This window comes from Hordeum vulgare, chromosome 1H, assembly GCF_904849725.1.
Source record: "Hordeum vulgare subsp. vulgare chromosome 1H, MorexV3_pseudomolecules_assembly, whole genome shotgun sequence".
Lineage (NCBI taxonomy): Eukaryota > Viridiplantae > Streptophyta > Magnoliopsida > Poales > Poaceae > Hordeum > Hordeum vulgare.
The window spans coordinates 124,466,242-124,610,420 of NC_058518.1; the positions used below are offsets into that span (position 1 = coordinate 124,466,242).

Here is a 144,179-nt window from a genome sequence, read left to right on the forward strand (position 1 = left end):
ATAGAGCATTGTCCCATGTGAGGAAATAAAAGAGGCCAGGGAAGCCCATTTACAAAAAAGAGGCCAAAGATGCCCACAAAAAAATAAGAGGCTAAAGAGCCCACAAAAAAAATGAGAGAAAGGAGAGAAGGGACAATTGCTACTATCCTCTTTCCACACTTGTGCTTCAAATAGCACTATGATCTTCATGACAGAGAGTCTCCTATGTTGTCACTTCCATATACTAGTGGGAAAATTTCATTATATAACTTGGCTTGTATATTCCAATGATGGGCTTCCTCAAAATTGCCCTAGGTCTTCGTGAGCAAGCAAGTTGGGTGCACACCCACTAGTTTCTTTTGTGAGCTTTCATACACTTATAAGCTCTAATGCATCCGTTGCATGGCAATCCCTACTCACTCACATTGATATCTATCGATGGGCATCTGCATAGCCCGTTGATACACCTAGTTGATGTGAGACTATCTCCTCCTTTTTGTCTTCTCCACAGCCACCATATTCTATTCCACCTATAGTGCTTTGTCCATGGCTCACGCTCATGTATTGCGTGAAAGTTGAAAAAGTTTGAGAACACTAAAGTATGAAACAATTGCTTGGCTAAAACTGGGGTTGTGCATGATTTAAATACGTTGTGTGGGGAAGATGGAGCATAGCCAAACTATATGATTTTGTAGGGATAACTTTCTTTGGCAATGATATTTTGAGAAGACATGATTGCTTTGTTAGTATGCTTGAAATATTATTGTCTTTATGTCAAATTATAGACTATTGCTTCGAATCACTCGTGTTTTAGTATTCATGCCATGATTAGATTATATGATCAAGATTATGCTAGGTAGCATTCCACATCAAAAATTATCTTTTTTTTCATTTACCTACTCGAGGACGAGCAGGAATTAAGCTTGGGGATGCTGATACGTCTCCGTCGTATCTATAATTTTTGATTGTTTCATGCCAATATTATACAACTTTCATATACTTTTGGCAACTTTTTATACTATTTTTGGGACTAACATATTGATCCAGTGCCCAGTGCCAGTTCGTGTTTGTTGCATGTTTTTTGTTTCGCAGAATATCCATACCAAACGAAGTCCAAACGTAATAAAAACTTACGGGGATTTTTTTTGGAATATTTATGATTTTTGGGAAGAAGAATCAACGCGAGGCGATGCACGGAGGGCCCACAAGCCCTGTAGCCGCCACCAGGAGGTACGACGGCGGCTGGCAGGCTTGTGGCCAGTCCTTAAGGCGGTTGGAGCCCTTCTTTCGCCGCAAGAAATATAATATACGAAAGAAAATTGTGTTAAAATTTCAGCCCAATCGGAGTTACGGATCTCCAGAAATTTAAGAAACGGTGAAACATAGAATCTGGGAGCGCAAAAACAGAAGGACACAGAGAGAGAGATCCAATCTAGGAGGGGCTCTCGCCCCTCCGCCGCCATGGAGGCAATGGATCAGAGGGGAAACCCTTCTCCCATCTAGGGAGGAGGTCAAGGAAGAAGAAGAAGGAGGGGAGCTCTCTCCCCCTCTCTCCCGGCGGCGCCGGAACGCCGCCCGGGACATCATCGTGTGACGATGATCTACACCAACACCTCCGTCATCTTCACCAACATCTCCATCATCTTCCCACATCTATATTCAGCGGTTCACTCTCCCGCAACCCGCTGTACCCTCTACTTGAACATGGTGCTTTATGCTACATATTATTATCCAAGGATGTGTTGCTATCCTATGATGTCTGAGTAGATTATCATTGTCCTATCGGTGATTGATGAATTGCTATGGTTGGTTTAATTTGCTTGTGGTTATGTTGCTGTTCTTTGGTGCCCATCATATGATAGCGCGCGTGGATCACACCATAGAGTAAGTTGTATGTTGATAGGACTATGTACTGGCAGGCTAGAGTGACTGAAGCTTCAAACCTAGCATAGAAATTGATGCATATGGGATTGAAGGGGGACCAATATATCTTATTGCTATGGTTGGGTTTTACCTTAATGAACATTAGTAGTTGAGGATGCTTGCTAATAGTTCCAATCATAAGTGCATAGAATTACAAGTAAGGGATGACATGCTAGCAGAGGCCTCTCCCACATAAAACTTGCTATCGATCTAGTAACATAGTCAATTGCTTAGGGACAATTCCTCAACTCCTACCACCACTTTTCCACACTCGTTAGACACTCGTATTTGTTTTTTTTCTAACCAGCCCCTAGTTTTATTTACATGTTCTTTACTTTATTGCAAGCCTATCCTTTCACTCCTACAAAGTACTTCTAGTTTCATACTTGTTCTAGGTAAAGCAAACGTAAAATGTGCTTAGAGTTGTATCGGTGGTCGATAGAACTTGAGGGAATATTTGTCCTACCTTTAGCTCCTCGTTGGGTTGGACACCCTTACTTATCGAGAAAGGCTACAATTGATCCCCTATACTTGTGGGTTATCAGTAAGGTACACATCACTAACATGTATATCACATATACCTTTAACGTTGCCGGCCTTCTTGTCTGCTAAGTACTTGGGGAAGTTCCGCTTCGAGTGACATTTTACCTTGCAATAGAAGCACTCAGTCTCAGGCTTGGGTCCATTCTTTTTCTTCTTCCCGATATCTGGCTTACCGGGTGCGGCAACGACTTTGCCGTCTTTCTTGAAGTTCTTCTTACCTTTCCCCTTCTTGAAACTGGTGGTCTTGTTGACCATCAACACTTGATGCTCTTTCTTGATTTCGACTTGTGCAGACTTGAGCATCGAGTACAAATCGGGAATGGTCTTCTCCATCCCTTGCATGTTGCAGTTCAGCACAAAACCTTTGTAGCTTGGTAGGAGAGACTGGAGGATTCTGTCAATTATAGCATCATCCGGAAGTTCGACTCCAAGCGAAGTCAGACGACCGTGTAACCCAGACATTTTGAGTATGTGTTCACTGAAAAAACTATTCTCCTCCATCTTACAGCTAAAGAACTTGTTAGAGACTTCATATCTCTCGACACGGGCATGAGCTTGAAAAACCAGTTTCAGCTCTTGGAACATCTCATATGCACCGTGTTGCTCAAAACGCCTTTGGAGCCCCGTTTCCAAACTGTATAACATGCCACACCTAACCAGAGAGTAGTCATCACTCCGCGTTTGCGAGACGTTCAGAATGTCCTGGGCTACTGCTGGAGTAGGAGGGTCACCTAGCAGCGCATGAAGGACATAAGCCTTTTTAGCTGCTTCAAGGATGAGCTTCAAGTTGCGAATCCAGTCCGCATAGTTGCTACCATCATCTTTCAACTTGTTTTTCTCTAGGAATGCGTTGAAATTGAGGTTGACGTTGGCCATCTACAATATTTATAAAGACAACTTTTAGACTAAGTTCATGACAATTAAGTTCATTTAATCAAATTAAGTATGAACTCCCACTTAAATCGACATCCCTCCAGTCATCTAAGTGATACATGATCCATGTTGACTAACCCGTGTCCGATCATTACGTGAGACGGACTAGTCATCATGGTGAGCAACTTCATGCTCATCGTATTGAACCATACGACTCATGTTCGACCTCTCGGTCTCTTGTATTCGAGATCATGTCTGTACATCCTAAGCTCGTCGAGTCAACCTAGGTGTTTCGCGTGTGTAAATCTGGCATACACCCATTGTATGCGAACGTTAGAATCTATCACACCCGATCATCACATGGTGCTTCGATACAACAATCCTTCGCAACGGTGCACACTTAGGGGAATACTTTCTCAAAATTTAATAGGGATCATCTTATTATGCTACCGTCGTTCTAAGCAATAAGATGAAAAACATGATAAACATCACAATGCAATCATATAGTGACATGATATGGCCATTATCATCTTTGCTCTTTCGATCTCCATCTTCAGGCATCGCATGATCATCATTGTCACCGGCGTGACACCGTGATCTCCATCATCGTGTCTTCGTGAAGTCGTCACGCCAACTACTACTATCACTACTACTATAGCTAACCGTTAGCAATGAAGTAAAAGTAGTAAGGACATGGCGTTGCATCTCATACAATAAATTAAGACAACTCCTATGGCTCCTGTCGGTTGTCATACTCATCGAAATGCAAGTCGTGAAACCTATTACAATAACATGATCATCTCATACATCATACATGCAACATCACAACTTTGGCCATATCACATCACATGTCAAACCCTGCAAAAACAAGTTTGATGTCCTCTAATTGTTGTTGCAAGTTTTACGTGGCTGATTTGGGTTTCTAGCAAGAACGCCTTCTTACCTACGTGACAACCACAACAATGATATGCCAAAGCTATTTACCCTTCATAAGGACCCTTTTCATCAAATCCAATCCGACTAGAGTAGGACAGACAAACACCCGCTAGCCACCTTTATGCACGGTGTGCATCTGTGTCGGTGGAACTAGTCTCAGGTAAGCGTACGTGTAAGGTCGGTCCGGGCCGCTTCATCCCACAATACCGCCGGAAAAGAATAAGACTAGTAGCGTCAAGAAATTGACAAATCATCGCCCACAACCTTTTGTGTTCTACTCGTGCATAGAATCTACGCATAGAAAACCTGGCTCGGATGCCACTGAAGGGTAACGTAGCATAAATTCAAAAAATTTCCTACGCATATTCAGATCTTCCTATGGAGAGACCAGCAACGAGAGAGGGGTGAGTGCATCTTCATACCTTTGAAGATCGCTAAGCGGAAGCGTTGCTAGAACGCGGTTGATGGAGTCGTAATTGCGGCGATTCAGATTGCGGTGTGATTCCGATCTAGTGCCGAACCACGGCACCTCCGCGTTGAACACACGTGTAGCCCGGTGACGTCTCCCGCACCTTGATCCAGCAAGGAGGAGGGAGAGCTTGGGGAAGCTCTCCGGCAGCATGACAGCGTGGTGTCGATGGAGAGACGAGGTCTCCCGGCAGGGCTTCGCCAAGCACCGTGGGAGGAGGAGGAAGAAGGGGAGCTTGGCTGCACCGAGGGGAGAAGAAACCGTGTGCAAAACATCCCCAAACCATCTCTATTTATAGGAGGAGGGGAGGGTGGTGCCATGATAACCCACAAGTGTAGGGGATCGCAACAGTTTTCGAGGGTAGAGTATTCGACCCAAATTTGTTGATTCGCTCACAAGGGGAAGCTAAAGAATATTCTCAAGTATTAGCAGCTGAGTTTGTCAGATTCAACCACACCTGAAAGATTAGTGTCTGCAAGCAAAGTATCAGTAGCAAAGTAGTATGATAGCAACGGTGCCAGAAATGATCTGTTGACGGCAGACTGTTCCTAACTGTCGTATCAATGGCGCGAGTAAATAGAACATTGACGGGGGATTATTCTTGAGAAGAATGCTTCCCCAGCTACGGCTCCAGAAAAGTCTTGCAACAAGTAACAGCGAAGCAGCAAGGAACAACAGTAGCAACACCAACAAAGTAACAACAGTAGCAACAATAGCAGCAAAGTGACAACAAAGTGGCCCAATCCCTTTCGTAGCAAGGGACAAGCCAAGACAAAGTAACATAGCAAGGACCAGTAGTAAAAGACTCGTAGGCAGTGGATCAGTGATGGATGACTATGATAGATGTGATTCATCATGTAACAGCTATAACACGGAGAGCTATGTAACTAGCTCCCGTTCGTCAATCTAATGTAGGCATGTATTCCGTATGTAGTCATACGTGCTTAGGGAAAAGAACTTGCATGACATCTATTGTCCATCCCACCCGTGGCAGCGGGGTCCTAATGGAAACTACGGGATATTAAGGTTCTCCTTTTAATAAAGAACCGGATCAATGCATTAACACGTGGTGAATACATGAACTCCTCATACTATGGTCATCTCCGGGAGTGGTTCCGACTATTGTCACTCCGGGGTTGCCAGGTCATAACACATCGTAGGTGACTACAACTTGCAAGAAAGGATCTAAAATTCACATATATTGGCAACAACATAATAGGTTCAGATCTGAAATCATGGCACTCGGGCCCTAGTGACAAGCATTAAGCATAGCCAAGTAGTAGCAACATCAATCTAGAACATAGTGGATACTAGGGATCAATCCCCGTCAAGAACTAACTCGATTACATGATAGATCTCATCCAACTCATCACCGTCCGGCAAGCCTACAATGAGATTACTCACGAACGATGAAGAGCATCATGGAATTGTCGATGGAGAAAGGTTGATGATGATGATGGTGACGATTTCCCCTCTCCGGAGCCCGAAACGGACTCCAGATCTGCCCTCCAGATGAAGAACAGGATGTGGCAGCGCCTCCGTATGGAAAAACGCGATGAAACCTTCTCTCTGATTTTTTTCCGGGCGAAACGGAAGATATAGAGCTGAGTTTGGGGGCGGTGGAGCCACGTGGGCCCCACAAGCCCTCACGATGCGGACAGGGGCTGGCCGCGACCTGTGGGCTTGTGGCCCACTGGTCCACCTCCTCCGGTGGATCTTTGCGTAGGTATTTTTCTTCTATCCGAGAAAAATTCTCCGTAAATTTTCAGGACATTACGAGAACTTTTATTTCTGCACAAAAACATCACCATGGCAATTCTGCTGAAAACAGTGTCAGTCCGGGTTAGTTCCATTCAAATCATGCAAATTAGAGTCCAAAACGAGCGCAAAAGAGTTCGGAAAAGTAGATACGACGGAGACGTATCAACTCCCCCAAGCTTAAAGCCTTGGTTGTCCTCAAGCAATTCAGTTGACAAACTGAAAGAGAGAAAAGAAATTTTTTGATGAACTCTGTTTGATCTTGTTGTTGCAACTATGTCTAACTCATAACCAGAGTTTCAGCAATATCACAAGTAAACCACATAAGCAAATGACATCTAGGTCTCACGGTAAACTCATAGCAATGGCATAATCAGCTAGCGAGCAAATAATAATAAGTCTCAAACGTCAACACTTCAATCAAAACAACATGAAGCACTACGAATAGATTGTATCTCGCTAGCTCTTTCTGAGACCGCAAAACATAAATGCAGAGCACCTTCAAAGACCAAGGGCTGACTAAACATTGTAATTCAAGGCAATGAAGATCCAGTCACAGTCATACTCAACACAGTTAACAGCAAAGCATAAAAATGACAGAAGTGCTCTCTAATTGGTGCTTTTGTAAGAGGAGGATGACTCAAGAGGAACATAAATATACATGCCCTTCGTAGAGGGAAGCATTGATTTGCAGAGGTGCAAGAGCTCAAGCTTTGAAAACAGAGATAATAATTTTGGGTGGCATGCTTTCATTGTCAACGCAATGACTAAGAGTTCTCAACATCTTCCACGCTACACATGTTATAGGTGGTTCCCAAACAGAAAAGTAAAGTTTTGACACCCCACCACCAATCAATCACACTCACGGCTAGCCGAATCCTCGGGTACCGTCCATACCAACAACAATCCTGGGGGAGTTTTGTTTGCAATTATCTTTTCGATTTGAGTATGGAACTGGGAATTCCAATTACCGGCCCCTTTCTCGTGAATGATAGTGAATAAACACATATCGAGGATAACACACCTAGGATGGAAGATACCAATAACCCCCTGTCACCACATGAGCGGTTCGGGCATGCAAAACAGATTATTTCTTGAAGGTTTAGAGAGTGGCACATGCAATTTTACTTGGAACGGCAGGTAGATACCGCACATAGGTAGGTATGGTGGACTCATATGGAACAACTTTGGGTTTATGGAAGTGGATGCACAAGCAGTATTCCCGCTTAGTACAAGTGAAGGCTAGCAAAAGACTAGGAAGCGACCAACTAGAGAGCGACAAGAGTCATCAAAATGCATTGAGATTAACTAACATTAAGTGCAAGCATGAGTAGGACATAAATCACCATGAACATGAATATCATAGAGGCTATGTTGATTTTGTTTCAACTACATGCGTGAACATGCGCCAAGTCAAGCCACTTGAAACATTCAAAGGAGGATACCATCCTATCATGGTACATCATAGTCATCTCAACATTCATGTGGGCATCCAAGACAAAACATTATAAGCTCCTAGCTAAGTAAGCATGGCATAAGCAACTATGATCTCTAAATTGTCATTGCAAACATGTTCCTCTCACAACAAAGCTAAATCAGGCATGATGAGCTAGTCATAATTATAAAAACAAAATAGATCGAGTTCATGCCAGCTTTTCCAGGCTTAATCACTTCATCATATATCATCATTATTGCCTTTCACTTGCACGACCGAACGATGTGAACGATAATAGAAGTGCTCGTGCATTGGATTAAAGCTGGAATCTGCAGGCAAACACAAAGGAGAAGACAAAGTAATATAGATCTTTGAAAGCTAAACAGGTATGCATGCAAGAGCCACTAAACATTGTAACCAATATCTTCTACCTTGACCCAAAGAAAAAGAAAACTATCTACACGGGAAAGCTCCCAACAAGCAAAAGAAGAAAAGAAAATCTTTTTGGGTTTTTCTCAAACTAGACAGACACACGAAAAGAAAACGAGAAAAAGAAATAAACTAACATGGATGATACAGTGGCAAAGTGTGAACAATAATAAGCGTTCTCGTGCATTGGACTACGCTGGAATCTGCAGGCAAACACAAAGGAGAAGACAAAGTAATATGGCTCTTTGAAAGCTAAACAGGTATGCATGCAAGAGCCACTAAACATTGTAACCAATATCTTCTACCTTGACCCAAAGAAAAAGAAAACTATCTACACGGCAAAGCTCCCAACAAGCAAAAGAAGAAAAGAAAATCTTTTTGGGTTTTTCTCAAACTAGACAGACACACGAAAATAAAACGAGAAAAAGAAATAAACTAACATGGATGATACAGTGGCAAAGTGTGAACACCGGCTAACAAAGTGAAAGCATAAGTAAGAATGTAAAGTCGGTGAGAACACGTACTCCCCCAAGCTTAGGCTTTTGGCCTAACTTGGTATACTCCCAAGGAGGGAAATAACCAGCTCCGGGGTACTCGGGAGTGGACTGAGGATGCCACTGCTGTGTGAGCTCCTGTGGCTCCCACTGATAAACTAGCGTCTGGTACTCGACTGGTGGCTCGGGCACGGGCACCTGTGGTTGGGCCAAGCCCCAATATGCGTAGATGTCCGAGGGCATAATAATGTACCTGCCTGCATGAAGATTGAACAAAGAAGGAGCTGGCAAAGTAATAGTCTCACGAGTACCCTGACTAAATACCAGGTTATAAATCATCCTTCAATTTACATCTCTATCAAGAAAGTCATGGCGAACCAAGCTATCGTAAACTAGATATCTCTCGGGAAGAAGATCCTCTTCTTCCTCCTCCAGTCTAATAGGTATCTCAAAGTGTATGGCAAGACGAGTAGCATAGATACCTCCATAGACAACACCTTTAGAACGGTTCAGGTTCAACCGTTGAGCTACTATAGCGCCCAAGGTATAAGTTTTATCATTATAAAGGGCTTTGTGCAAGACCGCAAGATCTGGGGAACAAAGTGACCCAGCTTTCCCACGACCAATCAAACATTTTCCCACAAATAATGAGAAGTACCGAAGCACGGGAAAATGAATGCTAGCAGCTCTATCGCAAGACACTCGTCTCTCCTCTCCTACATCAATAGTACCGATGAAAGCTTCCAAGTCCCATGGACGAAGTTCATGAATATCCCCAACAAAAGGCAATTTGCAAACATTGCAAAAATCCTGGAGTGACATGCGTTGGGGGATATCATAAAGTTTGAACTCAACCATAGGAGGATTCTTCCTCGGATAGAAGTTAAAGCTTTGTACAAAGATATTAGTGAGGAGGAGGTATTGCGGAGACTTATCTTCAATGAAGGCGGTAAGGCCTGTGTTTTCCACCAAGTGATAAAAGTCCTCATAAATTCTAGTGGCGCGTAAGAACAAGTCGCTTGGACACTCGCACGCTCGAACTTCTGCGACTCGAGGGACCTGATACTTGTGCTTCTTCTCACTCCCATCATCCTTGGGGTCACGGCTTGACGGGCCTCTTAAGAACCTCCTCATCTTTTCCCTTTTCTATCTCTGAAATTTTCTGAAATTTTTAGTGACTCTAAGGAGAAGTGAATAAGGCTCAATGAAACTCATAGCAACTTTTCCAACAAGTGCCTAGAGGCCATGCTACGCATCAAAACTACTTGGGACCAGCTAAAATTAGCATGCAAAGCTCAAGAACATGGTCACTAAGGCAGCTAAAATACGCGGAGTGTAAGGCACTAGAGCAAAAACTAATTGGACCAATGGAGGAGACACTTACCAAGGAGTAATTTCCCCAAAACAGTTCGTAGAGCGGTGATTTGAGCAAAGAGATCAAAAATCCCAGCAAGAGGAGCAAGAACACGGGTTTGAGCCGCGAAACGATTTTTTCTGGAGGTAGGAGAACCAGATGAGAGCAAGAATGAGTGGAGAGGGTGCTTGGGGCCCCACAAGCCTGGGTGGCGCGGCTAGGGGGGGTGCCCGCGCCCCTAGGGCTTGTGGCCCACTCGTGTGGCCCCCCAGATAGACTCTTTGTCCCAGTATTTTTCAAAAAATCCAAAAAAAATCATACTTGATTTTCACAGCATTCAGAGAACTTTTATTTTCGGGGTACTATTCTACCGGATGCTAAAACAGAAAACAGGGAAAACCAAACTAAATCTATCATTTTTCTTCTAAGCAACCTAAAGTGAAAGCTTGGAACAGAGGTTTGTGACTCCTCGATTCACCCATCTCATGGTCATCGAAAGAAAATCCGCCAATGAGGTTGATCAAGTCTCATCGACAAACCTTTTCGAAACGCAAAAGAGAATGGAGAATTTCCGAATAGTCACTAGGTCACCTCAATGGGGATATGTATCTCCCCAACAAGCAAATCATACTTCATCTTGACACGAGGTATAGGGCATTCAAAGCTGCCAATAAGAATCGATGATGTTTTTTCGATGGCATTGATGCAATGTACTCGATATTGTTTCTTCGGAAAGTGCACCGTGTGCTCATTACCGTTGACATGGAAAGTGACATTGCCTTTGTTGCAATCTATAACAGCCCCTGCAGTGTTTAAAAAGGGTCTTCCGAGGATGACCGTCATGGCATCGTCCTCGGGAATATCCAAGATAACAAAGTCTGTTAAGATAGTGGTGTTAGCAACCACAAGAGGCACATCCTCGCAAATGCCAATAGGGAAAGCAGTTGATTTGTCGGCCATTTGCAGAGAGATTTTAGTGGGTGTCAACTTATCCAGTTCAAGTCTACGATAAAGAGAGAGAGGCATAACACTAACACCAGCTCCAAGGCGCATAACGCAGTTCTAACATAGTTGCCTTTAATGGAGCAAGGTATAGTGGGCACACCAGGATCACCTAGTTTCTTAGGAGTTCCACCCTTGAAAGTGTAATTGGCAAGCATGGCGGAGATCTCAAGATCAGGTATCGTCCTCTTATTAGTCACAATATCTTTCATGTACTTAGAATTTAGAGACATTTTGAGCATATCTGTCAAACGCATCTGCAGAAAGACAGGTGTGATCATTTCAACGAAGCGCTCAAAATCCTCATCATCCTTTTTCTTGGATGGTTTGGGAGGAAAGGGCATAGGTTTGTGAACCCATGGTTCCCTTTCTTTACCGTGCTTCCTAGAAGCGAAGTCATTCTTATCGTATCTCTTAGTCTTAGGTTGTGGGTTATCAAGATCAGGTTCAATCTCCACATCCTTTTCATTGCTAGGTTGAGCATCAACATGAACATCACTATTGATATTATCATTAGGCTCATGTTCATCACCAGATTGTGTTTCAGCATCAGAGACAGAGACATTGTTTGGACTCTCAGGTGTAGTAGCAACAGGGTTGCTAGCGTGCAGATTCCTATAATCTTTCTTCTTCTTTCTTGGATGACTAGGTGCATCAGTGCTAACTCCTTGAGAATGTTGTTCAATTCTCTTAGGATGACCCTCAGGATACAAAGGTTCCTGGGTCATTCTACCGCCTCTAGTAACGACTCTAATGGAATTGTCATTCAACTCATTGAGCAAGTCATTCTGAGCTTTAAGTACTTGTTTTATTTGAGTAGTAACCATAGACGCATGTTTACTCAGAAGCTTAAGATCATTGACATTTCTTTCCACACAAGCACCTAAATGACTAAGTATACGAGCATTCTTTTCCAATTGTGTGCTAACATAATCACTGAAACTCTGTTGTTTAGCAACAAAGTTATCAAATTCATCCATGCATAGGCTAGCAGGTTTAGCAAACATAATATCACTCTCATAAAACCTACGGAAAGAATTTACTTCTACTACCTGTATCGGGTTATCAAGACTATGGATCTCTTCGATAGGTGGTAGATTTTTGACATCTTCAGATTTAATGCCTTTCTCTCGCATAGATTTCTTGCATATCTTCAGGACTCAGGAATAGAATACCTCTTTTCTTTGGAGTTGGCTTAGGAGGTGGTTTGGGAATAGTCCAAGCATTCTCATTGCACAAGATGTTATTCAACAGAATCTCAGCTTGTTCTACGGTTCGTTCCCTAAAAACACTACCGGCACAACTATCTAGGTGGTCTTTGGAAGCATCGGTAAGTCCATTATAGAAGATATCAAGTATTTCATTCTTCTCAAGAGGATGATCAGGCAAAGCATTCAGTAGCTGGATAAGCCTCCCCAAGCTTGTGGGAGACTCTCTTCTTTAGCTTGAGCAAAGTTGTATATTTCCTGCAAGGCAGCTTGCTTCTTATGGGCAGGGAAATATTTTTCAGAGAAGTAGTAGACCATATCCTGGGGCTACGCACACATCGAGGAGCAAGAGTAGTGAACCAGGTCTTAGCATCATAATTTAGCGAGAAAGGAAGCAACTTGAGCATGTAGTAGTGGAGGATCTTTTCCTCACTAGTGAATAGGGTGGCTATATCGTGCAGTTTGATAAGATGGGCTACAGCCATTTCAGACTCATAACCGTGAAAAGGATCAGATTCGACCAGAGTGATGAACTCAGGGTCGACAGAGAATTCATAATCCTTATTGGTCACAAAGATTGGCGAAGTGGCAAACTTCGGGTCGTATTTCATCCTAGCGTTCAGAGATTTTTCTTTCCACTTGCGCAGTAATTTCTGAACATCATAGCTATCCTTACACGCAAGAAAATCCTCAGCTATCTCTCCCTCCATAACATAATGCATATCAGGCATATCATGAAAATCAGGCATATGAGAGCTAGTTCTAGCAGGCAAAATAGCAGGTTCTACTTCAATAGTATCAGCAGTTTCAGAATTATCATCACATATCGCAGCAACTCTAGCAATATGTGCATCAAGGGCATCTAGTGGCAAAGCAGTATCAAGCATAGCATGATGAGGCATAGTATCAAGCATAGCATCATCAGACATAGTATCAAGCATAGCATCATCAGGCATAGTATGAAGCATAGCATCATCAGGCATAGTATCAAGCATAGCATCATCAGGCATAGTATCAATCATAGCATCATCAGGCATAGCATCAAGATTTCTAGCAGGAGGCGAAGTCGCAAACTTACTCAAAACTGAAGGTGAATCAAGTGCAGAGCTAGATGGAAGTTCCTTACCTCTCCTCGTAGTGGAAGGCATGATTTTAGTTCTTGGATCTTTCGGATTCCTCATAGTGACCAGCAGACGTCAATCCCAAGTGACTCAGAGAATATAGCTGTGCCTCCCTGGCAACAGCGCCAGAAAAAGGTCTTGATAACCCACAAGTGTAGGGGATCGCAACAGTTTTCGAGGGTAGAGTATTCGAACCAAATTTGTTGATTCGCTCACAAGGAGAAGCTAAAGAATATTTTCAAGTATTAGCAGCTGAGTTTGTCAGATTCAACCACACCTGAAAGATTAGTGTCTGCAAGCAAAGTATCAGTAGCAAAGTAGTACGATAGCAACGGTGCCAGAAACGATATGTTGACGGCAGACTATTCCTAACTATCGTATCAATGGCGCCAGTAAATAGCACGTTGACGGGGGATTATTCTTGAGAAGAATGCTTCCCCGGCTACGGCTCCAGAAAAGTCTTGCAACAAGTAATAGAGAAGCAGCAAGGAACAACAGTAGCAGCAGCAACAAAGTAACATCAGTAGCAAGACTAGCAACAAAGTGACAGCAAAGTGGCCCAATCCCTTTTGTAGCAAGGGACAAGCCAAGACAAAGTAACATAGAAAGGACCAGAAGTAAAAGACTCGTAGGCAGTGGATCGGTGATGGATGAGTAAGGCAAATGTGATTCATCATGTAACAGCTATAACACGGAGAGATATGTAACTAGCTCCCGTTCGTCAATCTAATGTAGGCATGTATTCCGTATGTAGACATACGTGCTTAGGGAAAAGAACTTGCATGACATCTATTGTCCATCCCTCCCGTGGTAGCGGGGTCCTAATGGAAACCACGGGATATTAAGGTTCTCCTTTTAATAAAGAACCGGACCAACGCATTAACACGTGGTGAATACATGAACTCCTCATACTATGGTCATCTCCGGGAGTGGTTTCGGCTATTGTCACTCCGGGGTTGCCGGGTCATAACACATAGTAGGTGACTACAACTTGCAAGATAGGATCTAAAACAGACATATATTGGCGAAAACATAATAGGTTCAGATCTGAAATCATGGCACTCATGCCCTAGTGACAAGCATTAAGCATAGCCAAGTAGTAGCAACATCAATCTAGAACATAGTGGATACTAGGGATCAATCCCCGTCAAGAACTAACTCGATTATATGATAGATCTCATCCAACTTATAACCGTCCAGCAAGCCTATGATAAGATTACTCACGAACGATGGAGAAAGGTTGATGATGACGATGGCGACAATTTCCCCTCTCCGGAGCCCGAAACGGACTCCAGATCTGCCCTCCAGATGAAGAACAGGATGTGGCGGCGCCTCCGTATCGCAAAACGCGATGAAACCTTCTCTCTGATTTTTTTCCTGGAGAAACGGAAGATATTGAGCTGAGTTTGGGGGCGGTGGAGCCACGTGGGCCCCACAAGCCCTCACGGCGCGACCAGGGGGGTGGCCGCGGCCTGTGGTCTTTTGGCCCACTGGTCCACCTCCTCCGGTGCATCTTTGCTTAGGTAATTTTCTTTTATTCCGGAAAAATTCTCCGTAAATTTTCAAGACATTCCGAGAACTTTTATTTCTGCACAAAAACAACACCATGGCAATTGTGCTGAAAACAGCGTCAGTCCGGGTTAGTTCTATTCAAATCATGCAAATTAGAGTCCAAAACAAGGGCAAAAGAGTTCAGAAAAGTAGATACGAATGAGACGTATCATGCCACCCCTAGGGTTTCCCCTCTAGGTGGTGCGGCAGCCTCCCTAGATGGGAGGTGTGGCGGCTAGGGCAGGGGGAGGGGGTGGCGCACCCCTTAGGTGGGACTTAGGCCCACCAGCGCCAGGGTTTCCCCCCCTTCTCTCCCTCCCGCGCCCTGGGCCTCTTGTGGGTGGCCCCTCCTGGTGGACCGCCGGGACCATTTCCGGTGGTCCCGGTGGTCCCGGTACGCTACCAGTGATGCCCGAAACATTTCGGGTGTCCAAAACCATCCATCCTATATATCAATCTTTACCTCTGGACCATTCCAGAGCTCCTCGTGACGTCCGAGATCTCATCCGGGACTCCGAACAACTTTCGGTAACCTCATATAACATTTCCCTATAACCCTAGCGTCATCGAACCTTAAGTGTGTAGACCCTACGAGTTTGGGAATTGTGCAGACATGACCGAGACGCTCTCCGGCTATTAACCATCACCAGGATCTGGATACCCATGGTGGATCCCACACGTTCCACGATGATCTCATTGGATGAACCACGATGTCAAGGATTCAATCAATCCCGTATACAATTCCCTTTGTCTGTCGGTATAGAACTTGCCCGAGATTCGATCATCGGTATACCTATACCTTGTTCAATCTCGTTACCGGTAAGTCTCTTTACTCGTTCCGTAGTGCACCTTCCCGATCTCGATTCGTACCAATCCAACAGACACTTTCACAGGTACCCGAAGTGCACCTTTATAGTCACCCAGTTACGTTGTGACGTTTGATACACCCAAAGCACTCCTACGGTATCCGGGAGTTGCACAATCTCACGGTCGTAGGAAAAGACACTTGACAATAGAAAAGCTTTAGCATACGAACAATACAATCTAGTGCTATGCTTAGGATTGGGTCTTGTCCATCACATCATTCTCCCAAAGATATGATCCCGTTATCAATGACATCTAATGTCCCTTATCATCTATTGATCAACGAGCTAGCCAACTAGAGGCTTGCTAGGGACACATTGTGATCTATTTATTCACACATGTATTACTGTTTCCTGTTAATACAATTATAGCATGAACAATAGACGATTATCATGAACAAGGAAATATGATAATAACCATTTTATTATTGCCTCTAGGGCATATTTCCAACAAGGGATCCCGTGCGCACGGGCTTGTACCGTGCCCACGAGACCCTCGTGCGCATGGGGCCAACATAGGCCATGCACACAGGCCTACGAGGCCCATCCGTGCGAGACACCCCTTCGGCCCATTTCGTCCCCTACCTCTCTCCCGCCTATATAAGAGACTCCTAGGACATTTGTTTGGGTAAGCTAATGTATTGACATCTATGATTGTTCAGCTTAGCTCCATCTACTATCCTCCTCCCATGGAGATGTCCTTCATGCGAGAAGATCCATAGTGATACCAAGAATCCTCTTGTAGGGAACATCCCCTCGTTGATACAAGGTCCCTCTCGAAGGGAAGTGATGTGAAGCATCCTACGGACATCACCATGACAAGAGTATGTTTGGCAAGTGACACATGCAACATCAACTCCACATACTTCAAGGTGAATCATTTCCTTTGCACGTGTTCACTTTCCCCCTTGGACGATGGTATACTTGTAACGCCCAAGATGTGATCATATACTTATTTTGGCGCGAGGGCCTCGACAGGGATAGAAGCGCATCTCGTCGTTTCGCAATAACGGATATTGTTACAAGTACATGTACTAAAAAGATGACTATATGGAATTGGCTTACACTCGCCACAGGCTACATCACAGTCACATCAATACAACAACATAATCAGTCATCATGAAGAAGAGCAGGGTCCGACTACGGACGAAAATGAACGATAAACGAACGACGTCCATCCTTGCTATCCGAGGCTGTCGGCCTGGAACCAACCCTAGATCGGCCTGTACCTGCAACTGGCGTTGTAGTAATCTGTGAGCCACAGGGACTCAACAATCTCATTTCCAAAGGTATCAAGACTAGAAAAGCTTAATAGGTGAGGTATGGTTAAGTGCTGAGGCTGCATCAAGCGACTAAGCATTTATTTGAGGTGGCTAACTTACGAGTACGAGAATAAAACAGGGGGATGATCTACGCATAGCGGACGTGAACTACTGATGATCAACTGTATGATCCTAAACATCTACTTATGTCAAACACAACCCCACCGTGTCCTCGATCGGAGAAGGAGCTCATGGAAGAGACAATTATGGTTACACACTCAGTTGGCATATTTTAATTAAGCTTACTTCAAGTTTTCTAGAACCGGATGTTAAACTCATTTGGCAATGATGTGAGGCTGATATTTAACAGGTGGTAGGCAGCGAGACAAAGTGACAGAAACAAAACACTAGCATGGTAATGATAGTAATGGTACCTAGGGTAATGATTATCTTGCCTGTAGTCCCGCTTGTAAGATTAACGACTCCATGAAGCAGACGAACCGATGTAGTCGAACGGATCCTTACATTCTGACACGTTTGCGAAACTCTATCGAGACGAAGCAAACCAGAACAAGAATGAACACACGACATTCACCACGACACTTGCACGATATGATGCACAACACATATGATGCATGATCGGTTTTTTAAATATGCAAGGCATGACACGACAATTCACAGAATCAAACACTACACATTAAGTGAAACTCCACATAAGAATTATTTAGTTCAGTCCCGTTTAGGTACACAACAATATTAAATTGTGTTAAATATGGCAAGAGGTGAAGCACAAATGATCTACCTATCTAGTCACTTTAAATTAGGCCGGAAACGATATATAGCATCTCCGAACTGACCCCATATGTTAACTTCTAAATCTGTCCACATTTGTCCTAACCACATTTTAAGTTTGTTGAATGGCAAAACAAAGTGGTTCACGTTATTCTACTCGTCGTTCTAGTACGTTTACATATATGGCTCATCTCCAACGGAGCTACGGTTAATTAACTACGACCTAAACCGTTTCTATCATGTCAACACATAAACAAATGCAAACAACACGGATAAAAGCCTTAATTATGCATGAGAGTTGGAAAATATTATTCTACGCAAAATTCTACACATTTTACATATCTAACTTGTCGCAATCCGACGCACGGACTAAAAGTTACAAACGTTTGAAAATATGAATCTTTTAAAAAATAAAATAAAATCGTAGGTTAAAAGAAAAACTACTACGGGCCGAATCTGTTTACTATTGGCCCAATAGTGTTGGGGAACGTTGCATGGGAAACAAAAAATTTCCTACGCACACGAAGACCTATCATGGTGATGTTCATCTACGAGAGGGAGATCGGATCCACATACCCTTGTAGATCGCTAAGCGGGAAGCGTAAAGAAACGCGGTTGATGTACTGGTACAACTTCGTGATTCAAATCAGTGTCGTCCCACGATCCGTCCCGATCTACCACCGAACGGACGTCACCTCCGCGTTCAGCAAACGTATAGCTCTATGACAATCTCCGCCGTCTTGATCCAGCAAGATATACGGGGAAGTAGATGAGTTCTCCGACAGCGTGATGGCGCGCCGGTGATGGTGATGATCTATTCCTGCAAGGCTCCGCTCGAGCTCCGCAGAAATCCGATCTAGAGGAAGAACTACGAGCTATAGGTTTGAGTTGCACGTGGCAAAAGTTGTGTCTCAAAAACCCTAAATCCTCTAGTATATATAGGAGGAGGGGAGGGGCTAGCCTTGAGGCTCAAGGGAGCCTCAAGGGCCTCGGCCGAGAGAGGAGGAGGTGGACTCCAACCCCAATTCGGTTTGGGGAAGGAGGAGTCCCCTCCTTCCTTCCCACCTCTTTTTTTTTCTTTTCTTTGGTTTTCTTTTCCTAGCGCCATAACCCACTTGGGCTGGCCTCACCATCCCACCAAGGGCTGGTGCACCACCCTTGGGCTATAAGGTCACTCCCGGGTGGGTGGGCCCCTCCCGGTGAAAACCCAGAACCCATTCGTCACTCCCGGTACACTACGGGTAATGCCCAAAATCTTTCCCGAGACCAAATGAAACCATCCTATATATCAATCTTCGTTTCCGAACCATTCTGGAAACCCTCGTGATGTCCGGGATCTCATCCGGGACTCCGAACAAAACTTCGGTCACCAACACATATAACTCAACTATACAGAAACGTCACCGAACCTTAAGTGTGCAGACCCTGCGGGTTTGAGAACTATGCAGACATGACCAAAGACACTTCACTGGTCAATAACAAACAATGGGACTTGGATGTCCATATTGTCTCCTACATATTCTACGAAGATCTCTATCGGTTGAACCTTTATGTCAAGGATTCATATAATCCCGTATACTATTCCCTTTGTCCTTCGGTATGTTACTTGCCCGAGATTACGTTCGTCGGTATCTCTATACCTAGTTCAATCTCGTTACCAGCAAGTCTCTTTACTCGTTCCGTAATACAAGATCTCATAACTAACTCCTTTGTCACATTGCTCGCAAGGCTTGTTGTGATGTTGTATTACCGAGTGGGCCCCGAGATACCTCTCTGTCACACGGAGTGACAAATCCCAGACTTGATCCATGCCAACCCAACAGACACCTTTGGAGATACCTGTAAAGCACCTTTATAGTCACCTAGTTACTTTGCGTCGTTTGATAACCCACAAGGTATTCCTCCGGTGTCCGGGAGTTGCATGATCTCATAGTCATAGAAATAGATACATTGACATGGAGAAAACAGTAACAATAAACTAACACGATCATGTGCTACGTTTATAATTTGGGTCTTGTCCATCACACCATTCTCCCAATGATGTGATCCCGTTATCAAGTGACAACACTTGTCTATGGTCAGGAAACCTTGACCATCTTTGATCAACGAACTAGTCAACTAGAGGCTCACTAGGGACAGTGTGTTGTCTATGTATCCACACATGTATTTCAGTTTCCAATCAATACAATTCTAGCATGGATAATAAACGACTATTATGAACAAGGAAATATAATAATAAATAATTTATTATTGCCTCTAGGGCATATTTGCAAGAGTCTCCCACTTGCAATAGAGTCAATAATCTAGTTCACATCACTATGTGATTGTAATGAATCTAACACCCATACAGTTCTGGGGTTCGATCATGTCTTGCTTGTGAGAGAGGTTTTAGTCAACGGTTCTGAACCTTTCAGATCCGTGTGTGCTTTACAAATCTTTATGTCATCCTATAGATGCTGCTACTACGTGTTATTTGGAAATATTCCAAATGACCGCTCTACTATACGAATACTTTTTACTTCTCAGAGTTATTTGGATTAGTGTCAAAGCTTGTATCGACGTAACCCTTTACGACGAACTGTTTAATCACCTCCATAATCGAGAAAAAAAATCCTTAGTCCATTAGTTACTAAGGATAACTTTGACCGCTATTCGGTGATTCAATCCAGGATCACTCTTTGTACCCCTTGACAGACTCATGGCAAGGCACACATCAGGTGCGGTACAGAGCATGGCATACTGTAGAGCCTACGGCTAAGGCATAGGGGACGACCTTCATCCTTTCTGTTTCTTCTGCCGTGGTCATGTTTTGAGTCTTACTCAAATTCACACCTTACAACACAGCCAAGAACTCCTTTCCTGATCTATTTTGAACTCCTTGAAAAACCTGTCAAGTCATGCATTTCATTGAAAGTTCTATTTAGCGTTTTGATCTATCTCTATAGATCTTGATGCTCAATGCTCAATGCTCAAGTAGCTCTATCCAGGTCTTCCTTTGAGAAACTCCTTTCAAACAACCCTTTATGCTTTCCAGAAATTCTATATTATTTCCGATCAACAATATGTCAACTAAATATACTTATCAGTAATTCTATAGTGCTCCCACCCACTTCTTTGGAAATACAAGTTTCTCATAAACCTTGTATAAACCCAAAAGCTTTGATCATCTCATCAAAGCGTATATTCCAAATCCGAGATGCTTGCACCAGTCCATAGAAGGATCGCTGGAGCTTGCATACTTGTTAGCATCCTTAGGATCGACGAAAACTTTCTTATTGTATTACATACAACCTTTCCTGAAGGAAACCGTCGAGGAAACAATGTTTTGACATCCTATGTGCAATATTTCATAAATAATGCAGAAACTGCTAACATAATTCCAACCGACTTTTAGCATCGCTACGAGTGAGGAAGTCTCACCATAGTCAACTATTTGAACTTGTCGGAAACATCTTTGCGATAAGTCAAGCTCTTCTTAATGGTGAATTTTCACCATCATCGTATGTCTTCCTTTTAAAGATCCATCTTTACTTAATCGTCTTACGACCATCAAGTAGTTCTTCCAAAGCCCACACTTTGTTTTCATACATGGATCCTCTCTCGGATTTCATGGCCTCTAGCCATTTGCCGGAATCCGGGCCCACCATCGCTTCTCCATAGCTCGTAGGTTCATTGTTTTTTATTAACATGACCTTCAGGATAGGGTTACGTACCACTCTGTAGTAGTACGCGACCTTGTCGACCTATGAGGTTTGTAGTAACTTGATCCGAAGCTTAATGATCACCATCATGAGTTTCCACTTCAATTGGCATAGGCGCCACATGAACAACTTCCTGCGCCCTACTACACACTGGTTGAAGTAACGGTTCAATAACCTCATCAAGTTCCACCACCCTCCCACTCAATTCTTTCGAGAGAAACCTTTCCTCGAGAAAGGACCCGTTTCTATAAACAAACACATTGCTTTCGGATCTGAGATAGGAGATGTACCCAACTGTTTTGGGTATCCTATGAAGATGCATTTATCCGCTTTGGGTTCGAGCTTTTTAGACTGAAACTTTTTAAAATAAGCGTCGTGGCCCAAACTTTCAAGAAACGACAGCTCAGGTTTCTCCAGACCATAGTTCATACTGTGTCATCTCAACGGAAATACACGATGCCCTATTTAATGTGAATGCAGTTGTCTCTAATGCATAACCCATAAACGATAGTGGTAATTCCATAAGAGACATCATAGTATGCACGATATCAAATAGGGCACGACTATGACGTTCGGACACACCATCACATTATAGTGTTCTAGGTGGCATGAATTGTGAAACAATTTCCACATTGTCTTAACTGTGTACCAAAACTCGCAACTCAAATATTCATCTCCAAGATCATATCCTAGACAGTTATCCTCTTGTCACGACGATCTTCACTCTGAAATAGATTTGAAATTTTCAATATTTCAGACTTGTGATTCATCAAGTAAATACTCCTGTATCCACTCAAATCGTCAGTGAAGTAAGAACATAACGGTATCCACTGTGTGCCTCAGCACTCATTGGACCGCACACATCAAAAATTTATTACTTCCAACAAGTTACTTTCTTGTTCCATGTGGTATGATTTGCATGTCCCAAGTTATTCAAAATCAAGTGAGTCCAAACGATCCATGTGCATGGAGTTTCTTCATGCATTTTACACCAACATGACTCAAGCGACAGTGCCACAAGTAAGTGGTACTATCATTACTACTTTGTACCTTTGGCATCAATATTATGAACATGTGTATCACTACAATCGAGATTCAATAAACCGTCGAAGGTATTTATTCAAGCAAATAGAATAATCATTATTCTCCTTAAATGAATAATCGTATTGCAGTATACACGATCTAATCATGTTCATGCTCAACGCAAACACCGAATAACAATTATTTCGGTTTAACACTAATCCCGATGGTAGAGGGAGTGTGAGATGTTTGATCACATCAACCTTGGAAACACTTCCAACACATATCGTCACCTCGCCTTTAGCCAGTCTCCGTTTATTTTGTTGCTTTTATTTCGAGCTACTAACACTTAGCAACTGAACCGGTATCTCATACCCTCGTGCTAGTAGGAGTACTAGTAAAGTACACATCAATATCATGTATATCAAATATACTTTTGTCGACTTCGCCAACCTTCTCATCTACCAAGTATCTAGGGTAGTTCCGCCTCAGTGACCGTTCCCCTCATAACAAAAGCACATAGTCTCAGGTTTGGGTTAAACCTTAAGTTTCTTCATTAGAGCAGCAACTCGTTTGCCGTTTCATGAGGTATCCCTTCTAGCCCTTGCCCTTCTTGAAACTACTGGTTTTACTAACCATCAACAATTGATGCTCCTACTTGATTTCTGCTTTCGCAGTGTCAAACATTGCGAATCGCTCAAGGATCATCATATCTATCCTTTATATGTTATAGTTCATCACAAACCTCTACCAGCTTGGTGGTATTGAATTTGGAGAATCATCACTATCTCATGTGGAAGATTAATTCCCACTTGATTCAAGCGACTGTTGCACTCAGACAATCTGAGCACATGCTCAACGATTGAGCTTTTCTCCTTTTACTTTGTAGACAAAGAATCTTGTCGGAGGTCTTATACCTCTCAACAAGGGCACGACCATGAAATCCCAATTTCATCTCTTAGAATATCTCATATGTTCCGTGACATTTAAAAACGTCTTCAGTGCCTCAATTCTTAGCCGTTAAGTATTACACATTGAACTATCACATAGTCATCAAAAACGTGTATGTCAGATGTTCGCAGCATCCATAGACGACGCTCGAGGTGCAGCACACCGAGCGGTGCATTAAGGACATAAGCCTTCTGCGCAGCAATGAGGACAATTCTCAGTTCACGGACTAAGTCCGCAAAGTTGCTACTATCATCTTTCAACTAAATTTACTCTAGGAACATATAAAAACAATAGAGCTACAGTGCAAGCTACAACACTATTTGTAAAGACCTTTTGACTATGTTCATGACGATTAGTTCAATTAATCATATTACTTAAGAACTCCCACTCAAATAGACATCCCTCTAGTTATTTAAGTGTTGCATGATCCAAATCTACTAACTCAATTTCGATCATCACGTGAGTTGAGTATAGTTTCAGTGCTGAACACCTCCATGTTGATTATATCAACTATATGATTCATGCTCGACCTTTCGGTCTCTTGTGTTCCGAGGCCATATCTGTACATGCTAGGCTCGTCAAGTTTAAGCCGAGTGTTCCGCGTGTGCAGCTGTTTTGCACCCGTTGTATGTGAACGTTGAGTCTATCACACCCGCTCATCATGTGGTGTCTCGAAACGACGAACTTTCGCAACGGTGCACAGTCGGGGAGAACACAACTTTATATTGAAACTTTAGTGAGGGATCACCTTATAAGGCTGCCGTCGTTCTAAGCAAGATAAGGTGCATAAAAGGATTAACATCACATGCAATTCATAAGTGACATGATACGGCCATGATCTTGTGCTTGTTCATCTCCATCACCAAAGCACCAGCATGATCTTCATCGTCACCGGTGCCACACCATGATCTCCATCATCGTGCCGCCATCGAGGTTGTCAAGCTATCTATGCTATCACTACTAAAGCTACTACATAGCAATATAGTAAACTCATCTGCAAGCACAAACTATTACAACATGATATTAACTATTACAACATGATCAACGTGCAAGTCGATATTAACTATTACAACATGATCATCTCATACATCCAATATATCACATCATGTCTTTGGCCATATCACATCACAAGCATACCCTACAAAAACAAGTTAGATGTCCTCTAATTTATTGTTGCATGTTTTACATGGCTGATATGGGTATCTAGTATGATCGCATCTTCCTTACGCAAAACCACAACGGTGATGTGCAAATTGCTATTTAACCTCTCTCCAAGGACCGCCTTGGTCAAAACCAATTGAACTAAAGTGGAAGAAACATGCACCCGCTAGTCATCTTTATGCAACAAGTTGCATGTTAGTCGATGAAACCGGTTTCTTGTAAGCGTACGAGTAAGGTTGGTCCGGGCTGCTTCAATCCAACAATACCTCTGAATCGAGAAAATACTAAGGAGGACAGCAAATCGAACATCTACGCCCACAAAAACTTTTGTGTTCTACTCGAGATTACATCTACGCATGAACCTAGCTCGTGATGCTAGTGTTGGGGAACGTTGCATGGGAAACAAAAAGTTTCCTACGCACACGAAGGCCTATCAAGGTGATGTTCATCTACGAGAGGGAGATCGGATCCACATAACCTTGCAGATTGCTAAGCGGGAAGCGTTAAGAAACGCGGTTGATGTAGTGGTACATATTCGTGATTCAAATCACCATCGTCCCACGATCCGTCCCGGTCTAGCACCAAACGGACGACACCTCCGCGTTCAGCACACGTACAGCTCGATGACGATCTCCGCCTTCTTGATCCAGCAAGAGAGACAGGGAAGTAGATGAGTTCTCCGGCAGCGTGACGGCGCGCCGGTGATGGTGATGATCTATTCCTGTAGGGCTCCGCCCGAGCTCCGCAGAAATCCGATCTAGAGGAAGAACTACGAGGTATAGGTTTGAGTTGCACGTGGAAAAAGTTGTGTCTCAAAAACCCTAAAACCTCTAGTATATATAGGAGGAGGGGAGGGGCTAGCCTTGAGGCTCAAAAGAGCCTCAAGGGTGTCAGCCGAGAGAGGAGGAGGTGGACTCCAACCCTAATTCGGTTTGGGGAAGGAGGAGCCCCCTCCTTCCTTCCCACCTCCCTCTTTTTTTTCTTTTCTTTGGTTTTCTTTTCCTAGAGCCATAATCCACTTGGGCTGGCCTCACCAACACACTAAGGGCTGGTGCACAACCCATGGGCTATTAGGCTCACTCCCGAGTGGGTGGGCCCCTCCCAGTGAAAACCCAGAACCCATTCGTCACTCCTGGTACAAAGCCGGTAATGCCCGAAATCTTTCTGAAGACCAAATGAAACCATCCTATATATCAATCTACTTTTTCGGACCATTCCGGAAACCCTCGTGACGTCCAGGATCTTATCCGGGACTCGAACAAAACTTCGGTCACCAAAACATGTAACTCAACTATACCGAAATGTAACGACTAAGATACAACCCTTTCCTTATTTGGGGGCGAGGCCTCAAAAGGGGAAAGGGGTGTATCTACGCGTTTTGCAAACGGGATAATCATCACATTACATAAATAAAGATTAAAAAGTAGGTCATACACTTGCCACCTGTTAAGAATATATCATAGCTTACAGACACACATTATTCAGAGTAGCAGCAAGTCCAGCTACATACTTTGAACAGGAAAACAGATGATCTAACACATCCCGTATGCTAGCCCACGATCACGACCACGGCCTCAGTCTTCCGGATATTTCACATACAAACGATCAGTGTGCTCATCATACTCCCACTTCAGCTCGTTGCCATCAGGATCTCCTACATCGGGCGTACCTGAACCTGTTGGGGTTTGAAGTAACCTGTGAGCCACGGGGACTCAGCAATCTAATGACCTTGGTACCGAAACTAATCGAGTTATAAGGTGAGGAAGGTTTAGTGTATAGGTTTGCAGCATCCTAAGCATATATGGTGGCTAACTTACGATCATCAGAGTAATTTATATGGTGGTCTACGTGAGCGATCAAAGTCTAGATGATCACTAAGTGATCCTGAACACCTACTTACGTCAAACGTAACCTCTCCATGTTCCCGATCGAAGAGAGGTCTTTGAAGGAGACAGTCACGAATACACACACAGTTGGCAGTTTTATTGGAGTTAATTTAAGATGTCTAGTACCGGATGTTAACAAATTATCCATATTTGCCACATAACCGCGGGCACGGCTTTCCGAAAGATTAAACCCTCCAAGGGTGCTCCAACTAGTCCATCACAAACTGCCACGGGCCGCAAAGTAATCCTCTATCACGAATCTCGTGATCTCGTCGGATTCCTTAGAGGAAAACCTCAACTTTGAGGCCAAAGTTTCACCGGGATTCCTATAAGCAAGATATATCGCTAAGGTAAGACAAATCTAGCAGGACCTCTCGTTGTGTCGACGACCCTGATAAGAGCCGCGTATCTCAGTCTCAAGACATGACGGATAAACTACACACATGATGGCCTGATAGAAATCACTCAAGTTGCCCTGAGTTGGCCCGCGCAGTGCTCTAGTTTGGACCAACACTCATGAGGAGCACTGGCCCGGGGGTTGATTAAATTCCTCCGGGTAGCTATTCCCTATGCAAGTTATTATTAGGTGATTAGCAGAATAAATCCAATGTTGGTTTCTGTCGGACAAGCCTTAACACTACACGATTTATCAAGGGGGTCCCCATAACAACCCCGAACGTGTTAGGAGCGATCAGTTATGGAATCAAAAAAAGGTAACCAAAACTAAGGCGACAATAACGGAACAAATCACCCGACAAAAGGCTAGGCCTTCCGTCATTTACCATGTATATAGGTACATTAAATTAAATAACAATTTAAACATAATGATATCAAAATGCTCATGTTATCACATGAGACAGCTGGCACCTGCAACTAGCAAGGCTACACATTAGAGGTTGAACAAGCCTACTTAGCCGAACAACTTTTGCTAGGAGAGGGAGGTGTTTGGGTTTCATGGCAATGTCAGGAGGCATTTATATAAAGTGGTAGGCAGCGAGCATGTATCGAAGGAAACGTGATTCTAAGTATAACAAAACTAGATACAGTATCAAGGTCACGGTCATCTTGCCTGTGATGTCTTCAGCTTGGAACATCTCTTGATCTTCGTGCACATACTCTCCAGAATCGACATACTTGCTCTCCGATCCCGAAGCTATCCAAGATAAAATAACAGCCAATGAACACCAACACAACATGATGCAACAAACAATATGATGCATGAGTGAAGAAGGTAGCATGCATCACTATTCTAGTCACTTTCATATGCATTAGTTGAGTTAATAGAATTCTTGACAGAACTTGATATTAAGTTATCTTGACATTCATGATGATGGCATGAACATGTGCATCACGAGAAAAGGAAGAAAAAACATATAAAGAACATAGAGAATGGAGCTACGGATCAACCGGAAACTACAAAACAATATATGGAGTCCTACGGTTCAAATCAACCACAAGCACACTCCAATGGCACTCCTCTGGTGTTACCAGGTTGCCACATGATCAACAATCAAATACAAGTGGGGTGGTGCATGCAAACACACCACACCATCAACTATGCCCATACAAGGTTCAGAACAACCAAAACATGCAATCTGTTTTTAACAGCATCATAGCAGTTTGTCTACAACATTTAAGGTACCTATAGCCACCCAAATCTCTACAACCCTGTGCAAGAAGTTAATATAAAGGAGTCAAACATGAGCAGATCTACTGGCACTAAAATGGACAAAACATCACAGATTCTGGGACTTGGTGAAAATCTCAGATTTTCACCAGCTGCTTATGCTCTGAAGCATTTTGGCAGCCTCCAAAATGATATCTACAGGAAGTGAATAAGCATGAAATTTAACAGGGAGCTAGACAAACACAAAATCTCACAAACTTTAGTTTGTTGCATGGGCTGATTCCCAACACATGAGCTTTTGCAACCAAAACAACAAGGGAAGAAAAAATAACAGCAAATTCTCAAACTTAGTGAAAATCATAGATTTTCACAAAGCTGTCAGTTTCAGCCAAGTGTCAACTTTGACAAGGCACAAAAGGTGCATACAAATTCCTATGAACAAAACAAAACCCCATGTTGTAGAGGGGTTCACGCACTACTACTACATCAAGGATTCATCCTCATAGGGTCAAAGCACCACATAATACAAAGCACTAAACATGGCATCATGATAGAAAAATGACAGTTTATGAAGTTGCTCTAAAGTGAAATCTGATTCCACCAATGGATTCGTGGGATGATTCTACCCCAAAATCATATGTAATACATGGGTACTTGCATGTAACATATAGGCACAAAGCTAGCTCAAAAAACAACCTTAGGATCCAACAAGGCTTGTAGGAACAATATCACATGTAAATTATCACTTGTAGCATCAACTACCCCTACATATGCACACACACAAGCCCATACACCACTACATCACACCCTAGTGGAAAACATGAGGGGTTAGCCCTCATGCACAAGTGCATATGTGCACTCATGCCCACAAACACATGCATGAGCACCTACACTCACATATGTGCTCACACACACACACACACCACAAGGTGCAACATGAGGGGCTAGGCCCTCTTGCACATGTGAATGTGCAACCATATGCACACACACCCACACTCACATGCACATGTGTGCACATCTCACTCATGTGCACACACACACACACAACCACAGACATACACACACTCATGCACACTCCACCTACACACACTAGGGCATACACAAGCACTTGCACACACACACATATATGTTATCCTAGGTAGTAAATAAATACTCACCAATACTCTATCTAAAAGAAAAACAATCATGCTTGCTGCCCAAGAAAAGAAATAGGGAAAAAAATACAATTGAATCAAAACAAAAATGGGGATGCCCTGGTCTCGAACCCACGACCCCTTGGTAGCACAACCCACCTGCTACCACCCTACTAGCACAACCCATCTGGCTTCTTTGTCTAAAATAAAACGAGGTTTTCGCATTTTTAAATATCACCTACTAATAAAAAAATACCACAGCCTCCTAGGGGTTTGAATAAAACAAAATAAAAATGCCTAGGGCATAAGGGAATTATGCCCTAAAATAAAATATAAAACTGATTTTTGGAGTATTTAAATTAAATCCAAAACAGAATTTAAATTACTGTTTTGTTAATAAAACCCAATGTGGTTTAAGATTTAAAACCCCAATCACAATACCCTCAAACACAAGGTAAAACTACAAATGAACAACATTTTTAAAACAGGTTTTGAGCAAGTTAAACATGAACTCAAATAAATAATGAAGAAGGTGTTTTTGAAACCTAGTTTCAAAACAATCATTGCTTGAAACCAATGTTTTGCAATAACCACATCATCACACACACATAACACACTTACACTCATCATGGATCCAACAACAACAACACAAAGGAAAAGACATGAATGCAATGAATGGCATGATGCAAAGGTGATGACATGAAATGACCACATGAAATGATACTCTTAGCCTTGACATCATGATCCAAATAGGAAAGGTTCCCAAATATGGCAAGGGTTACATCTGGGGCATTACAAAATCTCCCACACTACAAGAAGATCTCGACCCGAGGTCTTGGACTGAAAGAACTCTGGAAATTCAAAACGGAGGTGATCCTCGCGCTCCCAAGTGGCTCTTTATCGGAATGATGTGACCACTGCACCTTGAGAAACTTGATTGACTTATTGCGGGTCTTGCGCTCAGTCGTCTCAAGAACTGCAACTGGATGCTCACGATAGGATAGGTCGGGTTGAAGGTCGATATCCTGAAGATCAACTATGCGCTCGGGAGTCTTGAAGCATCTCCGGAGCTGAGAGACATGGAACACGTCATGCACATTTGTGAAGTTTGAAGGGAGCTCAAGTTGATAAGCAAGGTTGCCTCTCTTGCCAACAATTCAGAAAGGCCCAACAAAACAAGGAGCAATCTTGCCTTTGGTGCCAAAACACTGAGTGCCCTTCATAGGAGACACTTTGAGATAGACGAAGTCATCAAGCTCATAAGACATGTCACGATGCTTGCTATCGTAGTAGCTCTTCTGACGGGACTGCGCTACTCTGAGATTATCCCGAATGACACGACACATCTCCTCAGCTTCTTCAATCAAGTCATTCCCAAGAATCTGACGCTCGCCAGTCTCTGACCAGTTGAGCGGGGTACGGAACTTCCTCACATACAGGATCTCAAACGGAGCTTTGCCTGAACTTGCGTGATAGCTGTGGTTATAAGAAAACTCAGCAAAAGTTAGGCAGTGTTCCCACTTCACGCCAAAGGAAATGACACAGACTCTTAGCATATCCTCGAGGACCTGATTGACTCTCTCGACTTGCCCACTAGTCTGAGGATGAAAGGTTGTGCTGAATCGAATCTTAGTACCCATCACAGACTGAAATGATTCCCAGAACTTGGAAGTAAAGATGATTATGTGATCTGAAAAAAATCAGCATTGGAACATAGTGCAAAGAGACTATCCTAGAAGTGTACAGCTCTACAAGCTGAGCTGCCGAGATAGACTCCTTAACTGGTAGGAAATGACCTACTTTGCTCAACTTGTCGATGACGACGAAGATGGTATCGTTACCCTTCTTGGACTTCGGAAACCCGGTGACGAAATCCATCTCAATATGGTTGAACTCCCACTTTGTAATGGGCAACGGATGCAAAATACCTACTGGACGTTGATGCTCTACTTTCACCCTTCGACATACATCACATTTATTTATGAACTGAGCAATTTCACGCTTCATGCGAGTCCACCAGAAGGTTTGTTTCAAATCCTGATACATCTTGGAACTTCCTGGATGTATGGAGAGAAGAGAGTCATGAGCTTCTTCCATGATAACCTTTCTGAGATCCCCTTTCAGAACGACAAGACGATCCTCAAAGAATAATGTATCTCTGGCATCAACACTGAAGCACTTATATGTGGGAACTCCCTTTGCCAAGCCAATCTTAACTTTCTTCACCATTGCATCAAGAAGTTGAGCTTGTCGGACCTGGTCTTCCAAGGTAGGAGAAATCTGAAGATTAGCAAGAAATCCCTGAGGTACTAATTGAAGGTTGAGCTTTCTGAAAGATTCACAAAGGTCAGGCTCGAGAGGCTTCAGAATGAGACTGTTGGAGTAAGCCTTCATGCTCAAAGCATCTGCCACGACATTAGCTTTGCATGGAGTGTACCCAACACTTGGATTAAAATCTTGGAGAATTTCCACCCAACGAGTTTCCCGAAGATTGAGGTTAGGTTGGGTGAAGATGTACTTGAGACTCTTGTGATTGGTGAACACTTCAACCTTTCTTTCCAACAAGAGGTGTCTCCAAGTCATCACAGCATGTACCACTTCCGCCAACTCAAGATCATGAGTGGGGTAATTCTTCTCACTTGGCTTCAACTGCCTCAAGGTATAAGCTACAACTTTCTTGTCTTGCATTAACAGAGCACCAAGACCTTGAAGAGAGGCGTCGCAGAACACTTGATAAGGTTTTGAGTCATCAGGAGGAACCAAGACTGGAGTAGAAGTGAGCTTCTCTTTGAGTGTGTCAAAAGCCAACTGACACTCTAGAGATCAGACATACTTCACACCCTTCTGAAGAAGACTTGAGAGAGGCTTAGCAATCTTGGAGAAATTCTCAATGAATCTTCTACAATAGCTTGCAAGTCCGAGAAAGCTTCGAAGCTGCTTCACATTTTGTGGAGGCTCCCACTCAACAATGGCCTGCACCTTCTACAGATCAACTTTGATGCCCTCGGCAGAGATGATGTGCCCAAGGTAGACACCTTCTTTCAACCAAAACTCACATTGGAAAACTTAGCATAGAACTTTATGCTCTCTTAGCTTATCAAGCACCAGCCTGAGATGTTATTCATGCTCTTCCTCAGTTTCCTAAAAGACCAGAATATCATCAAGATACAACAAGATGAATTCATTCTTGAATGGGGAGAAGATATAATTCATCATCCGATAGAAGGTCGGTGGAGCATTTGCCAGACCAAAAGACATCACTGTATACTCATATGAGCCAAAGCTTGTCCTGAAAGCAGTCTTTCGAATGTCCTCTTCGCGAATGCGAATCTGATGATAACCCATCCTGAGATCAAGCTTCGAGAAGATCTTAGCCCCTTTCAATTGCTCGAACAACTCATTGATGTTAGGAAGTGGATACTTGTTTTTAATCGTATTCTTATTCAATGGGCGGTAATCGACACAGAGTCGTTCCGTACCATCCTTCTTCTTGACGAAAAGAACTCCACAGCCCCAAGGAGATGAGCTTGGTCTGATCAGACCCAGACGCTCTTGCTCATCAAGTTGTTTCTTTAGCTCCTTCAGCTCTTCTGGACCCAGTTTGTACGGCCGTTTGCACACATGCTCAGTACCCGGTTCAAGCTCAATTACGAATTCAACTGCTCGGTGCGGAGGCATTCCTGGCAGTTCTTCCGAAAAAACAACTTCATATTCGCAGACCACTGGGACTTGCGAAATTGGAGAGATCTCACCCTTCTCATTCAAGGAAAATAGACGGACCATGTCATCACGCGCTGCAAAGATAATCACGTCCTCCGAAGAATGAGTTAGCTTCACAATCAATAGACGCCTTGTTCATAGCCAATCAATCCATCCCAAGGATCAAATCAATATCAGAGTTGCCAAGGACAATAGGAGAAGCTAGAAAGGCATAATCACCCATCTTGACAGAAACATCCGGAATTACCACATTAGAACTCATCAACATACCCGGGGAAACCACACGGAAAGGTTTGTCCAACGACTTAGAAATGAAATCATGATGCCATGCAAATGGTCTAGACATGAATGAATGAGAAGCACCAGAATCAAATAAAACCGAGAGGCAAAAGGCCAAAAAAAGTGAGCGCAAGAGATGAGTTTGCGACAGTTACTTGGATAAGCTTCACTTAGAATAGTCCCCGGTGCCAAAAATTGACACGTGGAAGGGAGACTATACTTGACTTGATACTCCCCAGCATCGGCGCCAGAAATTGGCACGTTGACGGGAGACTATTCTTGACTTGATCCTCCCAGGCAACGGCGCCAGAAATTCTTCTTGCTACCTCTTGAGCTTGCGTTGGTTTTTTCCCTTGAAGAGGAAAGGGTGATGCAACACAGTAGCAGTAAGTATTTCCCTCAGTTTGAGAACCAAGGTATCAATCCAGTAGGAGTATCAAGACGAAGCACCAATGTACCTGCGCAAAAACAGCAAACTTGCACCCAACACTACAAAGCGGTTGTCAATCCCTTCACGATTGATTGAAAGGTGAGATCTAAAGGCGGAAAGTGCAACAAAGTAAAAGTGTAGGGCTGAAAATATGATGTGAAGTAGACCCGGGGGCCATAGTGTTCACTAGAGGCTTCTCTCAAGATAGAAAATATTACGGTGGGTGAACAAATTACTGTCGAGCAATTGATAGAACCGCGCAAAGTCATGACGATATCTAAGGCAATGATCATACATATAGGCATCACGTCCGAGACAAGTAGACCGATACTTTTTGCATCTACTACTATTACTCCACACATCGACCGCTATCCAACATGCATCTAGTGTATTGAGTTCATGACAAACATAGTAACGGCTTAAGCAAGATGACATGATGTAGAGGGATAAATTCATGCAATAGATATACACCCCATCTTTTTACCCTTGATGGCAACAACATGATGCGTGCCTCGCTACCCCTTCTATCACTGGGTGAGGTCACCGCACGGTATGAACCCAAAACCAAGCACTTCTCCCATTGCAAGAATCATATATCAAGTTGGCCAAACAAAACCCACAACTCGAAGAGAATGACAAGGATATGAAATCATGCATATAAGAGATCAGAAGAAACTCAAATAAGATTCATAGATAATCTGATCATAAATCCACAATTCATCGGATCTCGACAAACACACCGCAAAAGAAGATTACATCGGATATATCTCCATGAAGATCATGGAGAACTTTGTATTGAAGATCCAAGAGAGAGAAGAAGTCATCTAGCTACTAGCTATGGACCTGAAGGTCTATGGTGAACTACTCACGCATCATCGGAGAGGCAATGGTGTTGATGAAGAAGCCCTCCGTATCCGAATCCCCCCTCCGGCAGGGCACCAGAACGTGCCCCAGATGGGATCTTGCGGAGACAGAAGCTTGCGGTGGCGGAAAAGTATTTTCGTGGACCTCTCCCATGGTTTCAGATTTTCCGGGGTTTATAAGCGAAAGAAGTAGGGCAAAGGAGCCACGGGGGGCCCACCAGCCTGCTAGGCGCGACCCCCCAGGCCGCGGCTAGGGGGCTTGTGGCCTCCCCCGGGACCCTTTGCCTTGGTTCTCAAGCTTCCTGCGTATCTTCTGTTCTAGAAAAAATCATTTCTGAGGTTTTATTCCGTTTGGACTTCGTTTGATATTCTCCTCTGAAAATGGTCAGAAACACGGAAAAAACAGGAACTAGCACTTGGCACTTAGTTAATAAGTTAGTCCCAAAAAAGATGTAAAATGCATACAAAACATCCAAAGTTTGACAAGATAATAGCATGGAACCATAAAAAATTATAGATACGTTGGAGATGTATCATACCTCTGCTGAAAAGCTGGGTTGGGTGGGTGGGAAGAACCATGACCGCCTGCTTGCTTGAACTACTGAGTGTGCGAGGAGGAGGAGGAGACACGCAGTATTTCTGCTGCTTTGGAACCACCTGAGTTGAGTGCGACGAACTGGACTCTCTAAAATGCTTCTTGGAATTCTCCACCCTGAGCAAAGCTGCCTCAGCCCTAATAGCCAAGTTATAGAACTTATCAAACTCATCAGGATCGTGCAAGGCGAGGGCCAGCTGCAAGTCCTCTTTCAGACCACCTCTGAACTGATAGATCTTGCTCTTCTGATCTGGAATGTACTGCAAGGCATATCGGGCCAGCTCGTGGAACTCGACGGTGTACTTGTACACGGAGGAACCACCTTGCTTCAAGCGTCTGAACTTCTCACACATCTCCTCCACAAATCTTGACGGGATATAGTGGGATCTGAAATCTCTGTAGAACTCATCCCAACTAATCAATCTGCCACCCCTGGAGTCCTTCAACTGCTGCCACCAAACTGCTGCCTGCCCCTTGAGCTGAAACATTGCAAACTTGACGAAGTCCTCTGGACGGACATTGCTGCACTCAAAGCGTTTGTTCATGTCCCGAATCCAGTCCTCGGAGTCAAACGGCTGATCACACGACGTGAAGGTCTTCTGCTGGTTTTCCAGGAATTGACTCAGAGATGCAAACTGATTACCACCATGGTTGAAATTTCCCTGTTGCTAATTTGTCCTCTCTTGCAACAGTTGCATTAACATCTGGGTGTTAGCATTTTTTGCAGCCATCACCGCTTGCCAAGCCTCTGCAGGAGGAGGAGGCGGCAGAGGAGGAGGCAGAGGGGGTGGTGGCGAAACATCAGCACCCTTGCGACCCGGATTCTGACGAGTTGGTGGAGCCATCCTGAAAACGGACAACACATTAGACCAGAGAATAATATTGAAGGTAAAGCTGAATCAAAAGGAAGGAATATCTGAACAAGAATATTAGCAATTGCACTCGAACAAAATAGTAAGAATGCTTCCTCAAAGTGACTGTTGGCAAAATCTAATTAAAGACCACTTGCAAACCAAGTATGAGCTAGAACTGCTCGGAACAAACGTGTGACAGAGATTCCATCCGACATCTTCGTGGATAAGATCGCACGGGCTCGAATTTACAGTAGCCATCCTGTGCAAGGCAGTGCACACGACTTACGAAGCATCCCCAAGTCGTAGCAAGCTACAAGGACTCTTTAAGACACAATGAGAACCGTTGTAAGACGACCGTGAACAAACGTACCCACTGAATGTCAAATCCCAACCTCACATCATGCATCTCTAGGAAGATTGTTCTATAAGTCACTACTTGATATCCCACCTATGAATTCCCGAAAATCTGGTAATGCAATCTGGTATATGGATACAAGGAGCAATATTTTACACAACTCCTATACTAACCCGTCTAGTGTATCACATCCATCAAGACATAACCAGAATCTCGGACCTTCATCTACTACAGACCCTCATGATCACAACGATACAAAGTATGGCGATACATCCGGAACTCTCTGCACCACTACTGGGTAAGCCGGACTCCTCGCGTCACAACTAGTATTGAAGCAATTACGAACATCCTCCGACCTGAGATACTAAGAAATATGAATGATGGCGATGTGCACAAGAATCCCATGGAGCTCAACTCCCCGGAAGAAATCAAGTCAGACAGGAGGCACCAAGACAGAACTCCATCACATCGATATCATATAGATTTCAAAATACCCGCGTGATCCTAATTTTTTTTGAGCGAGAATAGGAGTAGAATTAAGATTTCCTAAGTAGAGAACTCACCAGATCATAGAAGAGGAGAAAAAAGAAACCTACTCTCCGATATAACTATGACTCAAAACATTTTACTAGACTCGACTCGGCCAAGTTCGATCACACAAAGGCTCATATGGTCGTAAGGCTCTGATTACCAACTTGTAACGACTAAGATACGACCCTTTCCTTATTTGGGGGCGAGGCCTCAAAAGGGGAAAGGGGCGTATCTACGCGTTTTGCAAACGGGATAATCATCACATTACATAACTAAAGATTAACAAGTAGGGCATACACTTGCCATCTGTTAAGAATATATCATCACTTACAGACACACATTATTCAGAGTAGCAGCAAGTCCAGCTACAGACTTTAAACAGGAAAACGGATGATCTAACACATCCCGTATGCTAACCCACGATCACGACCACGGCCTCAGTCTTCCGGATATTTCACATACAAACGATCAGAGTCCGCATCGTACTCCCACTTCAGCTCGTTGCCATCAGGATCTCCTGCATCAGGCGTACCTGAACCTGTTGGGGTTTGAAATAACCTGTGAGCCACGGGGACTCATCAATCTAATGACCTTGGTACCGAAACTAGTCAAGTTATTAGGTGAGGAAGGTTTAGTGTATAGGTTTGCAGCATCCTAAGCATATATGGTGGCTAACTTACGATGATCAGAGTAATTTATATGGTGGTCTACGCGAGGGATCGAAGTCTAGATGATCACTAAGTGATCCTGAACACCTACTTACATCAAACATAACCCCTCTGTGTTCCCGATCGAAGAGAGGTCTTCGAAGGAGACAGTCACGGATACGCACACAGTTGGCAGTTTTATTAGAGTTACTTTAAGTTGTCTAGAACCGGATATTAACAAATTATCCATATTCGCCACATAACTGCGGGCACGACTTTCCGAAAGATTAAACCCTGCAGGGGTGCTCCATCTAGTCCATCACAAACTACCACACGTTGCATAGAAACCCTCGACCACGAATCTCGTGATCTCCTCGGATCCCTTAGTGGAAAACCTCGACTCTCAGCTGGCGGAAAGCATCACCGGAATCCCAATGAACAAGACGCTCGAGAAAGGTAAAACAAGTCCAACAAGGCCACCCGGTGTGTCGACGATCCCGATAGGAGCCGCGTATTTCGTTCTCAGGACATGACGGATGAGAGAAGCGTACGGTGGCCTGATAGACATCTCCCGAGTTGCTCCTGGTTGGCTCCACACGGTGCTCTGTTATGGACCAGCACAATCAGCACTGGCCCTCCCTGTATTTTGTTGAATTACTCCTCGGGTTCATGACGCCCTATGTTTTTCAGTATTAACAGAATTATTATGTTGGGCAAATATAGTACCAATGTTGGGCCTTGCCTGACGAGCTTTATCCCAAAACGAGCATCTAGGGGGTCCCCATAATAACCCCAAGCATGTTAGGAGCACTCATTTATGGAACATAACAACGGTAGCTGAAACTAAGGGCGTCAAAGGTGGAACAAAACACCAGGCTAGAAGGCCAAGCCTTTCACCTTTTACCAAGTAGACAGTGCATTAAATGAATTAGCAATAATAAGGTGATATAACAAGGAACCCATGTTGTCACATGGAAGCAACTGCAAGTGCAACTAGAAACGCAATCCAATGGTTAATCAAGCGGTAACATAGCCAATCAGTGGTTTGCTAGGTTGTAGAAATGTTGAAGGTTTTCATGGCAATGATGGGAGGATGATATTTAACAGGTGGTAGGAAGCGAGACATAGCGACATAAACGTAACACTAGCATGGGAATGATAGTTATGTTATCTAGGGAAATGATCACCTTGCGTGTAATCCCTCTTGGAAGAAGAACGACTCCGTGAAGCAGATGAACCGATGTAGTCGAACGGATCCTCACATTCCGACACACTTGCGGAACTCTATCGAGACGAAGCAAACCGGAACAAGAATCAACACACGACATTCACCACGGCACTTGCACGATATGATGCACAACACATATGATGCATGATCAATTTTTTAAATATGCAAGGCATGGCACACCAATTCACACAATCAAACACTAGATATTAAATGAAACTCAATATGCAACGAGTTGCATATTGACGAAACTCCGCATACGAATTGTTTAGTTCACTTCCTTTTAGGTACACGACAATATTAAATGTTGTTAAACATGCAAGAGGTTAAGCACAAATGATCTACCTAACTAGTCATTTTAAATGAGGTCGGAAACGACATATAGCATCTCCGAACTAACCCATGTGTTAACTTCTAAATCTGTTCAGATTTGTCCTAACCTCATCTTAAGTTTGTTAAACAGAAAAACAAAGTGATTCACGTGATTCTACTCGTCGTTCCAGTCCATTTACATATATGGCTCATCTCCAACGGAGCTATGGTTAATTAACTACGACCTAAACTGTTTCTATCATGTCAACACACAAATCGATGCAAACAGCACGACTAACAGCTTTAATTATGCATGAGAGTTAGAAAATTTTATTCTACAGAAAACTCTACACGTTTTGCATATATAACTTGTCGCGATCCGGACGTTTGAAAGTATGCATCTTTTGTGGAAAAACAATCGCACGTTAAAAGAAAAACTACTACGGGCCGAATCTGTTTACAATTGGTCCCATAAAACCGAGCGCACGTTAACTAAATGTCGCCCATGGCGCAATATAGGGGGGCTGCAGGGCTCACCTCGCGGTCTGCGGCCCAGATCGGCGGAGAAGAGTGAGGCCGAATGGGGGCGCTGGCTGGGCCTCGGGCCTTAGCTTCGGCTGGAGGAGGCCGGCCCACAGGGTGATCCTCAGCCGCGCGAAGGCTGCACGCCCATGCGAGCGCCTCGCTCGCTGGACGAGCGGCTCGCCCCGTGCTCACGCGAGCAGAGGCACATTTCAGCGCAGGGCTACAGGCTCGAAGGGCGGCGACCGGCGGAGGGACTCGTGCCGGCCGAGAACGAGACGGGCGGCAATGGGGACCGGCGGATCTAGGCCAGGTGGCTCGAATTTGGCCGGCGACGGAGCGGAGAAGGATGGCAGACGTCCTGGCTATGCGATGGCTCGGGCAGGACGACGGAGCGGCCCGGTGGAAGGCTGCTGGCGGCGGGAACGGGCGCTCCGGCCGACGGGATGCGGTGGCGCGCTGATGGCGGCGCTCATCGACTAGTGGGGTGGGGCACAGGGCATGGGCGGCTCGGGTGGAGCTTCCTCGCGCAGCGGGGCTGCTGCTCCTACCCGAGAGGAGGAGGGGGCACGCTGGGCCTGGCTGAGGCCCACTTCGGCCCAGGGTGAGCCAGCTTCGGGCCCCGTTGGTCTGCAGCGGCGGGGAAGAGCTACTGGCGACGTGGTGGCTCCGGATTGGCTGCACATGGTGGCTAGGTGGCTCGCTGGTGGCGACAAGTGGTGGCGCTAGGCTAGGCAGGCGGGGAAATTGAGGTGGGAGGTGGGAGGAGCCAGATTTGGAAGGGGTGGCCTTCCTTATATAGGCACGGATCTAGGGTTAGGGTGTTTTGGGGTTTTTTGAACCCTCCGATCGCGATTGGACTGTCCGATCGGAGAGGTGGGTTAGGGTTACCTTAGGTGGGCTAGTTGGGCCGTGTTAGAAAGGCTAGGTGGGGACAAGAGGGAGACTAGTGGCCCGTGACACGAGTTTTAAAACACCGAGCGTTCGCTGATAAACCGATGACGATGCATTTACGGTCGCCCGTTCGGGTATCAAACGGACTCCGATTGCGACGAAATTAAGCAGGTAGCGTACCTACATAAAAATAAGACAGCACGCCAAGTTTGAACCCAATCCGAGAATAGACACCTTTAAAAACAATATTTCATCGATGCTGTGAGCGCGTGCGTGTGTGGTTGGTTGTCAACGACGAAAACGAAGAGAACCGGCAACTAATAACGGATGCAAGTTTGACAATTGGCGGGAACGGAGTGCCGATGCAATGCATATGATGCGCATGATGCGATGATGACTGCCACAACCGTACGAAACACATGACGAGAATGGAATAAAAGGGGAATCTTCTGGATCATCGGTCTCGGGCTGTCACAATACTACTTGACACTCCTCTCATGTGCATACATATGTATTGTCGGAGTTTCACGGATTACAAGGAGGAGTGCAAGCGCCAATGAATAACTGCACCATCCGCGAGGGAAGCTTGGTAGAGAAGGAAGAAGGAGCAAGGACAAATTCTCGATGGCCCGAACCTTCTCGGCTACGCGGAACCTCTGGACCCCGGACCTTCCGGCCTCCGGCGACCACGATAGCTCCTAGGCGCGCCAACTCTTTGGATAGCTCAGACCCTATCCCGACCTCACCTGGAACCTATGGACCCCGGACATCCGGCCTGCCCGAATCATCTGGTCCTAGTGGACCCAAAGTGCGCCAACTCTCAGGAAACCCCGGAACTTGCCCGGACCTGCCCCAGAACCTCCGACACCCAAAACTTCCAGCCCAGCCCGGAACTTCCGGGCTGCGTGTGTGCAACCACTTGGTCCCGAGGCCCATATACCCCACTCCCCTTCCTATCTCACTTAGACTATAAATACTTGTCTCCCACCTCCGTTTTAGGGTTAGCTATGTATTGACAATTAGTTGTTGAGCTTAGCTCCATCTACTACCTCCACCCATGGACATGCCTCCATGTGAGAAGACCACGTAGTGGATGCCAAGGCCCCTTGTGAGGGAAGATCCCTAGCGGATTCAAGGCATATCCCCATGGGATTTGGGATGATCTGTACCATGTATCCTCTTTCCCTTTGTTGTTCTTGTACCTTTGTGGATCTTGTGTGTGGTAGTCTAGTGGATGTGCGATTGGTCTTCTTCTCGAGTGTTTCCCCTTGTGATTTCTCCCTGTTCATCCCCGTGTTCTTTGTCTTCTTGAGGAATCCCCCTCCAATTTGTGAAAGATTGACACCCACGATTCTGCCCCGTGCCTTGAAGACTGCCGGTTACGTGTATCCTTTTGTTGTCATTGGATATATGCATCTCTTGTGTTTATGTGGATATAGTGGATGTGTGATTGGAGATCGTTCTTGACTTCATGTATTCCTCTTGGTTTTCTCCCTTGTCCCCCTCCAAGTGTGAAAATATAGGCACCCACGGGTTTGCCCCGTATCATATAGATATCATGAGCCACGTTGATTCACACCTTGGAGTCTCATCCACCATTTTCTAGCCAATTTTTGCTTTGATTTAACCTAATTTTGAAAATTCCCAAAAAAATAGCCATATCAAAGTTTCTTGCAATTTGTGAGACTTGGTGAGATTTTGTTGTTTTGATCCACGAATTTGTGGTGGGGCAAGTAGATCAGACCCCTACCCACCTTTCCACCCGACCAAATCATCAATTCCACCGACTTTTTTTTATTTCCACTGAAAAATTGCGGAGATCCAATTTTTCGGGCAACCCCGTGCACCAGGAACAAAAGGCGCCATACACATGTTTCCCGGAGACTTTCCGGAGCCCGGAACTTCTTGTCCTAGGCCTATAACTTCCGGCTTAACCACAGTCATTTCCCGAAATTTCAGCATTGCACTTTTCACCGTTTCGTCCATAACTAATTCATCCGGAGTCCAATTTTGACGTTCTTTAGCTCGTTGGATAGCTATTGACTTCCTCCATCCCACAAAAATACTTAAAAACATTTGACTCAATAAAACGTTTTGCATTTTGGCATCTTTTCCTAGGCCTCCACCATAAACTTTTCTGCCAACATAACCCAATTTTGTTTGAGATTTTGAGTTGTGGTTCCCATTTCCTAAGGTGTTTCATCTAATTAGGGACGATCTAATATTGATAGTGCCGCTACTCATCATTGCCATGGCCTCAACATCGACATCGGCCACTTCGCATTTTGGCACAACAACCGTAAGCAAGGAGGGTAATTGTTGGGGATATTACCTGCGGGTAACCCGCCCTTGGTGGGCCGGGTCATAAAAGGGGCGACTCAACATTAGAAGTGCGGACCTTGGCCCAGAAGCCGGATGGCGGTTCGAGAATCTATGCAGGTGATAGACTACCAAAGGAGTTCCCAATCTTGGAAGACACGACGACTTAGAGATAGGGAAAGCTACGATGGATAACATAGCCAAGACTATTGTAAACCCTAGGGTCTCGACCTGTATATAAAGGCGAGTCCTGGGGAAAGATCAGACGAGTTAGAAATTATCGAGAGCTAGGTCAGGCGAGTTACGCCCTCCTTGTAATCGAAACCATCATCAATCCACACAAAGCAGGACGTAAGCTTTTACCTCTACACGAGGGGCCGAACCTGGGTAAATCTCAGTCCCGCTTTCGCTCACCCCCTTTGAGTCGCCACCAAGGTGCAATGGCTCCATCTTTAAGTCCTTTCACGAGGACATCTGTCGTGATAAAATCACGACAATTGGCGCCCACCTTGGGGCTAGCGCACGATGGAGTTGAGTTCTCGAAGGGAGCCCTACCAGGGTCAAAAAGCTATGCGGTCAGCATCATGACGAAGAGCCACCGCGGAAGGTATTACATCGACAACTCGCTGTGGGGGCTAGAAGCCGATTCAGTCGAATCTGGTTACAGAGTCCCCTTCGTCAAGATCAACATCTTCATCGGCATGATCGGGACACCCGTGCCTGAGTCGGACACCTCCTCCGACATCGTCGAGCCGGCCAGGTACGTCCTCCCCATCACACGACAGGACAGAAGTCGCCACGCCTTCATCGGTTTTACGCAGGGAAACGACGTACAAGACGAACCGGCGACCCAGGAGATCACCCCCGTCAATTCTGATGGCGAGTTGTCCATGGGCGACACAGATTCAATCCATCCTCTTCACGAAGGACAGATCGGAGGGCTGTCACTGGCAATGGACTCCGAGATCCTTGAGAGATCCCGTCGACAAATCACCATCTATATGGCAGGGTCGGCACAGCCTGAGCAAAACCTGGCCGGTAACAATGAAACCGGCGGGACGTCGAAAACCCCAGCTCAAACCATGGCGGAGTTGGCGGCGGAGGTCGCTAGCCTCATGGAAACCGCTGTCACGTCCGAGAATCAGGAGTCTATCAACGCCGAGCTAGCGAAGTTGTGGGAGGCGATGGCCAAAGCACAACGGGGCATGGAAGGAAAAGCCACCAGGGTAGAGAAGCAGCGGGCTGCGATCGCAGCAGAGACAACAGCACGTGTCCGACGCCGTACACCAAAGGAGACACTACGGACGCATCCCAGCCGACTTACACCAGGCTCGCCTCTTCGACACCCCGCGCACCCCTGGGGCGGGTCCTGATCGACCTTTACAAACTGTTCCGAGGGGAGGTCCAACTCAACCACCTAACCCGCTGCCGCCTCAACCAATGGATGCCCATGCGACTCGTTTCCATACGCCACGAGGTCACTTCTCGAATCCCGTGGATAATGTCCTGGCGGCAACTCGCCACCTGGAGTCCCTCCCGATTTACGGAAACTCCTCGGCCGAGATAGAGGCTAGAAATGCCATAGAAATGCTAAAGACGGCCGTGGTCCAGCACGCATAGTATTCTCATAGCCTCGACCGGTTACACTCCACACCTCACGCGAGCCACGCCAGAACCCGCCACGAGGACTTACTCGCAGTAACCAGCGGGCCATGGCGCCTTCCTCAAAACAACCAGCTTGGGATGCCCAACACACGAGCCCAAGACATCGTGGACGCAGCGCGAGCCACGCGTCAGAGAGAAACGGCAGCCGCGGCGGGTCAGGTCTACCCGGCTTACACCTCGACACCTCCCGCGCCCCTTGATGCCGGAGGCAAGCACATTGGAGTGTTGTGTCTTGCACCGGCTCTGCGCAATGAGCGGATGCCAAAGGACTTCAAAGGACCCAGGAAGCTCCCTAATTACTCGCCAGATCGAGAGTTACGAACTCGCGATGGACATGCTCCACGTTAATGAGGCAGTTTGCGCCAAGTATTTTACTATGATGCTTGAAGGAACGACGCGTGCGTGGTTAAAGAACTTACGGCCTAACTCCATCAACAACTGGGCAGAGCTAAAAGAGCGCTTCATCAAGAACTTCATAGGGACTTGCAAATGCCCGATGACCATTGTCGACCTGCAGCACTGCGTTAAGTGGCCGGATGAGTCGGCCCATCATTGGACTCGGTGAGTCACAGAAGTTATTCATTCATCAGAAGGCATCTCGGCGGCTCAGGCAGTGTTGATCGTGGAGAAAAACTGCCATTACGAACCTCTGGTACTGAAGCTGGGGCGACTTAAGCGAAAGGTACAGGACATGGGCGAGTTGATGGATACCCTCACTAGGTATGTCGAGTCGGACGACACCAAGGATCCTCGAGAGGACGACGACAAAGTTAGTACCGCCAGGAAGGGCGAGTTACCAAAGGGCCATTCTCAGTTTCAGGGCCGGGGCAACCACCACTATGGTGGGCACGGCAAAAGGAGACAACAGGAAGGTCCTACAGATTTTGTCGCTAATACCAATACCGGCAATGGAAACCCACGCCAGAAGAAGCGGGGCTTCAGTGGGTAGAAACCGCGCAACTATCACAAGATCCTCAAAGTCCCATGTCTGCAACATGCCACGGTGGAGGAACCGGCGACTCACTCTTGGGAGGATTGCTACGTGATGCAGGAATTCCGGACCGAGGCGCTCAGAAGAGGTCAGGGCGGTGATCAGGGCCAGCGACAGGAGCAACCCGGCGCGCCTGGGACATGCCAGATCCCGTTCGGCGGCTTTCCTAACCAGGGACCACAGGGCAGGTCGCAGCCCAACGCTGGGCAATACCAAGTTCGCAACCAGCAATACAACCCGCCAGGAGTGTTTCAGCAACCGCGCCCGCAAGGGGATCCCCAACGGCAGGAAGATCGTGACGGCTTTCAGAATAACCCTAAGCAACTGAACAGCGGGCAATATCACGAATTCACCACCAGCACCTGCAAGCGGGATCATAACGTGGAACAAAGAACCTTCAGCGTGGTTGAGCCGGCGCTCCCCCGATACCTTCACTGGTGTGAACAACCCATAACCTGGAGCAGGGAGGACCACCCGCCCCGAGTAGATAACCCTGGCGACTTGGCTTTGGTCGTGGCTCCCCATGTCAGGGGTTACACCCTTTCCAAGGTCCTCATGGACAGAGGCTCCAGCATTAACATCTTATACTTTGATACCTTCCGACGGATGAATCTCTTGGAGAAAGACTTGATGCCATTGTCCACGGTCTTCCACGGCATCGTCCCCGGTAAGTCGGCGTATCCAATTGGGCGGATTAAACTTAACGTGGCCTTTGGCACAGAGTGCAATTATAGGAGCGAGTCTCTCATGTTCGAGGTGGTCAAAATAAAGAGCCCCTACCATGCGTTGTTTGGAAGGTCGGCATACGCCCGATTCATGGACCGCCCATGTTATGTTTATCTCAAACTCAAGATACCAGGCCCTAAGGGACCTATTACCATCAGCTGAGACAGGAAGATAGCTCAAGAATGTGAAGAAGGAGACGCAGCTTACGCTGAGTCGGCTTGCGCGGCTGAAGATCTCAAGTTTCACCAAGCTAATGTTGACCCGGCAGACATGACGCCGCTCAAGAGGCCAACCATCGACTCTGAGCCGCCCCTCAAGTTTAAACCAATGGACGATATTAAGGTCATAGACTTCACGCGTGACGACTCCACCAAGCAGTTCACTATTGGGGCTGGTCTGAATCCCAAATAGGAAAGTGCGCTCATCGAATTCATCCGTGAGAATCGGGACATCTTCGCATGGAAACCTTCTGATATGCCAGGTGTACTGAGAGAATTCACTGAGCACCATATTAATACTGACCCCAAAGTTAAGCCAGTCCGGCAATAGCTTCGCAGGTTTAATGAAGAGTGTTGTAAGACGATCGGAGAGGAAGTCGCCTGGCTTTTGGCCGCCGGGTTTATCATCGAGGTTTTCCATCCTGAATGGATGTCTAACCCAGTCATGGTGCTCAAAAAGAAGGGCAATTTCCGCATGTGCATCGACTACACTGACCTCAACAGAGCCTGTCTGAAGGACCCCTTCGCCCTTCCCCGCATTGATCAAATTATTGATTCGCTGGCGGGTTGTGAGCGTTTGTGTTTCTTGGATGCTTATTCAGGATACCACTAGATCTAGATGGTAGATGGTTTCGGAGCTTTCTGTTACGTGTCTATGCCGTTCGGGCTCAAAAGTGCCGGGGCGACTTATCAGCGTTGCATCCAAAATTGTTTGCACAACCAGATCGGTCGTAATGTCCACACTGATGTGGACGACATCATGGTCAGATCTCGACAGAAGGAGTCGCTCTTGGAGGATCTCAAGAAAACTTTTGACAACCTGTGCGTTTAGCAGATGAGGCTTAATCCCTCCAAGTGTGTGTTTGGTGTTCGTGCAGGGAAATTATTGGGCTTTTTGGTGTCGAAATGTGGCATTGAAGCTAACCCGGACAAAATTGAAGCAATTACTTCGTTGGGAAACCGGCTAACATTAACCAAGTCCAATGCATGGCGGGTCGAATCGCAGCTCTGAGCCGCTTTATAAGTCGCCTCGGGGAGAAGTCCATCCCTCTCTATCATCTTCTCAAGAAAATTGATAGATTCGTATGGACGGACGAAGCCAACGAAGCCTTTGAAGCCTTGAAGTGACAATTAGTTAACCCGCCAGTATTGGCGGCTCCGACGGACAAGGAACCTATGCTCCTGTACATCGCCGCCAATTCCAAGGCGGTTAGCGTGGCATTGGTTGTCGAGCGGAAGGAAAAAGGAAAGGAGTATCCGGTCCAATGACTGGTGTATTTTATCAGCGAGGTCCTAACCCTCTCCAAGCAACGTTACCCACATTGGCACAAGATGGTTTTTGGGGTGTTTATGGCAAGTCGGGAGCTGAAGCACTACCTCCAAGAACATCCAATCATGGTCGTCAGTTCTGCCCCCCCTTGGTGACATCATACAGAATGGAGAGGCAACTGGAAGGATTGCTAAATGGGCCATCGAGTTAGGGCCCCATCATGTGCGGTATACGCCTCGGACGGCCATCAAATCTCAAGCATTTGTGGACTTCATCAATGATTGGACCGAGTTGCAAATCCCATAGGATAGGCCCAATCATACTTATTGGACCATCTGTTTCGATGGATCCAGGCAATTGGAAGGCTCGGGGGCTTGCGTGGTGATAACTTTGCCTCAAGGTGACAAGTTTTGCTATGTCCTTCGGCTCATGTTCCCATGTACCAATAATGCAGTAGAAATGAAGCCTTGCTCCATGGGTTGCAACTCGCCAAAGAGATGAACCTCACGCGAGTCAGATGTCTGGACGACTAAGATTTGGTGGCACAGCAGGTTTATGGCACCTGGGATTCAAGAGACCTCTTGATGGCATCTTACACACGAGCTGTGTCATATGTGGCTGGTCATTTCCATGGCTATCAGGTGAATCACATCGACCAGCGACTTAATGAAGCAGCGGACGCTCTTTCCAGTCTCTGTTCACAACGTAAGCCGGTTCCTCCCAATGTCTTTTTGGATGTATTACATAACCCCTTGGTGAGACTGCCTTCAGAGGAAGACTTGGCGGTGTCGGACCCCGAGTCTCAACTTGTGGCGTCTCTTCATGCTACTCCGAATTAGGAAGCTCCTTATGTGGCATATCTCACTAGAGGCGAGTTACCTGCCAATGAATTATCGGCTTGCCAAATCGTCCATCGGTGTAAATCCATGGTCATACACAATGGCGAGTTGCACAAACGAAGCACCTCAGGGGTATTTCAAAGGTGCGTCTCTCCTGAAGAAGGATGCATGATCCTTATTGAGATTCACGCAGGCGACTGTGGTCATCATGCTGTGTCACGATCCTTGGTTTCTTAAGCCTTTATACATGGGTTCTATTGGCTGACTGCTCATGCACACGCAGAGGAGATCATTCGCCGATGTGATGGCTGCCAAAAATTTGGACGTCAGATGCCCATGCCGGCTCAGGAATTGCGAATGATACCAATCACTTGGTCGTTTGCAGTCTGGGGGCTTGACATGGTTGGCCCTTTCAAGATGTCATCCAATAAAAAAACCACCTATTGGTGGCGGTTGACAAGTTTACCAAATGGGTTGAGGCAGAGCCCGTTAGTAGCTGTGATGTAGACATGGCTGTCAAATTCTTGAAAAAATTGATTTTCAGATTTGGATACCCTCATAGTATCATTACTGACAATGGTACTAATCTATCCAAAGGTGCAATGCAAGAGTTTTGTTCACGAGAGCATATCCGGCTTGACATCTCCGCGGTTGCACATCCCCAGTCTAATGGGCAGGCGAAAAGGGCGAATCAGAAAATATTGCAGGGAATTAAGCCTCGGCTCATGGTACCTTTGGAACGCACTCCAGGGTGTTGGGTGGAAGAATTTCCCTCAGTATTATAGAGCATCAGGACAACTCCAAATCGCTCCACGGGTTTTACTCCTTTCTTTCTGGTCTACAGGGAAGAAACGGTGTTACGAAGTGACATGATACACGATTCACCGTGAGTCGCCGCCTATGTGGAACAGGACAACGAGCTGGCACGACAAGACTCGTTGGATGCTTTGGAGGAAGAACGTGTCTTGGTCGCGTCACGATCGGCGATCTACCAACAAGACTTGCGACGCTACCACAGCCGCCGGGTCAAGAGCTGGACTTTTCAAGAGGGCGACTTGGTGCTCCGTTTGAGTCAAGATCACACTGGTATGCACAAGCTATCACCTCCGTGGGAAGGACCGTTTGTCATCAGCAAGAATCTTCGAAATGGCTCATACTACTTGGTGGATCTTCTCCCAGATCGGCCAACTACAAAGGTTGAGACAACTCGCCCCTAGAACATAGCCCACCTGCGGCCTTACTACACTTAGAACCATGGGCTCCTTTTTCCAAAATGCATAAAATTGTATTTCATTATTTATGAAAGCAATAAAGCCGGCACCCACGAACTTCGAGGTCTTTTGCCGTTTCATCTTTTGAAAGCCTGAGTCTTTATTGTTCTATAAGTCGTCCAAACATGGACGCTATCAAACCCAAAGAGCGTAAGTCGCCATGCTTCACTTATTTCAAAACTGGGCCTTGATAAAGCCAAAGAGGACAAGTCGCCACGTGCACGGTTCAAACATAGGCGCCTTATATGATTTTGAGAATTAAGCCGGCTTACTTGGGGGCTACCATTTCCCAAGTCGTTTTGCAGTAAGAGCTTAAACGCTTCTGCGATCCTATGCCCGACTTTTCCTAAATCATACGTCACTTGGGGGCTTCCACTAACTGAGTTCAGCCTGAATACCCTCTTGGCTATCGAAAAATTACCGCATTACAAATGGTTATACTGGACTATGTGTTGGACAAGTCGCCACATGGACCTATGTACTCTGGGCGAGTCAATCCGTCATCTGGACCCTGAACTCGCCTTGGTTGAAACATAAAAGGTACTGGCCGGAGCCACACATGGAGAATAGAGAAACCATTGGTTCATTGAACCTGCTTCACTGAAGCTTGACTAGCGCGTGATCAGCCGGTCTAAAAAAACAAGGCTGTTGCAAAAGCCTTCTAAGGGTAACACTAGAGTTTTGCAAACTCGTCTTGTCCTGTCGCAGCTCATTGAGCCGACGAATTTTATTTCTTGATGGCACAACCACAAGGTTTCATAATATCTTTGAGTCTGCTTTGTTTATAATTCACCACGACTCATTGGGCCAGTTTTTAACTATTATTTGCCATAGCCGAGGGGGCTGGTTTATTTTTTGCCATAACCCAGGGGTTGGTCTTTTCTTTGCCATAGCTCACTAAGTCGGCTTACGTTTTCCTGACACACAGGATGAAGGGTTTTTAGTCAAACTGTGACACTCCCTTTTTTATCAAAATTAAAGGTGATTCATGAATAGATGGAAGGAATAAGTGGTTCAGGAAGGTGAATCAAAAGGCACTAGTGACCAATTGTTTCCCTGCAAAATCTAAACAAGCTATTACATGGCTCGCATGGCCAAGTCGGGCGTCATCCCCCAATGAAGAAAGGATCAGATTGTTTTTTTAAAGCAAAAATTACATCTTGAGAAGACTCAATCCGCCTCCGGATCACCTTGCCTTGAGCTCTCTCCAACTTCAGTTTGTAAGTCGCCCAGTTTCCAGTTACACTTGGATAAGGCGACGAACTCATCTTCATCATCAAGGAAGAGGGATAGATCCATGTCAAGGTCAAAAGGATTCTTGGGCCGGCGAGGAGCCAAGCTAGTAATTTCGTACGAGGGAGGAGTCACCTTCTTGTTCTTCTCATCATATGCGGCTTGGTATTTATTCAAATCCAAGCCGGCTGCCAGCTGAGTCGCCGAGAAGCGGGATTCCTTGATCACTCGGTGGTAGTCCTCCTCGGTGAACTCCGACCCATCGTCCTTCAGTTCAGGATAGCCAGCGGCTATTTCTTCTGGTTTTAGCTCCGGAGCATAGGCTAAACACCGGCTTAGGGTATTCAGGACTCCCTTCCGGGCGGCTGATCTTTTCAGTTCCTGTATCTCAGGAGGCAATGTGGATAGACAGCTGAGCATGTTCTTGATGGATTTAACTAGCTCTTTGCTGCCCGTCACCGCTTTAATTGTCAGCACACCCCCTGTGTATAACTGCTCGGTGAAGGTATACATAGCCTTTAGCTTCAGCATACAGTCATCTGGGAGGTTGGCGGCTCGTGAACCTACAAAGGACACATCAGTGTTTGATAGCTTTGGGAGATTAGACTTATTTCTTCAATAAGCAAGGGTTAATACTTACCAAACATGGCTACAGTCATGTTGGAGATGTGCTTTTTCAAGCCGGAAAGCTTTTGCTGGGCAGCTTCTAGTTTTCCTTCGGCTTGCTCAGTGCACTTCAGGATGGCGGCTTGGTCAGCTTTGGCTTTCTTCTCCAGTTTTTGATGATCAGTTTTCATTCTATCCAGTTCAGCTAGAACCAAGTGATATTCCCTCTCTGACTCAGATTGGGCATTTTGTTGTTCGGCTAGGTTCTTCCTTAAGTCGGCTAAAGATGACTCAGTCTGGGTAACAGATTCCTGCAAAACAACATTCGGGGAGACAAGTTTCAAAATTATTGCAAGCAATATTCCTCACACTTGGGGTCTAATGTATTATTTTATTCAAAGTCATACAAAATACAAGACCCGACTCATCTTTCAAAAGATGACCCGACCCTTGGGGGCTATAGGCTGAAGATTTTTACCTAAAAGTCAAGACCCGACTCATCTTTCAAAAGATGACCCGACCCTTGGGGGCTATAGGTTGAAGATTTTAATTATACACAAGACCCGGCTCATCTTCCAAAAGATGACCCGACCCTTCGGGGCTACAGGCTGAAGATTTTTATCTAAAAGTCAAGACCCGGCTCATCTTTCAAAAGATGACCCGACCCTTGGGTGCTACATGTTGAAGATTTTAATTATACACAAGACACGACTCATCTTCCAAAAGATGACCCGGCCCTTGGGGGATACAGGTTGAAGATTTTAATTATACACAAGACCCGGCTCATCTTTCAAAAGATGACCTCACCCTTGGGGGCAACACGTTGAAGATTTTAATTATACACAAGACCCGACACATCTTTTACAAGATGACCCGGCCCTTGGAAGGCTAATGGGTGGAAGAGAATACTTAAATAAACATACCTCATGCTTAACTTTCATCAGGTGAATCAAGATTTTGTTCATTTCATAACTCATCTCTAGGCGACTTGCAAAGCTAGAGCAGAGTTGGTCAAATTCCAGCTTCTCATACTGCGGGAGCTTGAACTTACTTACGTCTTGATCGGTGGAAGGTTGAGATTCCTTTGATGTGTGCTTGGATATCACCGTCGCTGAAGGTGTGGAGTAGCCAGTGTTGGTGATTATGACGGCATCTGGATCTTCAGTCACCTCGAGAGGGTTCGGCGGGTTAACCTTGTCAGCAGTTTCTTCAAAATAATGGGCGAGTCATCTCGGACATTGGGGATATCGTCCACAGGAATGTCATGAGCTGCCGCTTGGTCCTCATCAAGATCTGGGACAGAGGTGGTCGTGCCTAAGGCCTCAGTCATCTTAGGAGCAGAAGATAAGTCGCTAGTTTGTCTTTTGTTCGCCTGTGCTCTGAGATAAGGGCACCAAGATTAAGGCACATATCGTTATTTGGAAGAAAGAGAGTTAACAAAGGGACTCACCCTTGCACACGAATCATTGGCGGGAGAGCTGACATTACTCAGTCGCCAGATGAAGGGGGAGAAGTTTGACAGAATAAAAGTTTGAAGGCTAAGGAAGTTGAGAATCGTATTTTCTACAAAGAAGATTATATTTTAAAAAGTATACCTCACTTGTGCGCTTCCGACCGGTTGTCTTCTCATGCAGTCCGAAAATTAAGTCGCCAGAGTGACTCCGGGTTTTGCGCTTGGGAGTATATCTTGCCTTCTTCCAAAGGAAATCAGGGTCCATATAAGCATATGGGTGTGACATGGGGACTTTCCCACAGATCCATCTGGCTGGTCTAGGAGAAGGGGAAGATGAGTCGGAAGAAATAGAAATTACCTCAACCGCATCATCTTGGCTCTCGTTGTCCTCGCCCTACACATAAAGGCGCATGGTTTAAGCATGAGTCGGAATATACACGTGATAAGTAAAGGGGAAGTTTTACCTCTGACTGCTCTTCAACAGCTCGTGACTCGCCGACGACAGATGAATCCTTGGCGGCGGCTTTACCTTTGCCTGCTTTCCTCTTCTTCTTTAGCGGTGGTTTGGTGTTCTTCTGGGTTATCACTTTCAGACCCCTTTGCGAAAAGGGGTCGTCTTTCTAATGAATAGAAGTAAACTTCAAACCCAGAGCATTGGCAAGTATATTTATAAGGAAAAGGAAGGCGGCTTAGATTCTTACTGGCGGAGCCGGGTTGTAGCGCAGAAGGCCTTAAGCCCGATTTTGGCACATTCTTCCAAAGACTCGCCGGTTAGCTTCTTGATTATTCCAACAATGTCACTCTCTACAAGTTTTTTGTGGTGGAAGCATTGCGGATGGTTCACCTTACCATCATGTTCACACATTAACCCGTCTCGGCGACTCAAGGGAAGAATGTTCCATTCCACCTAGCAGCGGAACAGATCAATCCCAATGAGCCCGTTATTGGTCAGAGACCGTAACTCGGAGAAGATGGGAATAAATTCAGATCCTTCTTCTTCTGTGAGCTTCTAGGACAGTTTGAAATCCATGGGAAGGCGATCCTCTCTGAAACCCAGAAGTGGGTTCTTGCCAGGTGGAGACGTGTTGCGGCAATAAAACCATGACTCGGCCCAGCCTTTGGGATGGCTGGGCAGAAGGACTGATGGAAATCCGCGCTCATGGCGTCTCTGGATGTTGACTCCTCCAAGTTCATGATTGGGTCCGTTGGTAAATTCAGTCTGGTGATTCAAGTGAAAGAAGTTCCAAAACAAACGAACTTTGGGATCTCTTTGCAGGTATACCTCACAAAACACTTGGAACTAGCAAAGATTGTTGATGGAGTTGGGTCCCAGGTCCTGAGGATGGACGTTAAGAAAATGCAGAAAGTCTCGGAAAAACGTTGACCCGGGTGGCTTAAAACCTCGTTCGAGGTAATCGGTGAAAATGACTACTTCTCCATCGGAAGGATTGGGGATCAACTCGCCCGGAGCGGTTCGCCAACCAATGACTTCCTTACTGTCGAGATGATCTGACTAAACAAATATCTCGAGAGTAGCATCATCGATTTTGGTTGGTAACCAATTGCACTTCGAAATAACGAACATGACTACAAAAAAGAGGAAAACAAGGCGGTTCAGTGAGGACCATGAGGCGTGATAACTCGCCAGTACGGGTCTACAATGTGTTTGAGAAGGATTTGGTGACTCGCCGGTAGGTAACAAAATATGGATGTAAGGGCATTCTAACTCGCTAGTTGGGCGATTCATGGAAACATCTTTAAAAGTATTGCGACTCTCCCTTCAAACGAAAAAGAGAGGGCGTAGCTATGATGATAAGTCTAAGTCGTTGTGGTGGAAGGAGCCGAGCGGCAACACTCAGAGGTCTTTTTTCCTTAGGGATATTTCCGAAAGATGGACAAACATGTTTCTCAAAAAAAAGCAGTAAATTGCGGATCTACGAGAGGAACAAATAAAAGGAATAATGCTTGATAAAATGATGAAGGCTGTGAACGTAACGAAGCGACGGTACTATTGCCTGGATCTACGGCACAAGAACTTAAGGTAAGAGAGAGATGCAATAAGGTGACCGTGGTTTGCTACTGCAAAATATAACGTAAGGATATGAAGCAGGTCTAAAGCAGGAAGGGACGTTCGTTGTGGTTCAAAGCTAGCTTGCGGGGGCAATGGCAATGGCGTTTCTTGGTCTTACCCTAATTGGGAAAGGTGTTTACCTGAGGAAGGAGACGACATCGGAGACGGATGCGGAGAACTTCGCACCACTTGTTGACTTGAAGACACTGATGACCCACAAGTATAGGGGATCAATCATAGCCCTTTCGATAAGTAAGAGTGTCGAACCCAACGAGGAGCAGAAGGCTCTGATGAACGGATTTCAGCAAGGTAATAACTGCAAGCACTGAAAGTAGCGGTAACAAGTGATTGTCTAGCAGGTGAAACGTAGCGAGCAAAAAGTAACAAGTAACAAGTAGTAGAAACGGTGCAGCAAGTGGCCCAATCCCTTTTGTAGCAAGGGACAAGCCTGAACAAAGTCTTATAGGAGGAAAAACGCTCCCGAGGACACACGGGAATTTCTGTCATGCTAGTTTCATCATGTTCATATGATTCGCGTTCGTTACTTTTGATAGTTTGATATGTGGGTGGATCGGCGCTTGGGTACTGCCCTTACTTGGACAAGCATCCCACTTATGATTAACCTCTCTCGCAAGCATCCGCAACTACAAAAGAAGAACTAAGACAAAGTCTAACCATAGCATTAAACTAGTGGATCCAAATCAGCCCCTCACGAAGCAACGCATAGACTGGGGTTTAAGCTTCTGTCACTCCAGCAACCCATCATCTACTTACTATTTCCCAATGCCTTCCTCTAGGCCCAAATATGGTGAAGTGTTATGCAGTCGACCTTCACATAACACCACTAGAGGAAAAACAACATACAACATATCAAAATACCGAACGAATATCAAATTCACATGACCATTATCAGCATGACTTATCCCATGTCCTCGGGAACAAAAGTAACTACTCACAAGACATAATCATAATCATGACCAGAGGTGTAATGAATAGCATCAAGGATGTGAACATAAACTCTTCCACCAAGTAATCCAACTAGCATCAACTACAAAGAGTATTCAACACTACTAGCAACCTTACAAGTACCAATCGAAGTTGCGAGACGAAGATTGGTTACTAGGGATTGGAGAGTAGATGGTGCTGATGAAGATGTTGATGAAGATGCCTCCCCTCCGACGAGAGGAGTGTTGGTGATGACGATGGCGACGATTTCCCCCTCCGGGAGGGAAGTTTCCTCGGCAGGATCGTCCTGCCGGAGCTCTTGATTGGATCTGCTCAAGTTCTGCCTCGTGGCGGCGGTGAAACCACAAAAAAGCTCCTTATTGAATTTTTTTCCAGACCAAAACCCTTCATATAGAAAAAGAGGGGGGCTAATGGGCCGTCAGGCAGCCCACAAGCTTGCCCTGCGCCACCAGGGGTTGTGGTGGCGGAGTGAGGGTTTTTGGAGCCCTGGTGGACCCCCTCTGGTAGTTCTTTCGCCTAGTATTTTTTATGTATTCCACAAAAATCCACATAAATTTTCAGGGCATTTGGAGATGTGCAGAATAGTGGACTAGGATTTGCTCCTTTTCGAGTCCAGAATTCCAGCTGCCTGAATTCTCCCTCTTCAAATAATCCTTGCAAAATAAGAGAGAAAAGGCATAAATATGGTACCACAAGTAATATAACAGCCCAAAAAAGCAATAAATATCAACATGAAATCATGATATAAAATGGACGTATCAACTCCCCCAAGCTTAGACCTCGCTTGTCCTCAAGCGAAAACCAAGTTCCATAAACATGTCCACATGTTGAGGGATGAAGGTGTCGATAAAACATAGTACGGGCATGAGGGCATCATGATCACACATAGAACAGAAATACATCATAAAGATTCTTATGGGGAAGTAACAATTCCTTCACAAAGCAAAGCATCAAGCAAAAAACCTTACCGAGAAGTAACAAACAATAGTCCATAGTCATTGAAGCAATTGCAATTTATCACAACATCAGAAAGAGTCAAATAAGAGCTTGTAAGGCAAACCCACATACTCAATCATCTCTTTTGTTTTCCACAATTGTTACAACTCACGTGGTACTCATGGTGTCAAAGTTTCAGCTGGACATAGAGGAAAATAGGGGCTTATAGTTTTGCCTCCCAACGGTTTACCTCAAGGGTAAAGTCAACAACATTAAAGCATGAGTACTCAACTCCAAGTTGATTTATGAATATAGATGTTTCCCAAGCATGTGACGGTAGCCAAGACAAAGGCAAAAAGGGAATTGGTGAAGATCACCATGACTCTTACAAGGGTAGAAAGTAAAGGTACAAGATAGGCCCTTCGCCGAGGGAAGCAGAGGTTGTCATGCGCTTTTGAGGTTTGGATAAGTGTCCTCTTAGTGCGGAGGAACGTCACTTTATATTGCCTCCTGTGATAAAGAACTTTATTATGCAGTCTGTCGCTTTTATGTCTTCCTCATCACAAGTTCGTACAAAGCTTATTTTCCACACACTAATAGATCATACATGTTAGAGAGCAATTTTTATTGCTTGCGCCGATGACAACTTACTTGAAGGATCTTATTCAATCCATAGGTGGGTATGGTGGACTCTCATGGCAAAACTGGGTTGGAGGTTTATGGATGCACAAGTAGTATCTCTACTTGGTGCGTGAGTTTTGGCTAATATGAGGTGGAAGCAATCGTCACATGCTAAGGGATCTCTAATCATATAACATTGTTTGGAACCAAGCAAACACAATTCATTATGTTGTCTTCCTTGTCCAACATCTACTCCTAGGCATGTAATAGTTTGGTGAGTGCTCACAATTGTAGAAAGTGTCTAAGTTGATATATTTATATGTGAACCTCTCTTTCCTTATTACTTCTTATTAATTGCGACAGTGACTAAGGTCTATGTTGATTTATTCTCCACAAGTTTCAATCATCATACGTGTCATAAGTGAAGTTATCACTTTCCATAAGATCGTCTCATGATCTTTCATCCTATCGTTCTTTTCATACTTTTTGATCATGGAACAAAGCAAAGCCCTTGACTAAGACACTCTTTACTATATAGCTCGTAAGCTCGAATACATCGGGGGAGAGACAAAAGCAAAAGACTCAAACTAAAAACTAAAGACTTATTCCTCTAAAAGAAGAAATAAAAACTGAAAAGGAAAGAGCTAAAACAAAGGTAAAAGCAAAAGATATAAAGGTGATACGATACCAGGGCAACTCCCCCAAGCTTGGCAGAAGCCAAGGGGATTGACCATACCAAAGCTTAGTTGCCTTCCTTCGTTGGTGATGGTGGTGTTGTTGAAGCAGTCTTGAGCTTGTCTAATTTCCACTTGAGCAAAAAGTTATGCTCCCTTAGATCGTCATTTTCTTCCTCAAGCTTCAACACTCTATGGGAAAGTTCATGCTTACTCTCCTGCAAGAAACAGAAGGGATAAACTAGGTCTTAGGCTTCTTCCTATGGTTAAGGAGGCTTGCCTTCTTGAACTCCACATGGGTGTTTCCAGGTTGAGGTGGAGGAGCCTCCTTTTCATTGGAACTCGTTTGTTCCTTCCCCTTGGGCTCATAGTCCTCTTCCTCATCAGTGGTCCATCCATATGGTTCCAAGTCCCCATAGATCCTAGAGTTAGCACGATCATCTGCCACATAGATCTCTTCTTCTGAATCTTGAGAAGACATCTTGACCTAAATCTGCGGCAGACAACAAGCTCGAAATGTAAACAGAGGAAAACTACGCGATACTGAGATCAAAACCTTTGGGCGGCTATATATTGATTTTTTCTGGGCCAAAAGGAGTCCTCCGCAAGAAAACGGAGTCCGGAAGGCACACGAGGTGCCCACAAGCTTGCCCACCGCCACCAGGGGGTGGTGGCGGAATGGGGGCTTGTGGCTTCCTCGTTCGCTCTCCGGACTGCTTTTTATTTTTCTAATTTTCCAAAAATTCCAAAACGGAAGAAATTTCCTGTTGGAAAAGTATCGGAGTCCAATTTCTTGCCGAAACAGATACATCTTCGTTTTCAAGGTCTGAAACAGGCTGATAAACATCCCTTATGTACTCCTCTGGAGTTATGACATTGATGATATGGGTCTCAACATTTATGGGAGTACCAGAGATGTAGTGCTTGATTCTTTGCCCATTTACCACTCTAGGAAAATTCCCTTCCGTGTTATTGATTTTGATGGAACCGTAACGATATACTTCCTCGACAACATAGGGACCTTCCCATTTAGAGAGAAGCTTGCCTGCAAAGAATCTCAAGTGAGAATTGTATAGCAAGACATAATCACCTACATTGAACTCTCGTTTCTGTATTCGTTTTTCGTGCCATCTCTTAACCTTTTCCTTGAACAACCTGGCATTCTCATATGCCTGGACTCTCCATTCATCTAACGAGCTGATATCAAACAACCGCTTCTCACCGGCAAGTTTGAAATCAAAGTTGAGCTCTTTGATTGCCCAATAAGCTTTGTGTTCGAGCTCAAGAGGTAAATGACAGGCCTTACCGTAAACCATTTTATATGGTGACATGCCCATGGGATTCTTATAAGTAGTCCTATAAGGCCATAGTGCATCGTCAAGTTTGCTAGACCAGTTCTTTCGAGATCTATTGGCGGTCTTTTGTAGGATCAACTTGATCTCCCTATTACTCAACTCCACTTGACCACTAGACTGAGGATGATAAGAAGATGCAACTCTATGGTTGACATCATACTTAGCTAGCATCTTGCGGAAAACACCATGAATGAAGTGTGAACCGCCATCAGTCAACAAGTATCTAGGGACTCCAAATCTTGGGAATATGACTTCTTTAAGCATCTTAATACAGGTGTCGTGATCAGCATTTTTAGTGGGGACAGCTTCTACCCACTTACTAAAGTAATCCACATCAACTAAGATGTGAGTGTACCCATTGGAACTCGGGAAGGGTCCCATATAATCAAAGCCCCAGACATCAAATGGTTCAATGACAAGTGAATAGTTCATTGGCATTTCTTGACGCTTACTGATGTTCCCTATCCTTTGGCATTCGTCACAAGACAAGACAAACTTACGGGCATCCTTGAAGAGAGTGGGCCAATAGAACCCTGATTGCAATACCTTATGGGCAGTTCTATCTCCGGCATGGTGTCCTCCGTAGGCTTCGAATGACACTTCTGCAGGATCTGTCCCTGTTCATGTTCAGGCACACAACGTCTAATAACACAATCTACTCCTTCCTTATAAAGGTGAGGATCATCCCAAAAGTAGTGTCTCAAATCAAAGAAGAATTTCTTCTTTTGCTGATAGGTGAAACTGGGTGGTATGTATTTGGCTACGATATAGTTTGCATAATCGGCATACCACGGTGCACTATGTGAAGTACGGATGACATTTAGTTGCTCATCAGGAAAGATGTCATCAATAGGTAGTGGGTCATCAAGGACATTCTCTAGCCTAGACAATATCTGCTACAGGTTTATCAGCACCCTTTCGGTCAACGACGTGCAAATCAAATTCCTGTAGGAGCAGAACCCATCTGATCAGCCTAGGCTTAGCGTCCTTCTTCTCCATGAGGTACTTAATAGAAGCACGATCATAGTGAATAGTGACTTTGGAGTCAACTATGTAAGATCTGAACTTTTCACATGCAAACACGACTGCTAAAAATTCCTTTTCCGTAGTGGCATAGTTTCTTTGGGCACTGTCTAGAGTTTACTAGCGTAGTGAATGGCATTCAACTTCTTGTCAACTCTTTGTCCTATAATAGCACCAACAGCATACTCACTAGCATCACACATGATTTCAAAGGGCAAGTTCCAGTCAGGTTGTTGGACAATAAGTGCAGTTATCAAAGCCTTCTTAAGTATTTCAAAGGCTTCCTCACAATCCTCATCAAAAACAAAAGGAACATCCTTCTGCAAGAGGTTGGTAAGAGGCCTAGAAATCTTAGAGAAGACTTTAATGAACCTTCAATAGAAACCAGCATGACCTAAGAAACTTCGTATACCTTTGATATCTGTGGGGCAAGGCATTTTCTCAATTGCATCAACCTTAGCCTTATCAACTTCAATGCCTGTCCCAGAAATTTTGTGTCCTAAGACGATACCTTCATTAACCATAAAGTGGCACTTCTCCCAATTCAATACGAGGTTGGTTTCTTCGCATCTCTGTAAGACTCGATCAAGGTTGCTGAGGCAATCATCAAAGGAAGACCCGTAAACTGAGAAGTCATCCATGAAAACCTCGACGATCTTTTCACAAAAGTCAGAGAATATAGCCATCATACATCTTTGGAAGGTGGCAGGAGCATTACATAAGCCAAAAGGCATACGTCTATAGGCAAAGGTACCGAAAGGACAGGTGAAAGTTGTTTTCTCTTTATCAGATTGTGCAACAGGTATCTGCGAGAAACCTGAATAACCATCTAGAAAGCAGAAGTGTGTGTGTTTTGATAGCCTTTCTAGCATTTGGTCGATGAACGACAAAGGATAATGATCTTTCCTAGTTGCCTTGTTCAGTTTTCGGAAGTCTATCACCATTCTATAGCCGGTAATAATCCTTTGTGGGATTAGTTCATCCTTATCATTAGGAACGACGTGATACCTCCCTTCTTAGGTACGCAATGTACTGGACTTACCCAATCACTATGAGCAATAGGATAAATGATTCCTGCTTCCAAAAGCTTTAATATTTCTTTTCTAACGACCTCTTTCATCTTAGGATTTAATCTGCTTTGATGATGAGCAACTGGTTTAAAGTCAGGTTCGGTTTTAATCTTGTGCTCACATAGAGTAGGACTAATACCCTTAAGATCATCACGAGTATATCCAATAGCAGCGCGGTGCTTCCTCGGAGTTTTTAGTAACTTCTTCTCTTCGCGCTCTGAGAGGAGAGCACTAATAATGACAGGATATATCTCCTTCTCATCAAGATAGGCATACTTGAGAGTATCCGGCAACTATTTAAGCTCGAACACAGGATCACCCTTTGGTGGGGGAGGATCCTCAAGCAGTTCAATGGGCAGATTATTCTTGAGAATAGGATATTGTTCTAAGACAATTTTATCTATCTCATCTCTCTCCTCCATATGCATATCATTTTAATGCTCAAGCAGATATTGCTCTAAAGGATCCGTAGGAGGTACGGCAATAGAGGCAAGAGCAATGATTTCATCTCTACCAGACGACTCTCTTTCATGGGGTTGTCTTCCAAACTTGGAGAAGTTAAATTCAAGAGACACACCCTCGAAACTTACCGTGACAGTCTGCTTAATGCAATCAATGTGAGCATTGACAGTGTTGAGAAAGGTTCTACCAAATATGAAGGGACAGCAGCTATCTTGTGCAGTACCAAGGACGAGGAAATCAGTAGGATACTTCGTCTTACCACACAGGACTTCTACGTCTCTCACAATTCCGAGAGGGCAGATAGTGTCTCTATTAGCTAGCGTAATAGTGACATCAATGGGTTCTAACTCAGCAGGTACAATCTCATCTTTGATTTCATCATATAGAGAATGGGATATTGCACTAACACTAGCTCCCATATCACATAAACCATGGTAACAGTGATCTCCTATCTTAACAGAAACAACGGGCAGGCCAACTACAGGTCCGTGTTTGTCTTTCACGTGAGATTTAGCAATTCTAGCGGAGTCCTCACAGAACTTGATAACATGCCCGTCTATGTCTTCGGCTAAGAGATCTTTGATAATAGCAACACTAGGTTCAACTCTAATCTCCTCAGGGGGTGCAAGTGGCCTAATGTAACCCCTACGTATCACAGTTGGAGCTTTAGAATAAACCTTTATCCTAGCAGGGTATGGTGGTTTCTCAGTGTAATCACAAGGAACAACAAGATCACTAAAAGCTATGATTTTCTCCTCAACTAGATTGGTTTTGGCTATGTTGCTTTCTACAGGAGGATGATATTTAAACCACTTCTCTTTGGGAAGATCAACATGAGCAGCAAAAGATTCACATAGAGAAGCTACTATCTCAGAGTCAAGTCCATACTTAGCGCTAAAATCTCTAGAAGTGTTTGTCTTAACAAAAGATTTAACGCAATCAAACTAGAAATTCATACCTGAGTCCTTACCTTCCTCCAGCTCCCAATCTTCAGAGTTGCGTTTGATTCTCTTCAATAAATTCCACTTGTGATCAATATCCTTCTTCATAAAAGAACTGACACAAGAAGTGTCAAGCATGGTACGATCCTCATGAGAAAGACAAGCATAAATGTTTTGAGTAATGATTTCTCTCGAGAGCTCATGATTGGGGCATGAATATAGCATTGATTTAAGCCTCCCCCAAGCTTGAGCTATGCTTTCCCTGTCACGAGGCCAAAAGTTATAAATAAAGTTCTGATCACAATGTACTAACTGCATAGGATAGAACTTTTGATGAAATTCCAATTTCAACCGATTGTAGCCCCATGATCCAGTATCAATACATAGCCTATACCATGTCAATGCCTTATCCTTCAAAGATAAAGGAAAGAATTTCTTCTTTGCCTCATCCTCGGGCAAACCTGCAAGCTTAAATAAACCACAAACTTCATCTACATAGATTAGATGCAAGTCTGGATGTGAAGATCCATCTCCTGTGAAAGGATTAGGCAGCAGTTTCTCAAGCATACCCAAAGGAATTTCATAAAAGATATTTTCATTAGGTACCTCAGGTTGAGGAGCAACTCCTCGTGCTTCCGTTCATGGTGAAAATATCCCGAACAAACTCATCAAAGAAACAGTTTCCATAGTGACAAGTGACAATAAATTTCAGCATAGTATATAAATGTTTCCTTACCAATTTCCACTTACCAAAGGCGCTTCACTCCCCGGCAACGGCGCCAGAAAAGAGTCTTGACGACCCACAAGTATAGGGGATCAATCATAGTCCTTTCGATAAGTAAGAGTGTCGAACCCAACGAGGAGCAGAAGGCTTTGATAAATGGATTTCAACAAGGTAAGAACTGCAAGCACTGAAAGTAGCGATAACAAGTGATTGTGTAGCGAGTTGAAACGTAGCGAGCAAAAAGTAACAAGTAACAAGTAGTAGCAACAGTGAAGCAAGTGGACCAATCCCTTTTGTAGCAAGGGACAAGCCTGAACAAAGTCTTATAGGAGGAAAAACGCTCCCGGGGACACACGGGAATTTCTGTCATGCTAGTTTCATCATGTTCATATAATTCTTGTTTGTTACTTTAATAGTTTGATATGTGGGTGGACCGGTGCTTGGGTACTGCCCATACTTGGACAAGCATCCCACTTATGATTAACCTCTCTCGCAAGCATCCGCAACTACAAAAGAAGAACTAAGACAAAGTCTAACCATAGCATTAAACTAGCGGATTCAAATCAGCCCCTCACGAAGCAACACATAGACTGGGGTTTAAGCTTCTGTCACTCCAGCAGCCCATCATCTACTTACTACTTCCCAATGCCTTCCTCGAGGCCCAAATATGGTGAAGTGCTATGTAGTCGACGTTCACATAACACCACTAGAGGAAAAACAACATACATCATATCAAAATACCGAACGAATATCAAATTCACATGACTATTATCAGCATGACTTATCCCATGTCCTTAGGAACAAGAGTAACTACTCACAAGACATAATCATAATCATGACCAGAGGTGTAATGAATAGCATCAAGGATCTGAAAATAAACTCTTCCACCAAGTAATCCAACTAGCATCAACTACAAAGAGTAATCAACACTACTAGCAACCTTACAAGTACCAATCAGAGTTGCGAGACGAAGATTGGTTACAAGAGATGAACTAGGGATTGGAGAGGAGATGGTGCTGATGAAGATGTTGATGAAGATGCCTCCACTCCGACGAGAGTAGTGTTGGTGATGACGATGGCGATGATTTCCCCCTCCGGGAGGGAAGTTTCCCCAGCAGGATCGTCCTGCTGGAGCTCTAGATTGGATCTGCTCAAGTTCCGCCTCATGGCGGCGGCGAAACCACGAAAAAGCTCCCTATTGATTTTTTTCCCGACCAAAACCCTTCATATAGCAAAAGAGGGGGCTAGTGGGCCGTCAGGAAGCCCACAAGCTTGCCCTACGCCAATAGGGGGGTGGTGGCGGAGTGGGGGCTTGTGGAGCCCTGGTGGCCCCCCTTCGGTAGTTCTTTCGCCCAATATTTTTATATATTCCAGAAAAAATCCACGTAAATTTTCAGGGCATTTGGAGATGTGCAGAATAGTGGACTAGGATTTGCTCCTTTTCCGGTCCAGAATTCCAGCTGCCAGAATTCTCCCTCTTCAAATAATCCTTGCAAAATAAGAGAGAAAAGTCATCAATATGGTACCACAAGTAATATAACAGCCCAAAAAGCAATACATATAAACGTGAAAGAATGATGCAAAATGGACGTATCAGACGCCCACGAACCCGCCGTGGACGATGAAGCTCCGCGGGCCGGTGAGGAAGCCGAGGCACTGGCACGAGGAAGACGAAGTGCGCAGGGAAGACGAAGGTCGAAGAGAAGGACGAAGTGGGGGTAGGTGACGGTGCCCCCCCATTCCCCCTGCGGTTATTTAAAGGGCCAGAACAGGAGTCGAGGCGGCCAGAGCGGGAATCGAGGTGGTCAGAGCGGAGATCAAGGCGACAAGTCAGAATCTGCAATGATGGTGCCTAGGTTTTTGGGATAAGTAAATACAAAGCAAAAATCCGTTGGGTGGCTATGGCATTAAAAAACCCGAAATTAAGGGGATAAGGTGATGTCATCAAAGATTACCCGGCGGGTCAAATAAATTCACAACGAATGGCGTCTTATCATTCGTCGAAAGGCAAGGATGGTATGAGTCGCCCTAAGCGGGTGAAGGTTTACTGACGTGAATGAATTCAAGACAATTTGGGGCCTAATGTTGGGGATTTTACCTGCGGGTAACCCGCCCTTGGTGGGCCGGGTAATCAAAGGGGCGACTCAACATTAGAAGTGCGGCCCTTGGCCCAGAAGCCGGATGGCGGTTCGAGAAGCTATGCAGGTGATAGACTACCAAAGGAGTTCCCAATCTTGGAGGACACGGCGACTTAGAGATAGGGAAAGCTATGATGGGTAGCATAGCCAGGACTCTTGTAAACCCTAGGTTCTCGACCAATATATAAAGGCGAGTCCCGGGGAAAGATCAGGCAAGTTAGAAATTATGGAGAGCTGGGTCATACGAGTTACGCCCTTCTTGTAATTGAAACCATCATCAATCCACACAAAGCAGGACGTAGGCTTTTACGTCTACACGAGGGGCCGAACCTGGGTAAATCTGAGTCCCACTTTCGCTCACCCCCTTCGAGTCGCCACCAAGGTGCGATGGCTCCATCTTTAAGTCCTTTCACGAGGACATCTGCCATGATAAAACCACGACAGTAACCTCGACGACATTGTTGTATATTTCCTTGCCATTGCTTTGATCATTCTGAGCCTACTTGTAACGCCCAAGATGCGATCCTATCCTTATTTTTGGCGCGAGGGCCTCGACAGGGATAGAAACGCATCTCGTTGTTTCGCAACAATTGATATCGTTACAAGTACATGTATTGAAAAGATGAGTATAAGGAGTTGGCTTACACTCGCCACAAGTTACATCACAGTCACATCAGCATAATAAATACAATCATCATGAAGAAGAGGAGGGTCCGACTACGAACGAAAACAAACGATTAAATAATGACATCCATCCTTGCTATCCCAGGCTGCCGGCCTAGAACCCATCCTAGATCGATAAAGAGGAAGAATAAGAAACTCCAAATAGCACAATCATCGCGCGCACGTCTTACTATCCTTTACATGTACCTGCAACTGGTGTTATAGTAATTCTGAGCCACAGGGGACTCACCAATCTCATTTCCAAAGGCATCAAGACCAGCAAATCTTAATAGGTGAGGTATGGTTAAGTGGTGAGGCTGCAGCAAGCGACTAAGCATTTATTGGAGGTGGCTAACTTACGAGTACAAGAATAAGAGGGGGATGATCTACGCATAGGGGACGTGAACTACTGATCAAATGAATGATCCTGAACAACTACTTAAGTCAAACATAACCCCACCGTGTCCTCGACCGAAGAAGGACCTCACGAAAGAGAAAGTCACAGTTACACATTCAGTTGGCAAGTTTTAATTAAGTTTACTTCAAGTTATCTAGAACCGGATGTTAAACAAAGTTTCCACGTTGCCACATAACCGTGGGCACGACTTTCTGAAATATTTAAACCTGCAGGGGTTCTCCAACTAGTCCATCACAAATTACCACAAGCCGCATAAAAATCCTCGATCATGAAACTCGTGATCTCCTCGGATTCCTTAGTGGAAAACCTCAACTCTGAGATTACCCAAAGTCTCACCGGAATCCCGATGCACAATATATTTCATCGAAGGTAAAACTAATCCAGCAAGGCCACCCGACGTGTTGACGATTCCGATAGGAGCCGCGTATCTCGTTCTCAGGACACGACGGATACGTTACGCGTATGGTGGCCTAATAGAAATCACCAAGTTGCCCTGGGTTGGCCCCGCACTATGCTCTAGGTTGGACTAACACTCATGAGGAGCACTGGCCCCGGGGGTTGAATAAGTTTCCTCTGGTTAATTACTCCCTATGTGGTTCATTAGTTAATTAGGAAAATGTAGAACCAAAGTTGGGCCTTGCCAGACCAGTCTTAATCTAAAACGAATTATCAAGGGGGTCCCCATAACAACCCCGATCGTGTTAGGAGCGCTCAATTATGGAATATAACACCAGTAGACGAAACTAAGGGGGCAAAGGTGGAACAAAACACCAGGTAGAAAGGCCGAGCCTTCCACGTTTTACCAAGTATATCGGTGCGTTAATTTAAATAACATCAATATGGTGATATAACAAGGAACTCATGTTATCACATGGAAGCAACTACACCTGCAACAAGCAACACTAACACTTGGTTAAGAAAGCGGTAACATAGCCAATCAGTGGTTTGCTAGGTTGTGATCAAGTTAATGGTTTTCATGGCAATGTTGAGAGGTTGATATTTAATAGATGGTAGGCAGCGATACATAATGATAGAAATGGTAAACTAGCATGGCAATGATAGTAATGGTATCTAGGGAAATGGTCATCTTGCCTGAGATCCCGCTTCGAAGAAGAATGACTCCGTGAAGCACACGAGCCGATGTAGTCAAACGGATCCTCACATTCTGACACGCTTGCGGAACTCTATCGAGACGAAGCAAACCGGAAACAAGAATCAACACACGATATTCACTCCACGATGCACAACACATATGATGCATGAGCAGTTTCATTTATGCACGGTATGACATGGCATTTCACACGATCAAACACTACACATTAAGTGAAGTTCAATATGCAAAAAGTTGCACATCAACGAAACTCCACCTTTAATTATTTAGTCCACTTCTGATTATTTACACGGCAATATTAAATGTTGGTTAAACATGGCACGATGTGAAGCGTAATTAAGCTACCTATCTAGGCATTTTAATTGAGGTCGGAAACGACATATAGCATCTCCGAACTGACCTCATACGTCAATTTATAATTCTGTCCAGATCTGAACTAACACGTTTTAATGTTTGTTAAACAGCAAAATAAAAGGGTTCACGTGATTCTACGCAACGTTCCAATCAACTTACACATAGAGGTCAATGCAAACGGAGCTACGGTTCAAAAGATATGATCACCGCAATTTATGATGCCATGAATGCAATATGTATGCGAATAACAACCACAAACATTCCAAACCAAGAAGGCAGCAACATAATATGAAACTACACGAGATTCTAAGCAAGTTTCATATAGGACACGACCAAACGGAGCAACGGTTCAACCACATACAAGCTACACAAGAAATAGTCATAATCTGCCAAAAACAGCAACATGACATGTCCTACACCCCAAAACAATAAGCTACATAAATCTAAAATGCTCAAACAAGGCACGAGACAGAAGTAGTCAAGATGCACTACAACATCCTACTAATAACATCTAGCATGGCAGCATGGATCACTATGGAAAGAACAACACAAAATGGCATCTCACACAAAGTTTCACACTTAGTGAAAATAACAATGTAGACAGTGCAGTTTTCGATCTGAAGGCATATTGACGGCAGCAAAACTATATGCTACAGGGGTCCGAATGACATGAAAATTTATAGCATGCTAGAGAACCTTAAGGACTACAACTAACTCTATTGCACCAACCCCAAAGGTGTTGTAGATCACTAGCAAAACTCATGGCAAGACAGCAAGAAACATATAAGATTCAGACTTAGAAATATTTCAGCATCTCCAAATCAGCACTATTTTCTAGCATGTTGAAAACAAGAAACAACACATAAACATGGATTTCTATTGCAACCAAAATTACCAGGGGCTAGCATACATATCCAAGAGCATATCTCTAGTTCACAACTCATGCATATCACACACGGAATAAATCCCACAAAATAAACAAGAGGGCAACATGGCAAAATATCATGCACGCAAACTTACTCGGAAGGCAAAACTAAATGCACAGTGAAATTTTATGGATTTTTCTACCGCGAAAACATATATAATATGAGGGGTTTCAAAATAAAACTAACGCCACACATATATGCGAGAATATGTCCTAAACACGATATAGCAATCTATTAACGGCACCTACATGCAAAATAGCGATACACTACCTAAAATTCATTGCAAAGGGTCCCGAACAACACGAATATTTTATCTACGGGATTTGAACAATCCGGACGCGCACAAAAAATCTCTACGAAATATCTAACCTATTAGGACAACACGCAAATGCCAGACCAAACCACTTCAAACATGCATGCAAGTTGTAATTTAATATTCTGCGCGAAATTCTAGCCAAGTTACATATCTAAATCATCGCCATCCGATGCACGGTTTAAAAAATACGGGTATTTTAATATCTAGCATCTTTCTCAAAAAGAATTAATTTGCACTCCTAAAAAATCTATTCGGGCCCAATCTGTTGCGCAACATAACTACACAGCGCATGGGCGAAGGATAGGGCTACTCACCCATGGGCTCATCCTGGTGAAGGAGGGGGGAGGCAGGCTGAAGGGCTGAGGAGGCGGTTGGAGGAGGCCGGCCTGGGCGGCCCGGCCCAAGAGCGCGGCGACGCGGTCCACGACCGAAGCGGGGAGGCGCCCGACCCCTCGATCCGATCTGGATCACCACGGGTGAGGCTGGCGATGCGGTGACGAGGAGCTCGGCCGGCGGCACGCTAGCGAGGGGAGGTGCGGGGCCGGCGGTTCTGGGGCGCCAGCGGATGAATCCGGCGGGCACGGCGGAGCTTGGGGTGGCAGCGTAGATCATGGCAGCTCCCTTCGGCCTCGGGCGCGCCATGGTTGTAGGTGACAAGGTGGCAATGCGGTTGCTTGACGGGGCCCTCCTGTGGCGGCGGCACCTCCTTTGGAGCTCCGACGGTGGCGCTGCGAGGGCCGGTGGTCGGTGCTATGGTGGAGCTCCGGTGCACGTGGACGCGGCTGCGGGGCTGCATGCAGAGCGAGGCAGGGGTGCGCGGGCAAGCTTGGGCAGCTCGGGTTGCTGCTCCCCTCGGGGCTGGCGGCGGCTTCGGGCCCGGGCGGGCCTCAGATGGGCTCGGCAGGCCCGCGGGGCTGGAGGTGGAAGGAGACAGAGGCAATGGCGGCTAGGGTTTCGAGGTGGCGTAGAAAATGAGGGGTATTATGTGTCTAGCTGCCTATTTATAGAAAACAGGCTAGGGTTATCCATTTCGGGCGTTTTCGGACCCTCCGATCTCGATTGGACGCTCCGGAAATGCCCTAGGGTTAGGTTAGGCCATGTAGAGTTGCTTTGGCGAAGATGAGAGGGAAGTAGTGCGGCGCGGCAACGGGATTTAAAATGTCAAAAAACATCCGACGAATAACCAAAGACGGTGCCGCTACGGTCGACCTTTCAGGTACCAGACGGACTCCCATTGCGACGAAAATTAGCATGCGTCCTACCTATATTAAAATAAGACCGCACGCAAAGTTTCATCCCAATCCAAGAATATTTTAAACATAGTTTTAAAAACAAGATTTAAACGATGTCGCGGACGCGTGCATGTGTGGTCGGACTCAAAATGGTCAACGTCTATAACGGAGAGAACCGGCTACTAATAACCGATGCAAGTTTGAAAACTGGCGGCAATGGAGTGCCGATGCGATGCTGATGATGCACATGATGCGATGATGAATGCAAGAAACAAAATAATAATACGGTGGCAACGAAATAAAAGGGGAATCTTCTAGAGCGTCGGTCTCGGGTTGTCACAACTCTCCTACACTACAAGAGGATCTCGACCCGAGATCCAAGAATGAAAGGGGAAGAGGAAGAGAAAGAGCAAGAGGTAAAACTTAGTTCCTTCTGACAAACGAGTGAAACCAACGATCCTTGAAGCTTGCGAAGAGATGAAGAATGATTTGAGAACAAGCAAGAATTCAAACGAAATTTCGGCAGCACTTCGGCAGGAAAAGGGGGATCAAAATTTGATAGAATGGAAAGACCTTGAAAAGATCCGCAACAAACTAACTAAATTGAACAAGGGAACAAAATGATCTTGAAAAGATAAAATTATAGATTGAAGAGAGCAACATCACAAAGCCTCCGTTACAAAGAATAGAAACTAGATCTTAGAAAGAAAGAACGAAGAAGAAAATGACAACTACTACCAAGGAATCTTGGAAAACACCTTGAGAAAGAAGAGATCTTGAGCCGCCTAACAGAACACTGAACAAGGCACCCGAATAATTGAGAGGCGAACTAAGAGACAACAATTGAGAAGAATTTGAGAACGAAAGCTGTAAGCTGAGAACGAAGAAATATTCTGAAATGATGGCCTTCGGAGGATCAAGAATGAAAACAACTCAGAAATGCACTAGATAGAAAGAAAGGGATTACTCATGATCGAGAACAATTCAAGATGATAACACAAAACTAAAATGATGAATGTTCAGGAGAATGGACCAAGATTTGAAAGAAACACCCATCGGTCTTCCAAGCTCAAAATGATGAGGAGAAGAACACCAGAATAACTAAGACACTCCGGAATACAGAATATGCAAGGTTGAGCCAATGATGAGCACACATCGCATAGATATTGGAAAAGGGATAAGACTGATGAAAATCATTCTTACGTCATATTTGAAAATTAATTAGCGATCTCCGCAAAAGATTAGAAGAGACAAATAAGATCCTGGGAAAAACCTGTGGGTTATGGGCCCACTGAAAAGAAACACCGTTGAAACAATTGATAAGAAATATTGATTGCACCATTATAAAGAAAAACTTGATGAGGTTGGGAACCTCGAAATAATTGAAAGGTTTGAAAACAAGAAACTTCTGAGATATCTTGAACACTCCGGGTAGAAAGAGATTGATGAATAAACAAGAGAGACTTGAATAAGAATTTACAACATGAGAGAGCATTGAACGAATGAAAAAGGATTTGATGAACACTGAGAGACTGAATTGAATCCACCGGAAAAGAGAACAGGAATGAAAAATGATGAACACAAAACTCCTGATAATCTTCTCAATGAATCACCGGATAGGACACGAAAGAAAAGATAGTGGAAGCATCAATGAAAAGAAAGGCAATTGGATGATAACTGAATCAGAGAAGGAAAGGGTGGGAGGGCGGGGAAAACAAAGACAACTTGGTACAAATGAGATGAACTCCGGAAAGAAATGAGAGATTGATCTTACAAATCTTGAAAATGATAGAATTGACTTGAAGAGAAGCACACCGGTTGAAAAGGAATTAACATGATGACTCCGGTTCAAAAAAATGGATAAGACACTTTGATTGAGCAAAAGAATATGCACTCACATAAAAATATGAGAACACCTCTTGGAAAAGATATGAAATCACCATTTGACATCGAAGCAACTCGAAATACCGTACTCCAACAAAAACAAGGATGAGGCTTATGAGACAGCGAGAACAAATTCATAACAGAGATTTCGTTTGATATTTTCGTGGATGAGGCTCGCACGGGCGCTATCCTACAATAGCCATCATGTACAAGGGAGTGCACACGACATACGAAGCGTCTCCGAGTCGTAGCAAGCTACAAGTACTCTTTAAGACACAACGAGAACCACTGTAAAATGACCGTGAACAAACGAATCCAGTAGATGTCGAACCCCAACCTAACATCATGCATTTGTTGGAAGATTGTTCTATAAGTAACTACTTGCATTCTCATATAAGAACTTCCGAAATTTTTGGTCATGCAATCCAGTCCACGGATACAAGGAGTAATATATCACTCAACTCCTATACTAACCCGTCCAGTATATCACATCCGTCAACACATAACGAGAATCTCGGAACTTCATCTATCTCAGACCCCCGTAATCACAACGATACTAAGTATGGCGATACACCCGGATCTATTCGCACCAATACTGGGAAGCGGGACTCCTCTTGCCACTACTAGTATTGAAACAACTTCCAACATCCTTCGTCCTGGGATACTAAGAAATCTGAATGATAACGATGTGCTCAAAAATCCCCTGGAGCTCAAATCCCCAGAATAAATCAAGTCAGACAGGAGGCACGAAGACAGAACTCGGTCACATCGACATCATATAGATTCCAAAAATATCCGCGTGATCCTGAAAAAAAAATGCGTGAGAAGAGGAGTAGAATTAAATTATTACGTCAAGATTCCTCACCAGAGCATAGAAGAGGAGAAAAAAGAAGCCTACCCTCCGATATATAACTAGACTCAAAGTAGTTTTTCACTAGACTCGACTCGTCCAAGTTCCATCAATCAAGGGGGCTCCTAGGTCGGTACTGCTCTGATACCATATTTTAACACCCAAGATGCTATCCTATCCTTATTTTTAGCGCGAGGGCCTCGGCAGGGATGGAAACGCATCTTGTCGTTTCACAAGAAAGGATATCGTTATAAGTACATGTACTGAAAAGATGAGTATAAGGAGTTGGCTTACACTCGCCACAAGCTACATCAGAGTCACATCAGTACAATAAATACAATCATCAGTACAATAGCAGGGCCCGACTATGGACGAAAAAAAACGATAAAATAACGACGTCCATCCTTGCTATCCTAGGCGGCCGGCCTGGAACCCGTCCTAGTTCGATGAAGAGGAAGAAGAAGAAACTCCAAATAGCACAATCATCGCGCTCACGTCTAACTATCCTTTACCTGTACCTGCAACTGGTGTTGTAGTAATCTATGAGCCACAACGGACTCAACAATCTCATTTCCAAAGGTATCAAGACCGGCAAAGCTTAATAGGTGAGGTATGGTTAAGTGGTGAGGCTGCAGCAAGCGACTAAGCATTTATTAGAGGTGGCTAACTTATGAGAACAAGAATAAGAGGCGGATGATATACGCATAGCTGACGTGAACTACTGATGATCAAATGAATGATCCTGAACACCTACTTAAGTCAAACATAACCCCACTGTGTCCTCGATCGGAGAAGGAGCTCACGAAAGAGACAATCAAGGGTACGCACTCAGTTGGCAAGTTTTAATTAAGCTTACTTCAATTTATCTAGAACCGAATGTTAAACAAAGTTTCCACGTTGCCACATAACCGCGGGCACGACTTTCCGAAAGATTTAACCCTGCAGGGGTGCTCCAACTAGTCCATCACAAATTACCACAAGCCGCATAGAAATCCTCGATCACGAAACTCGTGATCTCCTCGGATTACTTAGTAGAAAACCTCAACTCTGAGATTACCCAAAGTCTCACTGGAATCCCGATGCACAAGATATTTCGTCAAAGGTAAAACTAATCCAGCAAGGCCACCCGACGTGTCGATGATCCCGATAGGAGCCACATATCTCGTTCTCAGGACATGACGGATAAGTTACGCGTCATCCATGTTGCCCTGGGTTGGCCCCGCACAGCGCTCTGGGTTGGACCAACACTCATGAGGAGCTCTGACCCGGGGGTTGATTAAGTTTCCTCGAGTTAATTACTCCCTATGTGGTTCAGTAGTTATTTAGGCAAATGTAGTACCAAAGTTGAGCCTTGCCAGACCAGTCTTAATCTAAAAAAAATTATCAAGGGCGTCCCCATACCAACCCCGATCATGTTAGGAGCGCTCAGTTATGGAATATAACACCGGTAGACGAAACTAAGGGGGCAAAGGTGGAACCAAACACCAGGATAGAAAGGCCGAGCCTTCCACCTTTTACCAAGTATATAGGTGCATTAATTTAAATAACATCAATATGGTGATATAACAAGGAACTCATTTTATCACATGGAAGCAACTGCACCTGCAACAAGCAACGCTAACATGTGGTTAAGCAAGCAGTGACATAGCCAATCAGTGGTTTGCTAGGTTGTGATCAGGTTGAAGGTTTTCATGGCAATGCTGAGAGGCTGCTATTTAACAGGTGGTAGGCAGCGAGACATAATGATAGAAACAATAAAACTAGCATGGCAATGATAGTAATGGTATCTAGGGAAATGGTCATCTTCACTGAGATCCCGCTTGGAAGACGAATGACTCCGTGAAGTAGACGAGCCAACGTAGTTGAACGGATCCTCACATTCCGACACGCTTGCGGAACTCTATCGAGACGAAGCAAACCGGAAACAAGAATCAACACACGATATTCACCACACGATGCACAACACATATGATGCATGAGCGGTTTCATTTATACACGGTATGACATGGCAATTCACACAATCAAACACTACACGTTAAGTGAAGTTCAATATGCAATGAGTTGCATATCAACGAAACTCCACCTTTAATCATTTAGTTCACTTCCGATTATTTACAAGGAAATATTAAATGTTGGTTAAACATGGCAGGAGGTGAAGCGTAATTAAGCTACCTATCTAGGCATTTTAAATGACGTCGAAAACGGCAAATCACATCTCCGAACTGACCTCATATGTTAATTTATAATTCTGTCCAGATCTGAACTAACACGTTTTAATGTTTGTTAAAAAAAAAAGAATAGGTTCACGTAATTCTACGCTACATTCCAATCAATTTACACATAGAGGTCAATGCAAACGGAGCAACGGTTCAAAAGATATGATCACCGCAAGATATGATGCCATGAATGCAATATGTATGCGAATAACAGCCACAAACATTCCAAACCAAGAAGGCAGCAATATAATATGAAACTACACGAGATTCTAAACAAGTTTCATATAGTACACGACCATAACGGAGCAACGGTTCAACAAATACAAGCTACACAAGAAATAGTCATAATCTGCCAAAAAACAGCAATGTGGCATTTCCTACACCACAAAACAACAAGCTACATAAATCTAAAATACTCATACAAGGCATGAGACAGAAGTAGTCAAAGATGCACTACAACATCCTACTAATAACATATAGCATGGCAGCATGGATCACTAGGAAAAGAACTTACAAAATGACATCTCACACACAGTTTCAGACTTAGTGAAAATAACAATATTGAGAGTGCGGTATTCGATCTGAAGGCATATTGACAGCAGCAAAACTATATGCTACAGGGCTCTGAATGACATGAAAATTTACAACATGCTAGAGAACCTTAAGGACTACAACTAACTCCATTGCACACACCCCAAAGGTACTGTAGATCACTAGAAAAACTCATGGCAAGACAACAAAAAAACATAACAGATTTCAGACTTTGAAATATTTCAGCATCTCCAAATTAACACTATTTTCTAGCATGTTGACAACAAGCAAACAACACATAAACTTAGATTTCTATTGGAACCAAAATTACCAGGGGCTAGCATACAAATCCAAGAGCATATCTCTAGTACACAACTCATGCATATCACGCACGGAATAAATCTCACAAAATAAAAAAAGAGCAACATGGCAAAATATCATGGACGCAAACTTACTCGGAAGGCAAAACTAAATGCACAATCAAATTCTATGGATTTTTCTACCCCGAAAACATATATAATATGAGGGGTTGCAAAATAAAACTAACGCCACACATATATGCGAGAATATGTCATAAACAGGACATAGCAATCTATTAACGGCACCTACATGCAAAATAGAGAGACATTACCTAAAATTCATGGCAAAGGGTCCCGAACAATGTGAACACTTTATCTATGGGATTTGAACAATCCGGACGCGCACAAAAATCTCTACGGAATATCTAACCTATTAGGACAACACGCAAATCTATGCAAATGATAGGCCAAACCACTTCAAACATGCATGCAAGTTGTAAATTAATATTCTACGAGAAATTCTAGCCAAGTTACATATCTAAATCATTGCAACCGATGCACGGTTTAAAAACTACGGGTGTTTTAATATCTAGCATCTTTCTGAAAAAGAATTAATTCGCAGGCCTAAAAAAATATTCGGGCCCGATCTGTTGCACAACTTAACTATACATCGCATGGGCGAAGGATAAGGCTGCTTACCCATGGGCTCAGCCTGGTGAAGGAGGGGGGAGGCAGGCCGAAGGGCTGAGGAGGCGGTTGGAGGAGGCCGGCCTGGGCGACGCGGCCCAAGCGCGCGAGGCGGCCCACGAGCGCGGCGGCGCAGCCCAAGGCCGAAGCGGGGAGGCGCCCGACCCCTCGATCCGATCTGGATCGCCATGGGCGAGGCTGGCGATGCGGCGACGGGGAACTCGGCTGGCGGCGCGCTAGCGAGTGGAGGCGCGGGGCCGGTGGTTCTGGGGTGGCAGCGGATGAATCCGGTGGGCACGGCAAAGCTTGGGGCGGCGACTCCCGTTGGCCTCAGGCGCACCATGGTTGTAGGCGCCAAGGTGGCACTCCGGCTGCTCGACGGGGCCTCGTGTGGCGGCGGCTCTGATGTCCCACAAGTGATGGGATCGCAGCAGTTTTCGAGGGTAGAGTATTCAACCCAAATTTATTGATTCGCTAAGACGGGAAGCGAAAGAATATTCTCAAGTATTAGCAGCTGAATGTGTCAGGTTCAACCACACCTGAAAGATTAGTGTCTGATAGCAAAGTATGAGTAGCAAGGTAGTATGATAGCAACGGTGCCAAAAACAATCTGTTGACACGGCAGACTATTCCTAACAGTTGTATCAAAGGCGCCAGCACGTGGACGGGCGATTATTCTTGAGAAGAATGCTTCCCCGGCTACGGCTCCAACAAAGTCTTGCAACAAGTAACAACGGAGTAGCAAGGAACAGCAGCAGTAGAGTAACAAGTAACAACAGTAGCAACAACAGCAGCAAAGTGGCCAATCCCTTTGGTAGCAAGGGACAAGCCTAGACAAAGTAGTGTAGCGAGAACCAGTAGTAAAAGACTCGTAGGTAGTAGATCGGTGATGGATGAGTATGACGGATGTGATTCATCATGTAACAGCTATAACACGGAGAGATATGTAACTAGCTCCCGTTCGTCAATCTAATATAGGCATGTATTCTGTATGTAGTCATACGTGCTTAGGGAAAAGAACTTGCATGACATCTATTGTCCATCCCTCCCGTGGCAGCGGGGTCCTAATGGAAACTACGGGATATTAAGGTTCTCCTTTTAATAAAGAACCATACCAATGCATTAACACGCGGTGAATACATGAACTCCTCATACTATGGTCATCTCCAGGAGTGGTTCCGGCTATTGTCACTCCGGGGTTGCCGGGTCATAACCAATAGTAGGTGACTACAACTTGCAAGATAGGATGTAAAACACACATATATTGGCAACAACATAATAGGTTTAAATCTGAAATCATGGCACTCGGGCCCTAGTGACAAGCATTAAGCATAGCCAAGTAGTAGCAACATCAATCTAGAACATAGTGGATACTAGGGATCAATCCCCATCAAGAACTAACTCGATTACATGATAGATCTCATCCAACTCATCACCGTACAGCAAGCCTACGATGAGATTACTCACGAACGATGAAGAGCATCATGGAATTTTCGATCGAGAAATGTTGATGATGACGATGGCGACGATTTCCCCTCTCCGGAGCCCGAAACAGACTCCAGATCTGCCCTCCAGATGAAGAACAGGATGTGGTGGCGCCTCCGTATCACAAAACGCGATGAAACCTTCTCTCTGATTTTTTTTTCCAGGCGAAACGGAAGATATAGAGCTGAGATTGGAGGCGGTGGTGCCACGTGGGCCCCACAAGCCTGCACGGCGCGGCCATAGGGGGTGGCCGCGGCCTGTGGGCTTGTGGCCCACTAGCACGCACCCTCCGGTGGATCTTTGCGCAGGTATTTTTCTTTTATTCCAGAAAAAATCTCCGTAAATTTTCAGGACGTTCCAAGAACTTTTATTTTTGCACAAAAACAACACCATGGCAATTCTGCTGAAAACAGCATCAGTCCGGGTTAGTTACATTCAAATCATGCAAATTAGAGTCCAAGACAAGGGAAAAGGAGTTCAGAAAAGTAGATACGACGGAGACGTATCAACTCCCCCAAGCTTAAAGCCTTGCTTGTCCTCAAGCAACTCAGTTGACAAACTGAGAGAGACAAAAGAAAAACTTTGACGAACTCTGTTTGATCTTGTTGTTGCAACTATGTCTAACTCACAACCAGAATTTCAGCAAGATCACGATCAAACCACATAAGCAAATGACATCTAGGTCTCATGGTAAACTCATATCAATGGGATAATCAACTAGCAAGCAAATAATAATAAGCCTCAAGTGTCAACACTTCAATCAAAACAACATGAAGCAGTACGAATAGATGGTATCTCGCTAGCTCTTTCTGAGACCGCAAAACATAAATGCAGAGCACCTTCAAAGACCAAGGGCTGACTAAATATTGTAATTCATGGCAATGAAGATCCAGTCATAGTCATACTCAACACAGTTAAAAGCAAAGCATAAAAATGACAAAGGTGCTCTCTAATTGGTGCTTTTGTAAGAGGAGGATGACTCAACAGGAACATAAATAGACAGGCCCTTCGCAGAGGGAAGCATTGATTTGCAGAGGTGCTAGAGCTCAAGCTTTTAACACAGAGATAATATTTTTGGGTGGCATGCTTTCATTGTCAACGCAATGACTAAGAGTTCTCAACATCTTCCACGCTACACATGCTATAGGCGGTTCCCAAAAAGAGAAGTAAAGTTTTGACTCCCCCACCACCAATCAATCACACTCCATGGCTAGCCGAATCCTCGGGTACCGTCCAAACCAACATCAATCCTGGGGGAGTTTTGTTTGCAATTATCTTTTCGATTTGAGCATGGAACTGGGAATTCCAATTACTGGCCCCTTTCTCGTGAATGATAGTGAATAAACACATATCAAGGATAACTTTCCTAGCATGGAAGATACCAATAGCCCCCTGTCACCACATGAGCGGTTCAGGCATTCAAAACAGATTATTAGTGGCACATGCAAATTTACTTGGAACGGCAGGTAGATACCGCACATAGGTAGGTATGGTGGACTCATATGGCATAAATTTGGGTTTATGGAGGTGGATGCAGAAGCAGTATTCCCGCTTAGTACAAGTGAAGGCTAGCAAAAGACTAGGAAGCGACCAACTAGAGAGCGACAACAGTCATCAAAATGCATTGAGATTAACTACCATTGAGTGCAAGCATGAGTAAGACATAAATCACCATGAACATGAATATCATAGAGGCTATGTTGATTTTGTTTCAACTACATGCGTGAACATGCGCCAAGTCAAGCCACTTGAAACATTCAAAGGAGGATACCATCCTATCATACTACATCATAGTCATCTCAACATTCATGTGGGCATCCAAGACAAACCATTATAAGCTCCTAGTTAAGTAAGCATGGCATAAGAAACTATGATATCTAAGTTGTCATTGCAAACATGTTTCTCTCACAACAAAGTTGAATCAGGCATGATGAGCTAGTCATATTTACAAAAACAAAATAGATCGAGTTCATACCAGCTTTTCCAGGCTCAGTCACTTCATCATATATCGTCATTATTGCCTTTCACTTGCACGACCGAATGATGTGAACAATAATAAGCGTGCTCGTGCATTGGACTACGCTGGAATCTGCAGGCAAACACAAAGGAGAAGACAAAGTAATATGGCTCTTTGAAAGCTAAACAGGTATGCATGCAAGAGCCACTAAACATTGTAACCAATATCTTCTACCTTGACCCAAAGAAAAAAGAAAACTATTTACATGGGAAAGCTCCCAACAAGCAAAAGAAGAACAGAAAATCTTTTTGTTTTTTCTCAAACTAGACAGACACACAAAAAGAAAACGAGAAAAAGGAAATAAAATAACATGGATGATAGAGTGGCAAAGTGTGAACACCGGCTAACAAAGTGAAAGCATAAGCAAGAATGTAAAGTCGGTGAGAACACGTACTCCCCCAAGCTTAGGCTTTTGGCCTAACTTGGTATACTCCCAAGGAGGGAAATAACCAGCTCCGGGGTATTCCGGAGTGGACTGAGGATACCACTGTTGTGTGAGCTCTTCCAGCTCCCACTGATAAACTGGCGTGTGGTACTCGACTAGCGGCTCGGGCACGGGCACCTGTGGTTGGGCCAAGCCCCAATATGCGTAGATGTCCGAGGGCATAATTATGTACATGCCTGCATGAAGATTGAACAAAGAAGGATCAGGCAAAGTAATAGTCTCACGAATACCCTGACTAAACACCAGGTTATAAATCATCCTTCTACTTATATCTCTATCAAGAAAGTCATGACGAACCATGCTATCGTAATCTAGATATCTCTCGGGAAGAAGAACCTCTTCTTCCTCCTCCAGTCTAATGGGTATCTTAAAGTGTCTGGCAAGATGGGTAGCATAGATACCTCCATAGACAACACCTTTAGAACGGTTCAGGTTCAACCGTTGAGCTACTATAGCGCCCAAGCTATAAGTTTTATCGTTATAAAGGGCTTCGTGCAAGACCGCAAGATCTGGGGAACTAAGTGACCCAGCTTTCCCACGACCAATCAAACATTTTCCCACAAATAGTGAGAAGTACCGAAGCACGGGAAAATGAATGCTAGCAGCTCTAGCGCAAGACACTCCTCTCTCCTCTCCTACAACAATTTTACCGATAAAAGCTTCCAAGTCCCATGGACGAGGTTCATGAATATCCCCAACATAAGGTAATTTGCAAACATTGCAAAAATCCTGGAGTGACATGCGCCGGGGGACATCATAAAGTTTAAACTCAACCATAGGAGGATTCTTCCTCGGATGGAAGTTAAAGCTTTGTACAAAGATATTAGTGAGGAGGAGGTATTGCGAACACTTATCTTCAACAAAGGCGGTAAGGCCTGCATTTTCCACCAAGTGATAAAAGTCCTCATAAATTCCAGCGGCGCGTAAGAACGCGTCGCTTGGCCATTCGCACACGCGAACTTCTGCGACTCGAGGGACCGGATACTTGGCCTTCTTCTCACTCCCATCATCCTTGGGGTCACGGCTTGAAGAGCCTCTCAAGAACCTCCTCATCTTTTACCTTTTCTATCTCTGAAAATTTCAAAAAAATTTAGTGATTCTAGGGAAAAGTGAATAAGGCTCAACGAAACTAGTAGCAACTACTCCAACAAGTGCCTAGAGACCATGTTACGCATCAAAACTACTTGGGACCAGCTAAAATCAGCATACAAAGCTCAAGAACATGGTCACCAAGGCAGCAAAAATACGCGGAGTATACGGGACTAGAGAAAAAACTAATTGGACCAATGGAGGAGTCACTTACCAAGGAGCAATTTCCCAAAACAGTTCGGAGAACGGTGATTTGAGCAAAGAGATCGAAAATCCAAGCAAGAGGAGCAAGAACACGGGTTTGAGCTGTGAAACGATTTTTTCTGTAGGTAGGAGAAGCGGATGAGAGCAAGAATGGGTAGAGGGGGTGCGTGTGGGCCCCACAAGCCTGGGTGGCGCGGCCAGGGGTTGCCCGCGCCCCTAGGGCTTGTGGCCCACTGGTGTGGCCCCCAGACAGACTCTTTGTCCTAGTATTTTTCAAATATTCCAGAAAAAATCATACTAGATTTTCACAGTGTTCGGAGAACTTTTATTTTCGGGGTATTCTTCTACCGGACGATAAAACAGAAAACACGGAAAACTAAACTAAACCTATAATTTTTCTTCTAAACAACCTAAGGTGAAAGCTTGAAACATAGGTTTGTGACTCCTCAATTCATCCATCTCATGGTCATCGAAAGAAATCCGTCAATGGGGTTGATCAAGTCCCCTCGACAAAACTTTCTCGAATCGCAAAAGAGAATGGAGAATTTTCGAATAGTCACTAGGTCACTTATACGTGTCAAACGTATCTATAATTTTTGATGGTTTCACGTTGTTATCTTGTCATCTTTGGATGTTTTATGTACCTTTTATATCTTTTTTGGGACTAACTTATTAATTCAGTGCCAAGTGCCAATTCCTGTTTTTCTGTGTTTTTGGCTCTTTTCAGATCTGATTTTGGAACGGAGTCCAAACAGAATAAAATCCCCGAAATGATTTATTCCCGAACGGAAGAAGATCGGGGGGGCTGTGGGCCAAGCCAGGAGGGCTCCTAGGAGCCCACAAGCCCCCACTCCGCCACCAGGGGGCGGCGGTGGAAGGGCTTGTGGCCTCCCTAGCCGCCCCCTGACCTAGATCTTTGGCCTATATATTCCCTAAAATACAACAAAAATCAGGGGAGCCTCGAAAATACTTTTCCGCCGCTGCAAGCTTCCGTTTCCACGAGATCTCATCTGGAGACCCTTCCTTGCACCCTGCCGGAGGGGACTTTGGAGTTGGAGGGCTTCTTCATCATCATCATCGCCCCTCCAATGACTCGTGAGTAGTTCACTTCAGACCGACGGCTACGTAGTTAGTAGCTAGATGGCTTCTTCTCTCTCTTGGATCTTCATTACAAAGTTCTCCATGATCTTCATGGAGATCTATCCAATGTAATCTTCTTTGGCGGTGTGTTTGTCGAGATCCGATGAATTGTGGATTTGTGATCAGGTTATCTATGATATATATTTGAGTCTTTGTTGATTTCTTATATGCATGATTTGATATCCTTTCAAGTCTCTCCGAGTCTTGGGTTTTGTTTGGCCAACTAGATCTATGATTCTTGCAATGGGAGAAGTGCTTGGTTTTGGGTTTTACCATGTGGTGACCTTTCCCAGTGACAGGAGGGGCAGCAAGGCACACATTGAGTAGTTACCATCAAGGGTAACAAGATGGGCTTTGTCGTTGATATGAGCTTTTCCATCTACATCATGTCATCTTGCTTAAGGTGTTACTCTGTTCTTTTGGACTTAATACACTAGATGCATGCTAGATAGCGGTCGACGTGTGGAGTAATAGTAGTAGATGCAGAAAGTATCGGTCTACTTGTTTTGGACGTGATGCCTATAGATATAAGCATTGCCATAGATATCGTCACGACTTTGCTCAGTTCTATCAATTGCTCGATAGTAATTTGTTCACCCACCGTCTACTTGCTTTCATGAGAGAAGCCACTAGTAAACACTACGGCCCCCGGGTCTATTCACATCCATCGTTTACACCTCCGCTTTTACTTTGCTTTGTTACTTTGTTGCTTTCAGTTCTCACATGGCAAACAATCTATAAGGGATTGACAACCCCTTCATAGCGTTGGGAGCATGTTCTTTGTGTTTGTGCAGGATCTTGTGATACTCCTCCACTGGATTGATACCTTTGTTCTCAAACTGAGCGAAATACTTACCACCGCTGTGCTACATCACCCTTTCCGCTTCGAGGGAACACCAACGCAGGGCTCCGTAGCCATAGCAGAAGGACTCCTTGTGTCGTCGACACGACTATTCCTGTCGCTGTTGCCACGGAAGCATAGCTGACATCAGTCACCTCAATGGGGATGTGTATCTCCCCAACAAGCAAATCACACTTCATCTTGACACGAGGAATAGGGCATTCAAAGCTCCCGATAAGAATCGATGAAGTTTTTTCGATAGCATTGATGCAATGTACTCGATATTGTTTATTCGGAAAGTGCACCGTATGCCCATTCCGTTGACATGGAAAGTGACATTGCCTTTGTTGCAATCTATAACAGCCCCTGCAGTGTTTGAAAAGGGTCTTCCGAGGATGACATCCATGGCATCATCCTCGGGAATATCCAAGATAACAAAGTCTGTTAAGATAGTGGTGTTAGCAACCACAACAGGAACATCCTCGCAAATGCCGATAGGGAAAGCAGTTGATTTGTCGGCCATTTGCAGAGAGATTTTAGTCGGTGTCAACTTATCTAGTTCAAATCTACGATAAAGAGAGAGAGGCATAACACTAACACCGGCTCCAAGGTCGCATAACGCAGTTCTAACATAGTTGCCTTTAATGGAGCAAGGTATAGTGGGCACACCGGGATCACCTAGTTTCTTCGGAGTTCCACACTTGAAAGTGTAATTGGCAAGCATGGCGGATATCTCAAGATCAGGTATCCTCCTTGTGTTAGTCACAATATCTTTCATGTACTTAGCATACGGAGACATCTTGAGCATCTCCGTCAAACGCATCTGTAGAAAGACATGTCTGATCATCTCAACGAATCGCTCAAAATCCTCATCATCCTTTTTCTTGGATGGTTTGGGAGGAAAGGGCATGGGTTTCTGAACCCAGGGTTCCCTTTATTTACCGTGCTTCCTAGCAGCGAAGTCATTCTTATCGTATCTTCTATTCTTAGGTTGTGGTTTATCAAGATCAACACTAGGTTCAATCTCCACGTCCTTTTCATTGCTAGGCTGAGCATCTTCGTGAACATCACTATTGATATTATCATTAGGCTCATGTTCATCACCATATTGTGTTTCAGCATCGGAGATAGAGGCATCGTTTGGACTCTCAGGTGTACCAGCAACAGGGTTGCTAGCGTGCAGATTCCTATCATCTTTCTTCTTCTTTCTAGGATGACTAGGTGCATCAGTGCTAACTCCTTGAGAATCCTGTTCAATTCTCTTCGGATGACCCTCAGGATACAGAGGTTCCTGGGTCATTCTACCACCTCTAGTGACGACTCTAACGGAATTTTCATTCAACTCATTGAGCAAGTCATTCTGAGCTTTAAGTACTTGTTCTACGTGAGTAGTAACCATAGAGGCATGTTTACTAAGAAGTTTAAGATCATTGACATTTATGTCCACACAAGCACTTAAATGACAACCATTGCCATGCTTTGCCCATGATTGATATTGCTTATTGTCATATGTCTCCATGTGTTGCCTCTCTCATGCTCGATTTGCCATGTATTTGAGTGCAACAATGCTATTAATTTTACTGATGAGATTGCCCCCATCTCTTTCTCTCATATTCTTGGAGTTTTGACATCCTTCATGTGAACGATGCTTGTCTTCCTTCTTTGCACCATATGCCTAGTGCCATGAATATAGCCATTGTTGCATCATATTGATCATGCACTTTTTCCTCTAATGGTTATGTGCAAGAGAAGAGAACCATCATGATGGATGATGTGTTCATCTACCATGCACATACATTCTTGCTTTGTTGTGTGCATGTGTAGGACACTTAGACTACATGTCAACTTCTACATCACGTGAGTTGACCATTCGAGCTCTTGAGAGCGATCCATGCAACTCCCACACATTTCTACATTGCACTTGCTTGTGCATCGGCATTGTGATGGACGCACAAGGTCATGCTTTCGAGGTGACATCCTTCTTGAGCATGGATATTGTGGCTCATCCTTTTTGTGTTGCTTGTACCTTGATATATATTGGTCATCTTGGACCACTTATTTGCACACATGTTAGAGATATTACTTCCATTCTTGATTGCCATATTTCCATGCCTCTTGCCATATATACATTGTGTGCTGCATCCAACTTGTGGATTGTTTTATCTTATCATATGCTTGGTTGCAGCAATGTCCATTCTTCACATTTGCCATGCCACATTGCTTGCTACATGCTTGACTTGATTGCCTCACACAGGATGACCAATTTCTCTTTCTATTGTGTTGAGTGCCACACTATCATCACAACACCATGTGCAAATTATGCTTGGATAGCCTTGAACTTTGAATTACACCATGTGTTTAGACACTTCATTTTATTTCGTGTTGTGAATCATTCCTATGCCTACCATAGACAATTCATTGAGCAGTTTGGACATGTTTGATAGCCTGCACAGAGGGTGCATGACCCAAAAGCTCCCTTCCCGACCCAATTTTCGTTGTTTGGTAGAGTGTATGAGTTGAGCAGAGCATAGCTCAACTGATGCAAAAAAGGGCCTCAGCTATGCTGAGCTCAGCACCCTCGCGGAGGCGAGCTGAGGAGAGCTATGCTCAGCCCATCACCCTCGCCCCGCCTCGCATTTACCTTGGCCGCCTCGCCCTCACCCCTCCGCTCCCCGGCCGCCTCGCCCGAGCCCTCCCGTGCCCCTTCTGAACCCCGGCGGCCTCGCCCGAGCCCCGCCACGCCGTGCCCCTCTCAAGCCCGGCGGCCTTGCCCTCACCCCACCGTGCCGGACCTCTTCCAAGCCCCGGTGGCCTCGCCCTCGCAGCGCAGCGCCTCTCCCAAGCCCCTGTGGCCTCGCCCTCGCTTCGCAACGTAGCGCCACTCCCAAGCCCCGGCGGCCTCGCCCTCGCCCCGCCACGTAGCGCCTCTCCCAAGCTCCAACGGCCTCGCCCCCCCCCCCCCACCCCCGCCGCCGCCGCCATGCCGCGCCCCTCCCAAGCCCCACCGCTCCTTGGTCGCCTCGCCCTCGCCCCACCATGTTGCGCCCCTCCCAAGCCACGACGGCCTCGCCCTCTGTTGGGGATATTACCTGCGGATAACCCGCCCTTAGTGGGTCGGGTCATCTAAGGGGCGACTTACCATTCGAAGCGTCTCTCGTGGCCCAGAAGCTGGATGGCGGTTCGAGAGGTTGTTCAGATGGTAGATTACCAAGGGAATTCCCAATCGTGGGGAGCACGGCGACTCGGAGATAGGGAAAGCTACGAGGAGTAGCATGGCAGGACTTTTGTAAACCCTAGGGCCTCGACCTGTATATAAAGGCGAGTCCCGGGGAAAGGTCAGGCGAGTTAGAGAGAATCGAGAGCTAGGAGAGGCGAGTTACGCCCTCCTTGTAATCGAAACCACCGTTAATCCAAACAAAGCAGGACGTAGGCTTTTACCTCCTCGCGAGGGGCCGAACCTGGGTAAATCTGAGTCTCGCTTTCGCTCACCCCCTTCGAGTCGCCACCAAGGTGCGATGGCTCCATCTTTAAGTCCTTTCACGAGGACATCTGTCGTGACAAAACCACGACAGTTGGCGCCCACCGTGGGGCTAGCGCATGGTGGAGTTGAGTTCTTGAAGAGAGCCCTACCAGGGATAGAAAGCTATGCGGTCGTCATCATGACAAAGAGCCGACACTGGAGGTACTACATCGACAACTCGCTGTGGGAGCCGGCAGCCGATTCAGTCGAATCTGGCTACCGAGTCCCCTTTGGCAAAATCAACATCTTCATCGGCATGATTGGGATGCCCGTGCGTGAGCCGGACACCTCCACCGACATCGTCGAGCCGGCCAGGTACGTCCTCCCCATCACACGGCGGGACAGGAGTCGCCACGCTTTCGTCGGTTTTACGCAGGGAAACGACATACAAGAGGAACCGGCGGTCCAGGAGATCACCTCCGCCAATTCTGACGGCGAGTCATCCATGGGCGAGACAGATTCAATCCACCCTCTTCAGGAAGGACAACTCAGAGGGCAGTCGTTGGCAATGGACCCCGAGGTCCTCAAGAGATCCCATCGACAAATCGCCATCTATATGGCGGGGTCGGCACAGCCTGTGCAAAATCTAGCCAGCAACAACGAGACCGTGGGACATCCAAACCCCGAGCACAAACCATGGCGGAGTTAGCGGCGGAGGTCGCCAGCCTTATGGCAACCACCGTCACATCCGAGAATTAGGAGTCTATCAACGCCGAGCTAGCAAAGCTGCGGGAGGCGATGGCCAAGGCGCAGCGGGACATGGAAGCAGAAGCCGCCAGGGTGGAGACGCCGCAGGCTGCGATCGCAGCAGAGATGGAGCGGTTGAACACCGAAGGCTTGCGGCTCGAGAGACAGCAGCACGCGTCCGACGCCGTTCACCAAAGAAGGCACCACGGGCGTATCCCGCCCGACTTACATCCAACTCACCTTTTCGACACCCCGCGCACCCCCGGGACGGGTTCTAGTCGACCTTTACAAACTGTTCCGAGGGGAGGTCCGGTTCCACCGCCCAATCCACCGCCGCCTCAACCAATGGATGCCCATGCAGCTCGGTTCCAGACGCCGCAGGGCCACTTCCTTGAATCCCGTGGACAATGTGCTGGCGGCAACCTGCCACCTGGAGTCCCTTCCGACATACGGAAACTCCCCAGCCGAGATAGAGGCCTGAAACGCCATCGAGATGCTAAAGACGGCTGTGGTCCAGCACGCGCAGTATTCTCATAGCCCCGATCGGCCGCACTCCACGCCTCAGGCGAGCCACACCAGGAGTCACCACGAGGACTTACCCGCGGTAACCAGCGGGCCACGGCTATTCCCTCAACATAACCCGCTCGGGATGCCCGACACGCGAGATCAAGATATCATGGACGCAACACGAGCTGTGCGTCAAATAGAAACAGCAGCCGCGACGGGTGAGGTCTACCCGGCTTACACTTCACCACCTCCCGCGCCCTGGACGCCGGAGGCAAGCATATCAGGGTATCGTGTCTTGCACCAGTTCTGCGCAATGAGCATATGCCAAAGGACTTCAAATGGCCCCGGAAGGTCCCTAATTACTCACCGGATCTCGAACCAGGGTCATGGATCGAGAGTTACGAACTCGCGATGGATATGCTCGACATAAATGAGGCGGTTTGCGCTAAGTACTTCACTATGATGCTCGAAGGGACGACACGTGCATGGTTGAAAAACTTACAACCCAACTCCACCAACACCTGGGCGGAGCTAAAAGAGCGCTTTATCAAGAATTTCAGAGGGACTTCCAAACGCCCGATGACCATCGTCGACCTTCAGCACTGCGTTCAGCGGCCGGATGAGTCGGCCGACCATTGGACCCGGCGAGTCGCGGAAGTTATTCATTCATCAGAAGGCATCTCAGTGCCTCAGGCGGTGTTGATCCCGGAGAAGAACTGCCATTACGAACCTCTGGTACTAAAGCTAGGGCGACTTAAGAGGAAAGTACAGGACATGGGCGAATTAATGGATGCCCTCACTAGGTATGCTGAGTCGGACGACACCAAGGATCCTGGGGAGGACGAGACAAAGTTAGTACCGCCAGGAAGGGCGAGTTACACAAGGGCCATTCTCAGTTTCAGGGCCGGGGCAACCACCACTCTGGTGGGCACGGCAAAAGGAGACAACAGGAAGGTCCCATGGAATTTGTCGCTAATACTAATACCGGCAATGGAAACCCGCGCTAGAAGAAGCAGGGCTTTAGTGGGAAGAAACCGCGCAATTATCACGAGATGCTCAAAGGCCCTTGTCCGCAGCATGCCACGGCAGAGGAACCAGCGACTCACTCTTGGGAGGATTGCTACGTGATGCAGGAATTCCGGGCCGAGGCACTCAGAAGAGGTCAAGCTGGTGAACACGGCCAGCGACAGGAACAACCCGGCGCATCCGGGTCACGTCAGGTCCCGTTCGGTGGTTTTCCTAACCCGGGACCACACGGCGGGTCACAGCCCAACGTTGGGCAGTACCAAGTTCACAATCAGCAGTACCACCCGCCGGGAGGGTTCCAGCAACCCCCCCCCCCCCCCTCCGGCAAGGAGATCCCCAATGACAGGAAGATCGTGGCGGGTTTCAAAATAACCCCAAGCAATTAAACAGCGGGCAGTATCACATGTTCACCACCAGCACCTGCAAGCGGGATCATAAGGTGAAGCATAGAACCTTCAACATAGATGAGCCGGCGCTCCCTCGATACCTTCAGTGGTCTGAACAGCCCATAACCTGGAGCAGGGAAGACCATCCACCCCGAGTAGTCAACCCTGGCGACTTGGCTTTGGTTGTGGCTCCCCAAGTAGGAGGGTACACCCTTTCCAAGGTCCTCATGGATGGAGGCAGCAGCATCAGCATCTTATACTTTGATACTTTCCGAAGGATGAACCTCTTGGAGAAAGACTTGATGCCATCGTCCACGGTCTTCCACGGCATTGTCCCCGGTAAGTCGGCATATCCAATTGGGCAGATTAAACTTAACGTGGCCTTTGGCACAGAGTCAAATTACAGGAGCGATTCTCTCCTGTTCGAAGTGGTCAAAATCAAGAGCCCCTATCATGCGTTGTTTGGACGGCCGGCGTACGCCAGATTCATGGCTTGCCCATGCTATGTTTATCTCAAACTCAAGATGCCCGGCCCTAAGGGTCCTATTACCATCTGCGGAGATAGGAAGATAGCTCAACAGTGTGAAGAAGGAGACGCAGCTTACGCCGAGTCAGCTTGCGTGGCTGAAGAGCTCAAATTTCACCAAGCTAATGTTGACCCGACAGACATGACACCGCTCAAGAGGACAACCATCGATTCTGAGTCGCCCCTCAAGTTTAAACCGACGGACAATACCAAGGTCATAGACTTTACACGTGGCGACTCCACCAAGCAGTTCACTATTGGGGCGGGTCTGGACCCGAAATAGAAAAGCACGCTCATCGAATTCATCCATGAGAATCGGGACATCTTTGCATGGAAACCTTCTGACATGCCAGGTGTACCGAGAAAATTTGTTGAGCACCATCTTAATACTGACCCCAAAGTTAAGCCAGTTTGATAGTACCTTCACACGTTCAATGAAGAGCTTCGTAAGGCGATCGGAGAGGAAGTAGCCCGGCTTGGCTAACCTGGTCTTGGTGCTAAAAAAGAATGGCACTTTCCGCATGTGCATCGACTACACTGACCTCAACAGAGCCTGTCCGAAGGATCCCTTCGCCCTTCCCCACATTGATGAAATTATTGACTCGACGGCGGGTTGTGAACGTCTGTGTTTCTTGGACGCTTATTCGGGATACCATCAGATCAAGATGGCGGTGGCGGATCAGGAGAAGACATCCTTCATAACCCCATTCGGGGCCTTCTGTTATGTGTTTATGCCGTTTGGGCTCAAGAGTGCGGGGCGACTTATCAGCGTTGCATCCAAAATTGCTTGCACAACCAGATCGGCTGTAATGTCCACGCTTATGTGGATGACATTATGGTCAGGTCTCTCCGAAAGGAGTCGCTCTTGGAGGATCTCAAGGAAACCTTTGACAACCTGCGCGTTTACCAGATGAGGCTTAACCCCACCAAGTGCGTTTTTGGTGTCCCTGCAGGGAAGTTATTGGGTTTCTTGGTGTCGGAACGTGGCATTGAAGCTAACACGGACAAGATTGAGGCAATTACCTCACTCGGGAAACCGGCCAACGTTAACCAGGTCCAGCGTATGGCGGGTCGAATCGCAGCTCTAAGCCGCTTTATAAGTTGCCTCGGGGAGAAAGCCATCCCTCTCTATCAGTTGCTCAAGAAAACTGATCGTTTTGTATGGACGGACAAAGCCAACAAAGCTTTTGAAGCCTTGAAGCGACAATTAGTTAACCCGCCAGTATTGGCGGCTCCGACGGACAAGGAACCTATGCTCCTGTACATTGCAGCCAATTCCAAGGCAGTCAACGTGGCAGTAGTTGTCGAGCGGAAGGAAGAAGGAAAGGAGTATTCGGTCTGGCGACCGGTGTATTTCATCAGCGAGGTCCTAACCCTCTCCAAGCAACGTTACCCACATTGGCAGAAGCTGGTTTTTGGGGTGTTTATGGCGAGTCGGAAGCTGAAGCACTACTTCCAGGAACACCCGATCACGGTCGTCAGTCCCCCCCCCCCTTGGCGACATCATACAGAATCGAGAGGCCACTGGATGGATTGCTAAGTGGGCCATCGAGCTCAGATCCCATCATGTGCGGTATACGCCTCGGACGGCCATCAAATCTCAACCACTCGTGGATTTCATCAATGATTGGAACGACTTGCAAATCCCGGAGGAGAGGCCCGATCATACTTATTGGACCATCCATTTCGACGGGTCCAGGCAATTGGAAGGCTCGGGGGCTTGCGTGGTGATAATTTCGCCTCAAGGTGACAAGTTTTGCTATGTCCTTCAGCTCATGTTCCCATGTACCAATAATGCAGCGGAATACGAAGCCTTGCTCCATGGTTTGAGACTCGCCAAAGAGATGAACCTCACGCGAGTCAGGTGTCTGGGCGATTCAGATCTGGTGGCACAGCAGGTTTGTGGCACCTGGGATTCACGAGACCCTTTGATGGCGGCTTACAGACGAGCTGTGTCGGATGTAGCGGGTCACTTCAATGGCTATCAAATAGATCACATCGATCGGCGACTTAACGAAGCAGCGGACGCTCTTTCCCGTCTCGGTTCACAATGTAAGTCAGTTCCTTCCAATGTCTTTTTGGATGTATTGCATAACCCCTCGGTAAAACTATCTTCAAAGGAAGATTTAGCGGTACCGGACCCCGAGTCTCAACTCGTGGCGGCTCCTCACGCTACTCCAGACTGGGCGACTCCTTACATGGCATATCTCGCCAGAGGAGAGTTACTTGCCAATGAGTTATTAGCTCGCCAAATTTTCCGTCGGTGTAAATCCATGGTCATACACAATGGCAAGTTACACAAACAAAGCACCTCAGGGGTATTTCAAAGATGCATTTCTCCTGAAGAAGGATGTATGATACTTAATGAGATTCACGCGGGCGATTGTGCTCATCATGCTGGGTCCCGATCCTTGGTTTCTAAAGCCTTCGGACATGGGTTCTATTGGCTGACGGCTCACGCAGACGCAGAGGAGATCGTTCGCCGATGTGATGGCTGCCAAAAATTTTGACACCAGATGCACGTGTCGGCTCAGGAATTGCAGATGGTACCAATCACTTGGCCGTTTGCAGTCTGGGGGCTTGATATGGTTGGCCCTTTCAAGATGTCTTCCACTAAAAAGAATCACCTATTGGTGGCGGTTGACAAGTTTACCAAGTGGGTGGAGGCGGAGCCCGTTAGCAGTTGTGATGCAGATACGGCCGTCAAGTTCTTTAAGAAACTGATTTTCAGATTCGAATATCCTCATAGTATCATTACTGACAATGTTACTAATCTATCCAAAGGTGCAATGCAAGAGTTTTGTTCACGAGAGCATATCCGGCTTGATGTTTTCACGGTTGTACATCCCGAGTCTAATGGGCAGGCGGAAAGGGTGAATCAGGAAATATTGCGGGGGATTAAGCCTTGGCTCATGGTACCTTTGGAACGTACTCCAGGGTGTTGGGTGGAGGAGTTGCCGTCAGTATTATGGAGCATCAGGACAACTCCAAATCGCTCCATGGGTTTTACTCCTTTCTTTCTGGTCTACGGAGCAGAAGCGGTGTTACCAAGTGACATCAAACACGATTCAACATGAGTCGCCGCCTATTTGGAATAGGACAACGAGCTGGCGCGACAAGACTCGTTGGACGCCTTGGAGGAGGAACGTGACTTGGCCGCATCACGATTGGCCATTTACCAACAAGACTTGCGACGTTACCATAGCCGTCGGGTCAAGAGTCGGACCTTGCAAGAAGGCGACTTGGTCCTCCGTTGGATTCAAGATCATACTGGTATGCACAAGCTATCACCTTCGTGGGAAGGACCATTGTCATCAGCAAGAATCTTCGAAACAACTCATATTACTTGGTGGATCTTCGCCGAGATCGGCAAACTACAGAGGTTGAGACAACTTGCCCCTGGAACATAGCCGATCTGCGGCCTTACTACACTTAGAGCCATGAGCTCCTTTTTTTACCAGTTTTCAGAAAATTGTAATCCATGATTTATGAAAGCAGTAAAGCCGGCACCCACGAATTTCGGGGTCCTTTGCCGTTTCAGCTTTTGAAAGCATGAGTCTTTATTGTTCTATATGTTGTCCAAACATGACCGCTATCAAGGTCAAAGAGCGTAAGTCGCCATGTTGCACTTACTTCAAAACTCGGCCTTGATAAAGCCAAAGAGGACTAACGTTGCCACGTCGCATGGTTCAAACATAGGCGCCTTATGTGGTTTTGAGAATTAAGCCGGCTTACTTGGGGGCTGCTAGTCCCCAAGTCATTTCGCAGTAAGAGCGTATACGCTTATGTGATCCTATGCCCGGCTTTTCCTAAATCATAGGACACTTGGGGGCTTCCACTCACTGAGTAGAGCGTGAATACCCTCTTGGCTAGCGAAAAATTACCGCATTACAATGGTTATACTGGACTATGTGTTGAACAAGTCGCCACATGGACCTATGTACTCAGGGCGAGTCAACCCGCCATTTGGACCCTGAACTCGCCTTGGTTAAAACATAAAAGGTACCAGCCAGAGTCACACATGGGAAATAGAGAAACCATTGGTTCATTGAACCTGCTTCACGGAATCTTGACTCGCACCTGATCAGCCGGTCTAAAACAATGAGGCTTTTTGAAAAGGCCTTCTAAGGGTAACACTAGAGTTTTGCAAACTCGTCTTATCCTGTCGTAGCTCATTGAGTCGACAAAATTTTATTTCTTGATGGCAAGACCACAAGGTTTCCTAATATCTTTGAGTCGGCCTCTGGTTATAACTCGCCCCGTCTCATTGTTCTTAACCACTATTTGCCATAACCCAGGGGGGCTGATCTATTTTTTTTGCCATAACCCACGAGGTTGGTCTATTCTTTGCCATGCACTCACTGAGTCGGCTTATGTTTTTCGTGACACATAAGGTGAAGAATTTTTTGTCAAATTATGACACTCCCTGGTTCATCAAATTTACACGCGATTCACGCATAGATTCAAGGAATAATGTGGCTCGGGAAAGGTTCCATCAAAAGGCACTACTGACCAATTGTTGTTCCACAAAATCTAACAAGCTATTAAATTGCTCGCATGGCCAAGACGGGTGTCATCCCCCACTGAAGAAAGGATCAGATTGTCTTTTTGAAGTCACACTCACACCTCGGGAAGAATCAAGCCGCCTCCGAGTCACCTTGCCTCGAGCTCTCTCCGACTTTGATTTGTAAGTCGCCCAGTTTCCAATTACACATGGATAGGGCAACAAACTCATCTCCATCATCAAGGAAGAGGGATAGGTCCATGTCAAGGTCCAAAGGATTCTTGGGTCGACGAGGAACCAAGCTAGCAATTTCGTACGAGGGAGGCGTCACCTTCTTTTTCTTCTTGTCATATGCGGCTTGGTATTTATTGAAATCCAAGCTGGCTTCTAGTTGAGTCGCTGAGAAGCGGGATTCTATGATAACTCGGTGGTAATCCTCCTTGGTGAACTCTAACCCGTCGTCCTTCAGCTCAGGGTAGCCAGCGTCTATTTCTTCTGGTTTGAGCTCCGGAGCATAGGCTAAACACCAACTCGGGGTGTTCAGGACTCCTTTCCGGGCGGACGATCTTTTCAGTTCCTCTATTTGAGCAGGCAATGTGGACATATAGCTTAGCATGTTCTTGATGGTTTTGACTGGCTCCTTGCTGCCCATCATTGCCTTAATTGTCAGCACGCCCCCCGTATATAGCTGCTCGGTGAAGGTATATATAGCCTTTAGCTTCAGCATGTAGTCGTCTCGAAGATTGGCAGCTCGTGAACCTACAAACGACACATCAGTATTTGATAGTTTTCAGGAGACCAATTTATTTCTTCAAAAGGCAAGGGTTAATGCTTACCAAACATAGCGACAGTCATGTTGGAAATGTGCTTTTTCAAGCCGAAAAGCTCTTGTTGGGCGGCTTCCAATTTTTCCTCGGTCAGCACGCTTAAGGATGGTGGCTTGGTCAGCTTTGGCTTTCTTCTCCAGTTTTTGATGGTCAGCCTTCATCATCTCCAGTTTAGCCAGAATCAAGCGGTATTTCCTCTCTGACTCAGATTGTGCATCTTGTTGTTCAGCCAGATTCTTCCTTAAGTCGGCTAAAGATGACTCGGTCTGGGTCACAGATTCCTGCACACAAAATTTGGGGAGACAAGTTTTAACATTATTGCAAGCAATACTCCTGACACTTGGTGGCTAATGTATGATTTTATTCAAAGTCATACCCTATTCAAGACCCCGGCTCATCTTTCAAAAGATGACCCAGCCCTTGGGTGCTACAAGGTTGAAGATTTTAACTATATTCAAGACCCGACTCATCTTTCAAAAGATAACTCGGCCCTTGGGGGCTACAGGTTGAAGATTTTAACTATATTCAAGACCCGGCTCATCTTTCAAAAGATGACCTGACCCTTGGGGGCTACGGGTTGAAGATTTTAACTATATATAAGACCCGACTCATCTTTCAAAAGATGATCCGGCCCTTGGGGGCTACAGGTTGAAGATTTTAACTATATTAAAGACCCGGCTCATCTTTCAAAAGATGACCCGGCCCTTGGGGTCTACATGTTGAAGATTTTAACTATATTTAAGACCCGACTCATCTTTCAAAAGACGACCCGACCCTTGGAAGGCTAATGGGTGGAAGAGAATACATAAGTAGACGTACCTCATGCTTAACCTTCATAAGGTGAATCAAGCTTTTGTTCATCTCATAACTCGTCTCTAGGCGACTTGTGAAGCCAGAGCAAAGTTGGTCAAATTCCAGCTTCTCATCCTGGCGGAGCTTGAATTTACTGGTGTCTTGATCAGTGGAAGGACGAGATTCCTTGGAGGTATGCTTGGACAGTACCGCAACTCGAGGAGTGGAGTAGCCAGTACCGGTGACTATGACATCATCTGGATCTTCAGTCGCCTTGAGAGGGCTTGGTGGGTTAACCTTGTCAGCTGTTTCCTTCAAAATTACGGGTGAGTCATCCCGGACATCGGGAATATCGTCCACAGGAATATCATGAGCCGCCGCTTGCTGCTCATCAATCTCTGGGACACAGGCGCTCGTGCCTAAGGCTTCAGTTGTTTTAGGAGCAGAAGATAAGTCGCCAGTTTTCCTTCTCTTCGCTTGTGCTCTGAGACAAAGGCACCAAGATTAAAAGCACATATCGTTATTTAGAAGAAATTAGGATTAACAAAGGGACTCACTCTTGCACACGAACCATCGGCGGGAGAGCTGACATTGCTGAGTCGCCACATGTAGGGGGAGAAGTCTGGTAGAATAAAAGCTTAAAGGTTAAGGAAGTTGAGAATCGTATTTTCCACAAGGAAGAGTCTGGTAAAAAAAAGTTGTACCTCGCTTGTACGCTTCCGACTGGTTGTCTTCTCAGGCAGTCCGGAACTTAATTTGCTAGAGTGACTACGGGTTTTGCGCTTGGGGGTATATCTTGCTTTGTTCAAAAGGAAATGAGGGTCCATATAAGCATATGGGTGAGACATGGGCACTTCCCCACAGATCCGTCTGGCTGGTTGATGACCCACAAGTATAGGGGATCAATCGTAGTCCTTTTGATAAGTAAGAGTGTCGAACCCAACGAGGAGGAGAAGGCTCTAATAAACGGATTTCAGTAAGGTAATAAGTGCAAGCACTGAAAGTAGCGGTAACAAGTGATTGTGTGGCGAGGTAAAAAGTAGCAAGCAAAGAGTAACAAGTAACAAGTAGTAGCAATGGTGCAGCAAGTGGCCCAATCCCTTTTGTAGCAAGGGACAAGCCTGACCAAAGTCTTATAGGAGGAAAAATGCTCCCGAGGACACACGGGAATTTCTGTCATGCTAGTTTCATCATGTTCATATGATTCGCGTTCGTTACTTTGATAGTTTGATATGTGGGTGGACCGGCGCTTGGGTACTGCCCTTACTTGGACAAGCATCCCACTTATGATTAACCTCTCTCGCAAGCATCCACAACTACAAAAGAAGAATTAAGACAAAGTCTAACCATAGCATTAAACTAGTGGATCCAAATCAGCCCCTCACGAAGCAACGCATAGACTGGGGTTTAAGCTTCTGTCACTCCAGCAACCCATCATCTACTTACTACTTCCCAATGCCTTCCTCTAGGCCCAAATATGGTGAAGTTTTATGTAGTCGACGTTCACATAACACCACTAGAGGAAAAGACAACATACAGCATATCAAAATACCGAACGAATATCAAATTCACATGACTATTATCAGCACGACTTATCCCATGTCCTGAGGAACAAAAGTAACTACTCACAAGACATAATCATAATCATGACCAGAGGTGTAATGAATAGCATCAAGGATCTGAACATAAACTCTTCCACCAAATCATCCAACTAGCATCAACTACAAAGAGTAATCAACACTACTAGCAACCTTACAAGTACCAATCGGAGTTGCGAGACGAAGATTGGTTACAAGACATGAACTAGGGATTGGAGAGGAGATGGTGCTGATGAAGATGTTGATGAAGATGCCTCCTCTCCAACGAGAGGAGTGCTGGTAATGACGATGGCGACGATTCGCCCCTCCGGGAGGGAAGTTTCCCCGGTAGGATCGTCCTGCCGGAGCTCTAGATTGGATCTGCTCAAGTTCCTCCTCGTGGCGGCGGCGAAACCACGAAAAAGCTCCCCATTGATTTTTTTTCCAGACCACGACGCTTCATATAGCAAAAGAGGGGGGCTAGTGGGCCTTCAGGCAGCCCACAAGCTTGCCCACCGCCACGAGGGGTGGTGGCGGAGTGGGGGCTTGTGGGACCCTGGTGGGCCCCCTCTGGTAGTTCTTTCGCCCAGTATTTTTAATATATTCCAGAAAAAATCCACGTAAATTTTCAGGGCATTTGGAGATGTGCAGAATAGTGGACTAGGATTTGCTCCTTTTCTAGTCCAGAATTCCAGCTGCCTGAATTCTTCCTCTTCAAATAAACCTTGCAAAATAAGAGAGAAAAAGGCATAAATATGGTACCAAAAGTAATATAACAGCCCAAAAAGCAATAAGTATCAACATGAAAGCATGATGCAAAATGGACGTATCATTGGTCTACGAGAAGGGGAAGGTGAGTCGGAAAAAATAGAAATTACCTCGACCGCATCATCTTGGCTCTCATTTTCCTCGCCCTACACATAAAGACGCATGGTATAAGCATCAGTCGGAATACACGGGTGATGAGTGAGGGGGAAGTTTTACCTCTGACTACTCTTCGATAGCTCGTGACTCGCCGACAATAGATGAATCTTTGGCGACGGCTTTACCTTTGCTTGTTTTCTTCTTCTTCTTTGGCGGCGGCTTTGTGTTCTTTTGGGCGGTCACTTTTGGACCCCTTCGCAAAAATGGATCACTTTTTTGATGAAAAGGAGTAAATTTCAAACCAAGAGCGTTGGTAAGTATAAAGAAATGAAAGGCGGCTTGTATTCTTACTGGCGGAACCGGGTTGGAGCAGCAGAAGGCCTTAAGCGCAATCTTGGCACATTCTTCCAAAGGCTCGCCGGTTAGCTTCTTGATGATTCCGACAATGTCACTCCCTCAGAGTCTTTTGTGATTGAAGCACTACGGATGGTTTGCCATACCATCATATTCATACATTAACCCGTCTCGGTGACTCAAGGGAAGAATATTCCATTCCACCCAGCAGTGGAACAGATCAATCCCGATGAGTTCGTTGTTGGTCAAAGACCGTAACTCGGAGAAAATGGGGATAAATTCCGACTCTTCCTCTTTTGTGAGTTTCTCGGGCATTTTGAAGTCCATAGGCAGGCGATCCTCTCTGAAACCCGGGAGTGGGTTTTCGACAAGTGGAGAGGTGTCTCGACAATAAAACCATGACTCGGCCCAGCCTTTGGGATGGCTGGGCAGAAGGACTGATGGAAATCCACGCTCGCCGCGTCTTTGAATGTTGACTCCTCCAAGTTCATGATTGGGACCGTTGGTAAACTCAGTTTGGCAATTCAGATGGAAGAAGTTCCAAAATAAAGGAATTGTGGGCTCTCTCTACAAGTATACCTCACAAAAGACTTGGAACTGGCAAAGGTTGCTGATGGAGTTGGGTCCCAGGTCTTGACGATGGACGTTAAGAAAATGCAAGACATCTCGAAAAAACTTTGACCCGGGCGGTTTAAAACCTCGTTCAAGGTAGTCGGTGAAAATGACTACTTCTCCTACGGCAGAATTGGGAATCAACTCGCCCGGGGCGTTTCTCCAACCAATAGTTTCCTTGTTGTCGAGAAATCCCGACTTAACAAACTTTTCGAGAATGGCGTCATCAATTTTGGTTGGTAACCAATTGCACTTAGAAATAGCCATGACTACAAAAGAGAGGGGAACAAGGCGGTTCATTGAAGACTATGAAATGTTCCAACTCGCCAGTATGGGTTTACAGTATGTTCGAGAAGGATTTGGTGACTCGCCAATGGGTGACATACATCATAACTCGCTAGTTGGGCGATTCATGGAAATGTATTTAAAGTATTATAAATCGCCCTTCAACCGAAGGAGAAGGGGGCGTAACTATGGTGATAAGTCTAAATCACTATGGAAGCAGAAGCTGAACGGCGACACTCAAGGATCCTTTTTTCCTTAGGGATATTCTCGGAGGACAAACAAACGTGTTTCTAAAAAAACAAGCAGTAAACTATGGATCTACAAGTGGACCAAAATTAAGGAATAATGCTTGATAAAATGATGAAGGCTATAAATATGAGGCAGCGACAATACTATCGCTAGGATCTACGGCGTAAGATCTTAAGATAGCGAAAGGATGCAATAAAGTGGCCACGGTCTGCTACTGCCGGAATCTACTATGAAGATATAAGACGGATCTGAAGCAGGAAGGGACGTTTATCGCGTCACGAAGCTAGCTTGTGGGGACAATGGTCATGGTGTTATCGGCTTAACGCTAGTGAGGGAATGCGTGTACGTGGAGAAGGGAGAACAGCGCCGAGGACGGAAGCGGAGATCTTTGCGCCTCTTGTTGACTTGAAGGCGCCCGGAAGACCATGGTTGACGAACGAGCTTCAGAGCCGGTGACGACGTCGAGGTGCTGGCACAGGAAGGGGAAGAGCGCGAGGAAGACAAAGGCAGAGATGGGGGTAGGTAACGGAGCTCCCTCGATTTCTCCTGCGGTTATTTAAAGGGCCGGAATGGGAATGAAGGCAGTCAGAACGGGAATCGAGGCGGTCAGGGCGTAGATCGAGGCGACAAGTCGGAAATATGCAATGATGATGCCTAGGTTTTCGGGATAAGTGAATATGGAGCAAAAGATTCGTTGGGTGGTTGTGGCATTAAAAACCCCGGAGTTAAGGGGATAAGGTGATGTCATCAAAGATTACGTGGCGGATCAGATAAAATTACAACGAGTGGCGAATTATCGTTCGTCGAAAGACAGAGATGGTATGAGTCGCCCCAAATTTGTGAAGGTTTATTGACATGAATGAATTCAAGACAATCTGGGGCCTAATGTTGGGGATATTACGTGCGGATAACCCGCCCTTAGTGGGCCGGGTCATCTAAGGGGCGACTTACCATTCGAAGCGTGTCTCATGGCCCAGAAGCTAGATGGCGGTTTGAGAGGTTGTTCAGATGGTAGATTACCAAGGGAATTCCCAATTGTGGAGAGCACGATGACTCGGAGATAGGGAAAGCTACGAGGAGTAGCATGGCAGGACTTTTGTAAACCCTAGGTCCTCGACCTGTATATAAATGCGAGTCCCGGGGAAAGTTCAGGTGAGTTAGAGAGAATCGAGAGCTAGGTCAGGCGAGTTATGCCCTCCTTGTAATCGAAACCACCATTAATCCACACAAAGCAGGACGTAGGATTTTACCTCCTTACGAGGGGCCGAACCTGGGTAAATCATAAAGATTCTTATGGGAAAGTAACAATTCCTTCACAAAGCAAAGCATGAAGCAAAAACCTTACCGAGAAGTAACCAACAATAGTCCATAGTCATTGAAGCAATTGCAATTTATCACAACACCAGAGAGAGTCAAATAAGAGCTTGTAAGGCAAACCCACATACTCAATCATCTCTTTTGTTTTCCACAATTGTTACAACTCACGTGGTACTCATGGTGTCAAAGTTTCAGCTGGACATAGAGGAAGATAGGGGCTTATAGTTTTGCCTCCCAACGGTTTACCTCAAGGGTAAAGTCAACAACAATAAAGCATGAGTACTCAACTCCAAGTTGATATATGAATATAGATCTTTCCCAAGCATGTGACGGTAGCCAAGACAAAGGCAAAAAGGGAATTGGTGATGATCACCATGACTCTTACAAGGGTAAAAAGTAAAGGTACAAGATAGGCCCTTCGCAGAGGGAAGCAGAGGTTGTCATGCGCTTTTGAGGTTTGAATGCATCTCCTCTTAGTGCGGAGGAACGTCACTTTATATTGCCTCCTGTGACAAAGAACTTTATTATGCAGTCTGTCGTTTTTATGTCTTCCTCATCACAGGTTCGTACAAAGCTTATTTTCCACACACACTAATAGATCATACATATTAGAGAGCATTTTTTATTGCTTGCACCGATGACAACTTACTTGAAGGATCTTATTCAATCCATAGGTAGGTATGCTGGACTCTTATGGCAAAACTGGGTTGGAGGTTTATGGATGCACAAGTAGTATCTCTACTTGGTGCGGGAGTTTTGGCTAATATGAGGTGGAAGAAATCGTCACATGCTAAGGGATCTCTAATCATATAACATTGTTTGGAACCAAGCAAACACAATTCATTATGTTGTCTTCCTTGTCCAACATCTACTCCTAGGCATGTAATAGTTTGGTGAGTGCTCACAATTGTAAAAAGTGTCTAAGATGATATATTTATATGTGAACCTCTCTTTCCTTATTACTTCTTATTAATTGCAACAATGACTGAGGTCTATGTTGATTTATTCTCAACAAGTTTCAATCATCATACGTGTCATAAGTGAAGTTATCACTTTCCATAAGATCGTCTCATGATCTTTCGTGCTATCGTTCTTTTCATACTTTTTATCATGGCACAAAGCAAAGCCCTTAACTAAGACACCCTTTATTATATACCTCGTAAGCTCGAATACATCGGGGGAGAGACAAAAGCAAAAGACTCAAACAAAAAAACTAAAGACTTATTCCTCTAAAAGAAGAAATAAAAACTGAAAAGGAAAGAACTAAAACAAAGGTAAAAGAAAAAGATATAAAGGTGATATGATACCAGGGCAACTCCCCCAAGCTTGGCAGAAGCCAAGGGGATTGCCCATACCAATGCTTAGTTGTCTTCCTTTGGTGGTGATGGTGGTGTTGTTGGAGCAGTGTGATCCCCCGTCTTCCAAGGCATACGTGCTCCATCATGGCAGGATGAACGAGTAGCCGGAATCCTCAAATCTGCAGCCAACCTTATTAATTTAAATCTGTACTCATACTCACAGTTTTGATTCTGCAGGTCATAGATCTGGCCCTGAAGTTGGTCAACCCTATCGTAAAGCCTGGAGAGGTGTTTCCCAATATCAATGGCATCCATCTTGTGATTACTAGTGAACTCCGTGATCATCGTGTGGTTGGCGTTGAGTCCACACTCAACCATCCCTTGGCACTTGAATACTTGTTGCTCCATTGCTACGAGCCTCGTCTCCACGCTTCCGGTCTTCTTATGCCCCTCAACATCACGGATGTGCAACATCCCCTCGCTCATCTTGATAGATTGAGGGTGTTTCAGCACTTCTGTGAGGTAGGGATTGATGACCTTCTCGAAGATCTTGTCCTTTGGAGCGTTTGGGGAAGTCATGATGATCTAGATTTGCGGCAGAAACAAGCTCGAAATGAAAACATAGGAAAACTACACGATACGGAGATCAAAACCTTCGGGCGACTATATATTGATTTTTTTTCTGGGCCAGAAGGAGTCCTCCACAAGAAAACGGAGTTTGGGAGGCACACGAGGTGCCCACAAGCTTGCCCACCACCACCAGGGGGTGGTCGCGGAGTGGGCCCTTGTGGCTGCCTCATTTGCTCTCCGGACTGCTTTTTATTTTTCTAATTTTCCAAAAATTCCAAAACGGAAGAAATTTCCTATTGGAAAAGTATGGGAGTCCAATTTCTTGCCGAAACAGATACATCTTCGTTTTCAAGGTCTGAAACAGGCTGATAAACATCCCTTATGTACTCGTCTGGAGTTATGACATTGATGATATTGGTCTCAACATTTATGGGAGTACCAGAGATGTAATGCTTGATTCTTTGCCCATTTACCACTCTAGGAAAATTTCCTTCCGTGTTTTTGATTTTGATGGCACCAGAACGATATACTTCCTCGACAACATAAGGACCTTCCCATTTAGAGAGAAGCTTGCTTGCAAAGAATCTCAAACGAGAATTGTATGGCAAGACATAATCACCTACATGGAACTCTCGTTTCTGTATTCGTTTGTCGTGCCATCTCTTAACCTTTTCCTTGAACAACCTGGCATTCTCATATGCCTGGTGTCGGTGAATACTCACAACATATGCCATAGGTAGGCTAAAGTCGGCGAGAACCGAAGGGACAAAGGTGGGTGCTGGGAACGAGGTTGGTACACGCATGGAATGCACAATGTACCCAGGTTCAGGGCTCTCCATAGAGATAATACCCCTAGTCCTGCTTGAGTGTTTGATGTATGGGAATAGAGTACAATGTTGCTCCTGGAGCTGTGTTGGGAGGAGGAAGAGGGGAGCAGCCGGCTCGTCTCTACCTCGCTCTCTGTTGGTTGGTGAGTGTGTAGTGTTGAATGACTGGCAAGTGATCGGCCCCTCTGCATGGGGCGACCGGGGGGTTTTATAGATGAACCCGCCGGCCTACAATATGGATAAAGGGTACAACGTGGGACCCGGCTGGCTGCTTCGTCGGCTGGCCAAGGGCCCACGAGGGTCTTGTCTTGTCGATGAGGGGCCCGCCGGCTGCATGGTCTCGATTGCTATGGGACCCACCGGCTGGCCAATGGGGCTCCCGCGTAAGGTTGACGCTGAGCACGCATTGTACGTCGAGCATCGCCCCACGAGATTCTTCATGGGCAGGCAGCACGACCGCCTCCACTGTTCCCCATGCCGAGTGTAGTAATGGAGTGGGAGTGTGACGGTCCGAAATCAGGCTAGGTGATGGATCAGAGCCGGGGTAGGTCAGGAGCGTGGCCGCCAACGCTCGTACCTGTCGGACGTCCTGATCCAGTACCTTTGCTGATGCGTAGCTACCTTTAATCGTGAGGTCCTTTCCTGACCTACGATCTGATGTGACAGGTGATCCTTGGCCGGCTAGCCTGCCGGGCAGCCGGCTTGAGGGTGGCCGCCTCCTCCTTAGTCCGGCTGGCGGGACCAGGCCGGGTCTGAAGGGGAGGCCGCCTGGACTCTAGCCGGCAGGGGTTGCCTGGCCGGCGAGAAAGGTGGCCGCCTCGTCTTCTAGCCGGCAGGGGATGCCTAGCTGGTCAGAAGACTTGGGCCTCGGAATGTTCCATATCTTCATGTCCATTGGGCCGGAAATGAAGGAGCGGGCTTGAGGAGCCTACCCTGGGGTTATCCCCCCGACAGTAGTCCCCGAAGCAGGTGAGGCATGCCGCCTGCGGGCGGGCGTCCTCACCGGCTTGTTGTCTTGTCTTGATATTTTGGCCGTTGTTTGCGGCGAGGGACGCCAGCTTCGGAGCCGGGTAGCTTCGAAGCAACGCCTCGGTCCAGTCATAACTGGCCCGGAGAGCGCCACGTGCCAGGCCCCGCGTGGCGTAATGATGGCGATTACTGCTTGACGGTACCGGGCCTGGGCCCTAGGTCTCGCCACGACGCCCCCACGGCCTCCGCGCGGGAGATCTTCTGCGGATTTACTCTGCGACGGTTGGGCTTAGGGGGCCGTTACCGCCCGTAATACATGGAATTAATAGGGCCCGGCGCGCATCGGATCCCCTCCCCACGATGCTTCGTGGGGTTTAAATGGGACGCGGGGATTTCGAGGAGGCCATTCGCCCCCTCTTCTCTCCCTGCTCCATGCCTTCTTCCTCCTTGTGTCCTGAGAAGAAGAGCTCGCGCCCTTCGTCTCCTTCTTCGTCGCCGAGACCTCTGCCGCCCGTTTCGAGCTCTCGCCACCCGTAGCCATGCCCGGGGGATCTTCTTTGAAGAGGTCGTTGGTGCAGCAGGCGTCCTTGCAGTGGGCCTGGCTGGGCAGCGATGTTGATGCGGAGCTCATCGACGCGCTCCGTCATCATCAGCTGCTGCCCCCGGCCTCCCAAGTGTCGGTGCGCCTCCCTGGCTCCGAGGCCTCTCCCGCACCTGTCGCGGGAGAAGTTGTGGTCTTCGCCGAGCATTTCTACCGGGGTTTCTGGCTCCCGGCTAGCTCTATCTTGGCCGAGTGGCTCTAGTTCTTCGGCCTGCAGCCGCATCATCTGGCGCCGAACGCCATACTGCAGCTGGCCGCCTTTGTGGTCCTGTGCGACGGCTTCGTGGGGATCGAGTCTCGCGTCAATCTGTGGCGTAGCTTGTTCTTCTTCAAGCAGCAATCCATCGCCATGGAGAAATCCGAGGTGGAGAAGCTTAAGGGACCGCGCCCCATGACGCCGTGCGGGACCGCGTTGGTGCACCACCGCCTGAAATCCAACTTCCCCCAAATGCCTTTGCAAGATTCGGTCAAGCATTCGCAGAAGGGGTTCTTCTATGTGAGGAGCACCGACCCGGCCCAGGACGCCCTCAAGATGCCCCCGTTTGCCATCGCCCCTCCGACGCGGCAGAACTGGGACGCAAAGACCCCCGAGCCGCATCCTGAGGTGGCGCCCATTCGCGCCCACCTCGATATCTTGAGGGAGAGCGGCCTCCTCGGCCGCGACCTTCTCGCCACCATGGTGGTCCGTCGGATTCTGTCTCTGCAGAGGCGGACGCATCTGGTCTGCCAGATGAGCGGCCGGCTTGCTCAATGCTGGCTGTCCATCAAGAGGTTCACCCCGGGCGCTGTGGCGCGGAGGGTGAACCTGATTTCCATCGCTCGTATGGATGAGGGCGGGGAATGGACATGGGGGATGGCCCCTTTCAACCGGGCTCATCCGCCTCCCATGGTAGCCTTTCTCCCTTCTTTTCTTTCGTTTTGTTTTGGAGCCGGCGGCGTTTGCTGAACCTGGTTGAATTCCAGTTTTGTAGATGTTCCAGACCCTGCAGGGGTCCCTCCCTCAGCCTGCTCCCGACGTGGAGGCGTCCGGCCCCTCCGAAATGGAGGATGAGGATGCGATGGAGCCCCGCTCGTACTCCTCCGCCGGCACGGGGGATCCCCTGGAGTCGGAAGGGACCGAGCCGTCTGGTGAGTACCCGCGGCACGCCCTAGCAGACTGGACGGACGACGATGAGGAAGCCTCATTCTGCTCTGATGCAGCCTTCGAAGGAGACTCCGACGAGGTGGAGGAGGTCACCATCCCACTACCGTCGCGCGGTCGGCGTCAAGGTGGCGGAGCGACCGCTGCTAACGAGGCACCGGGAAGAAGGGCAAGGGTGCCATATCTTCTCGGCCGGCCTCTAAGTGACCGGCGCCGGGTCCTCCAGCCGGGCAGCGGGCAGACGGCGCCAAGAGGCGCTGTGGCCGGAAGCAGGTCCCGGTAGTCGTCGGGTATGGTTTCCTCCTTTTCTCTCTTCCGTATTTTGAGATGAACTTTGTTCCTGAGAAGTCTGGCTTGACAGGGAGGCGCAGGATGCGGATGAAGACACCGCCTCCGCAGCCGAGCGGGCCGGCTGGGCGGCAGCTGATGCTGCCGACAGGGAGCGCGAGATAGAATCCAAGCGCCGGTGGGACACGGCCACAGGGAAGACCGCCGTGGGCCAGCCTTGCCCCAGCCGGGTAGAGAGTCCGACGGAGGCGCGTGCGAAGGCTAGACAGGACCCCTCCACACATGCTCGTGTGGAGGAGCCAGCTAGCGAGGCCGCCTCCAGGCCGGACCCAAGGACCGAAGGGGCCCAGCCGTCTGAACCGGCAGCCCCGAAGCAGGTGGTCGTGGAGACGATCCCGGTTTCTCCCAGGGCCGAAGCGGCTCCTGACGCGCCGACGCTGGATCTGACCACGCCGGACGCGGCCCCTGATGCTCCACGGGCGACCATGGATGCGCCGGATGCGGCTCATCCGCCTCCTGCGGAGGAGGTAGCGTCGGCTGGGACGGCGCCCGGGCCGGCCGTCGAGCCGGCACCAGGAGCCAGCGCCATCGTCGTCCCCCAGCGGGACCTTGTTGTGCCAAGGGCAGGGGGGCGGCCTGGGAGCTGGCCCATGAAGTCATGGCGGGCGGTGAATGCAGCCCGCCTGCGAATGCCCGCCGGCATCGTTCTTTCTAGCGTGCCGGAGCTGGTGATCCTGTTCGACAGCGGCCGGACGAAGGTGGAGCAGGCGGCCCGCGTGGTACGTGGCGACATGGAGCGCCTGGAAGCCCGCACACAGGTAGGCCTTGCCTGTTTTTCTTTGCGCTTTTTTCTCTTCTCTTGACGTTTGTGGGGGCACGACAGCGCACCCACTGGGTGTAGCCCCCGAGAATCGGGCGGGTTGATTGCCAACCGGTCCGAATCTCTTGGAGGCCTTTTTCTTCTGCATATTTTTCTTCAGTGGGGGCGTGCAAGCGCACCCACTGGGTGTAGCCCCCGAGAATCGGGCTGGTTATGCTTTTAACCAAATCAAATCTTAATCATGTTCCCTTTCTCTCCCCTTTGTCAGGCGCTATACGATGCTCAGGTACAGGCGTACAACGAGTTTCGGGGCGAGCACCTAGGGGCTGATAGCCGGATCACCGAGCTTGAAGTCCGGCTGGGAGAGGCTGCCGCGGAGCGTGATACCCTTCGCGAAGCCGGCGACCGGCTCCAAGAGCAGCTGGATCTTCTTCACGCGGAGAAGAAGGAGCTCGAGGCGGCCGGCCGGGTCGAGCTGGAGCGGCTGCAGGCCATGTTGCAGGAGAAGGAGGCCTCCTACTCTGCTGACATGGACCGCCTCGCGTCGCTCCATCTTGAGGAGGCGAACCTCAAGGACGCCGCCTTGAGGGCGAAGGATGAAGCCCTTACCCAAAAACAAGCGCGGCTGGGTAAGGCGCTGGAGTCCGCCGCGACCCTACAGGAGGAAATCGCCCGCCTCACTCATGCGAGTGAGGTGCGGGAGCGTGAGGTCCTCGAGGTCTTTCATGAGACTGACGTCGCCTTCCAGCGTAGGTTTCCTTTCCTTGTTTTGCATTTGGTTTTTTGTCCGTCTCCTCCTCCTGCTGTGTTCTTATGTCCCAGCTATCTTTACCCCAGATCTCTTCTCCGAGACCCAGGTCGCAGCCGACACAGCCGTTGAGGTGAGCCGTGAGGAGCGCCGCGCGGCCGGACAAGAGGTGGATACTACCTCCGGCTGGAGCGTAGAGGAGATCGGCGTGGGCCTTCGGGCCCGCCTGCACATCTTGAGCAAGTCTGTGACTTAGCTCCAGGTTGCAGGTTCGTCGATGGTGGCGGCCGTGTGGCCGGAGGGCGTGGAGCCGACGACCATGAGCCAGCATGCCCACTGGCTCGCAGCGGGTGGAGAGCGCTTGGACGCCTGGCGAGCCTCCGCAGCGCGGTCTCGGGCTTATATGGCCCTGCGCTTGGCCAAGTCATGGTACTGTAACCTGAACTTGGGCAACCTGGCTGCCCAGCGTGACGGCTCAGAGGCAGAGCTCCAAGGCATGGAGGAGGAGCTCCGGGTGAGAGCCAGCGCCGTCGTTGAGTACGCCGCCTGGGATGACTTCGTCTTGGAGCGGGGTGAGAACGGCAGCGTGAATGCTGAGGATCTGCACGGCCTTCATACCTACGACGTCGATAGCAGTGCCGAAGAGGCGGCCTGGGCTGCGGAATCTGCAGCCGCCTCCAGCGGTGGGGCGTATGCCGACTCCGGGATCAGCGAAGCCGGGGGCCGCAACGGGGGAGACGGTGCATCCACCTCGGGAGGAGCCGGAGGCGGCGATGCTACCACATCAGGAGCGGCAGCCGAGACGACCCCTAAGGCCGATGTCTCATAATTGGCGTCCTTTTGTGTTGTTTTGTTCTACCCCGGAGGGATGTAACGAACGCGGGCCGTGGGCCAATGCTTTTTATGAATGTATATATTCAGCATTATATTCGTCACCAAGCGTGTTGTCTTATGATCCCGTCTTTTGATTCCTGGTTGACTTCTCTTATCCGAAGCCATCAAGACGTAAAGAACAAGACATAAGCCAATCATAGGCTGGCTAGAATGAACCAACTCGAGCCGGTCGTCACTAGTATAGCCGGACTGTGCATGTATTCGACCTGACCCGGCGTCACACCGCGAACCGAGCGACTGGAGCCAGCCCGCAGGTTCAAGCGATGGACCGGGATTCAGCCGGTACACTATGTGCCCGACTACAAGGATTGACCGTCCGAGCGGCTGGCGAGCCCCCGAGCTTGTTTGAAGCTAGCAAGGGGCCGCGCGGCGTAGCCTCCGGGCTTAAGCAAGCCAGCAACACCGCGTACACGGAGTGAAAACTCTTTTAGCAAGAGAAAGCATGGAGCCTGCTTTTTTCTACGTAGCCTCCGGGCTTAAGCAAGCCAGCAAGAGGTGGTACGCGGTGTAGCCCGTACACTGAGTGAAAACTCTTTTAGCAAAAGAAAGCATGGAGCCTGCTTTCTTCACCATATTTGTTGTTCCCGGCAGTCAGAGGCCGTCTTGAGTCTTGAAGGAGATTGTATATACGATCGAGCCGGCCCGAGCCGGTCGTTCCAAGTATAGCCGGACTGTGCATGTATTCGACCTAACCCGGCGTCACATCGCGAACCGAGCGATCGGAGCCATCCCGCAGGTTCAAGCGATGGACCGGGATTCAGCCAGTACACTATGTGCCCGACTACAAGGATTTGACCGTCCGAGCAGCTGGCGAGCCCCCGAGCTTGTTTAAAGCTAGCAAGGGGCCGTGCTGCGTAGCCTCCCAGCTTAAGCAAGCCAGCAAGAGGTGGTACGATGTGTAGCCCGTACACGTGAGTGAGAACTATTGATAAAAAGAAACATGGAGCATGTCCTTTTTATTGCCTTCTTTGTTCCCTGAAGAGGGAGGAAGATACATGTGTATGCTCTTTCCTTTGCTTGTCTTCCGCCTTTTAGCAATAGAACGGGTGAAGCAACGCCGCGTTCCATGGGCGCTCTGTTTCTTGGCCGGAATCGTCCCTCTTGCGCTTCCTTGGCTTCTGGGCGTCAATCAGGTAGTAAGCGTTGTTGTGTAACGCCCTACTGATGATGAAGGGTCCCTCCCAGGGGGCGATAGCTTGTGCTGGCCAGCAGTGCGCTAGATTCTTCTGAGGACCAAGTCTCCCTCCCTGAAAGAGAGGGGCCTGATCTTTTTGTTGTGGTAGTATATCAGCTTCTGTTGGTAGATGGCCGTCCGGCTCAAAGCCAAGTCCCTTCTTCCTCGAGGAGATCCACACCATCTTCTCTGGCCTCCTTCGCCTCCATTTCTGTGTATAGGCTGACCTGAGGCGAGTCGAATTCGACATCCGTGGGGATGATAGCCTCAGACCCATATACCAGAAAGAATGGAGTGAAGCCGGTCGACCGGTTGGGCGTGGTGCGGAGGCTCCATAGTACAGCCGGCAGTTCTTCGATCGAGCAGCCGGCTGACCTGACCAGTGGTGCCGCCATCCTTGGCTTGATGCCGGCTAGGATCAGGCCGTTGGCCCTCTCCGCTTGGCCGTTTGACTAGGGGTGTGCCACTGAGGCCAGGTCAAGCCGGATGCCTACCTTGGAACAGTAGAGCGCCAGGGTGCCCTTGGCGAAGTTGGTGCCGTTATCGGTGATGATGCTGTGGGGAACGCCATATTGGACAGAGATATTTGTGATAAACCTGACAGCAGTGGGGCCGTCAAGCTTCTTGATAGGCCTGGCTTCGATCCACTTGGTGAACTTGTCGAAGGCTACCAGAAGATGCGTCATTCCTCCACGAGCCATCTTGAAGGGCCCAACCATGTCCAGTCCCCAGACGGCGAATGGCCATGATAAGGGAATTTTTTTCAGCGCTGAAGGCGGCATATGGCTTTGTGCACTGAAGCGTTGGCAGCCTTCACATTTGTCCACCAGATCCACAGCCTCCTCGAGGGTCGTGGGCCAGTAGAATCCATGGCGGAATGCTTTGGCCACCAGGGTTCTGGAGGCGGCATGATGCCCACACTCCCCCTTGTGGATGTCTCTAAGGATCTCCTGCCCTTTTTCTGATTCGACGCGGCATTGGAACACGCTAGTCGTGCTGTGTCGCACCAGTTCGCGATTGATAATGGCGTAGGCAGCGGACCTGCGCTGGGACTGTCTCGCCTCCGCCTCGTTCTGAGGAAGTTCGCCGCGAAGGAGGAAGGCCAGAATGGCCTGAGCCCATGATGGAGCCGACACAAGGGTCGCCTCCGCTTCGTTTTGACTGTTGGGGGCTTCTGCAGCCCCCGAGCTTGATGGCGTCTCCGGTGCTATTGCTGCAGCCGGCTCATCGTCTATCTCCATGACGTCCACCCACTAGGAGGATTCGAGCCCAGCCAGAGCCGGGGTTGTCGTTGTTGGAGTCAGGTGAGCCAACGGAGTCGGATTAGGATCCGAAGCCGGCGTAGTTGGTGGAGCCGACGGCGCTTGCACCGTAGACTCAGTCGGTGCCGTATTTGGAGCCGGTGCCGTCAGTGCAGCCGGCGTGGGGGCCGTAGTCGGCATAACTGGCGGAGCTTGTATCGTGGAGTCGGCCGGTACAAAGATTGATGCCGACTCCGGAGACGGCTTGATAGACGGCTTGTGGAGTTGCTCGAGGGAGACGCCGGCTGGGATGGCCTGCCTAGTGGAGCCGATCTTTGCCAGCGTATCTGCCGCCTCATTTTCTGCCCGGCGAACATGGTGGAACTCACAACCCTCGAAGGGGCCCCTCAGCTACTGGATGAGGAAGCGGTAGCTTGCCATGTTGGTGTCTCTGGCGTCCCATTTGCCAAAGACCTGCTGCACCACCAAATCCGAATCGCCGAAGCATATGAGCCGCCGGATGCCAATCTCCTTGGCAAGCCGGAGGCCGTGGGCCAGTGCTTTGTATTCGGCGACGTTGTTGGAGGCGGCGAAGTGGATCTGCAGAGCGTACTTGAGTTGGTCCCCTTTCGGAGACGTCAAGATGATGCCGGCTCCCAGTCCCGTCCGCATCTTCAAGTCGTCGAAGTGCATCCGCCAATGCGTGGAGTCTAGAGGCGGCGGCTCGAACTGGGTCTCGGCTCAGTCGACTAAGAAGTCGGCCACCACCTGTGATTTGATGGCGGTGCAAGGCTCGTGTCGAATGTCATGGTCCGCCATTGCGATGGACCATTTGGCGATTCTTCCCGTGGCATCACGATTGCCCATGATCTCACAGAGTGGAGTCGTGCTCACCATAGTGATGGCATGCTGTTGGAAGTATTGTTTTAATTTCTTTGCAGCAAGGTAAACACTATAACACATTTTTTGATAATGAGGGTAGTTCTGCTTAGAGGCGGACAAGACCTCACTAAGGTAGTAGACAGGACGCTGCACTGGCAGGGCCTTGCCTTCCTCTTTGCGCTGAACTACCAACACTACACTGACCACGCGAGTGGTCGCCGCGATGTATATGAGTATGGGTTCCCTTTCTGATGGGGCTGCCAAGATTGGCAGGCTCGAGATTACCCGCTTGAGGTCGCGGAAGGCTTCGTCCGCCTGGCCGTTCCACTCGAACTTCGTTTCCTTCTTCATGAGTTGGTAGAGTGGAAGGGCCTTCTCGCCAAGCCGGCTGAAGAACCGGCTGAGGGACGGCAAGCAGCCGGCGAACTTCTGGACGTCGAGGATCCGAGCCGGCCGCACCATCCGCTCGATGGTGCTGATCTTCTCAGGGTTCGCTTCGATGTCGTGGGCGGATACGAAGAACCCCAACAGTTTGCCGCCTGGGTCCCCGAAGACGCACTTCTCCGGATTGAGCTGGATCTTGTATTCGCCTAGATTGGCGAATGTCTCTCGCAGGTCGTCGAGGAGGCTGAAGTTCTACTTCGTCTTGACGACGATGTCATCCACATAGACGTGGATGTTTCTGCCAATCTGTGGCAGTAGGCACTGTTGCATGCAGCGTTGGAATGTCGCACATGCGTTCTTCAGACCGAACGTCATGATGGTGTAGCAGTAGGCCCCGAAGGGCGTGATGAAGGAGGTCTTCAAGCGATCAGCTGGATCCAACTTGATTTGATGGTAGCCTGAATAAGCATCCAGAAATGACAGCAGTTCGCAGCCTGCAGTGGAGTCGATCACTTGATCTATCCTAGGCAACGCGAAAGGGTCTTTCGGACAGGCCTTATTCAGGCTAGTGTAGTCGATGCACATTCGTTGTGTGTTGTTCTTCTTCAGAACCAAGACTGGGTTCGCCAGCCAGTCCGGGTGGAAAACCTCCATGATGAAGCCAGCTGCAAGGAGCCGGGTGATCTATTCTCCGATTGTGCGCCGCTTCCCCTCGGCGAAGCGGCGCAAAGGTTGTTTCACCGGCTTTGCATCCGGTAGCACATGAAGTTTGTGCTTGGCGTACTTCCTCGGAACACCCGGCATGTCCTTGGGGGACCATGCAAAGATGTCCCGATTCTCACGGAGGAAGTCGACGAGCTCGCCTTCCTATTTGGGGCTGAGGCCAGCCCCGATGGTGATGCACTGCTTTGGGTTGGCGGGGTCGAGTGGGACCTGCTTGGTCTCTTTAGCTGGATTGAAATAGACCTTGTCGGCCGATTGGGACGAAGGAGAAGGAATCGCCGGTTGCTCGGTAGCCTGGGCCACGAGCCGGTCGATCTGCCGCTTCTCCTCAGCAATCACCAAGGCGTCGGCGAGGCGGCTCCTATCTTGGGCGCACTCGAGCGACTTCTATTAGTAGCCAACAACAGTGATGATGCCCTTGGGACCCGGCATTTTCATCTTCACGTAGGCGTAGTGCGGAATAGCCATGAATTTGGCCAGAGCCGGTCTCCCCAAAAGCGCGTGATACGGGCTGCTCAGGTCCACCACCTCGAACCATATGGACTCTCGGCGGAAGTGGGCCTTGTCGTCGGAGAGGACGTCCAGCTGGATCTTGCTGATGGGCAAGCACGACTGCCCAGGCACGATGATGTGGAAGACAGTGCTGGTTGGCAGGACGTCCGTCTCCTTGAGCCCGAGCTTGCGGAGAGTGTCGAGGTAGAGGATGTTGATGCTGATGCCGCCGTCGACCAGCACCTGGGAGAATCGGCAGGTGAGCCTCTTGGAGGATAAGGTGGGGTCAAGGACGAGTGCGTATGACCCCGGGTTGGGCATCATCGCAGGGTGGTCCACCCGGCTCCATGTAATTGGTTTGTCGGACCAATGCATGTATTGGGGAACCGGGGGGACAGTGGCGTTTACCTCGCGCCGCCTTTTGCGCAGGCTGTGCTTGTCGTCGCCTTCACTGGTGAAGACGACGAACGCTCCGTCTTGATGCGGGTAGTCGTCAGGGTGTGGGCCGTCGTCGCGAGGCGGCGGCGGCGGAAGCGGAGCGTGATGGGGAGCCGGTGCACGGGGCGCCGCCTGCGCACCCAGGGGAGCCGGCATTCCCACCCCTTGCGACAGCCGGCGTGCGATGCTGCACTGTCGAAGGGTGTGGGTAGACGACGTCTCCCCCGAATGTATCTTGCAGGGGTGTCGAGCAGCTGCTCGAGAGACTGCCTGGGCTGCCAGTTGGGGTTGCCCTGATTGCGACTCTTTCGTGGGGGGGTGGCTTGGGAAGCCGATGCCTCGCCCTCCACGTTGGCCACTAGCTTGTTGTTGGCCATCTGATCCGCCTTGCGCTTGTAGTTGTTTTGGCCGCCTCGGTTGTCCCCAGCCGGCTTGGGAGTAGCCTGCGCAGGTACAACCTTGTCCAAGGCGGTCACCTCGATGCGCATCGTGGAGTCGGCCGTGGCGTACTTGTCTGCCTTCGCCATGAGCACCGCCAAGGAGGTGGGCTCGGCGCACATGAGCTTCTGCTTGAGGAGGGTGCCGTCTCAGCATCCGTCGATGAAGTATTGTATGGCTTGTACCTCATGCACCCCCTCACAGGAGTTGCGGAGCTCAGACCACCGGGTGACATAGTCACGGAGGGGTTCGTCGGCCTTCTGGACGCACATGGCCAGCTCGCGAGGCCGATCAGTGCTCTTGTAGGTGCCAGTGAAGTTGCGGATGAACGCCTCCTCGAAGTCCACCCAGGAGTTGACGCTGCCGGCCGAGAGGCTGTTATGCCACGTGGCATGAGTGGCACGCGCTTGTTGCCCCTGGCGATGCCCACGGCCATGGTGTAGTCGATCAGCCAGTCTTCTGGCTTGGTCGTGCCGTTATATTTTGGCGTATCCCGAGGCAAGGTGAAGCCTCGGGGGAACGGCTCCCCTCGGATCCGAGGGCCAAAGCACGCCGGACCGACGGGTCCGTCTTCCTCTAGGAGGGCCGCATGGGCCAGGGCGATGATGCGCCGGCGAGCGTCCCGCTCATCCTGGGTGGCGGGGGCGCCAGCCCCGGTGATGAGAGGGGAGGCGCCTCGGGAGCCGGAGGCAGGAGTCCTTCGTGGGGGAAGATCCCCGTACTCCGAGTTGCCCTTGTCGCCTCCGCGATGTAGGCCCGAAGTGTGCTCGCTCTGGTGCTGCGAGCGCCGGCCTTGGCTTCCCTCGCCCCTCCAGCCAGAAGGGCGATGCGAGGAAGATCCTTCGGCGTGGTGCTAGCCGCTAGGGTCGCGGCGAGCCCCCGAATTCGGCCCCGGGGACTCTGAATGAGCCTGGCCGGGGTCGAACCGAGCGTGATGCTGGTTAGCGGCGTCAAGGAGATCCTTGACGCGCTTCTCCTCGAAGGCGCGCTCCTCGCCTTCCAGGCTGGCCATCTCCTCCATGGCCGCCTGCGCCGCCCGCATGTTGGCCGCAGGAGTCTCGTAGGTGGGCAGGTCCCCGCCTAGAACCTCGGCGACGAACCGATCCAAGCCGGCTAGGGGCCTTGGAAATCGGAGTAAGACCGTATGCGGAGTTATACTCACGATGTGTAGCCTCCAACCGACGTTTCGCCGAGGCCACGGCGATGCCCTCCTCCAAGATGCGCTTGCGAGCCTCCTCCGGTGAGGCCCGAGCGACTGCAGGGTCGGCAGAAGCGGCAACCGGTGTCTTCAAGCCGGCGATGGCGTCCCGAAGGGTGTCAGCGGCGGCCGCAGCGGGCTCGCCGGCGCCTGCGGAGGCCTTGTCGTGAGTCATGCTGGTGCCGACGCCGATAACCATCACCTCCACGGTGTTGGAGACGACAGCGATGTGGTATGGGGTGAAGAACCCCACCGACGGCGGAGGGCCGTCGAAGATGAGGACGTTACTGGCGTAAACATCGTGGGCAGGCGTCTCAGCGATAGAGAGCCTGCTGAAGCTGGCGCAGAGCGCCTCAACGTCGTAGTCCTCGCCGAAGTAGCGCGGGCCGTCATTGAGGCGAAGGTTGCTAAAGAGAACGCTGAGGTTCTCCATAGTTGCGACGATGACGCTAGGGAGCGCCTCGTCATCAGAATCTTCATCCGAATCCGCATGGCGGACGGGGACGTCGATCATCATGGGCGTCGCCTCGTCGAAAGTGAGATCCATGGGCATGCAAACTGATCCGGAGGCGATGCATCTGGTGGTGTAGGTGCGGGGCCCCGCCCAGCGCGTAAAGCCAGCCAATGCCGCGATCGGCCCCACGGTGGGCGCCAAATGTCGGTGAATACTCACAACATATGCCATAGGTAGGCTAAAGTCGGTGAGAACCGAAGGGACAAAGGTGGGCGCTAGGAACGAGGTTGGTACACGCATGGAACGCACGATGTACCCAGGTTCAGGGCTCTCCGTAGAGATAATACCCCTAATCTTGCTTGAGTGTTTGATGTATGGGAATAGAGTACAATGTTGCTCCTGGAGCTGTGTTGGGAGGAGGAAGAGGGGAGCAGCCGGCTCGTCTCTACCTCGCTCTCTGTTGGTTGGCGAGTGTGTAGTGTTGAATGACTGGCAAGTGATTGGCCCCTCTTCATGGGGGGCGATCGGGGGGTTTTATAGACGAACCCGCCGGCCTACAATATGGATAAAGGGTACACCGTGGGACCCGGCTGGCTGCTTCGCCGGCTGGCCAGGGGCCCACGAGGGTCTTATCTTGTCAATGAGGGGCCCGCCGGCTGCATGGTCTCGATTGTTGTGGGACCCGCCGGCTGGCGAATGGGGCTCCCGCATAAGGTTGACGCTGAGCACGCGTTGTACGTTGAGCGTCGCCCCGCGAGATTCTTCATGGGCAGGCAGTACGACCGCCTCCACTGTTCCCCACGCCGAGTGTAGTAATGGAGTGGGAGTGTGACAGTCCAACATCACGCTAGGTGATGGATTAGAGCCGGAGTAGGTCAGCAGCGTGGCCGCCGACGCTCGTACCTGCCGGACGTCCTGATCCAGTACATTTGCTGACGTGTAGCTACCTTTAATCGTGAGGTCCTTTCCTGACCTACGATCCGATGTGACTGGTGATCCTTGGTCGGCTAGCCTGCCTGGCAGCCGGCTTGAGGGTGGCCGCCTGCTCCTTAGTCCGGCTGGGGGGACCAGGCCGGGTCCGAAGGGGAGGCCGCCTGGATTCTAGCCAGTAGGGGTTGCCTGGCCGGCCAGAAAGGTGGCCGCCTCGTCTTCGAGCCGGCAGGGGATGCCTAGCCGGTCAGAAGACTTGGGCCTTGGGAAGTTCCATATCTTCATGTCCATTGGGCCGGAAATGAAGGAGCAGGCTTGATGAGCCTACCCCGGGGTTATCCCCCCGACACCTGGGCTCTCCATTCATCTAACCAGCTGATATCAAACAACCGCTTCTCACCGGCAAGTTTGAAATCAAAGTTGAACTGTTTGATTGCCCAATAAGCTTTGTGTTCCAGCTCAAGAGGTAAATGACAGGCCTTACCGTAAACCATTTTATACGGTAACATGCCCATGGGATTCTTATAAGCAGTCCTATAAGCCCATAGTGCATCGTCAAGTTTGCTAGACCAGTTCTTGCGAGATCTATTGACGGTCTTTTGTAGGATCAACTTGATCTCCCTATTACTCAACTCCACTTGACCACTAGACTGAGGATGATAAGGAGATGCAACTCTATGGTTGACATCATACTTAGCTAGCATCTTACGGAAAACACCATGAATGAAGTGTGAACCGCCATCAGTCATCAAGTATCTAGGGACTCCAAATCTTGGGAATATGACTTCTTTAAGCATCTTAATAGAGGTGTGGTGATCAGCATTTTTAGTGGGGATAACTTCTACGCACTTAGTAACGTAATCCACAGCAACTAAGATGTGAGTGTACCCATTGGAACTCGGGAAGGGTCCCATATAATCAAAGCCCCAGACATCAAATGGTTCAATGACAATTGAATAGTTCATATGCATCTCTTGACGCTTACTGATGTTCCCTATCCTTTGGCATTCGTCACAAGACAAGACAAACTTACGGGCATCCTTGAAGAGAGTGGGCCAATAGAAACCTGATTGCAATACCTTATGGGCAGTTCTATCTCCAGCATGGTGTCCTCCGTAGGCTTCGGAATGACACTTCTGCAGGATCTGTCCCTATTCATGTTCAGGCACACAACGTCTAATAACACCATCTACTCCTTCCTTATAAAGGTGAGGATCATCCCAAAAGTAGTGTCTCAAATCAAAGAAGAATTTCTTCTTTTGTTGATAGGTGAAACTGGGTGGTATGTATTTGGCCACGATATAGTTTGCATAATCGGCATACCATGGTGCGCTAAGTGAAGTGCGGATGACATTTAATTGCCCATTAGGAAAGCTGTCATCAATTGGTAGTGGGTCATCAAGGACATTCTCTAGCCTAGACAAGTTATCTGCTACAGGGTTATCAGCACCCTTTCGGTCAATGACGTGCAAATCAAATTCCTGTAGCAGGAGAACCCATATGATCAGCCTAGGCTTAGCGTCCTTCTTCTGCATGAGGTACTTAATAGCAGAATTATCAGAGTGAATAGTGACTTTGGAGTCAACTATGTAAGATCTGAACTTTTCACATGCAAACACGACTGCTAGAAATTCCTTCTCCGTAGTGGCATAGTTTCTTTGGGCACTGTCTAGAGTTTTACTAGCGTAGTGAATGACATTCAACTTCTTGTCAACTCTTTGTCCTAGAACAGCACCGACAGCATAATCACTAGTGTCACACATGATTTCAAAGGGCAAGTTCTAGTCCGGTGGTTGAACAATAGGTGCGGTTATCAAAGCCTTCTTAAGTATTTCGAAGGCTTCCTCACAATCCTCATCAAAAACAAAAGGAACATCCTTCTGCAAGAGGTTGGTAAGAGGCCTAGAAATCTTAGAGAAGTCTTAAATGAACCTTCTATAGAAACCAGCATGACCTAGGAAACTTTGTATACCTCTGATATCTGTGGGGCAAGGCATTTTCTCAACTGCATCAACCTTAGCCTTATCAACTTCAATGCCTCTTTCAGAGATTTTGTGTCCTAAGACGATACCTTCATTAACCATAAAGTGGCACTTCTCCCAATTCAAGACGAGGTTGGTTTCTTCGCATCTCTGTAAGACTCGATCAAGGTTGCTGAGGCAATAATCAAAAGAAGACCCGTAAACGGAGAAGTCATCCATGAAAACCTCGACAATCTTTTCACAAAAGTCAAAGAATATAGCCATCATACATCTTTGTAAGGTGGCAGGTGCATTACATAAGCTAAAAGGCATACGTCTGTAGGCAAAGGTACCGAAAGGATAGGTGAAAGTGGTTTTCTCTTGATCAGATTGTGCAACAGGTATTTGCGAGAAACCTAAATAACCGTCTAGAAAGCAGAAGTGTGTGTGTTTTGATAGACTTTCTAGCATTTGGTCAATGAACGACAAAGGATAATGATATTTCCTGGTTGCCTTGTTCAGTTTCCGGAAGTCTATCACCATTCTATAACCGGTAATAATCCTTTGTGGGATTAGTTCATCCTTATCATTAGGAATGACAGTGATACCTCCCTTCTTAGGTACGCAATGTACTCGACTTACCCAATCACTATGTGCAACAGGATAAATGATTCATGTTTCCAGAAGCTTTAATATTTCTTTTCTAATGACCTCTTTCATCTTAGGATTTAATATCCTTTGATGATCAACAACTGGTTTAAAGTCAGGATTGGTTTTAATCTTCTGCTGACATAGAGTAGGACTAATACCCTTAAGATCATCAAGAGTATATCCAATAGCAGCGCGGTGCTTCCTCAGAGTTTTTAGTAACTTCTTCTCTTCGCGCTCTGAGAGGAGATCACTAATAATGACAGGATATATCTCCTTCTCATCAAGATAAGCATACTTAAGAGTATCAGACAACTGTTTAAGCTCGAACACAGGATCACCCCTTGGTGGGGGAGGATCCCCAAGCAGTTCAACATGCAAATTATTCTTGAGAATAGGATGTTGTTCTAAGACAATTCTATCTATCTCATCTCTCTCCTCCATATGCATATCATTTTCATGCTCAAGCAGATATTGCTCTAAAGGATCCGTAGGAGGTACGGCAATAGAGGCAAGAGCAATGATTTCATCCCTACCAGACGACTCTCTTTCATGGGTTTGTCTACCAAACTTGGAGAAGTTAAATTCATGAGACACACCCTCAAAACTTACTGTGACAGTCTGCTTAATGCAATCAATGTGAGCATTGACAGTGTCGAGAAAGGGTCTACCAAATATGATGGGACAAAAGCTATCTTGTGCAGTACCAAGGACGAGGAAATCAGTAGGATACTTCGTCTTACCACACAGGACTTCTACGTCTCTCACAATTCCCAGAGGGAAGATAGTGTCTCTATTAGCTAGCACAATAGTGACATCAATGGGTTCTAACTCAGCAGGTGCAATCTCATCTTTGATTTCATCATAGAGAGAATGGGGTATTGCACTAACACTAGCTCCCATATCACATAAACCATGGTAACAATGATCTCCTATCTTAATAGAAACAACGGGCAGGCCAACTACAGGTCTGTGTTTGTCTTTCGCATGAGGTTTAGCAATTCTAGCAGAGTCCTCACAGAATTTGATAACATGCCCATCTATGTCTTCGGCTCAGAGATCTTTGATAATAGCAACACTAGGTTCAACTCTAATCTCCTCAGGGGGTGCAAGTGGTCCAATGTAACCCCTATGTATCACAGTTGGAGCTTTAGAATAATCCTTTATCCTAGCAGGGTATGGTGGTTTCTCAGTGTAAGCACAAGGAACAACAGGATCACTAAAAGCTATGATTTTCTCCTCAACTAGATTGGTTTTGGCTATGTTTCTTTCTATAGGAGGATGATATTTAAACCACTTCTCTTTGGGAAGATCAACATGAGTAGCTAAAGATTCACACAGAGAAGCTACTATCTCAGAGTCAAGTCCATACTTAGCGCTAAAATCTCTAGAAGTGTTTGTCTCAACAAAAGATTTAACGCAATCAAACTGGAAATTCATACATGAGTCCTTACCTTCCTCCATCTCCCAATCTTCAAAGTTGCGTTTGATTCTCTCCAATAAATTCCACTTGTGATCAATATCCTTCTTCATAAAAGAACCAGCACAAGAAGTGTCAAGCATGGTATGATCTTCATGAGAAAGCCGAGCATAAAAGTTTTGAGTGATGATTTCTCTCGAGAGATCATGATTGGGGCATGAATATAGCATTGACTTAAGCCTCCCCCAAGCTTGAGCTATTCTTTCCCTGTCACGAGGCCAAAAGTTATAAATAAAGTTCCGATCACGATGTACTAAATGCATAGGATAGAACTTTTGATGAAATTCCAATTTCAACCGATTGTAGCCCCATGATCCAACATCATCACATAGCCTATACCATGTCAACGCCTTATCCTTCAAAGATAAAGGAAATACTTTCTTCTTTACCTCATCCTCGGGCAAACCTTCAAGCTTAAATAAACCACAAACTTCATCTACATAGATTAGATGAAAGTCTGGATGTGAAGATCCATCTCCTGTAAAAGCATTAGCCAGCAGTTTCTCAAGCATACCCAAAGGAATTTCATAAAAGATATTTGCAGTAAGTACCTCAGGTTGAGGAGCAACTCCTTGTGCTTCCGTTCATGGTGAAGATACCCCGAACAAACTCCTCAAAGGAAGAGTTTCCATAGTGACAAGTGACAATAAATTTCAGCACGGTATATAAATGTTTCCTTACAAATTTCCACTTACCAAAGGCGCTTCACTCCCCGGCATATGGGTGAGACATGGGCACTTTCCCACAGATCCGTCTGGCTGGTTGATGACTCACAAGTATAGGGGATCAATCGTAGTCCTTTTGATAAGTAAGAGTGTCGAACCCAACGAGGAGCAGAAGGCTCTAATAAACGGATTTCAGTAAGGTAATAAGTGCAAGCACTGAAAGTAGCGGTAACAAGTGATTGTGTGGCGAGGTAAAAAGTAGCAAGCAAAGAGTAACAAGTAACAAGTAGTAGCAATGGTGCAGCAAGTGGCCCAATCCCTTTTGTAGCAAGGGACAAGCCTGAACAAAGTCTTATAGGAGGAAAAATGCTCCCGAGGACACACGGGAATTTCTGTCATGCTAGTTTCATCATGTTCATATGATTCGCGTTCGTTACTTTGATAGTTTGATATGTGGGTGGACCAGCGCTTGGGTACTGCCCTTACTTGGACAAGCATCCCACTTATGATTAACCTCTCTCGCAAGCATCCACAACTACAAAAGAAGAATTAAGACAAAGTCTAACCATAGCATTAAACTAGTGGATCCAAATCAGCCCCTCACGAAGCAACGCATAGACTGGGGTTTAAGCTTCTGTCACTCCAGCAACCCATCATCTACTTACTACTTCCCAATACCTTCCTCTAGGCCCAAATATGGTGAAGTTTTATGTAGTCGACGTTCACATAACACCACTAGAGGAAAAGGCAACATACAGCATATCAAAATACCGAACGAATATCAAATTCACATCACTATTATCAGCACGACTTATCCCATGTCCTGAGGAACAAAAGTAACTACTCACAAGACATAATCATAAACATGACCAGAGGTGTAATGAATAGCATCAAGGATCTGAACATAAACTCTTCCACCAAATCATCCAACTAGCATCAACTACAAAGAGTAATCAACACTACTAGCAACCTTACAAGTACCAATCGGAGTTGCGAGACGAAGATTGGTTACAAGACATGAACTAGGGATTGGAGAGGAGATGGTGCTGATGAAGATGTTGATGAAGATGCCTCCTCTCCAACGAGAGGAGTGCTGGTAATGACGATGGCGACGATTCGCCCCTCCAGGAGGGAAGTTTCCCCGGCAGGATCGTCCTGCCGGAGCTCTAGATTGGATCTGCTCAAGTTCCTCCTCGTGGCGGCGGCAAAACCACGAAAAAGCTCCCCATTGATTTTTTTCCAGACCACGACGCTTCATATAGCAAAAGAGGGGGGCTAGTGGGCCTTCAGGCAGCCCACAAGCTTGCCCACCGCCACCAGGGGGTGGTGGCGGAGTGGGGGCTTGTGGGACCCTGGTGGGCCCCCTCTGGTAGTTCTTTCGCCCAGTATTTTTAATATATTCCAGAAAAAATCCATGTAAATTTTCAGGGCATTTGGAGATGTGCAGAATAGTGGACTAGGATTTGCTCCTTTTCTAGTCCAGAATTCCAGCTGCCTGAATTCTCCCTCTTCAAATAAACCTTGCAAAATAAGAGAGAAAAGGCATAAATATGGTACCAAAAGTAATATAACAGCCCAAAAAGCAATAAGTATCAACATGAAAGCATGATGCAAAATGGACGTATCATTGGTCTACGAGAAGGGGAAGGTGAGTCGGAAAAAATAGAAATTACCTCGACCGCATCATCTTGGCTCTCATTTTCCTCGCCCTACACATAAAGACGCATGGTATAAGCATCAGTCGGAATACACGGGTGACGAGTGAGGGGGAAGTTTTACCTCTGACTACTCTTCGATAGCTCGTGACTCGCCGACAATAGATGAATCTTTGGCGACGGCTTTACCTTTGCTTGTTTTCTTCTTCTTCTTTGGCGGTGGCTTTGTGTTCTTTTGGGCGGTCACTTTTGGACCCCTTCGCAAAAATGGATCACTTTTCTGATGAAAAGGAGTAAATTTCAAACCAAGAGCATTGGTAAGTATAAAGAAATGAAAGGCGGCTTGTATTCTTACTGGCGGAACCGGGTTGGAGCAGCAGAAGGCCTTAAGCGCAATCTTGGCACATTCTTCCAAAGGCTCGCCGGTTAGCTTCTTGATGATTCCGACAATGTCACTCCCTCAGAGTCTTTTGTGATTGAAGCACTACGGATGGTTTGCCATACCATCATATTCATACATTAACCCATCTCGGTGACTCAAGGGAAGAATATTCCATTCCACCCAGCAGTGGAACAGATCAATCCCGATGAGTTCGTTGTTGGTCAAAGACCGTAACTCGGAGAAAATGGGGATAAATTCCGACTCTTCCTCTTTTGTGAGTTTCTCGGGCATTTTGAAGTCCATAGGCAGGCGATCCTCTCTGAAACCCGGGAGTGGGTTTTCGACAAGTGGAGAGGTGTCTCGGCAATAAAACCATGACTCGGCCGAGCCTTTGGGATGGCTGGGCAGAAGGACTGATGGAAATCCACGCTCGCCGCGTCTTTGAATGTTGACTCCTCCAAGTTCATGATTGGGACCGTTGGTAAACTCAGTCTGGCAATTCAGATGGAAGAAGTTCCAAAATAAAGGAATTGTGGGCTCTCTCTACAAGTATACCTCACAAAAGACTTGGAACTGGCAAAGGTTGCTGATGGAGTTGGGTCCCAGGTCTTGACGATGGACGTTAAGAAAATGCAAGACATCTCGAAAAAACTTTGACCCGGGCGGTTTAAAACCTCGTTCAAGGTAGTCGGTGAAAATGACTACTTCTCCTACGGCAGGATTGGGAATCAACTCGCCCGGGGCGTTTCTCCAACCAATGGTTTCCTTGTTGTCGAGAAGACCCGACTTAACAAACTTTTCGAGAATGGCGTCATCGATTTTGGTTGGTAACCAATTGCACTTAGAAATAGCCATGACTACAAAAGAGAGGGGAACAAGGCGGTTCATTGAAGACTATGAAATGTTCCAACTCGCCAGTATGGGTTTACAGTATGTTCGAGAAGGATTTGGTGACTCGCCAATGGGTGAGATAAATCATAACTCGCTAGTTGGGAGATTCATGGAAATATATTTAAAGTATTATAAATCGCCCTTCAACCGAAGGAGAAGGGGGCGTAACTATGGTGATAAGTCTAAATCACTATGGAAGCAGAAGCTGAACGGCGACACTCAAGGATCCTTTTTTCCTTAGGGATATTCTCGGAGGACAAACAAACGTGTTTCTAAAAAGCAAGCAGTAAACTATGGATCTACAAGTGGACCAAAATTAAGGAATAATGCTTGATAAAATGATGAAGGCTATAAATATGAGGCAGCGACAATACTATCGCTAGGATCTATGGCGTAAGATCTTAAGATAGCGAAAGGATGCAATAAAGTGGCCACGGTCTGCTACTGCCGGAATCTACTATGAAGATATAAGACGGATCTGAAGCAGGAAGGGACGTTTATCGCGTCATGAAGCTAGCTTGTGGGGACAATGGTCATGGTGTTATCGGCTTAACGCTAGTGAGGGAATGCGTGTACGTGGAGAAGGGAGAACAGCGCCGAGGACGGAAGCGGAGATCTTTGCGCCTCTTGTTGACTTGAAGGCGCCCGAAAGACCATGGTTGACGAACGAGCTTCAGAGCCGGTGACGACGTCGAGGTGCTGGCACAGGAAGGGGAAGAGCGCGAGGAAGACAAAGGCAGAGATGGGGGTAGGTAACGGAGCTCCCTCGATTTCTCCTGCGGTTATTTAAAGGGCCGGAATGGGAATGAAGGCAGTCAGAACGGGAATCGAGGCGGTCAGGGCGTAGATCGAGGCGACAAGTCGGAAATATGCAATGATGACGCCTAGGTTTTCGGGATAAGTGAATATGGAGCAAAAGATCCGTTGGGTGGTTGTGGCATTAAAAACCCCGGAGTTAAGGGGATAAGGTGATGTCATCAAAGATTACGTGGCGGATCAGATAAAATTACAACGAGTGGCGAATTATCGTTCGTCGAAAGACAGAGATGGTATGAGTCGCCCCAAATTTGTGAAGGTTTATTGACATGAATGAATTCAAGACAATCTGGGGCCTAATGTTGGGGATATTACGTGCGGATAACCCGCCCTTAGTGGGCCGGGTCATCTAAGGGGCGACTTACCATTCGAAGCGTGTCTCATGGCCCGGAAGCTAGATGGCGGTTTGAGAGGTTGTTCAGATGGTAGATTACCAAGGGAATTCCCAATTGTGGAGAGCACGATGACTCGGAGATAGGGAAAGCTATGAGGAGTAGCATGGCAGGACTTTTGTAAACCCTAGGTCCTCGACCTGTATATAAAGGCGAGTCCCGGGGAAAGTTCAGGTGAGTTAGAGAGAATCGAGAGCTAGGTCAGGCGAGTTATGCCCTCCTTGTAATCGAAACCACCATTAATCCACACAAAGCAGGACGTAGGATTTTACCTCCTTACGAGGGGCCGAACCTGGGTAAATCTGAGTCTCGCTTTCGCTCACCCCCTTCGAGTCGCCACCAAGGTGCGATGGCTCCATCTTTAAGTTCTTTCACGAGGACATCTGCCGTGACAAAACCACGACACCCTCACCCCGGCGGCCCTCCTCTTCCTCCTCCCGAGTCCCGACGACGGCTTCGCCCGCGGCACGCCCCTCGTGAGCCCCTACGGTGGCCTTGCAGTGCACCTCTTCCCCATATCACACATATCCTACCAAACACAATCTCATCCAAGCATGTCTCAACACATACATGACCACCAAACAAATGAAGATGTATGTATTCATCATGTCTATACTTAGCATGCATCAATAGGGAACAACTATCCTCGGGTGAGAACTGCTGCCAAACACACCCTTTCTGCATGCTTTCTATGACCGTGAGGTAGATGCTTGTTATCTTGTCACACGTATTTACATCCCTACCTCATCTTTACACAATTATTCCCATAGCTACAATGCTTGCGCTAAATTTACATGCTTAAATGCCATACCACAATCCTCTGTCACACCACATGATTGTTGGAAATATGCCCTAGAGGTAATAATAAAATGGTTATTATCATATTTCCTTGTTCATGATTATAGTCTATTGTTCATGCTATCATTGTATTAACAGGAAACAGTAATACATGTGTGAATAAATAGATCACAATGTGTCCCTAGCAAGCCTCTAGTTGGCTAGCTCGTTAGTCAACAGATGATCATGGTTTCCTGATCATGGGCATTAGATGTCATTGATAACGGGATCACGTCATTGGGAGAATGATGTGATGGAAAAGACCCAATCCTAAGCATACACTAGATCGTATTGTTCGTATGCTAAAGCTTTTCTAATGTCAAGTATCTTTTCCTTCGACCGTGAGATTGTGCAACTCCCGGATACCGTAGGAGTGCTTTGGGTGTATCAAACGTCACAACATAACCGGGTGACTATAAAGGTGCACTACGGGTACCTCCGAAAGTGTCTGTTGGGTTGGTACGAATCGAGATCGGGATTTGTCACTCCGTGTGACGGAGAGGTATCTCTGGGCCCACTCGGTAGAACATCATCATGAGCTCAATGTGACTAAGGAGTTAGTCACACGATGACGTGCTACGGAAAGAGTAAAGAGACTTACCGGTAATGAGATTGAACAAGGTATAGGTATACCGACGATCGAACCTCGGGCAAGTTCTATACCGACAGACAAAGGGAATCGTATACGGGATTGATTGAATCCTTGACATCGTGGTTCATCCGATGAGATCATCGTGGAGCAAGTGGGAGCCACCATGGGTATCCAGACCCCGCTGATGGTTATTGACCGGAGAGGCGCCTCGGTCATGTCTGCCTGTCTCCCGAACCCGTAGGGTCTACACACTTAAGGTTCGATGACGCTAGGGTTATAGGGAATTGTTATACGAGGTTACCGAACCCGTAGGGTCTACACCTTACCTCCTGGACGTCACGAGGAGCTCCGGAATGGTCCGGAGGTAAAGATTGATATATAGGACAGATGGTTTCGGATACCGGAAGTGTTTCGGGCATCACCCGTAACGTACCGGGACCACCGGGACCACCAGAGCTGGCCTCGGGGGTCCACCGAAGGGGGGCAACGACCCCGGGAGGTAAGGTGGTCCAAGTGGGGAGGGAACCAGCCCCTAGGTGGGCTGGTGCGTCTCCCCACTCAGCCCAATGCGCAAGGGAGAGGGAAAGGGGGGGCAAACCCTAAGCTAGGTGGGCCTAAGGCCCACCAGGTGGTGCGCCACCCCCTCCCACCCTAGCTGCCGCCCCTTTTCCCATCTGGTGGCTGCTGCACCACCTAGGGGGGAACCCTAGGGGTGGTGCACCCCCTCCCCTTCCTCCTATAAATAGAGAGGGGTTTTGGCCTTTGGGAGACAGACTTCTCCCTCTCCCTCGGCACAGCCCTGCCCTTCTTTCTCCTCCTCTCTACCGGTGCTTGGCGAAGCCCTGCCGGGAGACCTCGTCTCTCCATCGACACCACGCTATCGTGCTGCTGGAGTTCTTCCCCAACCTCTCCCTCCTCCTTGCTGGATCAAGGTGCGGGAGACGTCACCGGGCTGCACGTGTGTTGAACGCGGAGGTGTCGTAGTTCGGCACTAGATCGGAATCGCTGCGAGTACGACTCCATCAACCGCGTTCTAGCAACACTTCCGCTTAGCGATCTTCAAAGGTATGAAGATGCTCTTACCCCTCTCTCGTTGCTGGTCTCTCCATAGGAAGATCTGAATATGCGTAGGAAATTTTTGAATTTATGCTACGTTACCCAACAGTGGCATCCGAGCCAGGTTTTCTATGCGTAGATTCTATGCACGAGTAGAACACAAAAGTTGTGGGCGATGATTTGTCAATTTGCTTGCCGCTAACAGTCTTATTATTTTCCGGTGGTATTGTGGGATGAAGCGGCCCGGACCGACTTTACACGTGCGCTTACGTGAGACTAGTTCGACCGTCAGACATGCACACCGTGCATAAAGGTGGCTAGCGGGTGTCTGTCTCTCCTACTCTAGTCGGATTGGATTTGATGAAAAGGGTCCTTATGAAGGGTAAATAGCTTTGGCATATCATTGTTGTGGCTGTCACATAGGTAAGAAGGCGTTCTTGCTAGAAACCCGAATCAGCCACGTAAAACTTGCAACAACAATTAGAGGACGTCTAACTTGTTTTTGCAGGGTTTGACATGTGATGTGATATGGCCAAAGTTGTGATGTTGCATGTATGATGTATGAGATGATCATGTTATTGTAATAGGTTTCACGACTTGCATGTCGATGAGTATGACAACCGGGAGGAGCCATAGGAGTTGTCTTAATTTATTGTATGAGATGCAACGCCATGTGCTTACTACTTTTACTTCATTGCTAACGGTTAGCTATAGTAGTAGTGATAGTAGTAGTTGGCGTGACGACTTCACGGAGACACGATGATGGAGATCATGATGATGGATATCATGGTGTCACGCCGGTGACGATGATGATCATGCGATGCCTGAAGATGGAGATCAAAAGAGCAAAGATGATAATAGCCATATCATGTCACTATATGATTGCATTGTGATGTTTATCATGTTTTACATCTTATTGCTTAGAACAACGGTAGCATAATAAGATGATCCCTCTTAAAATTTCGAGAATGTATTCCCCTAAGTGTGCACCGTTGCGAAGGTTCGTTGTCTCGAAGCACCACGTGATGATCGGGTGAGATAGATTCTAACTTTCGCATACAACGGGTGTAAGCCAGATTTACACAAGCGAAACACCTAGGTTGACTCGACGAGCTTAGCATGTACAGACATGACCTCGAATACAAGAGACTGAAAGGTCGAACATGAGTCGTATGGTTGAATACGATCAGCATGAAGTTGCTCACCATGGTGACTAGTCCGTCTCACGTGATGATCGGACATGGGTTAGTCAACATGGATCATGTATCACTTAGATGACTAGAGGGATGTTGATTTAAGTGGGAGTTCATACTTAATTTGATTAAATGAACTTAATTGTCATGAACTTAGTCTAAAAGGTTTGTCTTTATAAATATTGTAGATGGCCAACGTCAACCTCAATTTCAACGCATTCCTAGAGAAAAACAAGCTGAAAGATGATGGTAGCAACTATGCGGACTGGGTTCGCAACTTGAAGCTCATCCTTGAAGCAGCTAAAAAGGCTTATGTCCTTGATGCGCCGCTAGGTGACCCTCCCGCCCCCGCAGCAGCCCAGGACATTCTGAACGTCTGGCAAACGCGGAGTGATGACTACTCTCTGGTTAGGTGTGGCATGTTATACAGTTTAGAAACGGGGCTACAAAGGCGTTTTGAGCAACACGGAGCATATGAGATGTTCCAAGAGCTGAAGCTAGTTTTTCAAGCTCATGCCCGTGTCGATAGATATGAAGTCTCTGACAAGTTCTTTAGCTGTAAGATGGAGGAGAACGGTTTTGTCAGTGAGCACATACTCAAAATGTGTGGGTTACACGGTCATCTGACTTCACTTGGAGTCGAACTTCCGGATGATGCTATAATTGACAGAATCCTCCAGTCTCTCCCACCAAGCTACAAAGGCTTTGTGCTTAACTACAACATGCAAGGGATGGAGAAGACCATTCCCGAGTTGTACTCAATGCTCAAGTCTACAGAAGTAGAAATCAAGAAAGAGCATCAAGTGTTGATGGTCAACAAGACCACTAGTTTCAAGAAGGGCAAGGGTAAGAAGAACTTCAAGAAAGACGGCAAAGCTGTTGCCACGCCCGGTAAGCCAGATGCCGGGAAGAAGAAAAAGAATGGACCCAAGCCTGAGACTGAGTGCTTCTATTGCAAGGGAAAGGGTCACTAGAAGCGGAACTGCCCCAAATACTTAGCGGACAAGAAGGCCGGCAACGTTAAAGGTATATGTGATATACATGTTATTGATGTGTACCTTACCAGCGCTCGTAGTAGCTCCTGGGTATTTGATACCGGTGTTGTTGCTCACATTTGCAACTCAAAGCAGGAACTGCGGAATAAGCGTAGACTAGCCAAGGACGAGATGACGATGCGCGTCGGGAATGGTTCAAAGGTTGATGTGATCGCCGTCGGCACGCTACCTCTACATCTACCGTCGGGATTAGTTTTAAACCTTAATAATTGTTATATAGTACCAGCTTTAAGCATGAACATTGTATCAGGGTCTTGCTTAATGCGAGACGGCTACTCATTGAAGTCACAGAATAATGGTTGTTCTATTTATATGAGTGATATGTTTTATGGTCATGCTCCGCTGGTGAATGGTTTATTCTTGATGAATCTCGATCGTGATGTTACGCATATTCATAGTGTGAGTAACAAAAGATGTAAAGTTGATAATGATAGTCCCACATACTTGTGGCACTGCCGCCTTGGTCATATCGGCGTTAAGCGCATGAAAAAGCTCCATACTGATGGACTATTAGAGTCTCTTGACTTTGAATCATTTGACACATGCGAACCGTCCCTCATGGGCAAGATGACTAAGACTCCATTCTCATGAATAATGGAGAGAGCAACCGACTTATTGGAAATAATGCATACTGATGTGTGTGGTCCAATGAACGTTGAAGCTCGCGGTGGCTATCGTCATGTTCTCACTCTCACCGATGATTTGAGTAGGTATGGGTATATCTACTTGATGAAGCACAAATCTGAGACGTTTGAAAAGTTCAAGGAATTTCAGAGTGAGGTTGAGAATCAATGTGACAGAAAAATTAAATGTCTGCGATCTGATCGTGGAGGAGAATATTTGAGTCACGAGTTTGGCACACACCTAAGGAAGTGTGGAATCGTTTCACAACTGACGCCGCCTCGCACACCACAACGCAACGGAGTGTCTGAATGTCATAATCGCACTTTATTAGATATGGTACGATCTATGATGTCTCTTACCGACTTACCGCTATCATTTTGGGGATACGCATTAGAAACTGCAGCATTCACTTTAAATAGGGCACCGTCTAAATCTGTTGAGACGACACCGTATGAACTATGGTTTGGCAAGAAACCTAAGTTGTCGTTTCTTAGAGTTTGGGGTTGCGATGCTTATGTGAAGAAACTTCAACCAGAAAAGCTCGAACCCAAAGCGGAGAAATGCGTATTCATAGGATACCCTAAGGAAACTATTGGGTATACCTTCTATCTTAGATCCGAAGGTAAAACCTTTGTTGCCAAGAACGGATCCTTTCTAGAGAAAGAGTTTATCTCGAAAGAAGTAAGTGGGAGGAAGGTAGAACTTGATGAGGTAATTACACCCCCTCTCGAACAGGATAGTAGCGCAGCGCGGGAAGTTGTTCCTGTGGCGCCTACACCAACTGAAGAGGAAGTTAATGATGATGATCATGAAGCTTCGGATCAAGTTACTACTGAACCGCGAAGGTCCACAAGGGCACGCTCCGCACCAGAGTGGTACGGCAACCCTGTGATGGAAATCATGTTGTTAGACAACGGTGAACCTTCGAACTATGAAGAAGCAATGGCGGGCCCGGATTCCAACAAATGGCTTGAAGCTATGAAATTCGAGATAGGATCCATGTATGAGAACAAAGTATGGACTTTGGTGGACTTGCCCGATGACCGGCGAGCCATAGAAAATAAATGGATCTTCAAGAAGAAGACTGATGCAAATGGTAATGTAACCGTTTACAAAGCTCGACTTGTCGCAAAGGGTTTTCGAAAAATTCAAGGAGTTGACTACGAAGAGACTTTCTCTCCCGTAGCGAAGCTGAAATCAGTCCGAATCATGTTAGCAATTGGCGCCTTTTATGATTATGAAATTTGGCAAATGGAGGTCAAAACAGCGTTCCTTAACGGGAACCTTAAGGAAGAGTTGTATATGATGCAACCAGAAGGTTTTGTCGACCCTAAGGGTGCTAACAAAGTGTGCAAGCTCCAGCGCTCCATCTATGGGCTGGTGCAAGCATCGCGGAATTGGAACATTCGCTTTAATGAGGTGATTAAAGCGTTTGGGTTCATACAGGTTTACAGAGAAGCCTGTCTGTACAAGAAAGTGAGTGGGAGCTCTGTAGCTTTCCTCATACTGTATGTGGATGACATATTATTGATGGGGAATAATATAGAGATGTTGGTGAGCATAAAGGCCTATTTGAACAAAAGTTTTTCAATGAAGGACCTTGGAGAAGCTGCATACATATTAGGCATCAAGATCTATAGAGATAGATCAAGACGCCTCATAGGTCTCTCGCAAAGTACATACCTTGACAAGATATTGAAGAAGTTCAATATGGAAAACTCAAAGAAAGGGTTCTTGTCAGTTTTGCTAGGTGTGAGATTGAGTAAGACTCAGTCGCCGACCACGGCAGCAGATAGAGAGAAGATGAGCTCTGTCCCCTACGCATCAGCCGTGGGCTCTCTAATGTATGCCATGCTGTGTACCAGACCTGACATAAACCTTGCCATAAGCTTGGTAGGGAGGTACCAAAGTGATCCCGGTATGGAACACTGGACAGCGGTCAAGAATATCCTTAAGTACGTGAAAAAGACTAAGGAAATGTTTCTCGTTTATGGAGGTGACGAAGAGCTCGTCGTAAAGGGTTACGTCGACGCTAGCTTCGACACAGATCCGGATGACTCTAAGTCACAGACCGGATACGTATATGTGTTGAATGGTGGGGCAGTGATCTGGTGTAGCAGCAAGCAAGAAGTCGTGGCAGCATCTACATGTGAAGCGGAGTACATAGCTGCTTCAGAAGCAGCTCATGAAGGAATTTGGATGAAGGAGCTCATCACCGACCTTGGAGTGGTTCCAAGCGCGTCGGGTCCAATGACACTCTTCTGTGATAACACTGGGGCCATTGCCATAGCCAAGGAGCCCAGGTTTCACCGAAAGACGAAGCACATCAAACGCCGCTACAACTCCATCCAGGACCATGTCCAGAGTGGAGTGATAGATATTTGTGAAGTACACACGGATCTGAATATTGCAGACCCGTTGACTAAACCTATTCCACGAGCAAAACATGATCAACACCATAATGCTATGGGTGTTCGATACATCACAATGTAACTAGATTATTGACTCTAGTGCAAGTGGGAGACTGTTGGAAATATGCCCTAGAGGCAATAATAAAATGGTTATTATCATATTTCCATGTTCATGATTATCGTCTATTGTTCATGCTATAATTGTATTAACAGGAAACAGTAATACATGTGTGAATAAATAGATCACAATGTGTCCCTAGCAAGCCTCTAGTTGGCTGGCTCGTTAGTCAATAGATGATCATGGTTTCCTGATCATGAGCATTAGATGTCCTTGATAACGGGATCACATCATTGGGAGAATGATGTGATGGACAAGACCCAATCCTAAGCATAGCACTAGATCGTACTGTTTGTATGCTAAAGCTTTTCTAATGTCAAGTATGTTTTCCTTCGATCGTGAGATTGTGCAACTCCCGGATACTGTAGGAGTGCTTTGGGTGTATCAAACGTCACAACATAACTGGGTGACTATAAAGGTGCACTACGGGTACCTCCGAAAGTGTCTGTTGGGTTGGTACGAATCGAGATCGGAATTTGTCACTCCGTGTGACGGAGAGGTATCTCTGGGCCCACTCGGTAGAACATCATCATGAGCTCAATGTGACTAAGGAGTTAGTCACACGATGACGTGCTACGGAACGAGTAAAGAGACTTACCGGTAACGAAGTTGAACAAGGTATAGGTATACCGACGATAGAATCTCGGGCAAGTTCTATACCGACAGACAAAGGGAATCGTATACGGGATTGATTGAATCCTTGACATCGTGGTTCATCTGATGAGATCATCGTGGAGCAAGTGGGAGCCACCATGGGTATCCAGACCCTGCTGATGGTTATTGGCCGGAGAGGCGTCTCGGTCATGTCTGCCTATCTCCCGAACCCGTAGGGTCTACACACTTAAGGTTCGATGACGCTAGGGTTATAGGGAATTGTTATACGAGGTTACCGAAAGTTGTTCGGAGTCCCGTATGAGATCCCGGATTTCACGAGGAGCTCCGGAATGGTCCGGAGGTAAAGATTGATATATAGGACGGATGGTTTCGGATACCGGAAGTGTTTCGAGCGTCACCGGTAACGTACCGGGACCAGCGGGACCACCGGAGGTGGCCCCGGGGTCCACCGAAGGGGGGCAACGACCCCGGGAGGTAAGGTGGGCCAAGTGGGGAGGGAACCAGCCCCTAGGTGGGCTGGTGCGCCTCCCCACTCAGCCCAATGCGCAAGGGAGAGGGAAGGGGGGGGGCAAACCCTAAGTGAGGTGGGCCTAAGGCCCACGAGGTGGTGCGCCACCCCATCCCACCCTAGCCGCCCCCCCTTTTCCCATCTGGTGGCTGTCGCACCACCTAGGGGGGGGGACCCTAGGGGTGGCGCACCCCCTCCCCTTCCTCCTATAAATAGAGAGGGGTTTTGGCCTTTGGGAGACAGACTTCTCCCTCTCCCTCGGCGCAGCCCTGCCCTTCTTTCTCCTCCTCTCTGTCGGTGCTTGGCGAAGCCCTACCGGGAGACCTCGTCTCGCCATCGACACCACGCCATCGTGCTGCTGGAATTCTTCCCCAACCTCTCCCTCCTCCTTGCTGGATCAAGGTGCGAGAGACATCACCGGGCTGCACGTGTGTTGAATGCGGAGGTGTCGTAGTTCGGCACTAGATCGGAATCGCTGCGAGTACGACTCCATCAACCGCGTTCTAGCAACGCTTCCGCTTAGCGATCTTCAAAGGTATGAAGATGCTCTTACCCCTCTCTCGTTGCTGGTCTCTCCATAGGAAGATCTGAATATGCGTAGAAAAATTTTGAATTTATGCTACGTTACCCAACAATGATATGCATGATGACAACACTTGTTTGGTGATTCACCACTTGAATGCTTGGTTTTGCTCTAACGCTAACCATATTTGTTTTTTCAAGTGTTTGTCTTCTTTGCTCCTATCGCTGGACTTGCTAGTTGGTGAGACATTGGAGATTGCCCCTTTTGAGCGTGATGATGATACATGCTTGGTGATCGCCCACTTCTACACGGCGTCGCCATTTCCTTCCCATGGTGATTTGGATTTTGATCCAAGCATTGATCTTTCCCAAGGGTGAGGGGATGATGCGGAGCATCCTACGGACATTACCATGACAAGAGTCCGTTTGGAAAGTGACACGTGCGACATCAACTCCACATACTTCAAGGTGCATCATCTCCTATACACTTGTTCACTTGACCCCTTCAAGGATGGTATATACATAGGTATTGTCGGAGCTTCAGAGATAACGAGAAGGATTGCAAGCGCCAAGGAACAGCTACACCATCCACGAGGGGCCCTCATATCCGTCTCAAACGCCCGGGCAGGCAGCCTGATCACTGCGAGATCACAAAAATGCGATCCAAATGGGTCTCTCAAACCAGCCCAGATATGGGGGAGCCCGGGCGTGCCCGACCACGCCTGCCACGTTGGCCTAACGGATTGGCCCCACGCAGACTCGCCAGGAAAACCCGACGGTCCAACGAAAGCCTCGTCCGTCGTCACGGTGTGAACGCCACGTGGTGTCGTTCCGGCTCCCCGCCCGAGGTCGGGGCCGGCTATTTAAGCTAGCCGGCGCCCATAGCCCTAGCTCACCCGCCTCCTGCCTCTCTCCGCCATCACCCGAGCCCGTCCGCCTCCTCTCGCACTTCCCTCTTCGAGCCCGTCGGCCATGCCACCCAGCCACGTCATTACACGATCCAACACCGCTTCTTCCTCCTTGAGCAGGTCTGAATGTCGAGGGAAGCGCGGCTACGTGTGGAATCGGGGGAGGATTTCGAGGAGGAGGAGGAGGTGGTGGGGGAGGAGCCCGAGGAGGAGGCACCACGCGCACCGGAGGAGGAGGAGCCGGCGATCGTGGATCTGTGGACAGAGCATTGTGCCATCGTCAACTCCATCTGCTCGGAGTTGGTTGCGAAGGCGAGGCGTCTTCGTCAGCAGCACATGGAGGCAGCATGCGATGCATGGGGCGGCGTAGGCGGCTCAAGCTCTGGCGCACGCGGCTGAGGCTCTGATGCAGGCGGATGAGGCCATCTCCGACTACGAAGAAACATAGTATACTATGTAGAATATATTTTGCATGCTTTTGTATTGACTAGCAAAGGGCCCGTGCAATGCAACGGGAGAAAATAATACCACACGTTCTTAATTTACAAAAAGATGGTATATAATCTGAGTAAAATAACATTGTATTCAGATTTTACATATTTTTTAATCAAATTCCATATATAAAATGTTAAATTTTGAGTTACGGTTTAGAAGATATAGATATTTTAAAAACATTTGATATGTACTCCGGGCTTAATGTGAGAAACATTAAGGGTTTTCTATAAAATAGCATGACGGATTAAGAATAGCTATTTATTTATTAGTAGGTATAGATCTAGATATAGATATAAGGGATGAAATATAAGAGAGTTCGATGTGAAGGAAAAAATTTATGGCATGACTGGTAAGTATCCGCTGACACTCCTGAATGCGTCTACAGGCGTTTTTATTTTTTAAAAGACCAGATTTGTAAGGTGGATGTAGATGCTTTAAAGAATACGAATCAGGTGCATGTACTAGTCCTGGTTGGAAAAATTCATTAGGCTTCGTTTGGTAGGAAGGGATTGAGGGGGTTTTGAGGGGATTATCCCCGCATGGGCCGAAAACCTCTGGATTCCCTCTTAGCGCATTTGGTGGTCAGGGTTTCCCGGGCCAACGATCCCCGATCCACGAAAAACACCCCACCCCACGCGGTTTAGAGCCCTCGAGGGGGTGATCATGGAATTGGAAGGAACGACTCCAACACCTCCTCGTTAACCCGCCGCCATCGCCCGACTCCTCCTCAACACCTCGCGTCCCGACGCCGGCGAACTCCTCCGACCAACAGGAGCTCCGGTGGTAAGTCATCGCCGCACTTCACCTCCCCCTCCCACATCCCCTGCCTCTCCCGTGGTTAGTCTTCGCCATGGCTGCACGCCCTCCGTCCACCTCGTCCTCCGTCCTGCACAGAATCCATGGTCACCAGCCTAGCTCCACCGACCACTACTTCTACCGTAGCAACAACGACAACTCGCGCGTGGCCCCGACGGCCTGCGCCGCACCTTGAACAGGGTACCAGATCTGAGGCACCAGCACTGCACCATGGTTGTTGATTATCTGTAGTCCGGTGGCAGGCTTAATTGTTGATTATCTGTAGGCCGGCGCCATGGTTGGACGATGCAAAGCCCTCGTGAAGATCTGATGTGACCTTGAGCAGATGCGATTCAGAGATGGGTGTCGTCGAAAGCCTCCAAAGATGTCCAGTATTCTACTTTGCTACCTAGTTAGTGTTGCGATACTCTGTACGTGCCCCATGAGCATCTATAGATATTCTGAATTTCTGATACGTGTTTATACTGACGATTCTTTACTTTGATTAATGTATGGGCCTAAAATCTTACTGTTCTCTAGCTGAATTTTACACCTGAATCCCTTTGGGCCCCTGACTAGCATTGCAGCTGCATATTCTGCAAAAGTACAACCTACACTGTCAAATACAACAGTGCTAGAACCTTAATTGAGAAGAAACTCCGCGAGAAATAAGCTTTCTACCCAATGAATTCTGAAATCATTGACCGAATTCGAAAGAGAAGAAGAGAGGATGGTGAAGACATGATGTTGTGCATACTTTTGATTCATAAAAAATGTTTTGCATACTTTTGATTCATCTGTACTAAATAGCATTATTTAGAAAATTAAATAAAAATGTTGTGCATACTTTTGATTCATAGTCGATAGTTAATGTGCTTAGGCTTTATATTAAGTGAAAAACTATGACATTTTCAGATAGTTTATTGTCGATACTATAACATCTTAAAAACTGTAGCTACCAAAGTCATCTCTATTCTGTTTTGGGAAGAACATGTTATAAACGCTAGTAGTCTATAACAGTTTTGTGACCTGATTTGCAAACTCTTCATCCTCCTCTCCTCTTTCTCTCATTTTATTGTGCCGATACACTTGACCCAAACACATTCAGATATAGCTACAGCATGACCGACTCTTGATCAAACACATTTTATTCTGGTTGATATGTTCATGTTTTTTTTTCTGCATGTAACCGTTGGACCAATTCATCTATTTTTTTATAGGGACCTGATCTTTCGGAAGACAGAACTTTGGTGCCACAAGTCTCCTCCACACCATGCCGCCCGCTAACATGTCTTGTATCATTCGTCGAGCAAACATGTGTTCATGTTGTGATGAACTGTTGAATTTTGTTGATCAAACATCTTGTATTTCTCATTTGGACCATTGCTTGTGTCATGTTTTTCATTTGGACCGTGGCATGTATGCATGTACCATTTTTATTTGAACCGTTTATAGTACTTAAAACAGATGCATTTTCATTTGAACCGTTGATAGTACTTTAAACAGATTATATGAGCCTGTTTGTTGTTTTATATAATTTAATTGAACCTTTATTCTAAGTACATTTCTTCTGTGAGCTTTTGAACTTGTAAAAAATACATTTTTAATTATAATATAGTAATTTTACAAATCCTTCGTATGAATCTTTGTGTACTAAATAGTTAAGGTATGTGAGATTTGGCGGTTGAGAGGATTGGATATGATTTCAAAGGATTGAATGGAGGGAAGGGATTCATCAGCCTTAACGTATGCTAACGAATACGAATACAAGTGCGTGTACTGAGTCCCGGTCGGAAAAAGTCATTACAGACGACGCCCCTGAAGAACGTGACGCTCGTGGCAATGAAAGCACCACACCCGAACGGCCAGTCCACGCGGTCACACGTCACACGCAATGGGAAAGCGCACCCTCCTAGCGGACGCCGCCCCAGCCCACACGCGCCCACGCGGCGTCCCTATCCACCCCTCCCCTCTCCCGCCGCGCGCCGCTATAAAATCCCCCACCCCTCGCACCAACAACTCATCTCACTCCGTCACATCGCAACACAGACCTCAGAAGCACATCTCATCTTGTCTCGTCTCACCGTTCATTGGACTCCGAGCAAACCAGCGGAAGCTCACGAGCGTCTAGCGAAGCAACAGGCAGAGCAAATCAATGGCGATGGCACCGTCAGCATCGGTCGTCTCCTTCTCCGCCCGCCCGTCCGCCGCGCTCCAGCCACGCGCCGCCTCCGCCTCGGCGGGGGCCGGTGGGCGGGTCCGCGCCGGGGCGCCCAAGGGAGGCAAGTGGTGGGCGCCGCTGGTCGGGTGGTCCGGGCGGGCGGACTACATGGAGGCCGCGGCGCCCACGCCGGTGGTCGAGGAGGAGGGGAGGACGTTCGTGGGCCTGACGGAGGAGAAGGCGCGACAGCTGCGGGCGAGGATGTCGGAGATGGACAGCTTCCACGACGCCATGTACCACTCTGCCATTGCGTCCCGCCTCGCACGCTCAACCTAGGAGAACAACTGCTGTTCAGTGCGTTTGTATATAGTATGCTTCTGGTCGTGCTGTTATCACGGAGGAGATGCATACGGGAGGGATCTGGTTTTAGGATTGCCCACCCCCCCCCCCCCCCCCCCCCATCTTCTCTTTTGTAATTGTAATTACACCCCATGTGCAAATGTTTTTCATGTAATCCCTCTGAAGATCTAAAAAAATGTACTCCATATGTGTGTGAGAGTGTTTACAGAATTCGGTTTCAGATGATGCGCGTCAATTGAGTATGAGATCTGCATAGAAAAAGGGATATCCATGTGATGCTACAATGATTCCCTTTCTTTTTTAAGGATAGTGCCCTATTTGTTTTACAAGTCCCACAACTTTTTTTGTTCCATCTAAAAAGTCTCTAGTCCCTATCCGTTTGTTTCCATGGACTAAACAGAGACCAGAGGTCATTAAATGACATGCAAAAAAATCATGTTACCTCTAATGATGTACTAGAAGTTATTAAATGACATATTAAAAGTACAGACATTGTTGAAAAAAGTGTCCAAAAAGTCCAAAAAGACCCTTCCATAGATACTTCTTCCTTTAGTCTCAAATACCCCCTTTCAGTCCCTAAAAGTCTCCCCTGTTTGTTTCACATGAAACTAAAAGAGACTTTTTTAATCCCTACATCAAAAAGTCCCTGGAAACAAACACCCCCTCAACCTAGTGCAGGATACTGCTGTTACAATAATCCTGGACATCAAACCTCTGGTGTAGTATACTGTACACCAACTAACCTGATGTTGAGGTTGTGGCGAGGCAGGTTGTACATAATGATGGAACTTCGTGTGACTCAATCAAGTTAATAAAAATACTCCATACAAGCCCCGCTTGAAGGTGCGGGTAGAAGGATCGAGGGAACGGCAACTTCAGCTCGCCTTTAATATAAGTGATTAGGGAGGTTGACCGGTCGGGCGGCCATGACTCCTTACAGCGTCCACATCCGCAACTTGCAAATCAGCCTACTCAAACTATACCTGGCCAAACGGACCGTGCCAAGCGGACCGTGTTGGGGAACGTCGCATGGGAAACAAAAAATTTCCTACGCGCACGAAGACCTATCATGGTGATGTCCATCTACGAGAGGGGATATTCGATCTACGTACCCTTGTAGATCGCACAACAGAAGCGTTTAGTGAACGCGGTTGATGTAGTGGAACGTCCTCACGTCCCTCGATCCGTCCCGCGAACCGTCCCGCGATTCGTCCCACGATCTAGTGCCGAACGGACGGCACCTCCGCGTTCAGCACACGTACAGCTCAACGATGATCTCGGCCTTTTTGATCCAGCAAGAGAGATGGAGAGGTAGATGAGTTCTCCGGCAGCGTGACGACGCTCCGGAGGTTGGTGGTGATCTAATCTCGGCAGGGCTTCGTCCGAGCTCCGCAGAAACGCGATCTAGAGGAAAAACCGTAGAGGTATGTGGTCGGGCTGCCGTGGCAAAGTTTTTTAAATCAGCCCTAAAACCTCCGTATATATAGGTGGGAGAGGGGGGACCTTGCCTTGAGGCTC

At 47.0% G+C, this 144,179-nt stretch overlaps 1 protein-coding gene across 1 annotated transcript; it reads left to right on the forward strand.

Annotated features, from left to right (window-relative positions):
• Nucleotides 1–142,153: 142,153 nt before the first annotated feature.
• On the forward strand, nucleotides 142,154–142,881 carry LOC123407989. Its single transcript, XM_045101232.1, has one exon. The coding sequence runs from the start codon at nucleotides 142,296–142,298 to the stop codon at nucleotides 142,635–142,637; it is 342 nt and encodes a 113-aa protein (XP_044957167.1). The 5' UTR covers nucleotides 142,154–142,295; the 3' UTR covers nucleotides 142,638–142,881.
• Nucleotides 142,882–144,179: the final 1,298 nt, after the last annotated feature.

Excerpts from the sequence above, each read along its gene's own strand:
- LOC123407989 (XM_045101232.1), top strand. The coding sequence starts at position 142,296 with ATGGCGATGGCACCGTCAGCATCGGTCGTCTCCTTCTCCGCCCGCCCG.